Source organism: Barbatula barbatula (assembly GCF_947034865.1).
Source record: "Barbatula barbatula genome assembly, chromosome: 24".
Classification (NCBI taxonomy): domain Eukaryota; kingdom Metazoa; phylum Chordata; class Actinopteri; order Cypriniformes; family Nemacheilidae; genus Barbatula; species Barbatula barbatula.
In genome coordinates, this window is record NC_136787.1 from 10,335,089 (window position 1) to 10,470,365 (window position 135,277).

The window sequence follows — 135,277 nt, forward strand, 5'->3', positions numbered from 1 at the left end:
ATGAAAACTGTTTAGTGTTATCACAGTTAAGCTGGACACAGCAAGACCCCTATAAATAGTACATACATAACACACACTTTCTAAACTACTCAAGCAAACTGAACGGATGGAATTGTGGGATTGGGTTCTGAACTCATAGATGATGACAGTACAATGTCTCAGAGTAATTATGAGGTCACCCTGAAATTAACACAGAAACATGAACTCACAATCTGAAATGATTGTTCTCACGGACAGCTTAACCTCCAGCTCCAGTGGCGCTGTCGAGAACAAATCCGCTAAGAATAGATTTAGCCACAAATCATTCCTGACTCCCCTCGGTCAGGGTATTACAGTTTGGAGTGGATTAACAAGGAATAGATTAATAAAGAATGTCATAAAATAGTTGATCCTACGCTAGATAGTACTGTAAGCAGAGTCAATTCTCTGTGTGTGTTTGGTTGTGTCTTCATGTGCAGGAACAGCAAATCAAAGCAGAATTGTCCCCTTCTGTTGAGAATTTGCAAACATGTACACTTGGCATATATACAAAGAGTTCCCATTTACTCTGGGCTCAAATTGGCTGCTTTTCAATCATAATTTAGTCTAAGTCATCCATTTAAAAAAGAAAAGTAATATGTTGGCACAATTGCATTGTTTTTAAGACTATAAAAACATTTTAGTCAAGTGATCCTACTCTTTTACTTTTATTCTAACCCATGTGAACATGACGGCTAACATTACACAAATAATCCCTTGTGTCTTCGAGTGTGTCCTGCGCTTAGTTAACCACCGACATACCCTGCTGCACTGGCCGGGTCCGGCAGCCTGGCCAGAAGTCACATCCACAGCGCCGGCGGCGGCCTGTTAGAGTCTCGTGGTGGCCCATTTGTTCAAATGCCATCGCTCCGATGTGCCTTTTCACACTTGGCTCTGACCATTCGTCTCGCTGAACAAACCCCGGCGTCTGTCCAGAGGCCCGTTGCTCCATCAAACAACCCTTCCCTCTGCCGTGACAGCAGGACAGAAGGGGCTGTGGGCATTCGGTGCTGACACAAAGTTAGACGAGGCTGTGGGCACTGTAGGCACAGATGGACTTGGCCCAACGCAGCGTCGTTCTCAGCGAGAATCGCAGCACAAATGAATTAATGCCAGATATGACGGTCAGAGATGAACAGCTCATTATTAAAAAATGCTCCGGAACAATCCACATGTGAGCCAAGGCGGACGCGGTCACTGCCGTGCGTAAGGACATTTATATTCCCGCTTAGACTGGCAGGAGCTATTTTGCGTTATTGGCACTAATGCACAGGACAGTGTTAGCTTCATGCTTTTATAAAATGTGACACTGCCTGTCAAAACCAGGATAAAGTTTCATCATCCAATTATGAGATAAGGAGCATCAAAGTTTGATTTTAAACATTAAAGATCCAGTGTATGAATTTTAGCGGCATCTAGCGGTGAGGTTGCGAATTGCAACCAATGGTTCACTCCACCCCTCCCTTTTGAAGCACTATGGTAGCTTTCACAGAACTAAGATGTTGTCACAAAGAAGATAACATATTTATGAAATGTGCTCTGTAGAGCAGTTTGTCAGTTTAGGATGATTTTATGGGTTTTCACATGCCCATCACAAATATTTTAGCACACCCGTTTCAGACTCAATCTGTAGTTTTATGACTTTTACCTTAAATTCATTGTGAACCAATTGTTGTTTTTTAACGTTATTCTTTTTTCCTTATTTAGATTATTATTATATATGAAACGTTTTTACATTTTTAAATAACTTGAGTAAAAAGGAACTGATGTGCAATAATTATCAAAGGCAAAATGTTAATGTTCTGTGCGACTTGCAACACAAAAGAAAATTAAAATGATTATTTTTTAAAACAGATTTCTCAAACTCACTTTGTCTTGCTCTAAATTTACAGCATTTGTTGAGCCAGTTAAGAATAAGTTAAACTAACTAATTTAACCAACAGAGCAACATTTTAGAAAATACGTTTAAAAAGTCATAAGTACATAAAAATATAAAATACCTTACAAGACCTTCTGAAACCTTGGCAAGAAGCAAAATACTGTCATTTTCAGGTTCATTAAAACAAACCACTTTAGCTCAAAACGATTCACCAAAATGATTGATTTTTCCCAAAACCACCTTACCTCTCACATGTTCTTTCAAGCCACTTTAAACCTTGACTGAAGCCCATTAGCTTGTTTAGTATTTGATAAATGTATTTAACGCAGTGTGCCGGCTGATCGATTCGTGTCATAATAACTAATGGAGCCTTTCTTTTATTAAGAATTCTACCTGTATCTAAAAAGCACTTTCCATATTCACCCTATGTCACTAATTGGCACTTGACTGTACCCCTGCAGTTGTCAGCGTCATGCTGTTCCCCCCCAGGGTATTGTTTGGTTAAGGGGGTGTCAGATCCTCAGCGGGATATTGTAGATGATGTACAGTGGCGGCTGATGGCTCGGGGCAGGCGATCACACCTGGAGGTGATAGTAACGACTTTAGACTGATGGAGAAGGTTGGAGCCGTTACAGGATCACGTAGCAAAGCAGCGCTAAATTGTCAAGGCAGAGACAGCGATTGTTATCGAGAGCTGTTGCGGATGACAGAGGTCGAGCCCGATGTAGATTTAACAGTTGGTAAGTGGACGATGTTTTGAAAACGGATTACAAAAATGAATGGCTATTTAAATGGGAATGTTGATTACAGTATAAAAAAGACTATGGAGTGATGGTTGCCAGGGAATCTCTATGAAGTTTCTAGGCAGTTGCTATGATGTTTTGGGTGTTTGCATCCCTCAGTGACACGACACTTGATTCTGAAGATTAAATGAATATTTCTTAACTTTCTGAATGTTACTAATTCATATAATGACTATTAATAATATTAAACATCAAACTGGTGATGTTTCTTTTGATGTGACATTTTCTATATACTGAGCACAAATTCATTGATTTTTCTTGCCCTCTTTTTTAAACTATCGCATGATAGCTAATAGTGTGAAAAAACACTTATATAGGCCGGTATATCGGTGCGTAATTTTGAGCAATTCGTTTATGTTATTTTTTACAATGCTTTATAAGGTTCATTTATTATTTTTGTTTTCATTTTAATGTTTTGTTTGTTTTGGTGCCTCAAGTAAAACTCACGCAACATTTCTGGTTTTTCTAGTTTTCTATGTCATATTTAGAGCAATATTTAATTTGCCTTCAATCAAAAGAATTTGTAATAGTTGTAGTATATTATAATAACCTTGGATGCATGCTGAACTTTAATATTTAGCTTGGAAAAAAGCAAGACCTCATAAAATATTTGTTTTGAAGATAGATGAATTCCTAAATCCCATTGGTTCGGATTTGTGAATTGAAATGGTTCAGGGTCACTTTCATATCGACTGGGCAAATGCTAAATTTCAGCTTGCCATTCAAACTGATCTGTAACGTTCCCTTGCAGGTTGCTGGTGAAGTCACCTCAAGAGTTGCATTTATATCTAGAATCTGCCTCCACTAAAATGGATCCAAGCCCAAAACCTGCAGTTGGAGATAAAAGGGAAGAGATTTGCTCAGGCGTAGCAGTCTGGGCTTTATTTACATGTTTTGCTTAAAAACAGACACATAAATTAAAGTAATCAAGCAGATCTTGTCATCTTGATTCTAGAACTGGAATCCCATGTAACTGAAAATGAGTAGACGAAAACCAGAAAATACTTTTTATTTAATAGAATCAACAGATTTAAATGAACTATGTTATTATAAGTATAGAAATTGAGTTTTTTTTCAAAATATTTAAATACATTTATTATATGTAGCAGATTAGCAGTCTAAATTACGTTATTGGCAGGGTTTTATTGAAATGAGCAATCGCTGCAGGAAGGTCTGCTGTTCAACTAAAGCATATAGCATAAAGCATACACCATCGATTAACAACCTCCGTCTGTGAAGGTTTATAAGTTGACGCTAAAAATCAATTCTCCTATGGAGAAAATGAATAGGATTTTTACTTCTGGAAGCCGATTGTTGCCCTCGCTTGTACTTCAGACTGGCAAGGCATCAATCTACAAGATGCACAAGAAGGCCGTGCGCTGGTTTACTCACAGACATACTGAGGCCCCTGAGGGCCCAACCTAGCCCACATGTAGCTAATCAACAAGGCCCTCGCGTGGGCTTCTTCCACTCAGCTAGGCCATTACACACACACACACTACTACACAAACACACACATTTTACTAAGAAATTGTCTTTGAGTGATTTATGAACTGACCATGTTCAGTTTTATCAATAAAGCTTCCCCCTCAGAGGAAGTGAGCGTAAGTCAGTGTGTTTTGGATGGTTGATTGCGTACGGCCCCCACAGCATTAGGAAGCTCCCCAGTGTCCTTACAGGAAATGAAATACGTGCATGTCTTGTCTTAGCCAATTGATCAAGAACATTTTAGTCTTTGGTGTTTTGCAAGCCTGGGCAACAATAAATGAAACATCAGAAGTGAGCTGTTCACATTTAGATTTGTCAAGGGATTGCTAAAAAGCGAATTACGGGCCTCTCATTTGGGGAGTTTGTCACTGAATAGTCTTTGCGATATTTTGTCACTTTTGTGGTACACATTTCGGTTTTGTTTAGACATGGAGATAAATGTAATAGTTCACCCAAAAATGAACAGTCTGTCATCATTTACTCACTCTCTTGTCATTTCAAACCTGTATAATGTTCTTTCCTCTGCAGCACACAAAAGAAGATATTTTAAAGTTGGTAACCAAACAGCGCTGGCGCCTATTCACTTCTACTGTATGGACACAAAACCAATGCACGTGAATGGGTTCTGGTCAACAACATTCTTCAAAATATCTTATTTTGTGTTTTGAAGAAGGAAGAAAGTCAAACAGGTTTAAAATTACATGAGGGTGAGTAAATGATGACTGAATTTTTATTTCTGGGTGAACTATCCCTTTTACTTTCACCTCAATATTTGAGGTTAGATTTAATACGATATGGCTTGCTCTCGCATTCAAATTGTTTAAAATGTTTTATGTATTTACATGAATTATGAATTATTTGTTAGCCAAAACAATTGTTTATTTTTTACATTTTTAGAAATGAGATTTTAGAAATTCACTTAAGCGAAAGGTTTGATGACAAGACCTTTCCTTTATTTTGAGATGTTCAAAGTTTTCTGTTTCTTACATTTTTATTACCTTTTTCTAATTCACTTAAATATGTTTAAGGTGTAATGAATAGCATTTCCGGTCATTTCTATCCAAAGTACCTTTAAGATATACTTGCATTTTATAACTTTCTGCTTGAAAATCAAAACCATGACCTTGGCATTACTAGCAATGATCCAACATATTCTACACTATCTAAAATAATGTTAGTTAAAGTATAGCATATCCGCTGTCAATTGTCAACGCTTGACATTTCATATCAGCTGCCCATTTGCACGATTTGACTTACCATTTCCGAGGCGCATTTCTTTTCTCAACCGAGATCACATGACTGGGAGACATTTTCACTAGCTTACCGGGCACATATCATAACAGCGAGCCGATCCTGATGAGCCGGGAAACCTTTTACCCAGGGAGCTGAGAGAGCATGCTGTCTTTTCCCTGCTTTCTTCATAGGCTATGCTGTTGATTTATGACCACATGCTGGCGGTGATGTAACCGCACCTCAGCAGGTTGTATGCGTGTTTGTGTGGCTGTGTACTTCAAGGTGGGGGGTCAACAAAAAACTGCATATTTATTAAGTCCCACCAGCAGAGGGTGAAACTTTGGCCTTAATTGTGTCTCATAATTATTGATATGTTGGGATATTCTGGCATTCAAACTAGGGGTGGGAATCAGCAGGACCTGGCAAAGTGCTATTCTAGCAATATCTGGGTCACTATACAATAACATTGGGATTTTTTGTGTTTAGAGTGTAATTATTCATAACTGTGTTGCATTGCAATTGAACTTCTGTTTTTTCTAAATTTTCTTGTGGACACATTGGTGACGCTGTGGTTAAAACCGAAGCTCGTAACCGTAAGATTTGCTGGTTCAATCCCTACATGGCGTGAGTCATGACTCATGAGCTATCACCATTCTGCCCTTGAGAAAGGCACTTAACCCCAGGTTGCTCTAGGGCTAAAGTAAAAGATTTATTGTAAAGGGACATTCACATTGACAAACGATTTGCACAAGCAAGGCAACCAGAAGTCGTTTGTTCCAATGAAAGCAACAGCGGCTATTGAACTTATTTATGCAAATAAGCAGTGATGCAATGCCGTAACCGGTAGAAGACGGTCCAGGTCACGTGGTCTGCATCCTTATTCAGCTGGACACAGTGCGGTTGAGTAGGAATGAGTGCTAGCAAGCAACAGTACAGCGACACTGTGACCTCCAGCAATTAAATTGCCATCAGTGTTAATTCACCTTAATAAATGTCTGTAAGTTACTTCGACAAATGAGTCTGTTAAGTGGGTCATCCTGTTTGGCAGTACATTTTCATGTCCCCATCATGTATTTCTTAATATACTGGATGGAAATTAAACCCACATATTTTAAAGAAATAGTATTTGTGTTCTTGTTAACATGGGGTGAAACAGAATATATTTTAGTACATTGAGTCCTTGCTGCTTTTATGCTTTTTTGCTTGGTTTTATAATATGCAAAACTGGATTTTTTTTCCAGTTTACAAAAGACGGTTCTGTTATGACATCAAAAGGCAGAAAGCACAATATTAGAGATGTAGGGCTGCAGTATACGATATGTGATATAATGCTTAAAGTTTGTAAATAAAATTGAAATATATTTAGAACTAAGTTACATAACTAGCTAACGTACATGTTTTCCTTTATTCTGGGAAAAGCATTCGTCTTCCCAGTCTTTTTGTGTTATGCTTCATAAATTTTACCTTAAACTTTGAGTTTACGTAACTTATTACTAGAGATGCACCGATGTATTGGCCAATAATTGCAGGGTGTCGGCGGTGTCTTAAAAAGTATTCATTATTGATTAACACTGAACTTTGCTTATGTTTTCGACCTAGTTTTGTAATGCATCTCATCGCCGTGATACTACCGGCTACCGTAATAAAAACTTCATCAATTACTGCCACATAAAAAACACCGGCACAAGCCTAATAACATCCCAAAAGTTAAGAAATATTCATTTTACCTTTAGAATTTAGTCAACACCAAGCTATCGGCATTGACAGATATCTCTCTGGATAATCACTATCGGTGGAGCTTTTCCACCATCTTGCCAAATCGTTCTCGTTGCTTAAGCGCACCGATCCATGCTAGCCGGTATGTAAATGGTTTAATTTTCCATCGCAGGGCTGATATTGAAATTTTTATAATGTAAACACAAACGTGTCATGTGCTGCCTTGTTAACACAAAAGACTGAGCTATAGCGCCTCTGCGCGAATTCATTATCACAAGTCAGAAACGGCCGAGCCGAGAACAGTTTGTAACCGTGCTGTGTCGAACCAGGCTCATGTGGAAACATATCTGTAACCGTTTCAGAATGTGCTTAGAACGTTTCGGCGCGATGGTGGCGGGGATTACAATCATAGAGTTATTTTAAACTGTTGGAATGTGCACATTGCGAAATACACATTTTCAATATTTCAATACTTTTGATATCTTACACCCCTAGTTTGATTATTTAAAGGGATACGCCACCCAAAAGGAAAATTCTTGTTTTGGTTAGGGTTAGTTTTTTTGTTTAAAAGAACAAAAAATATACAATAATTTGTGCCTGCTATGGTAGTCAATGGTTCCAGTTGCTAACACATCCTTTGTGTTCAACAGAACAAAGAAATTAAAACAGGTTTGGAACAATTTGAGGGTGAGTAATCCATAACAAAATTTTCATTTTTGGGTGGACTATACCTTGAAATGTATATTGTCACTGAAATCGTTTTGTGTTGGCTTCAGTGATATATACATTTAAGTGTAACAGTGTATTTATAACGCATATTAACTGATCTTACTTACATTTTCCTTATTCATCCTCTGCCGTTGGTGATTTTCTACTCAGGTGGTTTGTGTCAAGGTTTGGTGCCGGTGGGTTGATTAGCCGAGGCTTTGGTTACCATGGAAATGCAGAGTGCTTAAAGAAAAGCACGCGCTAGATGATTCGGTCTTCACTCTTGACTCCTGATTTCTTTGTAGAGTCTTCCACCTCCTGTGAGGATGCAGTCGAGATGTTTCACCAAAATGGTTTCTTTTTCCTGTGCAAATGTACATGTTTTTCAGCTGTTCGGATGGGCCGTGTGTTCTTTGCGGCTGTGCACACATTTGCTTTAGCATACATTTACTCCTCTATAAATTCTCCAGGCTTTGATCTGCAGAAAAGAGCAGTTTGCTCAGGGCCTGTGAGGGGAGGTTTGCCTCAAACTCTATTTTGTCAATGTAGATTCTGATCATTGCTGGTGGGACGATTGTCAGTTTAAAGCAGATCTACAGCCCTCACGGTGTCCAAACTACACTCACTACTCCCACGCATGCTGGCATTCTGTTCTTGAGATGTCAGCCTACATATTTTCAAAGTTCCATGACTTGTGTCTGTTGGCACTCAAAGCTTTTTTCTGGTCCTTGAAACCCTTTTTGACAGTCTCTTTGAAAAAGTTGCAGCTATCTTTTGGTTTTGTTTCTTGGATGTTTGCTGAATTTTGTAACTTTTCTTTTACCAACTTCTACCCAGTCTCTTGCATGTTCATTAATGTTCTGGTTTTGTAATAATAATTTCAGCTGTCAATAAGAGAGCAGTTCTGTTTAACACATTTGCATATTGCTGCTGTCCTTCTGAAACCTTGTATCTCCATGTTTCATGATTAATAAATCATTATTATAAGTCACTCTTTATCACCGGGTTTTGCAAATATCAAACCAATAAAAAGTATTAAAAAGGGCTTGTCAACTTTGACAACACAGTATTTGATCAGTTACACAGGTCAGTGTATTTTCCATTTTCTGAAAAACAGCAACATCCGAGATTTCGGAAGGACAGCAACAATATTAAAATCATGGCACAGAGTTCTGCAGCTTTTCCCACAATCGCAAAACAGTGAATAGACTGGAATACTGGTGGTTTACTTTTTGTGCTAAATGCGTTCAGTGTCTTGATTTAATGCAGTGGTTTTCTGCATCTCTCTGCAGTCACGTACTTTATGTAGTGTGCATCTTTAGATGGTGGTTTTACATACTGTTCCTAACAGATGCCTCTAGCATATATTTAAAGTGATAGTTCATCCAAAAATGAAAATGCTCGCATCATTTACCCACCCTCTTGTCATTTCAAACCTGTATGACTTTCTTCTGCAGAACACAAAAGAAGATAGTTTGAAGAATGAATGTTCGGTTACCAACGTTCTCAAAAATATCTTTGTTTGTGTTCTGCAGAAGAAAGAAAGTAATTCAGCTGTGAAATGATAAGAGGGTGGTTAAATGATGGCAGAATTTGCATTTCTGTGTGAACTATGCCTTTAAGCACGGGTTCATGATGTTCAACGTAAATGGGAATTTATTGCCCATTCTGTTAGTAGCCTCCGGTAGATTCCGTAAGACATCATCATTCCCAAACCACAGATTCCTATCTCTGCAGAAAATTATAAATACAAAAACTGGGCCATTCATTAATAATGTCTCATTTTGTGCCAAAATGCAGGTAAACGCTACCTCTCGAGTCAAGTGTTTCCTCATAGATCATTGTGTCACATGGTTAATTCCCACCTGTAGAAGTCTGTGAGAGGGCTGTGATTTTGTCATAGGCTGTTGACGGCAGACAGTTATTACACCCAAATGCCTCATCTACTCTGCCGAGATTGAAACTAGCACAGCTAAGTCAAGTGGAACCAAGAGGAGGCAGGAACCAAGAATCTAGAGCAGCGGCGCGTCTGTGGGAACTTAAAATGAAGACGCTCCTGCGGCTCCTCCGAGTCGTCTCCTCAGAGGAAGTCAATTAGACCGTATGTTCAGTGTTTCACACCCCCGGTGCCAGAGCGTGAACGTGTGTCGCTTTGGTGCACCTTGCTCCGAAGTGACTGCACGGCCCACTGTCCAGATACGCATCTGTAATTATGTGCCTTGGAGAATTCTGCAGAAAGTCCTCGGGGGAGAAGAAATACATATTTTAAACAAAAACAAGATATTAAACAAACATTAGGAGAGAGATTATGTGCAAAGCAACAAACGATATTTAATTAGATTCATGTTTCACATGTTTATGGTTGATATGATTTTTAAACCTTAGGCAATACTGTAATTACCTTTTATTGGGTTTGATAGTGATGGTATGCATATTTTACTGTCTGCGGTTAATGATGATCTGTCTCTCTTCTTGTGTGTCTCTCTCTGTCTCTCCGCAGGAAACTAAGAAACGGATCGCAACAGAACGCATGTTGAGGTAACGTCAGCATGAAGTTCTTCGGCTTTCTGGGTCAGCAGGCCTCTTGTTTGCTCCACTGAGGAGACACTCCTCTCTTCTTCAAACCCCTTACGCCTCCTTACTGTATCCCAACGTTGCGACTTATAAAGTCTCACGCTTGGTTTTTCATCCCCTATCACTCACCCCACTCGAATTATGTCATTGGTGGGCGTGGCACGATCGCGGCGGGACTCAGGCCGCTCCTGCCCGCGCCGCATATCTGACACTTGTTTGGTGTGGCTGTTGGGATTGGCGCTTCGCCTGACGCTCTCCTCCTGCCAGCGGGCAGACCTCACCGCTGCCAAGCACCCCATGGTCACCACAGCCTACGGGAAGCTTCGGGGGATACGCAAAGAGTTAAACAACGAGATTCTAGGGCCGGTCGAGCAGTACTTGAGCGTTCCCTACGCCACCCCGCCAGTAGGCGAAAGGCGATTCCAGCCCCCGGAGGCACCAGGCTCCTGGCAGGACATCCGTAACGCTACCCAGTTTGCACCAGTATGCCCCCAGAATATCCACGGAGTGTTGCCTGAGATCATGCTTCCTGTGTGGTTCACCGACAACCTGGACGCAGCGGCAGCATACGTGCAGAACCAGAGCGAAGACTGTCTTTATCTCAATGTCTACGTTCCCACAGAGGATGGTGAGTTTAACATCGAGAAACATAGATTCTTCTTTGTTTTGTTCATGTTCATCATTACTCACTTTGAACATATTTTTAACCACACAAAGACATACATTGACTTCCTCATCCTAAACCGGGCTACTACAGGGAAATGGATCATCTGTATCTATCTTGCGTGATTTTGCAGGGTTAACTGTAGCAGTTGGGGATACAGACATGTTTATAGAGCTTAACTTATGAGGAGAATTCATACTACAACTATTTCCCTCTAATAAGGTGCTTTTCTTTTATAACCTGTTCTCCATTTTGCCTTTGGGATCCCTCTGTTTTTAATTTTCGAAAAAAAGAAGTTAATCTGTTGACCTGAAGAAAACTTTATTGCTCAGCGGTTGCTCTTTCCTAGTTCAGGAGATTTGTGCTTCAATCTTATTTCATATGTTTTTCCTGAAATTGAATAGACACAGAATGAATACAGTATAGCTGTAAATAACTGTAGATTTGATCCTAAAATAACCTGGAAAATCTTCAATATCATTGACTTTTGATTACAGATTTGGGAAATCTGACCTCAGTTTCTTGCATTGTTGAGATGTATTATTTTTTAGATTTTGGGATCTTTTTCTAATGAGAAGTATCTGACCGTCTGGTCTTCTTCAGTTTTTTTTTAAATTTTGGTGACTTTTATGATACTGGCTATTTTTTTCGACATTATTCGAAAAGGATAAATGTTCCTGAAAAATAGTCACATTTGCTGACCTTGGTCAAAAATGACCACCATAGGATATGTCTGATCAAAATGGTACGAAACTATAATATGCTTTTTTTATTCTTGAAAAAATATATATTTTTATAATAATTTATATTAATAAAAAAGATATTGCATTGATTTCACAGAAAGAATAAACGCTTTAGGTGTTCAGTTCATTTTGTCCAAGTGCAAATCCTCAATAAGGAAGTCCAGAGGGTTAAAGGGACACTTTACTACCAAATCCATATTTCCCCATGTTTTACTCACCCTCAAGGCATCCTAACTGAATATGTTTTTCTTCTTGAAGAAGAATGCCACGTATCATTTTACTTCCAATCGGTAGAATGTGAGTGAATGGGTGTTGACTTTTTGAAGCTACAAAAAGTGCATCCATCGATCAAAGAACTGCTTGACACGGCTCCGAGAGATGACACAGGCGTGTTGTAAGTTTCAGTTACGAACGTTGCATTTTTAGTTTTGTTCCAATAGGATAGCGTCTACTCTGACGGGAGCTTTCGTCACCGTCATTTGCAAAAAAACAAGCCTCTGGTTCACGTGCATTTGCCGGAAAAACAAGCCTCTGGTTCATGTGCATTTGAGAAATGATGGATATAAACAAACGCATCGATTCGCTTCAGAAGACCTTTGTTAAGACTACGGAGCCATGTCGAGCAGTTCTTTGAACACCTTGAAAGTAAAATGATACGTGGTATTATAACTCCGACTGCATTATTCTTCAAGGAGAAAACCATATCCAGTTAGGATGCCTTGAAGGTGAGTAAAACATGGGGAAATATTGATTTGCTAATAAACTATCCCTTTTAGACTTTTCCATTTGCTCTCCCTTTCATCTCATTAATGTATAAGGGAAATTATTGAAATATTGTAAAATTATAAGATATATTAAATGATTTTCACCTTTCTTATGGGGGTATATTACATATCCATTCCATTTAGTACATACAAAACCATCGCCAACATTGAAAGTGAACAAGCTAAAGACTGTATTGAGTCTAAGAAATATGGAACATGCCCCAGTCAGTGATTGTTATTGAAACTACACAGGCAACGATCTGAGCATGTGCTAAAGTCTCTGATAAATGGGCCTCACCGCAGTTTGTAAATGGGCTGTGCAGAGACTGCTGGGTAATGTCTCACTGTGCCAGCTCTCAGAATGGCTTGTCATAGTCAGGGGAGTACGGCAGGCAATGTGTGCGAGTGTGTTTGTTCCAGAGATGAGAGCTCTTTAATGATGAAAGCATATACACAGTAGGCCTCCTAATACTAATAGCACATTTGCGTTGTAGTGACTCAGTGTACTTTTTCTGTGTGTTAATGTGTCTGTTTGTCCATTACAGTGAGATAATAAATCAGTCTTCCTTAATTTGTAGATATATATTGACTAAGTGCTATAGATTAAAGTGGGATGATACATCCATTGGTGTTTTTGTCCCCAGAGGAAACAGTTATTGCTTAGCACTCAGCACAACTGAGCAGAACAAGAGTTATGCTTCATCAACTTTGTCTCTGGTGGTTATTTTAAACTTCCTCAGAAGAAAAAAAAGCAAAAGCAAATGAGACAATTGTTGAAGCAGTAAAGGCAGATAGAATAGTACAGATCATCCTAAAGAGTTTCTTGTGTAATGTTTGTATTAAAATTTTGGAAAACTTTTGGTCCGGGTAAAAGTTCTCTTTTAAACTGTGGTGGAGAAACATATTGGATTACTTGACTTTTTTAAGTTGAAAAATCCAAGATGTACAGTAGAAGCAAAATGTGTTTTTAAATTGCATTGCTGTCTAGGAAAAACAGAGAAAAGGATAACGATAACATAACTTTCACTTTTGGCTAAACTAAACTAAACTAATGGCAAGCAGATCGTGTACATCTGATTGAGCAACTTCCATTTAGATGGATAGGAATTCTATCAGATCTATCTCCAGATTTGTTTTATTCCTGTGTAAATACATTGCAGCTGCGACATTACAAGTGTGTAAACATACATTTTTCGTGCCATGCCGTTTTAGATTCGACTTCTGTTCCGCCTTTGCGATTTAAAGACTGGCCCAAAGAACAAAAAACATGGACAAATCCCATTTGTTCACAACAACCCAATTTAACAATGCCTCCACAGGCATAAGTAATAGCGTTGTGGAGGTGTACACGCTTTCCTGCTCATCGCTTCCAGTGCCAAGTGGCGCTGCCATGCCGGGAAGTCTTATCGGAGCATCGTCCAGCACACACTCACTGATGGGGATTCCAACACAATGGCAACGATGAAAATCATTCACAGGTTTGGGAGGGATTTAATGGATCTGGCTCCTTTATCACAATTCAGTCCGCCATTTGGTGGGTGTTTAGCGTGGGACGTCTGGACACGTTTGTGGACGTGTAAATGTGGCTCGCAGCCGAAGGATTGGAAGAAACTGTAATTATCTTATCTTATCTGTCTCTCTCTCACTCGCTCTTTCTTCAAGTTATTGAAGCTAATCAGAGAGGTTTCCATTGACAAGCATCAATTGCACTTCTGATTAGCTCTTTTATTGGTACATAAAGGTTCTCAGTCTGTCTATGCATGAAAAGTTGCTAAATTTAACAAATCAGCCCATGTGAGTTTAGCCATGTCATGTTATTTTGAAGTGATTGTAAATGGTTTAGCACAGTATGTACACAAAAATGTAAATAATTGTCTCCATTTCAAGTCATTCCAAACCTGTATGGCTTTCTCTCTACTGCAGACCAAATTTTTTTTGGTAACCAAACCACATTGCCCCTAGTGACCTGCACTGAATGGACACAAAACCACACATTTCTCAAAATACACATGTGTTCTGCAGAAGAACAGTTATACAAGTTTTGATCGTCATGAGGGTGAATATATTTTTGGGGGGTGAACTGGACAAAACTGTAAAAAAATCAGCTAACAGGCTTTACTAGCGTCACAGCCATGAACCATGATTTTATTGCTTGCCATGTGCCAGCACATTCTCATCCTAGATACCATTTGATACTACAAAAATCTGTATAGTGCAACATGAGTCATCAGTATTTTGGTCCATTTATTTTATGCAGTACCCTAGCATACAGATGGCTTCAAAGCTAATAGAAAAAGACAAATTTCACGTGGATTTAATGCAGTCTTTTATTTATACAGTGTAAAATGTAAACTTACCTAAATGGTTCTTTTGATGCTGTGAGCATTGGTGTTTCCGTCATCATATGCAAATGTGTTTTTTGCAAAAAGGAAGTCTGAATTGGGTTAGCTGGCTTTCCCATGTGGCCATTTGACTTTGAATAACCTTGATGTTCGTCTATGATCCATTCAGAGGCAAAGGTGGGGCAACGTCACAGGGAAATTTGATTTCACCTGTATTCCGTCCAGGAGATTGGAGAATAGCGTTCTCTTCATTCAAGGCTGTGCTCCACATAAAAAATCCTTTTAATACAATCAATACGTTGCTCAGAAAAACAGAAGGATGGTAACAGTTCAATAGTCATTTGAAACTGCACAGCTTTGTATAAATGTAGATTTGCCTGGTAGCGTTGAGGGAAAGGGGAGAGCCGTCTACAAACATGAATAAATAAATAACCAGTTGATTGACGCTGCAGACGAAATACGGTGTGAACTGCTTTTTATGCGAGAACAAACCTCAAACAAACACTGCTATTTCTGCGATCCGAGCAGCTCTTGATCAGGTGAAAATTGGAACAGGATTTTTCTGCGGGGGAGCGAGAGAGAGAAATAGAGAGCGTGTACGTTTGTATGTGCATAACAATGCTCTTCGTGCATAAAGCTTCTCATTGACACGGGCTCTGTAATACTGTATGTAAGATGTGCTCTATTTAGTATGTGAAAGGAGAGGTTACTGTGGATTTGGATCTGATGATAAGCCTGCATGATAGAGCTGCTGAATTATAGCCCACGCTGATCAATATTAAATCAATGCTGTTGCTGATTGATGACCTGCGCATCAAATGCACACACGCGGATCATGATCCTCACCGGCCCTCATCACCATTCAGGACTCTGTAATGTTACTGTAAAGAAGATTTTTTCATTAACATGACCTTAGAATTCATAAAATATCCAACACGTGTATCCAAATAAATAAGCAAGTAAAGCAAATCGACAATCGCATAAAAACGGCATTCAGATCTACATTTTTCTACAATAATGTCTAGAAATTGGTTTTACATTTTAAGTTTCAGTTTTAAAATATCCATTGCAACATATACATTTCTGAATAATGGGTTGTTTAAAAACACAAAAATAATATCCTATTATATTAAAATTGAAAGCAAAGAAATGGAGACTTTTGCATTAGTCCCCTGCATCTTACATATGTCTTCTGTTATAGAGGAGATCTCAATAATGTTTCAAACGGAGCTAACATTTTCCACTGCACTAAAATCAAAGTTAGGTTGTCTATATTTTTTTTGTGTTGATTTGAGTTGTATTGGCTGTCAACAATTATGTCATTAGTTTCTATTTTTGTTTATGTTTCTGGAATTTTATAAAGGAAAATTATTCTGGAATAACTTTTATAAAGAAACTGTCTATAGAAGAGACGAAGTTGATAAATGAGAACTGAGCACTCCATTAAGTCTATGAAAAAGCCTCCGCTGAGAAAAAAGTTGTCATTTAAAAATGTACATTAGGTACCACAAGAAACAACCTCATAAGTGTAATTTCATTTCCTAATAAAACAGGAAATTAGGGCGGTACATATTTAAGGGCTCGTCCATTTCTTTCTTGATAGCCAGTACCAAGATTTTCCTAGCATGGTTGGTAAATTGCCTCCGTTATTCTAGCCAGCATTTGATTGGACGAGAACTGTATCAGTGCAGGATGAGTCATCAATAAGTTTTGTGTGTCACTAATAATGAATAATCTTGTACCCCTTATTACAGTAAATAGACGATAAAGAAGCAGGTAGACATGCTGTAGACTAAAAGCAACAAAACTCCAGTTTTGATTTGGTCTCTTTAATGCCATTTGAATGTTATGATAGCTGTGGATCAGATCGAATCACCACTGCGATGAACTTTGAACTCTTCACATGCTGTTCTCCTACAAACACAGTGTCACAACAGCACAGCTGTTCAGACCAGCTAAACACATCTTACTTCACAACAATATATAGACAACCCAACCAAATGGAGAACAATAAAATGTGGTTATCAAAAAGCTTCACTAAATACAGCTCTTTTTAATGTGTGTGTGCATGTATGCACATATCTGTGGTTGTGTAGAGGTGGAGGGATCAAATGTGTTTGTATTTGTCTAGTCAGTGCAGCGTTTTGAACCCGGGCCCAGGGCAGATCAGATACCAGTTATATTGATGTGTTTGGCCACAGCCATGTTGTGTGTGGTGGTTTTAGAGCACTGACACCGTTCAACTACACCACAACCCCCCAGACAGCACGACAGCTGGACAAAATTACATTTGCTATGTTCATATCAAGAAAACATCTGCATCGCAGCGCAAACATCATAAAGGTCCAATCGAAGGTGTACTGTGGGGACCAGAACATAAATCAAAATCTGTCATTCCAATTTGACATCAAATGTAAACATGGACATGAAGGAACCATGTTCTTAACAAAGAAGCAAACTTGTTGCGATGACCTTGTCAACAAAAGGTCAGATTTCATTCTTTCCATGGAAACACACAGGATGCTTTTTCGGCATATTTTTAAATTATACTGTGATAACATTTACCATCAGATTTTGAGTCCAAGTTAAATTCCTGCTTTCATTAGGTATAAGTATAAAACAATCTAAATTCTTGTTATTTCTTAAAAGTTTATCTCAAATCTTTACGCTGATAATGTTATTTGGTAGTGCAAACAAAGGTTTTAACTAAAGATGTTTGAATCCCACTGTATATTTTCACCTAAAGCCTCATTACCCAAATAATATCATTTAGAGAGACACATGCGTTTCTTACTGTGCCAAGAGTTGCAACCAGCGCTGTGGATCATGACAAACCCCTGCAGGAAAATCTCACTTTATTCTTTCTCTCTCTCTCTCACCCCTAAACTGTGGAGTAACTGTTCAGCAGATATTGGACAGTTTTTGTACTGCTGGCTTCAATTCAGAACACTTTATAACAGCTTAATTTCTGCTATTCTTAATGGGTGAATAAGGAAAACCAGATCACCCCAAAATCAGGAGATAAATACAAATTCTTTCTGTTTGATTTTTAATAAATTGTATTCAGCCTAATTGTTTTAACAATAATGTAAGAAATCGAATTGTCCTACAATAACCTTGTTTTGTGCACTTAGAACATTATTACAAATATTCTACAAATAAAGAAGTAAATTTGACTTTTGAGAAAAACATATTCAATAGGGTCCCTTGTACAGTATTTTTGTCAGTTAATTTCAAACATTGATCAAACTGACTGGAAATGCTTGTGCCTTAAATTGCATCAATGCAAACCTTCCAGCCAATCAGATTTGAGTATTCAACCAGACTATGGTATAAATTGTTACATTATAACCAAACACAGATTGGAAGTTAACTTTGGGCCAGGTGCATGCGTCCATGAAACCATCTACATCCCTCTATAGATGCAGACATGTAGTGATTCCATGACCAATACTTTCATTACCTATCTCTGTTTTCAAAAAGTACTTTAGATTATTGTAGCAAGCACCCCTGAAACACAGCGGACCCTCTTACACGACGAAAGGTCTATTAGTGTCATCTCTACATGAACACACGCACACATCTTTAACTCCAGCTGTGTTCCGTGTGGGAAGACAGCTGTGTTTGGCTGTGTTAGCCTCTGTCACAGTTCTGCCTTCACCACCAGAATCCTATATTTTTATTACCGGTTCAACAAGCGTTTACCGTCCGCACACTTTATTAAAAGCTATATTTTAGAGCGCAGCACGATGCAGGGGACACAGATAGTGTGCCAGAGAACAAGAGATGGATAGAACACGACAGGAGAGCGAGAGGACGAGAGAAAGATGACACTCGTTTGAGCGGGAGCAGCTGGGAGATTGCTGCAGTAACTGAAGGTTTATGTCACGGAGATACGGACGGTCTTCCTCTCGCTCGGCCCACGGGCACCGAGCGGCGCACACACGTGCGCCCGGGCGAGATGACCTCATTTACTCAGAGCTCTCGGAAACGATTACAGCGGTGATTCGTCGCTTCCCGAAATTTCACTGAAAAACTGCCCGTTACATCATGTCACCTGAGGCTGCGTTTACCTTCTCGCCTGGCGACTTTTAAAATATGAAATGGCATCCCATTTAACGTGGCATTTTCAAGTTAAACAGAATAGGATTGGTAAGCATGATAAAAGGGACTTGATTCTATTATATAACAGTATAGATGGTTTCATCAGACGTATACGCCTGGCCCGAAGTTAACTTCCGGTCTATGTTTGTTTATAACATAACAATTTATTCGATTTTTTTGTGATTTATTATTTAAAGTGATTTATTATTTTATATTTGTATTGTATATTACATTTCAACTACATTTTGTTATGTTGTTGCCGCTGAAACATCTATATTATTGGTTAATATTGTGTTGCTCCGCCCACACTACCTTATTATCTATCTATCCATCCATCCATCTATCTACTGTGTCTAGAAATCTAGAAAATATATATTGATATAGACATAGAGAGTTTTTTAAGTCTGCTTTGTTTGCAGACAGTAAGAACGAGACAGAGAGATAAAAAAGTAGAGAGAGAGAGAGCATACTGAAGACATCTATACACGGTAAGCCTGTCAGAGAGGACAAACCTGCTGGTTACACTGGGGTGGCGTACCTCCGATTTTCCTGTCATGCCTCGCTGTCAAAACCTACCAAACGCGCACACACACAATCCCTCTCACACACCTCAGAAAGAGTGTTTACTGCACAAACCGATTCAGCACACACATACTCAAAAGCTGCCACCATCTCTCTGGCTGAGTGTACCACCACAATCACGAAGCCCTTTCCGACTGTCACCGGCACCACTGAGCGACTTCTCCACACGTAATGATCGTTCCTCCATTTTAAGTCTTCATTATCACTTTTCCGGTTGTACGCATTTATCCCGTGGCTTCCTTTTCCGGGCCGTACTCTTTAAAGCCGGTGCATCATCTTCAAAGAGCAGCAGGATTAGGTTTCTGGGAAGTGCTTGAGCTCTAATGGAGGCTGTAGACCTTATAGACGGAAGCAGCAACCAGTAAAATCGTGAAAGCTTGATCTCCCAATGCTTTCAAGCGTCCATAAAGTGCTGATGTGGCTGGGCCTTAATCACATGCGCGCATGCACGCCTTCCCTCCACGCTGCTATCAACCCGTCTCATGCTCTGCGGCCTTTACTGGAAGAACTGACCTGAGATGGTGAATTGAACTAAAAATCACGTCAGCATTGATCGAGTCTCGAGGCTTAAGTACAACTCGAGAGAAGAGTCTGCTCAGAGCAAGATGCGAGAAGCGCATTCACACACATACCAGACCTACCTGTCTATATGTGTTTCTGTCAATAGAAACAGACTTTAAATAGCCATGTGAAAGACCAACAGCATGTCAAGACAAAAAACTGCGCTAAAAAATCAAGGTTATAGGACACAATTCATTTTTCAACTTTTCCTAAATATATGTACAAATATTACTGTTGTATTGCTTAAAAGTGAATATGAACTTGCAGATGTGAGGTCTGAAAAAAAACACAGCGTATTTTCTGTTATTTTTCCTGTTTTCATTTTCTGCAAATAATATTTTATTTATATTTATTTATATGGCACATTTTACAATGATTCATTTTTTCAAAGCAGCTTTGCAAGAAAATAAATAAATACAAAAAGCAAAAGCAAAGCAAATAAATATTAAAATATAAATTAAAAATGTATATTACTAAAAACATAAAACATTATTAAATATAGCTTACATATGGGATTGAATACTGTATATTCTTTTATTGCCTATTTTATTGTTCTCATAGAAAGGCTCTACTAAAATGATATGCTTTTTCTGAGACTTTTTAGTCAAATAATATGACAGATAGCAGGTATCATATTAAACCCGACATGTATTTTTAGCTTATTGCAATAATACCATCAAGGGTACATGCACGGACGATACAGTGCAATAATAAGAAAAAGTATTTAAGATTGTGGTTACAGTGTTTGAAATAATAGGACTAATGGTCAGACTTTCATTCTCCCTCAATTCAACTTAACTCACATCCTTTATAAGTCCCTAACCAACTGAAAACATATTCAGTTGTATTTATTTGCCAGTATTGCTGGCTTTGTGACACAAGGTGTGCGTTCTTTTTCTTAAACGTGATATGATATTTGTGTCTGTGTGGAAGGGAATTCAGTTTTAATCATTTGAGTGTTATGAGCGTGTTTTGCCTGAAAATGTAGTTGTATACACTGTATTAGTGTTAGTCAGAATGGGAATTGCCCGCACAGCAATGACAAATAGGGTGTGTGTGGTCTGTCGGCGTGGAGAGGCCGTGTAGCAGATAAACGGAAAATAAATGGAGACGATTTCTATCTCGTCTCTTACAGGCCCACCGCCAGTGAGGGGGGGTCACGCTGATAATACCCATTAATGGCTGTCGCCACACAACATTTAGCATTTAACCTGAGTTAGCGATGGATGCTAATGTGTTTCAGTGCACTGGATGCTCTCAGTTCCAGACCTGAAGGAGCCACTGACAGGATGGTTTTGTCATAAAATAAACATTTTTAAGGGAAAGTTCTCTCATGCATTACTCAACCTCTGGTTGTTCCAAACCTGTTTACATTTCTCCGTTCTGTTAAACACAAAGTAGATATTTAGAAAAATGTTAGCAACTGAGGTTTCTGGGGCACCATTGACTAACATTAAAATGGTTATGAAAGGTGCCCCAGATCTGTTTGTTTTCCTAAAGTCTTAAAAATATCTTCTTTTGTGTTCAACAGAACAAAAAAATAGACAATAATTATTTCTACTATCGTAGTCAATGGTGCCCCGGATATCTTAGTTGCTTAAATTCTTTCAAACATCTTTCTTTGTGTGATTTTTGGGTGAACTATCCCTTTAATGTGCACACAAATAATGATGAATGAATATGGTAATAAATGTATATACTCGAGCCACATTCAAAGAAAGCCATGGTATTATATGGTGGTTAGAGCATGGCGGGTATGATCGCAGAGGATTGCACATGTAATACACATACAAAGCAATGTAAGTCGCTTTGGATAAAAGCATCTGCCAAATGCATAAATGTTAATGTATTGTGGAAAGGAGATTCCTTATTATTTACTGTGACTTTCCAGTAACTGTATTTACACTTAAAGTATTTTTGCTTGAGTATATGGTATAATACCATGGCAAATTCTGTACAAATTGACAGAAAGTCAAGGTCATATTGTCATTTTTTTACATGAGAACAAAATCATGGCATCAACTGCTGATACTGTCCTAAAGCTTGAATAGATGAAACACATGCCTTTGCATTTACGTCTTCAGCAGATACTTTTTAGCAAATTACACATGCATTCGTTTTTAAGGCAGTAGAGGGGATCACCGTTTCAGCATTTCTGTCATGTGAGGGGGAGTCACTGTCCCACAGGACGTAACAGCATAGGGCTCCCGAGGGCTGTTTCAGTAAACACAGCTTTACTACCCTGTTTCCGCACATCTCATCAATTTCTCTTCCTGAGCACAAAGACAAGATGGCTGGACATTGATTGTTGAAACCTTTACATACTGCGAATAAATGAGACAGTATTTTTTGTTGATGACGTAACAAGTGTCACACCATAGCATCACAATCTCTCTTTCTATGTCTCTCTCTCACTCTCTTTTGTTTGAGTTTGTCTGTCTGTTACGCTCTCTTGCTTTGGCTGCTGTTTTTGATCCTTCTTTTAAATTGGGACACATGATCTTGGTTGTCATTTTTCTTGTTTTGCTGTTTCGGAATTTTTTGCTCTTTTTATTTTATGCGCAGTGAAATCTTTTTGAATTTTGTCTTTTCTCTTTCCCCCCCTTTTTGTCTTAACCCCAGGTCCGCTCACAAAAAAACACGATGAGTCTACGATGAACAGGCCGAGAGACGAAGGTATTTTTCTTGCATGTTTTTCCGGTTTTGTCTCCTTTTTTTAGACTCTTTTTTTGGGAGGGGGGTTGGTTGTAACATGTGCTGTCATTACTCTTGCTTATTTTGTCCTGTATGTTTTGCATTTTGCTTTTAGCTCAACTTGCCACACACACACGTATGTCCGAACATCCACAAACGCTTTAACTAATACATGTCTGATGTGTTTGTGCTGTATTTTTGATATCCCCTTGAAACAAATTATTCTTTTATCATTTCATTATAACATTTTTCATTTAAGGAATAATCTCCTGTTGTGTCCTTGATGAACGGCAAAGGATTAACTAATAATCAATAAACCACACATCCCATCAGCCCCCTGTGATTTAGGGCAATATCATTGGCCTACATGCATCCAGCTGAGAATGCAGTAGGGGAGATTGGAATTCAGATGTTAGGAAGAGAACTGGGTTAAAACAAAGCTTCATTACTTAGCTGGCATTTTAATATCTGAATCGCCTGCATATTAATGCCTATATTTTATATATATATATAACAGAAATAGGTTCAGCGGAGAAAATCTTTTTATTTTTCTGTGTTTTAATCTCATCTTCCCTAAACACCTTTACTCAAAACATTTAAAATAAACTACAATCAAATTACTAACAACACAAAAGTATATTATATGAACCATATTTCCATACCAGGCCTGTTTTATTCTTTCTTCCAAAGCAGCATGAGGTAAATGTAAGATACACAAATTTAACAAATTGTTAAAGATTATTTTTATGATTATAATGAGAAAACACAATTCATTAAGATTAGTTTTAAAACATCTAATCTAATCTGATTTATTTGGTATGCATGTACAGTATACATTTCTGCGTACTCGAAATCATTGAAAATATATGATTTTTTTATGGCGTCTGTCAAAGAACCGTTTACGAAGTGTTGTGTGTTTTTTGTATGTGTGTATGCATGCATGTCTCTGCGTCTCGCAGGCTCAAACTAACACGCCCGATGTGTCGAGCTCTCATATTCCAGGCGTTTCTAATTGCAGAGGTTTATATAGAGACACTGCCAGCTAATCCAATTTTGCGTCTCTGAACACGGGAAAGAAGGAGAGGAGCGGACGCACAGCAGCAACAGAGGAGAGGAAGAGAATGACAGAGAGCGGAGATGAAAGAGAGGAAGAGAGAGGAGAGCTCACAGATCACCAATTTGGGAGCATGGGGACGGAGACTGATACAAAAAAACAGTTGGGATAAAGACGAGTATATGATAAAATGAGATCCGTGGAGCTTTGAGAGTGAGGGAGAGGACGTGTGGGTGGAAGGCGAGAACAAAAGGGAGGGCTAATCGGAAAATGTAGCGTGTTTGCCTGCGACTTGATGGCTCAGAGGTCGAATCCTTCGTGAAACATGTCCTGATTTCGGGCCTCTAATTTTCTGCAAAACACGGGTAAAAATGCTAGCATAAAAAGGAGAGAGGCAGAGATGAAGGCAAAGAGTTGAGGAGAGGGTGAGAGGGAGATGCAGGAGATCAGAGAGAAAGGAAAGGGGGAGGTGCGACATTGGAGAGGAATAGCGAGAGAGTTGCAGGCTTGAAGGAGAGATAGAATAGCGTTCTTGTATTTTGAGGATGTTTTGAAACGAATAGGATACTAAGGCCTCTGTTGAAGAGATCTCAGTGTTGTGCTCTCTCTCTCTCTCTCTCTCTCTCTCTCTCTCTCTCGTTCGCTCGTTTCATCCCATATTGAGGCACATAGACACATTGCGTACGGTCTCTCTCACTCTTCCTGTGTCCCCCAATTCTTTCGCTGCCTCTCTATCACACACACACACACACAGATTCCTAAGAAGGGTTGTCCCATTTAAAGTGTTTGTGGATTCTCTGTTCACTTTTTCAATGCACCGCATACCGAAAACGTCTCAATGCTGCAGTTTTCAGACAAATCTGTTTATACAGCATCTGATTCTACTGTTAGATATAAAAATTTTCAGGTTACCTGAAAATATAAACCGTGGTTTACCAAACCTTTCTTCATTGCGAATCTATATTCGAAAAAGAAAGTCTTCTGTAGAACATTTTTATTGAATCTGCCTTTTTTAGATGTATTGTGGTCCTTCCAGTCCAGTGTCTGTTGAATTTCAACCTAATCAAACCTCAGGAGTGACATAAAGTCATCCAACAGCAATGCGAAAGACTGACAGCATGACAGGACACATGAAGACTGTGAAAAATCGAGGTTATCAGATAAATAAAAAATTTTGAACAAATATTACTGTTGTATTGCTTAAAAGTGAATATGAACTTGTTTCTTTGCAGTATTTGAGGTCTGAAAAAATACTATTTTCTGTTATTTTGATCTGTTTCTTCAGTTTTTATTTAATGCAAATAAATGCATATACGAACAATATTTGTATTTCATTTATTTGAAATTTAGTAGAAAAATTGTAAATAGATTACAGAATAAAGCAAAAATGATAATTTCACCATAAACATATACCTATAAATTTAAATTCAGAAAAACGGAAAATTACTTAATTTAGAAAATGTTCTCTTAATTTTTCTACGGTTGTATATAAGTTTAGAATGACATGAGAGTAAGTAAATAATAAATGATACACTGTTAGGTGAGATGTTCATTTGATGTTTGAATATATGTCATGCATATTATTAATGTCATCTATATTTTTTAAATGGAATGAGTGTTTTGCCGATGAGCACGTAGGATCAAACCCACTCAGAGGAATATTGTGTTGCTAAGTGTTGCCCTTTCGCAGAAACGTCTGAGAAATTAAAATAAAGCAAATGAGACTGCAGCTGTCTTACCGTCAAAGAGAGAGCTATAAAAAGTTATGCAAACGCTGCAACACATTATGATCTTGGAAAAATCGGATGAGAAATGTTTAAGTACAGTATTTTGGTAAATCTGTGCACAGTGTATAACTTTTCAATCTCATATAAAACGTAAGATATTACTGGGAACTTTTTCTAAGGAGAAATAATAAAAAACAGGACATGCACACAAGCAAATTTTCATTTGCTCTCCTTATGATCTGAGATATTAAAGAGATGTCATTGGTGAAACAGTATGTCCTATTTCATACAATAACATTCAATATGGTACAAATATAATTCCATCCTGATAAACATTTCTTGAGAGCTGATCCATTGACCCATGCAGTCCAATCTTACTAAAATCGTGATCGGCCAGATCAGAGGATTCATTGCTTTAGTGGTGAAGATAGACTCCTACAACATTAAACTACTCTACATCAAGGTTGTGAAACAACACAAAACAAGAAAATGCAATTGTTAGTCTAATCCGTGTGTTTTTGAGTGATTGCACATAAATGTTTAACTGATGATGTCGTAGTTTTGTTTGTGTTAATTGTATTGTGTTTGTCAAAAATGTGTGTTCCTAAAAGATCTTGGTGTGTGTGTGTATGCAAAGACTAAGAAGAGAAAGTGTGTAAGAGAGAGATTGTGCAGTCGCTGTAATGCATTTGTAACCCGAGATTCAGGTGGTGATGCAGGCAGGCGTGCAAATACGTGCGTAGAATTTGTTTCCGTGGCAACAGGCATGAGTGAGTCAGTGCTGGTGAGCTTCTATTAGACGGAGAGAGAGAGAGATGAGGCAGTTTCCATAGCGACTCAGCATCACAGCTGCCTCTGTGTGTGTGTGTGAGAAGAGCAAGTGTGTGTGATTCCACATTATTTTGTGTGTCCGTGAAAGGACCTTGGTCTGTATAACTTGTATTTTATTCTCTTTTGTGTGTCATTTCCTTTTCACATCTCCATCTTTCCTGTCTGTTTCCTTATGACACTCTGCCGATCTCTCTCTCTCTCTCTCTCTCTCTCTCTCTCTCTCTCTCTCACTCTCCTTTTATTTTCTCTCACCCCCTCCCCTCTCTCGGGGTAAACAGATGTCGTGGTAGTTATTTATGTTTCTGCATGGTCTGGTTTTCATATGAATTATCTACAGTGCTTGAACACCACAGAATGACTGGCTAACTGGACATCTCTGACTGCCTTCACACTCGCATGCACTCACATACGTCCACACACATACACGGCTCTAAAAACATATGTATATGTGCATGAGAATGTGCAGCTAAGACACATACACATACTGAAAGTGAGAGAGCTAGGAGGGACAATCTGAACCACCAAACCATACAGATAAATGTGACTATAAAAGAGACAGAGTATACCAATCTTGGGAGCAGGGGAGGTCGAAGGACAGAGAATGTAACATTAAAAGTTACTGCGCAATGTGAAAAACAACAGTTCTGTACCCGGAGGGAGTCCGAAAGTGAGATGTTGCAGATGCTAAAAATGAAAGTGACCATGAAAGTAAACTACAGTGCACAGCCTGGATGCAGAGATGCAACACAGTATCAGAACAGAGTTTTAGCGGATAAACAGACAGACCGTGCCAGCAGAGTACAGAAATGATGAGCCAATCTGGACAGACAGTGCCAAGCGATTTCAGAGTTTGAGGGGAGGAATAAAGGTGGAAACACTGATGTTTGAAATAGCATATTGTTTATAGTATACATGCACAGAATGCCAATTCCCGAATGTCCTACTGCATTGCCTCTAGTGGCAGATGATACATCAATATATTTATTTAGAAAAGGCAAATCAATAACAGGTTATTGTGTATTCATGCCTTTAAAGGGATAGTTCACTCGAAAAAGAAAGTTCTGTCATCGTTTATTCACCCTCTTATTATTGAGGGCGTCACCCTCTTATATTCACCCGCGATTAAAACTTGTATGACTTTGTTTCTTCCACAGAACACAAAAGAAGATATTTTGAAGAAAGATGGTAAACCGCGTTGGTCCCCATTGACTTGTACAGAGACAAAACCAGTGCAAGTAAATGGGTGCCAGTTAACAACATTCTTCAAACTATGTTCTTTTGTTTTCTGCAGAAGAAAGCAAGTCATGCAGGTTTGAAATGACAAAAGGGTTAGAAGATGATAACAGAATTCTGTCTTTATTTTCAATAAAGTTTATTTTCAACCGTTAACAAAGTATCATATATCTTTAATTTTATATACGTTCCATATATATTTTAAAATATTTGTTTATATAGTGTATACATACAGTTGCTCTTACACACAAAGCGAATTAACATTGCTGTTGGAAACCTTGGATCTCCAAATGCATTTATTTTCAGGAAATGCTAAAAACATTGGATTTTACATTGTATGTTAATTTAAACATCTAAATACTGTGTTTTCAAACTTGACAAGCACTTTTTAAACCTTTTCATTGGTTGAATATTTGCAAAACCCACAGACAAACATGAAGGTTGACCTTCATATAAACAATAGTAATGATTATGTAAAATACTAATCGATAGTCATGATCAATAGTAACGATTTATGTAAAATGGAGATACCATGTTTCCGTCCGACATCATCGATACAAGGCCTGATGTTTTATTACTGTAAAGTATATGTTATCTTTGTGTTATTTGATTGTTTTGTTTCCAATGATTCTTCACACAGATATTAGAGATCGCCGAAAGAAGCCTGTGATGATGTTTATCCACGGAGGCTCATACATGGAGGGAACAGGAAACATGTTTGATGCCAGTGTTCTTGCCGCTTATGGAAACGTGATTGTCGTCACTCTGAACTACAGGTTGGGAGTTCTGGGTAAGTATGACATCATAGCAAGTCTTCGATTGTGTTTTGTCAAGCTCAAAAATGATAAAAACTAAAGTTTGCAATATTTGCTGTGATGTGGCAAGCTAAGCTGCACCTGGTTTGATGTCAGTGAATTTAAAAGTCCTCAGTTCTTGCATGTGACACGTGGCACTGGCATGGTGCCTCTTTATATGAAATTATGCATGACTCGTGAAGCATTAATACGATTTGAGAGCTATCATATGGCTTCAGATTAGATTAGATTAGATTCAACTTTATTGTCATTACACATATACAAGTACAGTGTAACGAAATGTAGTTTAGGTCTAACCAGAAGTGCAGTTAGCAAGTGCAGGATATACAGTTAGAATAAATACAGAATACAATTTGAGAGAATACAATATGTATTAAAATACAGTATAAGAATACAGTATTAAAGTTACGGTGCAGTATACGAGTTAATGCAGTTAATAATCAGAAGATAGGTTCGGTAAATTATTCCTTCTGAAATCGTCTATTTAAATGTCAACATTTTCAGACATTTAGAATATTTAAGATAATAAAATTTTAATTTAGGCATTTAAGCAGTTAATTTGCAGTAAACACTTTGCTTTTGCGTCTTGATTTTGAATTGCTAAGTAAGACTGGTTGTGTGAGAACAGGGTTGCTGTAAAAATTCACAGGACCATGGTGCTCACTCTCCACACTACACAGTCCGGTCTGGGAACCTGATGAGATTGTGTAGAAAAACATAACTGTAATGGCTGTATGATGATATAAAGCTGGGTTATTGAATTTTAAAATCTATTATACAAAGTATATGAAATCATCACTGAAATTTTAAAAGAATATTGTGCTCTCTGCATTTTGAGAGTATTTTACAGTCATTACACCACTAACTGTGGTGTTCCACTCTATTTCAACTTTAACACATTAGAAAGTGACCCATCTAGGATTGAAGAATTACAATAATTCAATCAGGAAGCAGACATAGCCGAAACTCTAGAAGTATGGTTACGCTGTACGTCAACTCAAGGATATTGAAAAGTGATTTTGACGTGGATATAAGAATTACAATAACCTAATCTGGAAGAAGTAAAAGCCTTCTCGCTTTCAGTGGCTCTAAACTGGAGAAAGACCCAATAATGGCTACATTTCCAAGCTGTTGGTAATGACATTAAAGCACGATTATTTGACGCTTACGTTTTAAGCTCGTTGTAAGTGTGACATGGAAGTTTTTCACGCATGGGGGAAGAAAACTGGGTTCCGGGCATTTCCGCACATTGATGGACTTTGTTGCATTCTGAGCTAATGCACGAGACCAGGGCGAGTTTACCTTTAAAGATGCAGTGTATGAAATTTAGTGGCATCTATTGGTGAGATTCCCTCCACCCCCCCCCCCTCCCTTTTTCGATCGGCTGTCAGATGTCGACGTGTTTTCGTTTCTTTGCCGACGTAGATCATTTATTTACGAAACGCGCTCTGTAGAGCAGTTTGTCCGTTAAGGGCTGCTTTATAAATAACACATGTAATGGGACCCGCAGTGTATGCAGATCTAAATAGCTCATTCTAAGGTGATAAAAATGTAACGCTTCATTATGTAATGGCTTTTGTACACCTCAGAAGAGTTATGTATATTATAATGCATTTCTGTTAATAGATCCTCCAGAAAATGATACATTTGACCTTTGAGAATGACAGATTGAATATCTAAACAGATTGGAGGTAAATGAAACATTGCCCTGTGAAGTTAAAACGATCTCAGCAGATCTCAGCAGATCGCGGTTGTGGGGAAGTTTTGGGCTGTGTGGGTTCTCAGTATGTTACTCAGTACTAGTTAGAAGCTTCTTTATTGTTCCCATATCAAGAGTTTTGAGTTTAATTCATGATCAAAGCTTTACTTTAGCTACGCCAAGGTCATGGGCTTGATTTTCACACGTTATTAAAATGTATATCTTTCACATTGGTTGAATTCAGAAATGTTGCAATTTTGATGTGTAAGTAATGCCAAGGTCATGAGTTTTGTTCCTTGGAGAACGCTCACATGGATAAATGTGAAGCCTGAATGCACTGTAAGTTGCTTTGGATGAATGTGTTTGCCAAATGTAATCAAGTTATGTATAAAGATGTTTTAACTCTTGGCAGTCTATTAAAAATGAGTCAAGACCATAAAAAACGTCAAATATATCTTCTGCACTGCATTTTGAGATAAAGTTTTCAGGACTTTACATATTGGCAAACAAAGGAAAATATATACAGCCGAGACCATTCCACATTTTCATTTAATCAGCATTTCTAGATATATTGTGGTCTTTCCAGCCCAGTGTCTGTTAAATTTCAACAAAATCAAACATCAGGAGTGACAAAGTCATCCAACAGCAATGTGTAAGACGGACAGCATGACAGGACACATGGAAAAAATATATTATTAGAATTTTCCTTAATGCATGTAGAAATATAACTGTTGTATTGCTTAAAAGTGAATATTAACTTGTTTTCTTTGCAGCATTTGTGGTCTGAGCATATTTTCTGTTATTTTCACCAGTTCTCCAGTTTAAATTTTCAGCTAATAAATACAAATAGAAATAATATTTGTATTTAAAATTTGGAAGAAATATTGTTATTAGTTCACAGAATAAAACAAAAATGATAATTTTACCTAAACACATAGCTATAAATAGTAAATTCAGAAAAACTAAAAATATAAAATATAATAATTTTTTCCAAGGCTGTATATGCTATATGAGTATGTTTGTAATAACATACTACGTTTACTTTCCGTTCAGACCGCCGCCACCGAGAGCGTCAAAGTGGCCGGAAGTCATACATTTTCAATGTGGGCCGGCGGCGAGTAGCGGCACAGCGTGTCTTGGTCGTTGAGGGCGTCAAGGATAGTTAAATTCAGGTCAACTTTATGGTAATGAGCTATGACGCGGTCGGTGGCAACCAATCGGAACGTAGAAGTCCACTGCTTGAGAGGATTCCAGAGAACGAAGCCCTGTAAACTTTGGTTCGGACCACATTAGTTCCAATGCAAAATGGAGGAGAGGTTGATTATTGCTGTGGCGGGTTTCCAAATCATATACTGTGTCTGCGAACAGGGACATAAATAAAAAAAAAAAATGTTGATGATGTGCATGAACGTTATACATTTTCTGTAAATAAGCGGGAGTTTCATGCTAACTTTAGCACCAGAGCATGCAAGCAGTGTTACTGATTTCTTGTGGTCAGTCTGCACAAGATCAACAAGCTTGTTTACTTTGCGGCCCCTTTAAATAAGATAAGATTTCGATCTACGTCAGACCGTCAGCACCCAAGACTCTTTCCAGAGTGTTGTTGGCAGGGCGGCCAGAGCCATTATTTACGCTCTCGACGGCGGTAGTCTAAACGTACAGTTACCAATTCAACAGTATACTGTAATGCACAATAAGCAAATGTTTCACACAAAATGCACTGGTTATATGTTATTTACCATACAACATGATGAGGTCACAATGTAGAAACAGTTGTTTAAGATGTTTATCATGGATTAAAGGCTACAGCTTCACACGCTTACTTCTGGAAGTATACATTAAGCCAGTATTAAATTACATACAAAGCCCATGTTTTTTATTTTATATGGCATAACCATCAAAACATGCACATGCATACACACACATTGCAGAGAACGGACGTTTGGTAACACGGTTGAGGTATTTTGATGCACAGATGAATAAGGGCAACCTTTTGGTGCATTATCTGTCTCCCTCTCTTTCTGTCTATTCTGCTTTAAAGAGTTTTTTCACAGCAGTAAAGATGATTACGTGTTTGTGTCTTGCCATTCCAGCTCCATTGGATGATTGGATGAAGCCTTTTCAAACAAGCAAAAAATGCACAAAGGAAGCGTAAAAGACAGAACGGTGTTCTGCATCAGAAAAGCAGGTTTAGCACAAAACCGGACCCTTTATCCAGCTGCCTTAGTCACACACACCAGCCAGTACTGTTTGAGCTATATGCCTCTGCAACTTTAAAGAGAGAGAGAGAACCCAGAGAGATAAAAGGGAGAATGGCCAGAGAAGGGGGGGGGTGAGAGAGAACGAGTTAAAGTGTAGAGACAGAAGGGATATATGTGAACAAGCTAAAAATAACCATCAGAAGTGCCTTTTTATATCTGCAGTGAAGCAGAGAATTCATTCAAAGCAATTATAATGCAGCATACAGCACAACCACACCACTGGGCCTTGACCCATGCTGGATTACATACAGTGTTCCCCTCAGTGTGTAGATCTGAAGTCAGTTGGCGATGTACTGTATGGATATCTGCATCGGCTGAGAGGTAACCAACTGCAGGGATTCAGAAGTCTTTTAGGTTGAGGCGTGTCACTTCATTACTCATGAGTAAAAACAGATTTTCGGCCATCTAATAATCTTAAAGTCTCTGATCATACTGTCTGCTGTACAACATTCATATCCCATACAAAACACTCGTGAATTATTTGTTGTTATTTACACAGGTGATCACTTACCGGAGAAAACAGACCAAGCATTGAAAAAAATTCATTGTTTTTGTGTGTTTTATTTTGTCATGAATATTAAGTAATGATAAGCACCGCTTACAAAAGCTGAATCATCAAAAAAATTAAACTTGACACAAATTTTTATAAATAACATATTGCTCTTGTAGTCGTGTGATAGTGCTCTTATATCAGCGGCTGTGATTGTCTGCGGCCTCATGCCTCTGGCCTAGCACAGCCATACTAATATAAGAGCACTATCAAACTCCTACTCGAGCGATATTGCATTAACGGCCCATAGACTCTGCACTAAAGCGATCGCTGCTGTTTAGCTCTGCTTCTGCAACACGAGCATGTGCTGTTCACACATCAAAAGAGGCGTCTACCTATAATCAATGGTCCTAGCTCACGTGATTGAATAGAGGCGGTGACTAGTTTGCATATATTTAGCAAGAGTGTACATTCAAGTCATTTTAAGGCATGAAGAAATAATTTACACCTTAAGTTAAAACTTTTTCATGTGCTATTTTAATGCTTAAAGATGAGTTTTAAATTATAAACTCTTCTTATATAAATATATTGAAATAAATATATTGTATTTGTAATCTATAGCACTGTAATCCATTTACAAATTACATCAAATCAGTAACATAAGTCTTTTTTCTTTCCTGTAAAATAATTTTTTTGTGTATTATTATTTTGTATTATATATATGTGAAGAGTTTGGTTCCAAAATAAGATTTCTCCAAACATTGTTTTAAAAAAGAAATTTTTATTGTGAATTCCAAATAATATCAATCAAACTGCAGTGGGTAACTCCAAAAATACAGCCAACTAATACAATAAAAACTCTTCATATACGTTAAATATATATATATATATATATATATTTATATATACACCCACCTAAAGGATTATTAGGAACACCTGTTCAGTTTCTCATTAATGCAATTATATAATCAACCAATCACATGGCAGTTGCTTCAATGCATTTAGGGGTGTGGTCATGGTCAAGACAATCTCCTGAACTCCAAACTGAATGTCAGAATGGGAAAGAAATGTGATTTAAGCAATTTTGAGCGTGGCATGGTTGTTGGTGCCAGACGGGCCAGTCTGAGTATTTCACAATCTCAACGCACAACCATTTCTAGGGTTTACAAAGAATGGTGTGAAAAGGGAAAAACATGTATGCAGCAGTCCTGTGGGCGAAAATGCCTTGTTGATGCTAGAGGTCAGAGGAGAATGGGCCGACTGATTCAAGCTGATAGAAGAGCAACTTTGACTGAAATATACACTCGTTACAACCGAGGTATGCAGCAAAGCATTTGTGAAGCCACAACACGCACAACCTTGAGGCGGATGGGCTACAACAGCAAAAGACCCCACCCGGTACCACTCATCTCCACAACAAATAGGAAAAAGAGGCTACAATTTGCACGAGCTCACCAAAATTGGACATTTGAAGACTGGAAAAGTGTTGCCTGATCTGATGAGTCTTGATTTCTGTTGAGACATTCAGATGGTAGAGTCAGAATTTGGAGTAAACAGAATGAGAACATGGATCCATCATGCCTTGTTACCACTGTGCAGGCTGGTGGTGGTGGTGTAATGTTGCGGGGGATGTTTTCTTGGCACAGTTTAGGCCCCTTAGTGCCAATTGGGCATCGTTTAAATGCCACGGCCTACCTGAGCATTGTTTCTGACCATGTCCATCCTTTTATGACCACCATGTACCCATCCTCTGATGGCTACTTCCAGCAGAATAATGGACCATGTCACAAAGCTCGAATCATTTCAAATTGGTTTCTTGAACATGACAATGAGTTCACTGTACTAAAACGGCCCCCACAGTCACCAGATCTCAACCCAATAGAGCATCTTTGGGATGTGGTGGAGCGGGAGCTTTGTGTCCTGGATGTCCATCGAACAAATCTCCACCAACTGCAAGATGCTATCCTATCAATATGGGCCAACATTTCTAAAGAATTCTTTCAGCATCTTGTTGAATCAATGCCACGTAGAATTAAGGCAGTTCTAAAAGCAAAAGGGGGTCAAACACAATATTAGTATGGTGTTCCTAAAGTTTTAAACTGATCCTAGACCAACATTTGCATGCTGTGTTATCCTGGAGCAGCTACTGGAATTCCCTATTGATATTTACTGTATATTCATCTGCTGAAATTTCTCATATTCTGGGAAAAGGGCCCGGGTGAGCTGTGAGTGCACTCATGTGCAACGTGTACCGCATCAATCTCGTCACATTAGCCGTGCTCACGCTGTGGTCCTCTCTTTCTGTGAACGTGTGCATTTTCCACATCTCTGAGCCTCACTCACCTTCCATCTCTGCCTTCGCCCAGCTGCCCCTCTGAGTGTCTAATATGTGTACAGTACCACAGCCATCTGCTCTAACTAATTAACTCATTAACTAATTAATGAACTCTGGGGAAGAATGTGCTGTCGATAGACCTCGCCGTGCTCTTCCCTTAACCCAGCCTAACCACTTCTGTCCACGTCACCTTCTCACATCGCACGCTCATTCTCTGTTCCCTTTATCAAATCCGTCCTATTTCAAGACACAGATTTCCCCCAATTAAGTCTTCATTTCAACAGTTTGCATTTTCAGTCACACGAATCCCTAAATTATGATTCACGTGCCGTGTGAACCTCTCAAAGATATTTGCTTTGAGCTATTTATGTTTCTGAAATGCGCTTTTCCGTTTTTGCGGACGCTAATCGCATAATTATAAATTCCAATTTGAGGGGTTACAATCAATGTTTGCAGTGTTGGAATATGAGCAGATTATTTTTGCAAATGTAAATGTCACAGGAGATTTCAGAATGAGGCGGGCGTCAGAATAAGCAGGTGATTTTCATATTTATACTGAAGGAAAGCAGTGCAGAGATTTTGCATGATTAAAGTGTTTATTTCTGTTTTGGGAAAAAATGCAATATTGACTCAGTAAATGGATGGCAAGTGATGGTTGTATTTATTTGGTGGAAAACAATTATAGATTAAAAGAACAAAAGTATAAAATAATATGAAGTTCATTTGCAAAAACCAAATCATGTTTTTATTGTAAATTCCCATTAAGATCAATCAAACTGCTGTGGGATTGTTTTGATTAGAGGGATAGTTCACCCATAAAATGGTCCCCATAATCAAGTCAATGGGGACCTATTTTTGGTGAACTATTCCTTTAAGTAATAATAGCTCACAACACCTTATAAAACCTAATAAAATCACAACATAATAAAATAATGTTTGTTTATCTATCTATGAAAATGAATCTTCATATACTTACCCTTAGGTATGTTGCAACATAGAAAAGGAGCAGTGACAGCATTCTCATAATCTATAACAAAATAATCTATTAATTTAATTAGGTCAAATAAATGTATTTTTGCTTTTGAATGTTTGCTTTTGTCAACTATAGTTCTCTAAATTTACATTCAAACATGGCAGATAATAGCTTATAAATTCATAAACTAATTTTAGCTTATCGCCATATGAATCTTTAGAATGTTACTGACATACAAAGGACGTCTCTACCCCATCCTTTCTATTTAAGTATCAGCACATCCTCTGTCAAAACACGAGGTTAGCATTCTTAAACCTCCTGTAAGGTGCACCCATGCAGAACGCAGAATATTGTTTTTATGTTTGTGGATTATTGATGTGGCCTCACAGCGGGGACCCGCGTAGCAGAGCTCATTAGCTCTTTTACTATACTTCAACCAATACACCAACCAATTTCACTCTCTCTCTTCCAAACAACCGAAAGGACAAGTGGGGTTGCGAGGTCACAGACCAAAGGCAGCTTTGTTATGCAGTACCGTCTCTGTAAACGTAAATTAATACGCCTTGTTTTATTTAAAGACGCATTTCTATAAGAGGTTGTACTAGATTCTTTTTAAATATGCTCTGGCCAAGCACTTAAACTGTATATGTTTAAATTATGATATTCTCCCCATGTTTGTAAAGTACATTTGTAATGAAAATGGCTTCTATGCAGATGTGTTTTTTAACCTGTGCTGCAGTGTACACGTTTTTCCTTTTCCCCTTCTTTCTATCTATCACTCTTTCTGTCTTTATTTCATGGCCACCAGGCATAACAGTGTCAATTCAGACACCCACCGTGCCTCTGGTATGAATGCTCCATGCTCTGCTGTGAGCTTACAGTACTTTAGGGAACCAGGCAGAGAGAGCGAGAGTTCTCTGATGATCTGTATCTAGATCATACAAGACCATTATTTTCCATTAATAACTGGAGCATGGAAATATTGTTGAAATCTATTTTCAAATCTGTGGCTCATGAATAACACATTCATGAAGGCAATTACACCACTGGTTCTGCCTTCTCTTGCTCTTGCTCTCTCTCTCTTTCTCACTCTCCCCCTCTTCTCTCCCTCCCTCACTCTTTCTTTCTCTAGCCCCCTTTTCTCCATTTCTAAAAATCTCCTGCTTTTATCCCTGCTTCTATCTTTTCATCCATACACAGTGCCGGGTTAAAAATGAACCAGGCCTTGACGTAAAAACATACAAATGTGACAAAATGCCCAAGATATTTAAAATGTGGTGCCATTTTTTCAAATATTTCCGGTCACAGGGCAAATATTAAAAAGTATCGCTTTACACTAAAAATATTACATTTTACAGAATTGTAATGTTTTATTTTACAGAATCTTTTCATATATTTTTGAAATGCGTTAATCAATCTATCTGTCCATCCACCCATCTCATCCATCTCATTCATTCATCTATCTATCTATCTATCATCTATCTATCTATCTATCTATCTATCTATCTATCTATCTATCTATCTATCTATCTATCTATCTATCTATCTATCTATCTATCTATCTATCTATCTATCTATCTATCTATCTATCTATCTATCTATCTATCTATCTATCTATCTATCTATCTATCTATCTATCTATCTATCTATCTATCTATCTATCTATCCACCACTGCATTGCTCCCTTATCTCGTCCATTTTTCTCTCTCTTCCGTTCTGCCATTCACTGGAGTGGTGCATATGCATGAGTCCAGCCCCAAACTGCTAGTCTCAGCATCAAAATCTGCAGGAGATTCAACTCGGCGCACGGCTTAGAGAGAAACTTAGGCTGAGGATCTCAGCAGCGCGCGGGGTTCCACGTTTGACTGATCATTTTCCTAAATTGTAATATGATATTTCGGAGCACATGTGCACGCAACCCGTTGTTTAAGATAATCACTGCATTTTTGCAACGTTCGACGTTGTGTTTTTATGGTCACAAAACACATCCCTCTGAAGGAAGAAATGGCTGGTTGCCAGGCAACAGCAGCAAACAGCTCTACAGAAGAAGGTTAATATGAAGGCAGTCAGATCTATAGACCGGCCCTTACAATCACAGCAACCAATTCTTCAACACTGTTCTCCCATTTATCACTCTTTCAGCCAATGATTGTGCTACAGAAGCAAGAAATACTACTTTACTACACAAAACAAGTCTCTGTTTTCTAAAAATAGTATGGGAGGCAGTTAGACTAAATGGCACAGACTTAAATTATATGCAGTTTGTTCGGTTCAAATTAAAATTATTGTAAGATTCTAACCGGTTTCTAAAAACTTTACACTTGACGTTTATTCATCCCTTAAAAAGGTTTGATTTTGATGTACTGTCAATAATGTGGTCATCTTTCTACATAGGAACCGATTAGAATCTTGAAATCATTTACACAAATGTATTGCAAATTGACATGACATGAGAAATTTGACACATGCCACTTAATGGAACTGTTTGATTAGAAATTGTGTTACTTTTTTATTATTCGCTGTATGTAAAGCTGTTTTGCAACAATGCAGAGTCGCGATTGAATTGAATTATATCGCAGCGCATTGAATCGAATCGCATTGCATTGATTTGCATTACAGTTTTTCTCCATTGGTTTGGCTCATTTCTTGAAACAGAAATTACATTCTCAAAATTCTAAGATAATTTGGCAAAACAGTCTTACAGTTCAGCACAACACTATAGCTCACTTGCAAAAGCTAACATCTCTCCCAAAACTGTTCACTCATGCTTCAAAACTAAATTCCTTTCCCATATAAACAGTCAGTGCCACGAAAATGACAAAGATCCTTCTCAATTGCTTTGGCTCATTTCTTGAAACAGACCAGACGTTCTCAAAACTCTTAATGCGTTTGCCAAAATAGTGTGGATGGTTCAGCACAACACCATGGTTTACCTGCAAAAGCTCATATCTCTCCCAAAACAGTTCACTCATGTGTCAAAACTAAATTTCTTTCCGATTTTTAAACAGACAGTGCCCCCAAAATGCTTCGTCCCTTTGGCATTGTGTAAGCACTGCAAGTCAGAATATTTAGATGTTTTGTCACTATGGCAGAGGACCATTGAAACATCCCTCATGTCCACCTTTCAGTCTTAGCCCCGTCCTTCATTGACAATGATTACTGTACTCATATTGTAGGTGAGGCCCTACAAGACCTCTCTCATTTTCAGTGATCAAATCAAAATGAAGGCAGTCCAAGAAAAGAAGGAGCTTCTGTGTATTGTATGGGCCAGGACTGGGGATGTGAGTGGCCACACCATTCTCAGATATGGCAGCACACATAGTTGTATTGCCCCACTCGCTAGCCTGGGACATCCACCGTGGCCCGGTGGCCAATAATATTACGGCTACGTCTTCGGCCCTTGACACTGAGATTCGAACCGGCAACCTTCTGATCACAAGACCAACGCTCTGACCACCAGTCTGACCTTCGAATCTCAGTGCCAGCTGGGTCATGACTGAAGTGCCCTTGAGCAAGACACCTTACCCCTGATTGCTCTGCAGTAATGTGCCACTGTAAAAAAACTACTTGTAAGTCGCTTTACATTTACATTTACATTTATTCATTTGGCAGACGCTTTTATCCAAAGCGACTTACAAGTAGTTTTTTTTTTACAGTGACACATTACTGCAGAGCAATCAGGGGTAAGGTGCCTTGCTCAAGGGCCCTTCAGTCATGACCTGCTGGCACTGAGATTTGAACCAGCAACCTTCTGATCACAAGCCCAACGCTCTAACCCCCAGGCCACAACTGACCCCATAATACCCCATAATTTGGATAAAAGCGTCAGCCAAGTGAGTAAATGTAATTATTCTCTACAATAGCGTAAAAAAGAAAACATCAAATAAGTCATACACTACAGCTACAGACAATTACATAGGAATATTCTATGTTCTCCACTAGATCAATTTACTACTGGCCACTACTCCTGTGGTTCCAGATCAATTCACTTGGAAATTGTGCTAAATGTAGGCTACCTGTACTTAATCATTTGCAAAGATGTAGCGAGACATTGACACATGTATTTAGACATTTGCAATTTGATCAAATGAATGAGAAATTCCATTCTGTTGTAAACAATTGCCATGTTGTTTTGAGAATGTAATTTCTGTTTCAAGAAATGAGCCAAACCAATGGAGAAAAACTGTATTACAATAGAATAAAACCATAAGCCAAGTTTTAAAAAATATATGCTACATATTCTATAGTTTTATGTTTTGTCGGTCTTATTAAATAATAAGTAAGGAAAAAAATCTAGTTCACACGTTGTTACAGAAATGGAAGGTCATTGCATTGTGGGACACGGTGCCAAGCACAGTATGCGCCATATATTGTACATTTTAATAAGTGTAGCGGGTCAACTTTTTGCATTCTGCCAAAATAGTTTGAATAGTATGATACCAGGTCATTCCGAACATTTTTAAGGTTCACCTCCTCCAGGATTTACCCTCACCTAACGTGAAACTATTAAAAAAAGACCTCACGTCCACACTTCTCTACTAATTTGCACTACAGTTGTATTTGTAATGCACTGGGTGACTTCACTCCTCTTTAGGGACTTGCCTGCGGTGGCCTGATCTTGCAATTTGATGAATATGTAATGAATGTCGTTTTCTAGGGGTTGTCCTTGACTTCTGAGGCTCAAGCTTACAATGTGACTTAGCATATATTCTTTGTACTTGCCTGATAAGCAACTGTGCTCCCCTCAGTCATGAATGCTGCTTCTGGCAGCGCATCCCCTATCCTTCAGCACAATGTTATTATTGTCATGTGAATGTTGCAGATGTCACAACCCTTTTTACAGTTTTTCTCAATTGTCTACACACATTTTCTGAAAGCATGCCTCATATTCTCAGAACTCTACACACAAATCAAAAACACAAACACAATGGGCAAAACCCCTTAATTCTCCTGCAAAATGAAACTTCACATTCAAAACAATGTTCTTTCTTCTCAAAATGGTATTTTGTTTTCAAATGACACACACAAACCATCATATGAATAGACATTTATAAGAACCAGTTGAACACTGATGTGCTCAATATAAAACACTATAATGAATGGAAAACACTTCTCCATTCATCATAATGACTTTGCTCTTTATATGGTTCAGTGTTACACTTACTACAGACAGTAGATATATAAGTGTGTTGTAAAATATTTTTTGTATATATATATATATATATATATATATATATAAAAAATATATTTTATAGTCAGAACACACAAATACACGATAACAAATATATTTTATTTTTCCAACAAAAACAATGTACAGTGTACATCCCAACCAACGCAAAGTTGCACATACAGTGGTGTACATACAAAACAACAGAAGAATTGACTGTATACAGTTACAGTAAAAAAATATGCTGCATCTTCTCTTCGGTTTGGGTCTGACCACAGCACCTCATCCACATCTCAAGCAATGTTTTTCAGTCCAGCCATGAAAAGCATCAGCTGCTATATCTCGACATGCATCTTCCATAGCTTGGAAAAGGGGTTTACACGTTTGTGACAGGTGTTTGCCCAGTGTTGAATCAGTGTTCATATCTGAAAATTGTGCCAAATGCAGAGAATTGTGTGTAGTGTTTTGAAAAAAGTGTGTTTTAGAACTGCAATGTGAGTGTAAAGCAGGAATTGTGCTTGTAGTTTAGCAGAATTGGTTCAAGGGGTTGGTGAATGAGTTACATGTTGTGGTCATTGTGTCTCAAGTACTAATATTTGTGTGTAAACAATCGAGAAAAACTGTAAAAGGTTATTTCCAAAACAGTGAGACTATATACTGTACTAAATACAGTGTACAGCATATATACTGCAGATAACAAGAGTCAATGCATGACCATGGCATTACATTGCCTGCTATTTTTATCAATTTTAAAGGTGCTGTGTGTCATTTTTTGGAGGATCTATTGACAGAAATGCAATATAATATTATATAGATATGTATATAGACCTAACGTAGTGAAGCGATATGTTTTTATTACCTTAGAAGAGGCTATTTCTATCTACATACACCACAGGTTGGCTTACGTGGAATTTGTCATGTTGTTTCTAGCCTTAAACGGACAAACTGCTCTCTAAAGAGCGTGTTTCATAAATACGCTATCTCCTTTGGAAAATAAGCAAAATCATGACGACATTTCTTACCTTTGTCTGCCACCATAGTGCTATGAAAGGGAGGGGTGAGCGGTGGAGTGTCCCGTTAGTTGCATTTTTCAACCTCACCACTGGATGTCGCTAAAATCTCCACATTGCTCCTTTAAATGACTTTTTATCAGTAAATATGGACTTGTATGACTTATAACCTTTGTGTCGCTGCATGTTTCCCTTTGAAAATGAACTGGACAGACATGACTGCCGCGTACCGTGTGAATCCACCATTAATCCTCTGCCTCACTTCCTTTCGTTTTACAAATGTACTTTGCTCTTCACGGCCTAAAAACGCTTCATCTTGGTCAACATATTGATTGTGGTCTTTTTATACCGTTGGACTGCACCGTCTGTTATCTCCGGTCTAACTCTCTCGCTCTTTGCAGGTTTTCTGAGCACTGGAGATCAGTCTGCTAAGGGGAATTATGGGCTGCTGGACCAGATTCAGGCTCTGCGCTGGCTCAATGAGAACATCGGCCACTTTGGAGGAGACCCAGAGAGAATCACCATATTTGGATCCGGTGCCGGAGCCTCGTGCGTCAACCTTCTCATCCTGTCCCATCACTCTGAAGGTCTGAGCCTCTGCTCTCATTACTGAAATTATCATAGAAATATTTGAGTTTTTACGTGACACACAAAATCAGACGTTTCTCAAAGATGTCGTTTTTATGCTGGATATTTTTAAACCACTGATTTACTACGTGACTCTGTAAGTGCATCAAGTTTTTGGCACTGCGGGGGTGTGTTTGTGCGCATCCGTGTGTGAGATTGATTTACGTCGCTATCATAAGATCACACATGCGATGCTGTTTATAATGAGAACTGTGAGATAAAAATGGCGGGATGTGAGACAGATTCATAATAAGCAACATGTATAACTGGTGTGTGATGCTGAAGTGTTGGACTGCAGCTGAGCAGATTTTTAATTGATTTCATAGGGAACTGCAGCTGGGGGGTCTTATATGGTATGTACACACGCTTGTGTGTGTGGGGGGGAGGGGGAACGTTTTAATAATTAATAACAGAATTTCTTGATGAACAAGTGGAACACTTTACATAACGGTGCAGCGGGGCACTGAAACCCAAGATGGTTTCCACACGGTTATTCTGAGCTGGTCTGTGTACTGCTGAGCTCACTTTGTATCACTTTTACTCAAGTAATGAATCGGATTTTCAGAGTTTCAACATGCTGTATTTACAGCGCTTATTAAAGCAAGCGTCCGACTGCTTGCTCATGCTGTTACAGGTTACACATTGCTGAACGCCAGCACAATCTTTTGACTTTGCAAGCTTGCACTATATTAGACTTTACCAACTTATTTCTCTGATTGAAATGAGATCTAGACCAGCGGATTTAAACGTTTTTATAAATTCAAAATAATTCATATATATTTTTTATATTTTAAGTTGTGTTCCTTAATGTTTTGTATTTATAACATAATTATATTTTATATATGATAAACTATACAAAAACTATAAAAAACTTACATTGAAAAAAAAACTGGATAAAAACATTTTTGATTGTCTCTAACAATATTTTCGCCTTTATTATCATACCAATATACTGTATAAATTACCTTATATCAATATATAAATTATATTTTACTTTCTACAGTGTTTTAGCCTAATTAAATGTTTTTTTTTTAAAAAAGACATTCTGTTTTTAAAAAAGACATTCTGAACGTCCCTTAACTTTCTGAAGTCGAAAAAATTATTATTCAAGCATCTTTGTCTTGACGCTCTGATACTTGTAAGTCACTTGAGAACAAGAAATTGCAATTAGTCTAATGACACACTTTGGAAAATGTATATATATATATCGTAACAACATTCTTCCATACATGTTTGTAATGACACGAGGTCTGTAACTTAATTTGTTTTCTTCTTTTAACGCTCTGTGATTTCAGGTCTTTTCCAAAGGGCTATTGCTCAGAGTGGCTCGGCCATATCCAGCTGGTCTGTAAACTACCGGCCGCTGATGTACACCAAGATCCTGGCCAAGAAGGTGGGCTGCAGCTACAGCGACACTGCCGATCTGGTGGACTGTCTGCGGAGAAAGAGCTACAGGGAGCTGGTGGAACAGGACATCCAACCTGAACGCTACCACATCGCATTCGGACCTGTGCTGGATGGAGACGTGGTTCCCGACGACCCAGAAATCCTCATGCAGCAGGTTAGAAGGTTGCTTTGTTTATAATGCTCAGAAGCTCCCTGTGCTCGTTGAATAAAGTCATGACAGTTCATGAGTGAGTGTGAGTGCTGTGGGTGACATTTGCGTAATGTCCGCAGGGAGAGTTCCTCAACTACGACATCCTGCTGGGGGTGAATCAGGGCGAAGGGCTGAAGTTTGTGGATGACAGTGAGGGTGAGGATGGAATTTCTGCAGCTTCATTCGATTACACCATATCCAACTTTGTGGACAACCTGTACGCATATCCAGTCGGTGAGTACACACGTACAGACTCAAACTAGCTGAATGGATGATTTATATTTTGAATTATATGAATAGATACAAGACAACAGATCTTTTTGAAATTGTTTTTGCTATGAGTAGTGTGTATTGTACCATATTACATTACTATAAAATGTATATATAAGATCACTTAAAAATCTAACTAAAAGTAATTAATTATTTTGAACATTGAAATGTTACCATTACCATTGTAATTTGTCGTTCAATGGTTGCCAAGAACTGTTTGGTTACTAGCATTCTTCGAAATATGATTTTTATCCTGTGTTGAGACAAGGCGCCCAGCTTAGTGTGACAACCAGATCTAAACATCCATCATCTCTCTCTCTCTCTCTCTCTCTCTCTCTCTATCTCTCTCTATCTCTCTCTATTCTTTATTAAGGTAAAGACATACTTCGGGAGACCATAAAGTTCATGTACACAGACTGGGCTGACCGCGATAACGGCGACATGCGGCGTAAAACTCTACTTGCGCTTTTCACTGACCACCAGTGGGTGGCCCCGGCGGTGGCCACAGCAAAGCTGCATGCTGAGTTTCAGTCACCTGTTTATTTTTACACCTTCCATCACCATTGCCAGACGGAGGCACGACCTGAGTGGGCAGATGCAGCCCATGGCGATGAGATCCCGTACGTATTCGGCGTTCCCATGGTGGGCGCCACGGATCTGTTTCCATGCAACTTTTCCAAGAATGATGTCATGCTCAGTGCCGTGGTGATGACCTACTGGACCAACTTTGCCAAGAGTGGGTAAGCAACCTTTAAATAGGTTCCCTGTTTTTTTAAACAGTTTAAAAAAAGAAAAACAAAACTTTATAAAAGGCTTTTGAAAAAATGTACAAACATTTGTTTAAACCCAAATTCACAATCTCTCTTGGGATTTTTTTTCTAGTGATCCCAACATTCCTGTGCCACAGGATACTAAGTTCATCCATACCAAACCGAATCGCTTTGAAGAGGTGATCTGGACCAAGTTCAGCCCTAAAGACAAGCAGTACTTGCACATCGGGCTGAAGCCTCGCATCCGTGACAATTACCGTGCCAACAAGGTGGCGTTCTGGCTGGAGCTGGTTCCTCACCTTCACACCCTGCATAAAAAGATCATCGACTCAACCACACGACTGCCCCCCGGAGGCCGCAAACGTCCCGTCTGGCAGGGTCCGACGCAGAGCCCCGGCACACGCTCCACGCGCCACCCCACGGTCTCCACCTTCCCGCCCGATCCTGACCAATATGGTTCAGAGCGCCCTCGCTTCTCCCCCTTCCCGGAAGAAAAACGAGATTATTCGACAGAGTTAAGCGTGACAGTGGCTATCGGTGCGTCGCTACTCTTCCTGAACGTGCTGGCGTTCGCCGCATTGTACTACAAACGCGACAAACGTCACGAGCTGCTTCAACGGCGACACCGCCGCCTCTCGCCCCAACGTGGGGCGGTGCCAGGTGTGGGCATTGTGGGAGCCCCGCCCCATAACGACCTGGCACTTAGCCAGGAGGAGGAACTAATGTCCTTGCAGATGAAGCAACAGAGGGTGGAGCTTGACCATGGCACGCCCCTTCCCTCACGTGGTCTCCACGGCGACCTGGATCCCCTGAGACCACCCGTGTGCCCGCCGGATTACACTCTGGCACTGCGACGGGCACCCGAGGACGTGCCCCTCATGACGACTAACACGCTTTCTATGATCCCCAGCACCATCACAGGCATGCAACCTCTTCATGCCTTCAACACATACCCCCCTGCCCCGGCACCAAGTGCGGGGCACAGCAACAACGCCCTGCCCCACCAACACTCCACCACACGAGTATAGTAGACCCTCTGAGGGGACCAGACCCCTGAACCATAGGAACACAGACCTAATAAGAGTGGTGCTTTACACGGATAATGTCAAACACACCACTTGCATCCTTTTTAACTCGTATCCTCACCCACTACACTGTCTCTCTCTTTCTGTCTTTTCGTTACCTTTCTTGGATTGGGCATTGAAAGTTGCAGGAGGAGAAAGCGTGGACCATTTTCCGCACTCGATACAGCAGCTATTACATTACTGAGCTTAATTTTTCTCCCACTTTTTTTCCCACTTTCCATTGCCATCTTTCTTTTTTTACTTTCTCCCCGACTTCTCCGCTGTAGCTGTTTCTAGTCCCCAAAAAAGAACAGTTTTTCCTACTTTGGACTGTTTTGTAAATCAAGAAAACGTATGTGTACAATATGTATTATTGATAACCTTATAAGGCTATGAATGAGAAAAGATTCTACTCTCTAATTTTTACCAGCATTCTTGTGCCAAGTACTGTGATCATCGTCCTGTCAGACGCAGTCTCGTGGACAGACGGGGAAAGAATCGCCTGTACTGGATCTGATCGAGGAATTTACAGAATCGAGGGGAAAAGTGCCAAATATGTTTTTCTTTTCTTTGTTCCCTCTTTTTTCTGCTTTTTGGTTTATTTTTGCCTTTTGTTTTGCACTGTTGTTTGCCTATGGGGAGAATACTATATGTTTATATCTATATAAAAAGGAATCTTCAATTTATTTCTTAAGCTTTGGGACATTTGCATGATTTGGTTTTAAGAGAAAAAACTGGACAACTGAGTTTAAATCCACATGCAAGATTTAAGACTCATCTTTCTTTGTCTTTAACTGTTGTCTTTTTCTGGAACACTTTTTTTCTTTCTATTTCTTTCTATCACTCTTTCTTTTTATTTTGTGCACTTAATTGGGGATTCTTTTCTCTCTGTAGATACATGATCATAACTGGCAATGAAAACTGACGATAATAAAGAGAATAAATAGTTCCCTTCTTTTTTTTTCATTTATAAATACGGAAGCTCCCGGACTGCACAGATCCCCCCTCCTGTCCTTCTTATACCCCAATTTTTCTCACTGCTCGTGTATTCCTCTGTAGTATCTCTAAGTTGAGGAATGTTCACTGTGTTGCACTCTCTCCATAAAGACTCTGACTCCGCCAAACGTCCAGGCTGACGGGATCAACACCTGCGCCTCCGCACAGCTGGAGTCTCTCCCTGTCTCTAATCCAGAGCCCAAGAGAGCTCGCAACCTATTCAGAACATTCTGAGTTTGAACTCACTTGTCATTAGGCGGACATCTTGTGATATGCCTTGTCACCAGACCTACAGATTCAGCCTCTCACCTCTTTACTTATTTTTTCTGAAATCTCTCTTTCAGGGTGCTGTGAACGATCTGGGAAAGTGAGGTTCGAGTGTGCGCGTGCAAGTGCGTGTGTATGAATATAATGTAAGCTTGTAACGGGAACGATGGGTCTCTGAACAAGAGGTCTTGATACTGAAAAGCTTCAGGAACTTAAGTTTGGTCGGAAAAGTATAAGCATATAACACGGACGTGATCTGGAACACTACGTGGCTGGAAGAGCCCTACAGTGGAAGAGGCGTCGTCCCTCACGCCACTTAAATAAACATTTATTATACGCACACACTAAGGCGACTGTGCATATTGAGCTCATTTTCTCCATCCGTATGATTTGTTTTGTCTCGTTTTGACGGTTCTGTCAGTGGAAGGATGACCACAAAATACCACTTTCTGTCATGCCAGACGTTCAGCCTGACAAACTAAAAAAAAACAAGATGCAAAATGTACATTTTTATAAATGTAAGAGATGACATGGTCTTTGTAAATATTTTGTTTATTGTTGGGCTCACGGCCGATTGCATCCACTATAAAAACAGGTGCAAGCTCATTAAGCCAATCGCATCTCTACACCCAATTCTGAAATCCTGTATTAGACGCCAATTCGCTCGTTTGTTTTTAAAGATATTAAAAGTTCTTTTTGACTGTGTTTCAAAAGACATTCAGTTGTAATGAATGTTGAGGGAAATGAGACTAAAATAAATTCACATTAGAGGAGATTCAAGTCAAGAATGAGTGCGTTTTTATGGAAAAACTTGCATTTGGAATTCAAATTTGCTGCAAAACCCGATGTGCTTTAGTCTCTAGAGACAACATAGTGGACAGAAGAGTTGCAGGCTGTATCTGACGTTTTAAATAAATTGAAGATGGAAACTTTTGGGGAACAAAGTGAGAAAATGTTGTAGCAAAACAAAACATGAACATTAAATGAAAGAAGTTTCATTGCCGTCAATAGGCTGAAAACTAGCCTCCATCGGTTACATGTAAGCCCATTTTTGTTCCTGGTATAAGGCTTTAGGACAGAAATCGCTTGAGTCAGCACCATTTTCTTTCGAGGGCCTGCTGTTTGAGTGTTTCTCTTGGGTTTTCTTTCTAATGCTTCAGTGAACTAAATGACACTGTGGGATTGTTGTTTCTCTTACCTGGTTTTAAGTTCTTAGAAGTGTAACGTTACCCAAACCATTTGAGATTCGGGCTGGGATTCCCCAGAGTTTCGGTTTATCTCTTTGTTGTGAATTTGAGCTGCATATATTTCAAAGTAGAGACTTTAAACAGTTCATATTTTTCTACAAAATAACCGGATAGAGGGGATTCTACTGGCAACTAACAGACATATAGCACATTCTCACCAGACGCATATGGTGATTTTTTTGTCTGGATTGCCTATGTATTATAGAGGATTTAAAAAATAATGAAGAAAAACACAGAAAAAACAACTGTTGAGTATTAATGCTTGGTCGCCAAAAAAAGACTTGCACCTGTTGAGTTTCATTTTGTTGAATTTCAGCAACGTTAAAAGGCTTGAGATAAGGGGACTGTACGACCGTAACAGGTCTAAAGAATTAAATTCATATTTCTATTTCCTATACAGGCTACTACACACTGTATGTTGTGTATCTGAACTGGACAACATTAAAAAAAGTTATTAAACATACAGATATCTGCCTCCTTATTTGTGTATCTCACTACACTGTGAAGCAAATATTATCTTGAAAATATAAAATAAATGTTTATTTTATTTATATACACGGTGGCTTTCCTGTGGCTCAGTGGTATAATGGAATGGAAGTCGCTTTGGATAAAAGCGTGTGCCAAATGCAGAAATGTAAACTTAAGTTTGATTTCTGCACTCCTTGATTTGTCCTCTAGGTGGCACCCTATTTTATTAAAAGTGCCCCTCAGGGTTGTGGGTAGTTTAGTAAACCCTGCTGAACCATAAATAGATCTTTCGGCCTCAAGCGAAACATTCACATTTCAATAAGAGAGAAAATTCTTAAGCAAAAAACAAAAACAAAAATACTGACAGTAGCAAATGCTCTTTTCAAGGCTCGACGGTTTTTAAAGTCAACATAAAACATCAGCCCATCTTATTCCCGTGCGATTAAAACTGGATATTCAGCTAAAAATATAGCTGACAACGTCGTTACAATATAGCAGCACATTGGATTTATACAAAATATAAACAAAGATGATTTAATAAAATGGCTCTACACACACGTCTCGGATGTATTAGAGTCCAGGTGGCTGGAAACAACCAGACAAGCTGTTCGGCACACAGCATTGAGCCTTTGGGCAAACACAGGCCCCGCCTGTGGTCTCAGACGTGTTCCTCCACAGATTCTGATGCCATGTTGGGCTTGTTGAGCAGGTCAGGGTGTCACTGCAGTTTTGCTTCACGCCCTACAGCATTCACACGTTCACTGAGCACAAAAGCCCTGTGCTAAAACCACGTCAGCATGCTTCGAAATGCAGAGCAAATGAGCAAACCATTCAGGGGTGACACGACTTTACATTTTTGCATTTGGCTGGTGCATTTTATCTAAAATGACACGGGAATCAAACCCGTGACCACCGCTGTGATCTCGTGGGAGAACTCTCCAAACTGAGCCTTAGATTTAGGATTCAGTAGTGAATTTGTTCGTAGCTCAGTGGTAAGAGCATTGCAGTTGTGGCTTCGATCCCAGGGGATTGCAGATACCAATGTATAAATGTATCGGATAATGCAATGTAAGTCGCTTTGGATAAAAGCGTCTGCCAAATGCATAAATGTAAGTGAAAATTTGTTTGGGCATGTGTGTTTGAATGCATACGTGACTGCACTTCACGTCATAATAGGTTATGAGGTCCTCAGAGATCATCTCAGTGGTTTTGCTTTTGACAGACGGGTGCAGCTGAAAACAGGAGCCTGACTTTTCCTCGCAGGAAACTGCTCTGCACCTGCAGGAGCTCCGGGAGGGTTGAGACCTCCTGCGTCTGTATGCTGGTAGAAGCTGAATCATCTGAAAGGGCCGTGGACCTGCCCTGCTGTGGAAACAGAGGAGTCTCATTACAGAAAATTGCTGAGCTACAAATTAATTTACCAGGATAGTTCTGGCTCCAAAATCTGATTTGGAAGAGCCACATCGTCATAAAATAGACTATATACACACCTGTGGGTGCAGAACAATTGAATTTCAATAAAGATTGTGTTGGGACTTCTGATTTTATTATATAAAGGTGTATATTTTATGTTTATTATGGTGAAATATCATGCCCCATAGGCTTCCATTTATCCATTTACAGCGTATTTAATGTATACCAAGGTAATAAAATAAAATATTATAAATTAGAAATGTTGCTTTGTCAGTGGAAAGTTGAGGCACTAAAATAAAATAAAATGACAAAAGCACATAATTATATTGATACAAATTTAACTAAAAATATAAAATAAACGCTAATTCAAAATATTAACAAAACTACAATGAATCTACTATGATCATTCTGGTGTATTCATTTTATTTGTATGTCACTGGAAATCAACCCCATGACCTTTGTGGTGCAAATGCAATGCTCTTATCTATCTACAGCAACTTAGGACTTTTGTTGAATGATATTTAATTTTTATTATCTATTGTATGTATCATATGTTGTTAACAGCAATTAAACCAACTATATAAAATAAAATGTATATATATCATATTTATAACACTGTGGCCTCATATTGCTCACATTACACATTTCACATCATTCCCAGCACTGGTTTAGCTATAAATACCCTACTCCTAAAAAGGTTAGTATCCCAGCATTGCAACACTCACCAACTCTTATATTATGCACGTAAACACACCACAGACAGCACTGTGCGCTTCACCTGACAGTCACTGAACTACTTTGGGGGAATAAGGCACGCTTCCCAGAAACATGCCGCAACACAGACTATTACAAACGGGTGAGAGAGACACAGAATTTAAAGGGTAAACTGACTGAACCTGCACGTTTGCACGATTTCCTAGAAGGCCACATTAGAAAAGATACGTTTGTGTTAATGCCACCATAAAACATGAACTCACCAGCACTCTGGCACACATATTGACATATAGGCAACCTAAATGAAGACCCATCTTTGACTTTTTTCTGCTTTCTGTTTTTATATATTAAGTTCATTGCAAATATTTTAAACTAACCTAAACTAGAAACTAAAACTAGTGTTGTCAAATCGATTCATTGCAACAAATTGATTCTAAAATAAACATTTGTGTTATGTCTGTGTCATATATACAGTACACACACACACACACATTGTCTATATACATACATATTTATATCTTTAAATCTAATAATGTTTAGTATAAATATATAGTACACATCTTAAATAGGTACATGTATGATTTTGTATTTATATATACTGTATTTATAAATATACAGTACACACCACACACACACACACATACATACCACAAACATTTATTTTGGAATCGCGATTAATCGATTTGACAAACCTACTAAAACCTACAAAATAAAACCATTTTATTATAGTAAAACACGTCAGATATTTTTATCTGGACTAAAACATGCCAACCCAGAAATGATAGGTTAAGAATGTTTGGTTTCTTTATATTGTTCTTTACAGTTGGGTTATTTTGTATTTACATTTAGTTTTTTTATTTATTCAACATTTGTACACTTAAATACTCAGTGTGTTCAGCTTGTGATGTTTATTTTATTAATAAATGTTTTTATAAAAGCTGTTACTAAGACAAGAGCACTGAAAATATGTCTTGTCCTTGCAAAAGAAACTGTGGCAATACTGTATACCGTGTTAAAAGCTCCAACAGTTATCGTGATATGATAGTGTGATGCACATGATCACATGACATTCACAAACCCTACCTCTGTTGTAATTGTTTTTATTTAAGAATCATTTTTCAATTGAAGACACCCCAAAATGTCAAAGGTAAAATGTCACATACTAATAAGAAAACGCACTGTGAATTGCTTGGGATAAAAGCCATCTGCTAAATTCATCAATGTAAATGTAAGGGTAGGCGAGTTTCAAATAACCCAAAAGTATATTAAAGTTAATTCACACACCTGTAGGTGTAAGCTGTGCAGGATCTGACTAAGGCTGTGCATGTTACTGATGTTGTCATCCAGCGTGCTGACCAGAGGTGAACTGCTCACTGTGCTTCTCGCTGCACTCAGAGCCCGGACAAGCAATGATAGTCCAGTCTGCACCTCTTCAGCCTGCCCCTGAGCCTCAACACATAAACAATGAATGAAGCTGACCGCCGAGGCACTACTATATTTACACATTAACTTTCAACATGGTATTCCATGCCTCACACCTTTTGTTCCCCAACAGCAAAGTTGACACTAGTCAAAGGAACAAAGTAGGACTTCATCACACCGCAGCCCCCTCTGCAACCCCTCTGGGAACATGAGAAACAATGAATGTGTCTGAAAAATTCAAACAATGTGAATATAATGTTGCGTGAAGCAATGACCTCACCATGATGACCTCAGAGTCACGAGCTTCTCTGACAAAGTGGTCCAGAATGCGCAGGTCACAGATGGGTCTGAGGGACGAGACCGGGTCTCCAGCCAGCCATACGAACACCATCAAAACCAACACCAGATCTGAAACAACAGAATCGATGAATGTACAAATGTTAACAAACCTGTTTCTTGTAATCATTTTTGCTTGTCTATTGAGACTAAGCAACCCTTTGGTTAAAGGGCAAAGATTTGGAGGATATTTTCATCGATGGGCCCCCCTTCCCAATACCTAGTGAGTATAGGCCAGGGGTCGGCAACCCGCGGCTCTAGAGCCGCATGTGGCTCTTAAGCGCCGCCCTAGTGGCTCCCTAGAGCTTTTTCAAAAATATGAAAATTTAAATATAATTTCTGTAGGAGGAAAAACATGACAAACATTCTTAAAGTTTTTCAACGTTGTAAAAATGTGTATAATATTTAATTTCAACATTTCTGTCAACGAAGATTTACGTCATATACTGCGACACGCGTTTCTGTCAGATCGGCGGCGGCGCGCGTGATGCCAGACCGGTGGCTGACAGACAAACAAACAAACCGGCGGGTGTGTCATGGATCCCAAGGGGAAAAAGAGAAAGATAGTTGAGGAGAACAGATGATTCAACAGTTCTTGGACCAAATCATTTGCTTTCATTGCCAATGTGGAAAATTAGAGGAGCGGAAGGATAAATTTAAGAAGTGGATTGCATCTCCAAACTCCACTACTGCTGCTAGTTTTGTTGCAACCCGGGATATAATAAAGCGTGGGAAAACGTTCAGTTCACAGATGATACTGATTTTTGTCAGTATATAGTATATAGTTTGGGGGAAGAGGATTGTATTGTATTATTGAGGATTGAAGAGGACTGCATTTTATATCCATGGGGATGTCTGAAATTACAGGATGCATATGCACGTTGCACATTTTGTTGTTTTTCCGAATCCTAAAGTAAAAATGACATCAAAAATCTGATTTCTTTATTGTATTTCTTTAATTTCATCAATGCAACGAAACATAATACATTAAAATTATAATGGAAGTTAAACCTAAAGCACCATCGTACAGCAGAGTAGTCACGTGGTGCGTCATTCTCTCCAGGATGCGATGCAGGGGAAAATAAACATTTAATCATGAATGCTCATTATGTATTTGTAGCCTACTTATCATTTTGATACTATGGGGGTAATAAAGCTAATATAGACACTTACAGCATGTGTTGCCTTCATTATAAGGCTTATATAAGGCTTTTAATTTTTTGCGGCTCCAGACAGCTGTTTTTTATTTTTTTTTGTCCAATATGGCTCTTTCAACATTTTGGGTTGCCGACCCCTGGGCTATACCATGGATAACATCCGTTGTACATTAGCTGGAATATTCCTCCGTGTTGTCCTCGCCGTGATGAAATGTTAATACTTGTACAACAGTTGTTGAAACATGGTCTGCTCTAGCGATGTGATACTGATGCAGGCAGATCATTTTAGAAAATACTACAAAGTTGTGGCTTCACATCACATGATCGATTCTAAAGGAGAACACTGCAAAGCCACAGAGTTCAATAGAGATGCAGTGTGGGGACATAAACTGAAAACACAAAGATATGAGAAAATTACGCTCTGTCGTGAGAAAATGTTGTGTTTTGCTGTATTCTAGTGCAGGCATCCATTATAAATATTTTATTTGGTTAAATTGTTCCTGCAGAATTCCAATTCACCATATTTTTGCTAACCATCATTGCAGCCTTTTACCTCAGATACAAAAAGATAAGCTTCATTTATGATCGGAACACTCTCTAGCCCAAAAATCATATCCTCACAATAGTTATACTATGGTACCTTTGTAGACTATCTCAAACAAAATACTGCAATCTGGGACGTCATTCAGTTACACTTAGTCAAAGGGAATGCAGTGTGTCCCTTTTTACGCTGTTTAAATGCTAAAGGTTTGGCAGCGGTGGGATTCGAACCCACGCCTCCAGAGAGACTGGAGCCTAAATCCAGCGCCTTAGACCGCTCGGCCACGCTACCACGTGCACACAATCCGACAAGGCTGTTAGTGAATGTGATAGAACTAAGTTTAAAACTACAGCTGTAACTAGTCTACGATTTTAAAGTATTGGTATTGTGTAATGCCACACATTCCCTATTTGTAAGTTAAAGGAGTCGCAGCTCTATATCGTTAGAAAGTTCGTTAAGTTACATTATGGCAAGACTCAGATTCACTCTTCTGCACCGTTTTATTATTTAATTGAGAGTATAATATTACGAACTTGCATTACCGTGCAATGTTTTTGTATATTCTAATGCTCCACGTGGAAACTTACCTGAAAACGTTTGCATCCGCAAAGTGCATTTTTACGATGCATCCTTTATTTAAATCCTTTACGCGATATCAGACCTTTACGTTTCTTCAGCGCCCAAAAGTCACAGCAGATTGCGCAGCTTTCACTTTTCAGCGCACTGTGACATTTGCGTGACCCCGTGAGACCTTGATGGTATTACAGCTCGTTCTGTCTGCGCTTGGCACTTACTGTATATTCGCTCGATATGCTTTCAATGGACAATCCGGTGACGTTTGAGGCCTGACCAGATAAACTTCGCTGAACGCATTTCATATTGGACTGCTCTCCACCAATTGAAACAATAATAAATAAATGCATCACTTTAAACCACCCCTAAGGGTGTGCTCATAAAATATTTGTTATTCCAGATTTACTCAAAACTTTTTCAGACTGAAATAATTACAAGAAAAAGTAAATGATCTGTCTGTGAGTTACTGCTTCACGAACATCTTAAAAGTTTGACAGCAACGCCATCTAGTGTTCAAATCTTATGCGAAGACTGCAATAATACGTGTTTCAGTCAAATATGACCATAAATGCTGCTGCCTGTTCAACATTTTGAAAACAAATAAAAAATGTAAGTGGTCAGCTACAGAAAACAATGTAAATTGAAATTAAACAAAATGCATAATAAAATAAATAAAATGCAATGATCACAATCACAGTCTTACTATTTACTTGTGGTACATTCATTAAACATTATAACCATATATATGTATGCTAAAGTACAACCGGAGACAAACAATAGAAAGGATGGGGAGAAATAGAATATGAGTTAATGGGAGATAGAGAGAAAGAGAAGGCTCATCTATTCCACTAAAGCTTATTAACCTCACTGCATTTGCGTATCCATCCTCATTTGTGTCTGCCTCAGATTAGATTATTGTCTCAAGCAATAAAAGACATCTCTCTCAAGCATGATAATTCAACTTATAGCTTAGTGGTCAGTCATTAAAGCCATATGAAACACTGCCCCATGTGTGACCTGTGAATTATCATACAATGGAGCATTTATTGACAGCTGTTTAGAAAAAGCCTCTGTTTATGCTGCATAAACATACTCAGATTTTCATATGAATTCAAATTATATATACAGGAATTCAAGGCACTGTGCAGAACGAAGGCTGATTTTCACAAGCTAACAACTGACTCTTTCGTATATCTGATATGTCTTCCCAGTTACCTCTCAAGAGACCATAACTGTTCATACTTCTCAAAACTGACAAAACGCAAAAGGTCAAACAAAAATCATAAGAAAATATAAACTAGACACTGGTAGAAAAGAAAATGCAGCACTTAAATTTAACAGTGTCATGATTCTCGTGGTGAGACACGGAGAGAGGACCCAGGTGCAGACAGCGGGTAAGGGGTTAACAGATAATTTAATAAATAATAAAACAAAGACCCACGTGGGGGTAACATAACAAAACATGACAATATAATAACATGACAAGACTAAAACTAACTACACTTTAAACATTAACACATGACTAGACTGACAAGAACTCACCACACAACCACAATGAACCAGCACAAGACAGAAGACACAAGGGCATTAAATAAGGGAGCAAATCAAGAGAAAAACAGGTGAAGGGCATTAATCAATAACGAGGGTAACGAGAGGATGGGAACAAAGACGAGACAGGAGAGAGAGTATGGAAGGCCATAAGAACAATAATTGCCTCTCTCCACACAAAACATGAGATTCTGTCATGATCCTGCCACTAAACCAAGAGAAACATGACATGATGCGGCAGAATCATGACAGAAGCCCTTCCTAAAGGAGCAGCAACCTGATGCTCCTAAAGGCACAAACAAGACAAGACAGACAATGACAATAAAATCAACATAAAACAATAAATCAAAACAAGCAAGCACAAGAGTCCAAGGTAAGGGGCACACAAGAGTCCAAAGGGAAGTCCAAACATGGGCAGACACGGACTGGGTAGCTCCGGCAGAAACAAACTGGATAGCCGGCAGTCACAGACAAGATGCACTGGGCTGGAATGGCCGCATACACTGGGCTGGAATGGCCGCATGCACCGGGCGGAAATGCCTGGCTCCGCCGGGCAGGAATGCCCAGCTCCACCAGGCGGAAATGCCCGGCTGCACCGACCTGGAATGCCCAGCTGCACCGACCTGGAATGCCCAGCTGCACCGACCTGGAATGCCCAGCTGCACCGACCTGGAATGCCTGGCTGGGGATCGGTTGCGGGCAACAGGATTCCGGCAGCTTCAACCCTGGAGGGAAGACCGGCAGTCTCAACCCTGGAAGGCAATCCGACGGCCTCGGGCCTGAGCAGGAATCCGGCAGTCTCAACCCTGGAAGGGAGTCCGGCGGCCCTGACTCAGGAAGGGAGTCCGGCGTTCTTGGCCCTGGAAGGGAGTCCGGCAGCCTCTAACCCTGGAGGGGAACCCGGCAGCCTCTACTGCTGCCACAACGATCCCTCTGTCTGCTGGGTCCGATTATGGCTGGTTCATTCTGTCATGATTCTCGTGGTGAGACACGGAGAGAGGACCCAGGTGCAGACAGCGGGTAAGGGGTTAACAGATAATTTAATAAATAATAAAACAAAGACCCACGTGGGGGTAACATAACAAAACATGACAATATAATAACATGACAAGACTAAAACTAACTACACTTTAAACATTAACACATGACTAGACTGACAAGAACTCACCACACAACCACAATGAACCAGCACAAGACAGAAGACACAAGGGCATTAAATAAGGGAGCAAATCAAGAGAAAAACAGGTGAAGGGCATTAATCAATAACGAGGGTAACGAGAGGATGGGAACAAAGACGAGACAGGAGAGAGAGTATGGAAGGCCATAAGAACAATAATTGCCTCTCTCCACACAAAACATGAGATTCTGTCATGATCCTGCCACTAAACCAAGAGAAACATGACATGATGCGGCAGAATCATGACAAACAGATCTGATGTACTCTTTAATCAAATCAAAAATAGTGTTTTGTGGGTTAAAATCCGTCTGTTAACTTCATCTAGAGTAGGCCTACTCTTAAATGTTTTAACATTTACCAGATATATGGGGTTTAAAATTGACATTATAAGTTCATAAGAATAAGGCCAATTACCTTACTCGCCTATTCACAAGTGTGCTTTTGTACAAACTTAAGCCTGGTATACTGTAATCTTTTTATGTGACTTTAAAAAATAGGAAAAACGTCAACACATTCTTTATGTCATGTTTATTGAACCCACAGAACAAAGAATTGAAATAGCGAGAAAGGCTGCAGTATCAGTATTTTTACATGCCATCACAGGCAAATTAACATTCGTGCTTGAAAACAACCACCTAAAACGTAAGGGGGTGTCAGTTAACAAAGTAATGTGTGAATGCAAACGAAGACAGCTCATGTTTGCACTATGTGTGCGTTTTCATATTAGATCGTGAAGCTAGAAAAAGCTGTTTCTGCAACATAACTGACCAAAAACATTCACAACATAAAAACAAAACTAAACAACATTTTATAGCCCTGCATATAGGCCTATAAATATATATATATATAATTTCTCATTACTAGCATCTTCCAGAACTGATTCTACAACATTATAACATAAAAAACACCTAATGGAGGAAGAAAGCAAGAAACCTACTGCAAAACCAAAGCCAAAACCAGGCTGAGCTAATATCATGGTTATATGGTGTGGTGAAGGTAGAGAGGGAGAGGTGAAGGTGAAATGCAGTTATCATAAAACAGTTGGAAGTTCTGGTCTACATCCATTCTGGTCTTCAGGAAGATCTCTAGGTCCTGCACCGGGAGCTCGTGAACAGTGTTGCCCTCCTTTGCGTTCTTGGCGAGAGCCGCTTGGGTCGGGAAGCGGATGCGCACGTTGTGCGGCGCGTTTCGGTCGTAGTCAGTGCAGCAGTAAGCGGACCACACGTCTTCAGGGATCGCGACTCGATCCTGGTTGTTGCGTCGGATCGTGTTACCGGTGGTTGTTACCCCGGTTACAATGTAAGCTGTGCCGCGGCAGAAGTTGTTGAGGCGCACGCGGATGCGCTCTTCGTGTTGGCGCCACGGTCCGATGTTGAACTCGCGGATCTCCGGCACGACGTTGGTGAGCGTGTAGGTCGATGCTCGGTCATGGGGGTCAGACTGGTGCTGGTCTGGGTTCAGATGGCCTCTCTCGTAGAGCACCACATCAGAGTAGTCTTCCAAGACCGCCTGGCTGTCCTCGAACTTCATGTGCAGGTAGCCGGTGGGAAAAGACATCATGTTTCCATTTCCATCTACCTCTGCAAGCTAAGATCATCACATTATTATACTCATGCATTTGGCACAAATTTTGTTCACATTTCCCTCTCTGGGAATCAAACCCCTTCCAAAGAAGATTACCTGAGGCTCATACATCCAGGGATAGTCCACCCGTCGGTCGCCCTCTGTTTTCTTGAAGGTGTAAGCAGAGTACACCGGAATTCGTTTTCGGGGATCGTACAAGGTCACATATCGTGGTTTGTCAGCGTAGCGCTGGCAAATCTTTTTCAGTTTGTCGTCAATAACACCACGCGGTGGGGTGCCCATATACAGCGAATCTTTGCATCTCTCAACGTGGTTGAAGTCCTCAACAACAGTTGCTGTACCCCAGTGTACACTGAGCCATATTGTGAAGGCAAGAGCAACAGGCATGATGGAGGGATGCATTTCTGTCAGAGGCACACCTAGGATCTTCTTGATGGCTTCAACTAAGTGTTCCTCGGATGAAATGACTGAGCGAGACAACGCCGAAACTATTTCCTTGGAATGACTTGAATGATTAGATAAGCAAAACAGGAGAACGGATGACATGTTGCCTGCAATGGTGTAATTCCTATCAGCAAATTATACAGCTCATGCTTTAATGGCCATAGAATAGAGAAGCTCAGAAGGATACAAATTCTGTCATCATTTATATGTAATAAGTGGATCACAAATAAATTCCAGAATTCAGTGGCAAGAGTGGTCTTCAAAGACCCGAAGTTACATTGGCTCCCAATAGTCGCTCACATCAAACTCAAAGCTCTGCTCTTGGCCTAAACAAGACCACCACTGGTTCAGCACCTCCATACATATCTTCACTCGCCAAAACAGACTTATGTACCCGCCAGATCCCTACGCTCTGCAAATAAACAACGTCTTGTAGTGCCATCCCACAAAGGGAAAAAACATTCTGAATCTGTTCCACACACGCTGAAAACACATCTCTTCAGTCAACACCTGACCGATTACTAGGCCTTTACTGACTTCTATTTCTTTTCTATTCTTTCTATCCTTAAAAAAAACCTATAGCTTCGTATACTGTGGTGGGCTATAGGAGACCAGTTTTTACTGCACTTATGCTTTTTGTTATCCTTATGTTGTTCCAATTGCGTCTATTGTTTACCTCAATTGTAAGTTGCTTTGGATAAAAGCGTCTAGTAAATGAAGATATTTTGTGAACTGTCAAGTGTCCATAATGTAGAAGTCAATGGGGTCCAACATTGTTCGGGTACCAGAATTCGTCAAAATATCCCCTTTTGTTTTCTTGCCTAAGTTAAACAGGTTTGGAATGACATGGGATGGAGTAAATAAAGAAGAAAAAGACATGAAACCTTATCACACATTACTCTTTCTTTCTCTGTGTAGTATTCATCTGAATGTCCTCATAAAATGTAAATTACCCTCAGGTTCATATTACAAGAGAACAAACAGCCCTCATACAGCAAGAAAAAAGTGATGAAAGAAATAAGAATATATAGAGATAAATTGAGCTTGTAGCCTGTGTCAGCAAGGGATAAGGAATGAATGGATCTGTTCATCTCTCGTAATTTCACCACTACTAGGTTATATAATAAAGCAATAAGCCCCAAGAAGCAATGGGTTACAGTGCATTTTATAACAGCTAAAGGCGTTGTGGCATGACGCGAAGCGGAGTTTCATAAAATAAGGTAAGTAAAATGATACTAAGGCTGTGAAATACAGTCAGCCGTTATAAATCGGGGTATTTCCTGACAGCTTAGACCTCGGCTCAGCCAATCAGAATCAAGGACCAAAACTGACTGTTTTATAAGACAAGACATTACACTTATTCACATATTCAATGCACATGTATGTCTTTAACATGCCTATGCACACAAACAGATTTGTATTATTTTTGATTGCTTGAAGGTTTACCTTACGCCACAGCATAATTAGAACTTATTTAGATCCCTAGAGCCTCTCGTTTTCCATCATGTTTTACAAGTACATGTCTAAAAACAATAAAGGGTGTTATTGATGGACAACAGACAGAGAAGATTAAGTGGTCATTGTTTTATTTAAGAAGAGCATTGGGATAAATTGCAATAAACATGCTCACTGTGCGAGAAAAGATTAGTCATTGCTGTTTCATAAAGAAGTTAATGGACCTAGTAAACCCCTGAGGTCCCAGATGACTTCAGTCATTAAACCTCTCTCATTTCATCGCTCTATTCAGTCCTCTTATGGATACATTTTCTTTATTGGAAGATAAAACATTTTCTGAATCTTCACTGAGCCAGTCAAGGCTACAAGAAATGGTTTCAGTTTTTAAAAGATGATTTAAAGTGAATGAAAATAAGTGTGACAGACAAACAGTGTCATTTTAATTTTTTGTTATTTTTAGTTTCATACACAGTTATGTAAAATGCAGGTCCAAAACATTCTACCAAAATTTGGTCAGATTTTTGGTTTGATTTGAAACCCTTGCAAGGTTTATTGCAGAAATATGACAGAATATTCATTTTACAGTAATCATTTTCAGACACTTATCAATTGAAAGACTTGAAAGTAATGAACATGTGTTACTTGTGTTTAGAGAGCAAAATAATCAAAGGCGACGTCCAAAAAGTGAAATATTTCATTAATTATTCATTTATTGTGAGCCTATCTTTGTCATTATGGGATCATTCGACTCACAGTCCTCAAAGAATATCTGAAACCTCTTATCTACAAATGTATTCTTCTTCAAAAAATCTTCCAGCTGTTTGACAGATATCTCCAGAACATCCGATCCTTCTTTCTCGTTGAGCCCGTGGGCCGCGAATGCAGGAAATTTGGATCGTTCTTCGAACGGGGCATTGCGGTCGAAATCTACGCAGCAATACGCTGACCACAAGTAGGTAGGGATGGCCACCCGGTTGATATTGTGCCTACGTATCATCCTGCCAGAGGTAGTGACCCCTGTGACTATATACGCCATACCGCGGCAGTAGTTGTTGAGGCGACGCCGGATGGTGTGCTCGTGGAGTTTCCAGTGGCCGATGTTGAACTCGCGGACCTGAGGGACCACATTGGTAAGGGTGTATGTGGCCGCCTTGTCGTCAGGGTGAGCCTGGTGCTCGTCTGGGTTTAAGTGGCCTCGCTCGAAACCGACGATGTTTGAGTAGTCGTCCAACACAGCCTGGGTGTCTGAAAAGCTGTCGTGGAGAAAATCCGGAGGAAATGTCTGCATCTCACCAGAGTCTGAGGATGTGGAAAGCTGCGTCAGAATATAAAAATGTATGACGTGGGAAGTTAGTCCGTGATGAAAAAGCAGACTAACCAAACTGGTTTAAAAGACTTAACTGGTGTTCCAGTTGGTCTATTTGCTGGTTATTATAGGGTTTATGCACTTTTAAAGGGATATTTTGAACAATTTAGGTTCTGGGACACCTTTGACTACCATATAAACTTCTATGGTAGTCAATGATGTCCCAGGAATGTCAGTTGCTAATCTTTTTCCTATTATCTTTTTGTGTTGAACAGAACAATGAAATGTAAACAGGTTTGGAGGATAATTCATGGCAGCATTTTCATTTTGGAGTGGAGAATCCCCAGCTTGGTCGTGTTCAAGCAAAGTGGTTTTAATAAATACAATACATGTATAACAATACGGTCTCAAAGTAAAGTATATTATTCAATCTAGTGAATATATAAACACATAATGACTTGATAGCCTACTTGTGGTTAAGCATCATAAAAAGCGAATGCGTCAGGGAGTTACCTGAGGCTCGAACATCCAAGGAACATCAACCTTCTTGGAGCCATCGGAGCGCTTGAAAGTGTACGCCGAATACACAGGGATGTGGTCCACCACATCATACAGAGTGACATACCGCGGTTTACCGTTATAACGCTGACAGATCTTCTTCAGTGACCGGTTCTCCAGCCCCCGTGGGGCTCTGCCCGTATACAGAAACTCACGGCATTCAAGCGAATAATCTTTCTGCACTTCCGAGCGCACAGTAGCCAACAGACAGCACACGAGCACCTGCAAAAAAGTCCGGGGGCCCATTACCTTAACGCGAAGCTCGCCTCACAGAAAGCTCCTTTGAATAACCGCTTTGAATTTGTCCCGAGGTCTTCATTTTCTATCAGTTTAACGATAGTCAAATAACGCGCGCTCGTGTCACTCGACACCCCACTAATGTAGTTACACGGTATCATCAGTGGATGGCGCTGCGCGGAAAAGCGCGCCGCACCGCGCGCACCCGAAGAAGTTCGTCGTTTGGCGGAAGCCACCAGTGACTGGACGGATTTATCACGTGGTTGACGTCCAACAGCCATTTTTGTAAAACACAAACAACAAGACGAACGGGCGAGACAGAAAAACTCAGTTCGGCCGTTGCAGTTAAAGAAAAGAAACAAGTGTACAATTTAGCATCGCGATTCACACAAGTTAAGCGTTTGAAACGGATACACCTCTGATTAGACCATCGGGTTCAGCGCGGCGCCAACGCGCAAAAGGAGCGAATTGTTTAAAAAAGAGATTCAACTCTGGAGAAAATAGTGGCTGGCTAGTTTAGCCTAGCTGGCCAGCAGGGTCGCTTTGGCGAATCTCGCAGAAGAGGTGCGTACACAAATAATCACTTCACGTTTTGAGTGGACAGTGTGATTTGTGCACCGGCTGTTGTTGTTACTTTACTGGTTTAACAAACTATTCTTGGGTGTAAGTTCACATTCATCTGTAGGTTCTCACACAGCTAATAGTGTTGTAATGAAGGCCTGCAGCGAGGCGCGAGAATATCTGAGACCTTACTGCTGTTCCTCCGCTTTAAGTCTTCGTTTTATTTTAGTTTCGAATGAACTTGGATCTTCTATTGACTTTTAGTAGAAAGCGCTTCACAGAGTCAAATGTTTTCGATGCATAACAGCGCTTTTCGCCATTCTGCTGCACACATTCTCGCACGGTCAGCTATAACGTTACCGTGATTGTAAAGTAAAGATGTTTAAAGTTAAAATCTTTAATATTTGTCTTATTTAAGGGTGTTTGGGCATACGGGCCTGGTCAATAACCGTGCCGCTAAACCGCGGTTGTAGCAGACCAACTCCTTGAATTGTGAACTATTCAGCACCCATTTAAAGTTTTGCGGTCAGGGCAACAATGGCTGCAAACTTGTACTTTTAGTGTGATTCGTTGACCAAATAAATGACAAGAACAAAATTAAAGATGAATTTCACTGATGACGTTATTTCTTTAAAGTGTGAGACATATTCTGTGAGTTATTTTGGTCAGGATAACAGACATTGTAGGAAAATCTGACGGTTATTGATGTTAGCTAGTCAATACATGCAAATAAAACGAGGCAGAGATAAATAAATACCAACGTTAAGTAAATGTGCAGGTTTTCTTTAGTTTTGCTGAAATCGCAGTTTGGTGTCACAAATTAATTTTGTATTATTATTTTCTGTTCAAATCCCACAATAATTGACTTGTGGCAGTGTTGATAGTAGTTTGAGTTTTGTCTGTCACACTACAGATGGTTTCAAAGCAACAACCTAAACAAACTTTACTGCGCATGCACGCTTCTTTGGCCCAAATCTACCATTCTGGTTCACTACACGTCCACAAATAATGGAGATCCTGTAGATTCGTATCTGAAAACAAGCAGAAGAAAAACAAGCATGTCGATTACATTAATGTCTACTCAGTAGGGGTGTAACTGTTCTCGGTTAAAAATCGAACCGGGCGGTTCATCTTAAATCTGACGATGTATTTACAATATGGTTCGTTATAAATTATAATGCGTTTGACACACTGACAAAGTTCAGCTAATGAATGTTTGTCGATGGATACACATTTAATACCTTCAACAAATCAAATAAGTTTCAAAAGGATTGAGGCTTGATGTATTTTCGGCATTACGCTGTTGTTTTATTGGTGCTGTTAAAACCGTGACACAAACAGAACTGTGGGTAATTTAAACCGTTACACCCCTACTAGTCAGTATTATTTTTGCTTACCAGTATAGACGAACCTTAACTTGGCTGAACTTAAATTTGACCACATTAGCCTACACAACCAATACAACAAATTGTTTATTTAATCAAATTAACATGCAACAAATTGTTTATTTAATACAATTATTATGCTATGAAATATTCATATAACTTGATAAAAATCTAAATAGTTCTATTTTTAGCCATCAGTTGGGTGCATGCATCCGATGACACCGTCTCTATAGTCACTGCTTGAAATGTAATATGGTATTTTGATTCTAAAGAATTTAAATGTCTCCCAGGAATATTCACTGTGATTGTATTATAGATTTGTGTGGCAACCATGTTTTTTTGGCATATTGATGACCATTTTCTTCACCTAAGTTTATTTTATGGTTTAGTTTATTTATGGTTTCAATGATGAGACCTTTGAAAATGTGTGGTTACTATGGTTGTACTACAAATTTAAAACAAAAAACTTGTCTTACTTAACCTTGTTGGGCATGCATTATGTGTTTTAATTTTGTAAACAACTGGATGTCATTGGGGTTTTTTTTCTGTAGGTGTGAGGAGTTGGAAGCTGAAGGTTTGCTTCTGTTAAAAAAAGAAATTCACCTCAAAGAATATTTAGAGAGAGAGAGATTTACACGGTAATAGATACAGCATTACAAACTGCCCTGATTTTTTTAACAGCAGCTGCTGTTATTAATGCTGCCACAAGTTCTTAACAGAACGTTGTATTTTTCTTTCTATAGTGTTTTCAAGTTGCTGATTATTTTTCCATTTGCTGAAGATCAGAAGTTATTGGCTCATCAGTGTGGTGTGCCGTCTTTTGAAGCTCTCGTTTTTCTGGCTTGATACTCATCAGCCTTTATCTCCCTGAAACTGGCAGCTATAACAGTACTTATTCAAGAGTTTAGGATTACCAAGTCCACCTCAGCACACAGAACCAACGTACAGGTTCTGACAGAACCATCTCATTCCTGTTCCCACCTTGTCCTGGTTCTTTACAGTCCTGTTGTTTGGACAAGGTAAGACCTCATACTTGCTTTTCTCTTTAAAATCTTTCTTTTGTAGTATAAAAACAATAGTAAATACAGTTCTATATACCAGGGGTCGGCAACCCATTGCTCTCAAGCTGCATGTGGCTCTTCTGCCCCCTGCTGCAGCTCCCTGCAGTCTTTATAAGGCCCTCTTCAGGCTTGTCGGCTCACAAGTGGACGAAGGAGGCACATACCCGTTTACACCTGCTGCTGCAATCCGTCTATTTCGTCAACTTTTGACCACTTCTGTCCTGATTTCTTAATGGGAAAGTCATACACATTTACCCAGTCATACACCCTGGCTGGGTACATTTATTAGCTTTTTCAGATATTTTATTCGAATTGACGACATAAGTGCATGCAATACATATGAATGCGACTTGAGATGAGAGAAACAACATGCACAGATCAGCGGTTTAATTTCAGCTTTGACCGATGTGAGACAGCACCGAACACTGTATGCGTGTGTTATAAATGGAATGGTGAGAAAACATTCTGCTTGGTATGTTTTTCATCTTTAAACCAAACTTTTAGGTATTTAGCGGGCATAGTTTAAATCCTTTCTGGCTTGGGCGCTTCTCATAATGTTTACTCATGATAGCCGTATACGGAGAGTAGTTGGTCTCTTGTGGCTGTTCATCAAACGCTGCAAAAACAAAAGTTCACAGAAGAGGGACAAAATTATAGATTGCGAACATCTAAATACAAAAAACATCACCCTGTATTGTCACCTAGTGGTGCAACTGGGTAACTACTATCTTATATAAATACCTATGTTATAGTAGATTAAAGGTTACATATATTTTGCGAAAGTTTTTTTTTGTGGGAGAGGGGCCAAAATGGCTCTTTTGGTCGCAAAGGTTGCCGACCTCTGGTATATACATTCATACAGCACAACTCAAATTGAGCATCGTCTTGTATTGTAGATTAGTAGTGTCTAATAATGTTGACCTTGTTTGCTGGTCATTATAAATGTGTTCATTGTTTTGATCTGTATGTTATCTGGTTTCATTTTATCTTCCCTTTTGTTGACAGAAACCTTGAGCCCTCTGGACACACAGAATATGACTGCTGAGACACTCAACTTCGGTCCAGAATGGTAATCTTCACTTTTGTTTTAGTTCAAAAGTAAGATTAATATGCAGTGATTTTATTATTTTCCCTCAACTGCCTCCAGTTTGATCAGATTGTGGAAGTGGTGAAAAACATAGAAGACAAGGGTTCAAATTCTAAGGAAAAGTTCACCCCAAAGTTTTCTTATCGAATTTTCTCACTTGGGTTATTGTCAAAAAATAGAAGAGAAATTCTGTCTTGCAATTAAAACCATGCAATGCTGCAATTCCTAAAACAAAGTTTTACCAACCGTCTAGCCAAGTAACATCAATCTGTTAGTCCAGTAATTTCATTTAGCACATGGCGAATGTTACTTTAGAACCACGTGTACAGCACTTAACAAACTAAAGATTTCTAACATTCGTGTTTGTACATTTTTTTTAATTTAAAGCGATCCGATTGTGTAATTTGTGCCATTTACGCCACTTTTGCACTGATTGACTAAAGACAACTGAAAACGTGCTGATTGAGTAAGAAAGTTACTGTTGTTTTGTTAAAACATTGCTAAACTTTCACCATTTATTGTGTTGTAAGTTAGGGCTGTGCGATTTAGGGAAAATCTAATTGCGATAATTTTCCTTTTGACAGACAGTGCGATTTGATTAGCGATTTAGTTTTTCGTAGTCAAGCTTCAGCTCAATATTGTCAATAGTGTGAAGCACAGTATGGGTATAGTGACCCTGCAATAAAACAATAAAAACCATTTTAGAAATTCTTATTGTTTCCATTAAATCCAATACAAAATTCCCTTTGAAGTGTGCGGTGGATGCGCAACACGGGGCAAAGAGTGTGTGTGCGTGGTCTTATGAATGCCACTCAAAGCGGAACAGACGCGTCTTTATATTTTTCACATCTTGGCCACATCGTGATTCGATTTCTATTAATCGTTCAGCCCTAGTATGAGTTCATAAACTGAACAATTCTGTTATGGGATGAATTTTAGTTTCTCTCTTATAACCCTACTTGAGGATGTCATCGTGAGGAAGCAGATGTTTCCTCTTTTGCAATCTGTCAATTCTTCATTTTATACTAAAACAATATATAATCTTGAATCGAGGCAGATTCTTTATTTTTGGGTGATAAATACCTGGTGTCTGTTTATTTCAGGCTCCGTGCACTATCCAGAGGGGGGAGCGTGACATCCCCTCCCCCTTCCCCTGCAATGCCAAAGTCCAAGTTGGCCGACTACCGCTATGGCCGCGAGGAGATGTTAGCACTTTATTTCAAAGATAACAAGGTGAGTGACTCGTGACACCTGCATAATCAAATAGATTAAAATGACCACAAGCATGCAGATGTTTAGTTCTTCTGGTGTGAGAATAGTCGGAATTTAACAGTGATGTGTTTTTTTGCTATTTTCTTTGTTTATAGATCCCTGAGGACATGCAGGATCAGGAGTTCGCCTCCATCCTGCAGGAAGAGCCTCTGCAGCCGTTGGCTCTGGTACCCCTAACTGAGGAGGAGCAGGTCAGTCATATCTTCTTTTGGCAGTCATGGCGATTCGTGGAATCATTTTGTCAGTCGTATCTAAGTGGATAATATTGTCATCAATCTTATTTCATCTCTCCCACTTTTCAGAGAAACTTCTCGCTGTCTGTGAATAGTGTGGCAGTGCTGAGGCTTATGGGTAAAGGAGGAGGGGCGGTACCAACAGGTGTGTCTAGAGGGCGTGGAACCCCTCGAGGAGGCAGAGGTAAGCTAACCCCAGAATTAGTTAACTTTGGTTGAGGAGTACAAAGACCCTGCACAAGGTAGAACTGCAATTTCTTGTGTTTACTGCATTTGTTTGTAAACTGAGTACACTTTGATTAGCAATGCATACAACAGTACGTACGTATATGTTAAACATTTTTGTAAAAACAAGTATAGTTTTGATTTTATGAGCTCATGGTGGGGTTAATCAAAATAAGTTAGTCTGTTGTTTTTGCAAAATTGTTTGTATTTATAAAGGCTGTTATTAAAAACTCATTTATTTTCTTTTGTTCGGCTGCAGGAAGAGGCAGGGGCGAGGGGGGATTCTACCAAAGAGGTCCGGAGGAAGAGGTTGGCTTTGGCCGTGGACGAGAAATGCACCGCAGTCAGAGCTGGGATGACAGGTGGGTTACTGCAGTTTTGTGTGTCAAGTTAACCATTTTAATATGTTTACAGCATTACTTGCCTCTATATTTGCCATCAAATTCAGGACTTGTGTATTGTTTATCTAGCCAAACCATTGATTTACAGCTGTGTTCTTTATTCTGCTTCAGTGTGATGATGTTTAGATACGGTCTTGAGTTAATCTTTAGTATCGCATTTACTGAATTTAAAGAGGTTTTTTTGGTTTCAGAGGTGAGCGACGCTTTGAGAAGCCCTTGAGGCGTGATGGTGGGCGAGGTGGATTTGAAGAGGGCGGAGCAATAGGAAGGAAGGATTATACCCGCTCGGACAGCGATAACTGGCGTACACTCAGAGAGGAGCAGGAGGAGACTGAGGGGGTGGCGGAGCCTGGGGGATGCTGGAGGGGTGTAGGGGCACGGCGTGATGGTACGCATGTAGCATATTGGCTTGTTAAATATTTAAAGAAGAAACCAAAACTTATCCTGTTCTCTGTTTTCTAGATGGTGCTCCTCGTTCAGCGGGTTGGCGGGATCATGTCAGCGGAGTTGGGCGTAGAAAGTTTGACTTCGACTTCCGTGATGGAGAGAGTGGACGGAGAAGGGCTGGAAGTGAAGGAGGAGAGGAAGATAGAGATGGCCTACCTGAGTGGTGCACTGATGATGAAGAGGGAGAGATGGGAACCTTCGACTCCTCCGGAGCATTCATGTGCATCAAGGTTTGCTGGCATTTCAAGATATTTGCATTCTGGTATGTGACGAAGAGGTTAAATATAATATGTCACTCTGCAGAAAAGCCTCAGAGATTCAATCCCTGAAGACCAGGAACTGGAATTTGAACCTCTGGAGGAGGAAGAGGAAAGTGGTCAGGAGAAGGATAGCCCTACTGATAAATGTGAGGAAAAACATATTCAACTCCTCTGCAGAAATGAAATATTAAGGACCTTTCTTCAGAAGGAGAGTCTTTTGAATTTTGTTTCTTTATTTGGTGAGAATTTTTTGAGACATGTTCTTTGTTCCCTCTGTTGTACTGCCTTGAATTAGCTTAGATCTGCCCTTCCTTCACAATTTAAAACGCTTTCTACATTTTTGCTTATCCCAGTGGATGAGTTTGATGCAGCAACTATGTGTGAGGACGAAGGAAAGCCACCATCACCAATTGTTGTACCAGCTCCTATACACCCTCCAGAGCCAGAGACCCCCAAACTTATGATCATGCCACCCTCAAAACCTGCACCTCAGCCTGCTGAAGGTTTGTAACCATCTCCACTGGCTCCTACTTTGTCTTTGATGTATTCTTTTGACATTTTCAGCCTTTTACACGGTGGCTGTACCGCTGTTCCAAAAGCATTAAAAACACTGAATTGTATTCATGTAGATACTCCTCCAGGCGGTGTCGGCACACAGAAAACGCAGAACTCCTCCCCTCCCATGACCAACCGTATTGACCTCCCTTCGGTAGGTGGAGACACTGAAGAGGAAGATGGCATGAAGCACCTTCAGCAGGTCAGTGTCTGCTTGCCTTTTGATGTTATTTCAAGAAAATTAAATGAAAATGTTTCACCAGTACACACGCTTATCTGAACAAAAAGAGGTTTTGCATGCTACCAAAGAATAAAGACATCATTCATTGTGAATCTGTTTAAAGGAGGCAGAAAAGATGGTGGCATCCCTACAGGACACGTCTCTTGAAGAGGAATGTTTCACTCAAGCTCTTCAGGAGAGCCACATCGCTGCGGTGCATGCTCATACACACCCCTCTTCTCACACACAGTCTCATTCCACCTCACACAAACTCCCACACTCAGCCAGTGCCCTGCCTCTCTCCCATGAATCGGCTATGAAGTGGTTCTACAAAGACCCTCAAGGAGAGATTCAAGGTAACGCTCACTAGCAAGAAAAATGTAATGACTGGATATGTTATATGATTTAATAACTGCCACGTTCATACCTTCTGGGCTGATTCAATTGTCTCTCTTTCAGGCCCATTCACTACAGTGGAGATGTGCGAGTGGTTTCAGGCGGGGTATTTTACCATGAACCTGGTGGTCAAACGTGGTTGTGATGAGGGTTTTCAGCCACTGGGTGAAGTCATTAAGATGTGGGGACGTGTGCCTTTTTCTCCCGGCCCCTCCCCTCCTCCCCTTCTGGTGAGGAGCGAATTAAAAGTTGGTTTAATGCTTTCATAAACTTGTATGTGTAATATGGAAAGAAACGATACGCAATTATAAGTGATACATTATGGTTTTGTCACAGTCTATCGTAAAATCAATGCACAGCTTTTAATGGCTTATTGCTTTTATAAAACGACGACAACAGTAATAAGACATTGATGTTCCATAAATATTTTATAATCCAAATTTACTTTTCCAGCAAGTAATGTAGAACTGTAGGCTGTTTCTAGGCAGCTTAATGACTTTAGGAAAAGATTAGAGATGTGCAAATCATACTTGTTAATAATAATCATTTTGTTTTTTCATAGGGAAACATGGACCAGGAGCTGCTTAAGAAGCAGTTAGAACAAGCTGCCAGTGCAGCCCTGTACCAACAACTTCAGATGAGATTCCAGCACATGAACAGGTATCTCATTGTAATAATTCCTCAACTGTTCATACACTTGTTTGGGGTATGTTAATGATGTGTATGTGTTTCAGGGAGTCTGGAATGCCTGCTATGAACAGGTCTATGTCAGTGCCAGACACCGGCTCCTTGTGGGACATGCCTACCTCAGTATCTCAGCAGTCGGGTATGACGCACTGATGTGCTATTATTTTGTTGCTTTATTCTAAAATTAATAGTTTCTTCCTCTGTTGGTTATCGTAACTTATTGCTTTTGTGTGTTGTAGGCGGTGAGGCCAGTCTGTGGGATTTAACCATGAGTAACTCCACTCAGGGTCCAACTGTTGAACATTTGCAGAAAGTAATCCGACATTTTTTTTCTTTGGCACTTCCTTTTAACCATTGTCCTTTGCAGTAGAGCCTTTTTTAGTTGGGCACATTTGGAATGTGCTTTAAAGGGATTCTTCACCCAAAAATGAAAATTGTGTCATTATTTACTCACCTTCGAGTTGTTCCAAATCTGTATAAATGTATTTTGGTCTGGTGAATACAAAGATATTTGGACTAATGCTTATAACCAGACAGATTTTGCCCCCCATTGACTACCATAGTAAACAGAACAAAAAAAAACGATAATGTTATTTTCCTACTATGGTAGTCAAAATCAGTCTGGTTACAAGCACTCTTCCAAATATCTTTCTCTGTGTTCATCAGTACAAAGAATGTGTACACAGATTTGGAGCAACTCAAAGGTGAGTAAATAATGACAGAATCTATTTTTTTGGGTCACGTTTCCCTTTAACTTTTCACTAAACTCAGTGTTAATTCAACTTGTCTCATCTATGTATTAGATCCAGCAGGAGAGGCGTGAATCTGAACTCAGGGTGAAGCGTGAAGAGGAGGAGAGGAAACGGAGGGAGGAGAAACGCCGGCAGCAGGAGGAACAGAAGAGAAGAGATGAGGAAGAACTTTACAGGCGAAAACAGGTGGAAAAGCATTGCGCAACCCTGACAACATAAACACCATTATACCTGCTTCAGAGATGCATATGTGACTGATTATTTTCATATTTAATTGAACTTTTACCACGTATTTGTGTTTTACACCAGTGCCGTCAGCAGCAAGAGTTGATCATGAAGCTTCTGCAGCAGAGTCAGCAGCAGCAGAGTATGTCAGGGGGTGCGGGGTGGAGCGGGAGCCAGTCTGGATCTCTGTCTCTGGGCAAGACTACAGGAAAGAGCATCCTGGAGCTAGAGGCAGAGAGACTTCACAAGCAGCAACAGCAGCAGAGAGCTCAACAGCAGCAAAGGGTAAGGACCATGAAAGACTGTAATAGCTTGGGAGCTGTCTATTAGTGTTACCTACATTAAATTAACAATTAAAGAGGCATGAAAAATGTCACCAATCTGGAGCTCCAGGAAATAGATTGGATGATGGCGCCATAAGACTGCACACAGTCCCAAATCATCCCAACAGTTATATCAAAGGCTCCAAATGGACAAAACACCAGTTACTTACAACATCCACAAGCAGAGGCTGTTATTTTTATGTTTGTAATTGATTTGTTTTTGAAAATGTCCGTTACTTTCAGCATGGAGGTTTAACAATGGGCCAGTGGAGTGATGGTCCCGCTGGTATGTGGGGTGGAGCTGGCCTGGAAGGAAAGCTCGGAGGCGGCAACCCTGCCATGGGCATGTGGGACGAGGCCTTGAAGAACCAGGCCAGCCATCGCAACATGGGCCTGAAGAACAGCCGCAGCAGTCCCTCGCTCAGGTACACAAACTTGCACTCACAGTCTTTACCTCTCAATGTATATGCTGTTTTAGCAAACCATTCACTCCAGAATGCGTGTCCTCAGTGAACAGTATATGCTGAATCGCCGTAAGCGTACCGAAGACGAAGAGAGGCTTCTGAAGCTGCTTCAGGGGATTAAACCACAGGATGGTTTCACCACTTGGTGTGAACAGATGCTTCATGCACTCAACAGTTCTGCAAATAACTCCTCTTCACTAGATGGTAAATATGTCACTTCTGCTGTTCTCTATCAAAATGCTGTTCTTAAATGCATTATGAAATGTCTTTATTTTTCTCTCTGTGTAGTGCCCACCATTGTTGCATATCTGAAGGAAGTGGAGTCTCCATATGAAGTTCATGACTTAATCCGCATTTATCTGGGTGATACTATTGAAGCCAAAGAGTTTGCCAAGCAGTTTCTGGAGCGCCGTGCCAAACAGAAAGCCAACCACCAGAGACAACAGCAACAGGTGTGTGTTTTAACCGTAATGCATACTGAGTTTTCTACTACACATTTGTACACACAGTATTATTCATAAATGCATTTCTTTCTGAGTTTTAATATGCTGAACCTTTCCATAGCTATCTAAGGAGGTCTCTGGATTGAACTTTCCACTGCAGGTAGATGTGTGTTGTTATACAATTGTGTTTGATAAGTTACAATTGGTAAAATATTCATGTTTTCATGCATATCTGTAAAACATTTACTTGGCCATATGGGAGCTGTTTCATTGAATACTTAGTCTTGATGCTTTTCCTTGCAGTCAATGTTCCAGGCAGCTCACATGAATAAGGCCGGCAGCATGTACGACACTCAGGGAGGAAAAGCGAAGAAAAAGCCTAGCATGATGCTCCACTCTGACCCCAGTATCCTCGGTTAGCCCGCACACTCACGCAGCCTTGTTGCCTTACATTCATCTGTACCCATCAGCATGCATATATTACCTAGAACGACCCTTGGGTAATGCAACCCCTGAACTGCTGCTGTTTCATCTGCATTCTGGCTCTTAGTCAAATTCTTGGCGTCTGGGTCACAGTCAGATCTTCATCTGGAGAAAAGGATCTGTTTACTGATATGCTTATTGAAAAATCGTTTTGTTTGCTGCCATGCCTTAAGTGGTAGAGCAAAGCAGATGGAATGTCTATGAATTAGTTATTACTCTATACCCAGATGGGAAGTTTCTTTTAGAATGAGAACCCTCAGACCTGCTCAACCTCTGTTCTCCGGTTTCCTCCTCTTCCACAGGCTACTCATTCCTGGGGGGAGCTGAGCTGGAGCAGGTGGAGGATTACTGACCCAGCCCGTCTACTTGAGTTTACCTGAGGCCTTAAACCTGGAGCAAATCAGCAGAGGAATGTGCTCACTGCTCAGTGAGAGGAGTGGCGGAGCAACATTTGTTGACGCCCACTCTCTCTTTTCCCCCTCGTTCTCTCATTCCGCACTGTGAGAGGAGCAGAAGAGCGGGTTATTGGGAGGTTCAGGGTGAAGAGGAGATCCTCTTTCACCTTCTCTCGTAAAGCACCTTACCTAAACCATTGCACTTTAATGTTTTCATATTTGAAATGGAGTTTAGTCCTTTTTTACAATGCAAAAGTGTGTGAATATATTGTTGTGTATATTATGTGTAGAATATTTGTATGAGTATACGAGCGGTAGGAACGGAGAGGTTTCAGCTGTATCGAAAACTGAGGTTAAGAGCGTTCTTGGGGGCGGTTAGAACTGATCGCTCCTAAAAGACAAACACTGTTGTATTTTTATGTTCCTGGTAAAGCTATAAAAATGAATTTAAAAACTTGAAGATTTGCACTTGTTTAACATAAAAGAAAAAAAAAATGTAGAATAGGTTTTGAGGATTTTTGAGAGCATGTGTGCGAGCGTTAGCGTGAGATGAAGGAAAGTCTGCACAAATTTTATTACTTGCTGACCTGTATAAAACAAATGCCCTGCTTTTATTTTGTTGGACACAATTGTTGTACTTCATTGAGCATGTGTGTTGAATCGCGTGCGTGTGGACAGGCAGAATAACTTCTCTCTTTTTGTATATAGGCTCTTAATAAGAGACGGATAGGACAGTCAAGCTTTGCATTTTTACCTTTCAGTGTTTCAAAGCATGGCTGAGGTGCTGTTTGGCTCTTTTCTGAGGGTGATCAGGGTCTCGGAGCTTGTGTTTGGTATGTAAATGTAGCTTTGTTGTCTGTACACAAACCCAACTTGCATTACAACTGTTCCCTTCCCCTTTCATTGTTTCTGCCCATGATGTGAACTGCCTTGTGTCCAGAAAGTGTGAGTGTGGATTCTGTTTGCTGATGTTTGAGTCAGTCACCATGGAGCTGTGATTCCGTGTCTGTTGTTACTTTTTGGTTGCTAAAGGATGAATGATTATTTTTTTATAGCTCTATACAAAGTATTTGAACTTCATGAGTTGGAGCACTTTCTAGGCTGCTACCTTGTATTTTTTTGAGTATTTTTATTAGTTTTTTTTATTTGCCTCCTAAGGTTGTAGTATTATGAATGAATGTATTCCAAAATGAACTATGTGCATCTAAAAGCAAGGCTTGTGTGAAGCTGGACATGCCTCACGTTTCGGAATATGCCTATTATCAGAGTTCAGATTCTGGGACGTGCATGGCCTGTACGGAGCTGATGGTCTCTGGCTGCTAGTGCTCTTCCAGATCTCTTATCACTGCACCCGGAGATACCAGGTTTCTTTCCCACGGACTGATCTCTTGGTGAAACATGCAGGACTGTAAGATTTCCATCTTATTGCGCTCTTTTACAGGGCCAATAAGAGCCAAGGATCTACAGTGTGTAGCAGTAAATGTTTTTGAAATAATCTATTTTCTGTTGGTTTGTTTTTGAAAGATCGTTTTTCCCAATACATGAATTTTGGGATCATAATACTTGTTTTGCATCAAACTTTCTGAATCCTCTGAAAAGAAAGACTCTGAGGATTAGGATTTTGGTACATGATATATTGAAAGAAAAGATACCTGCTTTAAGCATATTTCACTCTATTCTGACTGGATTATATTTTTGTAAAAAGAAAAAAGATATGGACTGAAAACGAGCACTAACTCAAATGCCATCCTGGAGTGGGGGTAGTATTGGTAACCAGCTGCGTGAAGTGGTACACGCGGAGAGTGGGAATGTGTGCAGATCCATCTCGCCCTCACAGCATAACACAAGGATGGAGATATCCTCATCATTTGAGACTCAATCCCCACTGCTCTCTGCAACACTATCAAATGAAGGAAAATCCTACACCATATGGAAAAAAATGGTCCTTTGATTGTTTGATTAAAAACCCTTTATGCCTTTTTACGAAGAATACCGTGTGGAGAAACCCGTTTTTCACATCTATCAATCATACTTCTTTAAAACTCACCCGCTGATCGGAGGAGTCTTGGTGTGATGGAGTTTTGGAGGGGGGAACGAACATATGCAAACTCTTTGTTTCTTCATGCACTTCACTTGAACTAAAACTCAAGGACTATGGCGTAATTTTGCCTGTTAAAAGAGAGAAGTGGATGTTACAGCAATTGAACCGACAATCCATGAATGGAAAGTCAACAACTTGACTGCAATAAAACAGGTGAGATATGACAGCAAGATATATACTCGGGATTGAGTACGATGTCTTTGTGGTTTAACACAATGTGGTTTGTTTTTCAGGGACCAGCCCACATATGCATCCTATGATGTCATCAAACTGGACTACGTGACCACAACTTTTTTGTTTCCTTCCAGAATAGAATGGGACCAACAGACTAGGTGTGTGTGTGTGTGCTCGTGTGGAGAGACTATATGTCTGTACACAGACACTTGTACATTCTTTCAAATTGGATGCCCTGTAAATAATGTAAATGATTTCGGTCTCTGCTAGTTCTGTTCATCTTAGGCAATCATTTCGGTTTCACATGCCTTAATTTTACAAAACCCTGGTAAACCTGAACATTTATTAGAAAAGCACGGCCTCTATCTACACACAGTACATGTATTCCTTTAAAGAAACCTGAGCCAAGCTGGACATTTCCCATATGTTGACTTCACACGTACCAGCCTATGGGAAGTTTCCACAGTATTTTCTATGTATTGTTGGTATGTTTAATTAAATAAAATGTTAAGGTTGATGAACATTGGTATATGCTAAAAAAGAAATTGTGAAGTTAAAAGCCGTAGTGAGCTTGCCTCCTTTTATCCGTTGGGAGGGAGTTTTCTTTAGGTTTAAATAAATAGGTGGGGACATACAAGACACGAGGGTTAGTTTTTGTTTGGAAAAAAATGTGAAATGGAGAATAAAATGAAGTGTTGAAGCAGTTTGTTGTTATTTTCTTCACAATAAACTCACAGTTTCTTCTCAAAAGGGAGTATTTTGCAGATTAGTGTGGTGCTTTACAGCTTCTGTCCACTGCGAGGCAGTACAATCATACAGTTAAAAGAAAAACTCATCATTCCGAATGTGTCACATAACATTGTTTTCAGTCGTTTGCTAGATTATATATTTAGGTTGATCTAAATTTCGCCTAAACCATTTTTCATTCTGATTCTTAACGCCCTCGGCGTGTTCTGAGCCACAACATTTCTCTTTAAAATAAACGTACACATTGGATATAGTATAAGCATTTCTTTTTGTTTGTTCCTTAAACTTTGGCATAAAGGTGCTGAGGTGACGGAACACGTGTCACGTCCCCATTGTCACTAACAAACCGCTGGAGCGGCGCCAAAAGCGTATTTGCCGCAACCTAGTAACGTCAACTACCTTACAAAATAATCGCGTTTCCCTTCGGAACTCTAAATACATATTTAACACGACACTCATTTAAAGTTCCGAAAGGTTGTTAATGTTTTGGTTTAATAATATAATAACGTGTTTGCGTTTTCATAACAGTTTACCTCGCGAATAAGCTCAAGTCACACACGCGTGAACACGCCTCCCCGTCAGTCACCAACACGCGCGCTCGTCAAAGCGCGAGACTGCAGAGAGTCGGACAGAGCGACAGGCGCGCGCGGCTTCCACGGAATTAAGGAATTTTGCTCGTCTTTCCTCGCGCTCGTCTTTTGACACATTTCATTTGTTTCTATGTTTTGTGCCCCAAATCGTTTATTCGTGCCCCTTCGTTCTTCGTCGGACTGTGAGTCACCGGATGAGTGGAGAGAGCTGCTGGACATCCTCTTCGTTGTTTCAGGACTGGACATCAAACCGCATTGTGCGTGTTCGCACGGAAGTCCTATAAGTTTAATTTAGGACATTTTGGACATAGGAGCACGGGGAAAGTACGGGGCAACTTGTGCACGAGAATTCGTTTTTAACGGGCTTGATGTTCATGCGCTCCACGGGAGTCAAAATAAAAACTCACACGCAGCGGACCAGTCTCCCCGCACCAGACTGCGCGCACTTAAAACAGTCAACTTTCTCTACTCCACGTGCATTCATAATCCATCCAGAATCACACATTCATACTTTGACCGTATTGCTTAGCCTTCACATCTCAATCTGACAGTTTCATTCAGTTGAGGTACATCCCTACACGGAACAAAGAGGGTTGCTTTTGAATCCGTTTTGTTAAAGATACATTTGGAGATCTCTGCTCTGAGTCCCGCGGATGTTGCGGTCATGCCGTCTCCCAACGCTTAGAGGGATCTAGTCAAGTTCAACCCTGTTGTCTCTCCACCGCTCTGTTGTCTCTGTAGGTCCCGTTCATTTGTCTCATAGGAGTATCATGGGAGTCCAGACGAGGGGTGCCTGGTTGGCTATGGCGTTCTCGGAGTGGGTCAGTGGTTTGGGATTTCTTTTAATATTCCTGCTGGAGAGTTTAGCAGTGGATGCCAGCAACATGGAGCCGGTCTACTGGAATTCCTTTAACAGAAGGTAGGTTAGTGATGGAGTGGTCCTAATCCAAAATAATGAAAACTTGCGAATAGGAGACTTCTAAACTTAGTGTAGACGTTGTTTTATTTATAATTTCAGTATCTGACGAAAAAGCCTCCAGTATAACAACATAAATAAATAAATGACACATTTTGTTTCAGGTTAGTTCACTGCGTATTAAAAGTAAGCTTTTGTTGACAAATTAAGTGTCTTTGTTTAATCGTATGTAGTTTACTGAATAGTCATAATAGTGATTATCTCAATCACAGTATATGAGGATTTTCTATTATTGCTAAATTGGATTATTCATGTATTGGTATTAAGGATCGGCCCACACTGACTGTACACATGGTGCTGAACGGAATGTACCTTTACAAGCATTCATAAAATGTTTGTCCGTTTTGACAGATTAAAATGAAGAGTCGAGTGAACTTTAAACTGCATAAACTTTGTTAAACATAAACCAAACATAAATGAACACACTGCAAGGGTGAGTTTGGCCAGACTCCTGGGATGCAGTCTAGTTTAAGGATTGGATAGACGCTGTGGCACTCTTAGCTCAGAGCGACGGGGGCATTTTCCGGTTGACTGCCTCTAGATTACGGGTCCCGTGCATGCCCTCCCTAGATAAGGCATCCGTGGTTCTCCCACAGTGACACAATCTGCAGAACCCACACAAATGCCCTCTAAATATTCTCTTTGCTGTTTATGCTCTCTGGGCAAGAGAAGAGAGCAATGTGTAGACTAGACCATGTGTGAGATACAGATCAGGAATTCCCTCAACCCCAGGAGTTAGATGAATGCATTGTGTAATGAAAGAAAAAACAACAATAGGCAGTTTTTAACTGCACGTTAAAGAATTGATTCATTGAGCTTCACTTTGAGTTGCACATTATGAAGAGATTTAAAGAGTCACATACAGAAGTAAAAATACATTGAGAGAAAACAAACAGGCTGGTGTCAGAAAAGGCGATGATAGATGGCTGAATAACAGGAGGAAAAAAACTGAGCATTGAGTTTCACCTTATGAAGTCAAGAAAAGAGGGTATATGGGCAGATAAAGTGATATATAGAGAGAGTCACTCATCCATATGGAATACATATTCTTCTGGTATCTGAAAAGGTCAATGTGTTTACCCACACACCACCAGACACATCCTTCCCAGGTCATTCCTTTCTCTTTTTTTACTTTCCTTTGTTATTTCTCTTTCTCCCTCACACACAAATTGACAGATATGCCCTTAACACAATACATAACATTTTCAACACCGAGTACAACAGCATATTAATGAATCATTTTGGCATACGGAAACGATTGCAAATATATAAATTAATGATGTAAAACATGTTTCCGTAAGTTAAATCTGAGAACAAACTCTCAAAGGTTTTGTTGTGTTTTTCTAGCCGTTTTAAAACTATCATTATTGTCTCCATAGAGAGGAAAAACGAGGCTGCGATAAAACGGGTCAGACAGGTTATGGGACAGAGCGATGCGTGGGAGGACAGGAGTGGATTTCGCCCCCTAAATGAGCGTAATCACTGGTGAGCACAGACTGTCTCTGTGCATCGCTTCAGGGGAAGTTGTTGTACAACTCTGTGCCCAAAATGAACATTAAAAATGTAATCCTTCATGGCTCCCTCAATATTTAATGAATCGGCTGCTAATTGGCGATAGATAAAAGCTTGCTTAACTGGGTTAAGCGTTTCAAATTAAAACATTTTAGGGTGGGAAAAATACTTTGGGAAACTGAAGAGCAGAGTCTGTTGAGAGCTTAGAGCTTGCATCAGATCTTGTGGAGAGTATTTTATTTGGTTCTCCTGTAGTCCCGGCGGTAAGTTCGCCTGGCGTTTTTGTAATCGGTTGGTTTGTTGTTTTTGGTGAAAGATCTTGTAGAGACCCTCTCTATGGAGCGCGATCAAACATTGTTAGCAAAAAGAATGGATTTAGGGTTCGTAATGGGTGCCACAGGGCAGGTCCCACCCACATCTCTTAGCCATTTGGGTGCACACGTGTGTTTTTTATAGAGATTAGACCTCATAGAAAATGTTGCATTGTCAAAGAGAGATTTTGATTGTGGCAATAAATGGACTAAAAATGGAATTGTACCACTTGACCCCAGTTTCTAGGGGTAGGAGAGTGGGAGGATAATCCTCCACACAACACCCCTCCATTAGTTCATGGAACGCTCCATCGACAGTCAGGCAACACCGCCATCTGTGAAGGGATTACTACCTCTATACACACTTTCTCACTTCAATTTTTTTCTTGGGTTAATGTCTTCCTCCCTTTCGGTCACGTTCTCTTCACTTATTCATCTTCAGTTTTTTCCCCTATTCAATTTAGTACCTCGTTCTTTTGTGTCTCGCTGTCATTCCCGGAGGAACACTTCATTTCTCAGGGGTTCTTCTTATACAGTACAGATTTGATGTTTGAGTCTCTCATAGCATGAAAGGGATAGTTCACCCAAAAATGAAAATTCTGTCACAATTTACTCACCCGCGGGTTGCTTTAAATCTGTATAAATCTGTACAAAGGAAAATATTTGGAAGAATGTAAGTATGGATGCCAAACAGATCTCATCCCACATTTACTGTCATGGTAGGGAAAATAAATACCATGGGAGTCAATGGGAGATGAGATCTGTTTGGTTACTAACATTCTTCCAAATATCTTCCTTTGTATGCATCAGAACAAATACATTTATACAGGTTTGAAACAACCAGAGGGTGAGTAAATGATGACAGAATTTTAATTTCGTGTGACCTGTCCCTTTAACTTTGTCTTAGACGTGACTCCTAAAATTGTTAACATTCAGAAGAAGTATGGACTTGTAGAATAAGTCCAGATAATTTGGATTTGATTATAATTGACTTTTGGCACGTGTTGACAAATCTGAGCAGTTTCTGACATCGTTTCTGAAACCGCAGAGGACACATGTCGGAATTTTTCATTTGAGAAGCAAGAGGTTTACGCCGCGTTCTCCATCTGCTTTCAATCTCATCTCATTTGTGTCTAGCAGGCATTTTTTTGTTTTATTAGAGGACTTATTTGTTAATTTTCTTTTCGTGTTCTCGTGAAACCGGAATGAGTTACACCAGCAACACTTCAAAACTTCAAGGTTTGACTATTCAAACCTCAAGTCTTCAATTTCAGCATAATGTTACAGGACCAGCCGTCCACTCGATGAAAACCTCTTTCTCTTGTTTCACTCATATTTAATTTTCGCTTTCAAAGGTGCGTCTCTGGCAGGCCTTCAAAGCCCTGGCATGATTCCGGGGTGTGCGTGGAAACCGTAATTACAGTTTTAAGATTTCTCCGATGATGGTTGTGAACTGAAGGGGCTAGAAATGGTATTACAGTGGACTACAGAGACAAAGATTCGAGATGCATCTGTAAACATCAGCACCTCTTGTAAAACACAATGATAATAGTGAATGTTATTTAAAAAAAATATGTTTATTTATTATTTATTTAAATTGGTTGTCGTTCGTTTTCCGCTGTTATACATTTGTTCACTCTCTCTTTCTCTTTTTGTTTTTTGCGTCCTTATGAAGGTCAGATAAGCAGTTATTGTTCCTGAAGGAAGAATGTTGGTAATTTGTGAGCCATATACACGTAATATATTTTGAATTATGAACAATAGCATTGTCAAATAACACAATGGTGGCATAGACATAAAGTTGTCTGTAAAGACTACAGTCATTGTGGTTGTTTGTACCCACCAAGTCGCAATATAAAGTCGCAACTCGCAAACTCAGATTTTCACCCTCAAATGCACGTAAGCAACGTATCCACCGTTCTGCTCTTGCAAAAATATGCACATACTTAACGTTTCATCCACGAACTTTAACAAGAAACAAGAACCTGTCTGTTCCCTCTTGGCCCGGTGCAAGCATGAAAACTGAGAGTTGAGGGGAAGCAGGAGAACGCCTGAAAAGCGAGTAGCCAGTTATCTTCTCTCCCTCTACCCTCCCCGCCCTCACTCCTAAACATAGGGATGGTTATTTTTAGTGACGTTCATTTTTAATCATCCGAGTGTTTGGAGTTTGATGAGTCTTTTTGTGTTGGGCTGAGGAGTCCCTGAAGCTCCTCTTACCAGCGTTTTCTTCACTAATATCTCAAGCACTTCTATGCGCGCTGAGAACAGAACATCACCCCGTTGACATGTTATGCATGTGATTGCTCATGTGGCCGTTCTAGGGCGCGTGGTTAGGGAGTTTCAGGCCGTCAGAGTTCAGGAATGTGTAAGTTATCTCCAGCCCGTAGCTAATTAAATAGCATTGATAAGAACATGAAACAACAATCGCTAAACCCTTCAAGTAATCTGGGTGCACTCAGCACATCTCAATGGCCGTAGACGCAACTCTCACACGCTCACACATTTATGTAGATAAATAAGGACATTACGTAGACTTCTGTTTTTAAATAACATTTATAATAAAATTACTGCAGAAGAACCGTAGCTGCAAGAAAACTTTTTGCTTTTCAGACGTTATTTGCCTTTTAGTGAATCATTGAATCATGTTTTTCCTGGCAATGATTTTGGCAAAATACAGCTCCTAAATATCCACACTTAAGTGCAATTTCAAAATGATATACTGTATGTATAAATAATGTTATCATATCCAACTTTAAACAGAGGTGATTTTCCACATTTCTGCAATGAGGTGAATTGTAATAGGGGGCTAAAGTTTAAGTTTCAGTTTCCTCAGCCTTTTGTTGCTGTATGCCAAGAGGAAACTTTTATTCCCATGATTCCACTTGTTAATTCTGATCCTGTTCCGTGACATTTACATCGAAGTGCTTAATCGCAATTTGCGAGGGTTTATGTCTAGGTTACAGAGTTACTTTTCCCACGTATGAAAACTGTTTCTGCCGTTCTTGAATTTCTGCTTAAATGTAGATACACATCGGCATTTCACAGTATTCATACATAAAAATATCAGTTTCAGGCGCTGTATTGAAATCAGAGTTCATGGAGCTCACGGAGAAAGTCTTCTCAATACATATGTAAGCATTTTTCACTTTGATTGTCTGTTTACCTCGACTTAAATTTAAACCAAATATAAATGTATCTATGAATAAATATGCCTGCAACTTTCTCTCGTGATGCTGTTTATAAGAAGACTCCATCGACCTGAAATGAAATAGAGTTTTGTCAGGCCTGATAACCATTTCAAAGCATCCGCAATATTTGCGCGTTTGCTTGTTGAAGGAACTGACAATCTTTGTCTGTTCGTGGTACGAGCAAAGCTGCTTTTTCTTGTAGAGCGAATAGAAACGTATCCAGATTGTCAATTGGTGATCACATCACAAAAAAATGTTGACATGTTCAAAAGCCTTTGAAAAATCAGCGTACTGTATTCAGAAACAGATGCAGCAGGCTATATTACATTTGCTTTTATTAGTAAATTTCATTTTGCTGAGATTTGCTTTTTGCCCTTGTTCTGCGGTGGTCTTGGTAATAGAGAGCGTGCTTAGTTATTCACCAGCAGGGGTCTGACAGCTCTCTGATTGAAATGTCTTCTGTTGGGACTGAAGGACAACAGTCGGGATCTGCAGAGCAGCTTGAGCGTAAAGGAAGCGGAAGCTAAAATGTAGCATTGTCTTCTGTTGAGAGGGGTTGTGTTACAAGACAAAGTAACTGTAAATATTTTTAACGCAGAGAGTTTAAGTGTATGAACTCAATGTCAGTGCAGATTGTGTCGCTTGTATTATTATGATTGACTGACCTCTTTACATGTAAAATGAGAAACAAAGTCCCGCCTCTTTTCTGAATATTGAACAGATGTTTATATATAAACATGGGTGGTCGCATGTTACTTTGCTCGTGGTTGTCACTTCAATATTTTGCGGATGTCAGATTGATCAGATGTGGCCTGGGTAGGGAAGCGTTGCATTAAGGTTTGTTTACTAGTTCATCTCTTACATTATCATTTGTAAAACGTCAATGATATGATATGTAGTTTGTTTTTTCATCAGTGTTTTTTATTCCACAAGATATTTGTTTTTGACAATAGTGTGCATGGGTGGGTCAAAATTTTATTTTTATGGTAATGTTAAGCGAAGCTGGACTACTTTCCCCCTCTTATGGCAAACAACATAATGCGCAGTGTAAGATGGTACGCATGAATTGGGATTGCGATGTTTGTTATTCTACTACAGTGCCATTGTAATTCCTCTTCAGCCTGTCACATTATCTGGCTGGAGACGGGTTTTGGGAAGCCCAGTGTGGGCTCATGGGAAAATGCTGTGATGCAGTGCAGAGGAGGTTTGTTGATGAGTTAAAGAAAAAAAAAACAGAGTCAAGATTCAAGACTGCCAACGGCCTTAGAAATTCTGGAGTGACACAAAGTCACTCCATCTCTACAGCGCGAGAGCAAAGAAGCGCCGCAATTCAAATCTAGTGAAAACCCCCACAAATAAGACAACCTTAAAGATTGTTACCTCCGCTTTAAAATCAGAACCTGTAATCCAGTTAGCCACCTATGACCTTTTCATACTTTGTAGAGCAAATTCACGAAGTGGTTGCAGCACTTTCGCTCACAGTATTTCAGTGTTACCTACATTTTGAATGTACCGCCATAGACGGTTTCGCTGGACGCACGCGCCTGGCCCGATGTTAACTTCCAGTCTGTGTTTGGTTATCATTTTAATGCACATTAATTGTATTTAATTAAATGAAAACTACTCAACCCGTATTGATTCTGTATGGTGGTCTACCGGACGTTTGGGCCACATAACATTTATTTATATTGTTGCCTTTAATAACTTTCTGATTCAGTTTTTAACACTGCAGAAACGTTTGAACCAAAAACAACAATATTTTATGTTATTTAAGCGAATTAAAATGTTAGATAATATCTTTAAGATTTAATTATAGATGTAAGATATAAAAAAAAATCAAATAAAATACATGAAACCGGATGTGCTTCTGCACCAGTTTGTACATCCTGCGAACTGCACAATTTGTGTTTGCAATGACACTTATTATTTGAAACACACCACCTTTTTTGTGTAAGTTACACATAATATACTGCGCATATTGTGCGCGATTGAATGAGTCTGCTGTATTCTCCACCTGCCTAAAACTCAGAACCAGTCTGCCAGATGAGGAACTGCGGCACGCAAATTGCGTTTAGCATAGATTTTAGTCTGTGTTAGCAACGTTACCTCACTTACGTAATTGGTTTGTGAATTTTAAGTTGGGTGCTAAACCAACAAAGACACTACAAGCCCCGTGTCTAGATAGTACCTTGTTCATGGCTCATTTAATTTCGTTAGATCACACACAAATTGGTGAATATATCATGCAGACAAAAGGATTACACAAGACTCTATAAATAACCAAACATACACACAGACCGATGAACCCTGTTAATCTTACGTGGTCAGAGAGCAGTTGCTGAACTGTGTGTGTTGGGGGGTTACCGTCGGCTAAATGGTTTGGTTGGACAAAGATCATAACATTAACATAAGATCTAATGTATATTGTTTGTATTTTGTACATTTACATTTAGTCATTTAGCAGACGCTTGTATCCAAAGTGACTTACAGATGGGGTAAAGAATGGAAGCAATTGGAACACCATAAGGAGAACAAAAAGCATAAGTGCAATACAAAAACTGGTCTCATAAAGCTTACCACAGTGCTAAAATATAATCATATTTTTCTTTTGAAAGAGTAATCACTTATGTTGCATAGAACGAATAGATATCATTGACTTTTATTGCTTCTCAAGTCGCGCTTGTGTCTTTGTGCATTTTCGCGTCACACATTTGTGTGTATGTGTGTTCATGCGTGTTGTTCCACAGGTCAGATGCTTTCTCTGTCACATGTTTTTTTTCTGTCCTTAACTCACTGTACTGTCTAGCTGACTAGGAACATCCATCTGTCCGTCCATCTTTGTAATGATGTCTAACAAACTACGGTGTGGTTAATTGGACTTTTGCTGCATGTCTCAGCCTGATGGAAATGTCACGCTGTTCTCTAAGCATTAGACACTTAGCGGGGAGCGAGAGAGAGCTCGACGAAATGCCTTTATCTGCAGCAAGCTTATTTATGGGGTACATTTTCAACTTCAGAACAAGGCTGCCTCTGAATAACGTTAAAATGTCAGTCCGGTAAATGCCACAAGTTTTTTTATCCTTGACAATGCTGGAGGTACAGGAGCCTGGAGACTGTTTAAGTGCTGCAGCTTTTGGCTGACCGTGCTATAAAACCCGGAGTAATTGTGTTTATGTTGGAATCAAACTTTTGTTGTCAAAATGAAGGTTGTAATGCGATTGATACTTGTCGCACACAGCTTCGCGTCAGTCCTCCTTTTCAACGCATTGGCACACACAGCCACACGCGTGCCCTCTTCAGAACCAAAGGGCATGTCTGTTTGCATTTTTCGTCAAAAAAACGCTATGAATAAAAGGGCAGTTTCAGCATCAAATAGCGCTGGCGGTTTCACGCGCACGTACACACAAGCAAATATCAGACTGTCAATCTTCGTTTCCATGGAGATGATCACTACGCGTTTTTTCTCACTCTTCATCTTTTTCTCTCTCTGATTCTGCAGGTTCGGAGATGAGAGGGGGTATATACTCTATCCTCAGATAGGGGACCGATTGGACCTGGTATGTCCGGCGACGAGTCCCTTGGGTCCGAACTCTGCCCCAGAGTACGAGTATTATAAACTGTACCTGGTGTCCTCTCGAGAGCAGGCCGACAGGTGCGAGGTGATGGCAGCCCCCAACCTGTTGCTCACCTGCGACAAACCCAACAGCGACATGAGATTTACCATCAAGTTCCAAGAGTTTTCGCCCAACCTGTGGGGTCACGAATTCAAGAATTTACGAGACTACTACATCATAGGTGAGTGAACTGGTGGGACAAAAGCACATACCACTGTATGGACAAAATGACCCCTTTCTACTAAACATGTTTATCTATTAAAGCACTTCTAGTCAAAACAAATATTAATGTTATACTACGCAATACCATATTAAAGAAAATTGTTTTATCTTTGTTATAACCGTTTGGAAGGGCCGAAACGGCTGTGCCCATGTTTACAAGTCATTAATGGGTTTGGGGGTGTACCAGTACTTTTGTCCATATAGTTTACATCAAAAAGATAAACACTTATCTTAGCTGTGATAGTAAGGACACATCTCTCTGGAAAACTTGATTGTGACTGTCGTCAATGTTTTTGTATAATGACTGCATTATTTAGCTCTGTCCCTGTCTCGGCGACCAATTTTATGCACTGCGCAAGGTCTCTCATTGCACTCCATGGTGTCTTTCTTCTCGCATAATAAACATTACAATGCAAATCAATATTTCATGTTCAACTTATTTATTTTTTGTAAGTAGCTCTGTAAGCGAGATAATATATATAGTCATATGGCCAGTCATCATGGCAAAATAAAACCTGTCGAGGTTTATTTTGCATCAACAACCAAATGACTGTACCTTATTCCTCACTTAATTCAGTCGCGGCCTAAAAAATAAGTAATAATAATTAAATAATTAAAATAATTGGATTGGACAAACGTTTTAGGGATATTTACTAATTACCCAAGTGTGGTAATAAACGTCGCCCGCAGTGCCTCCGTCCCGTCACATTTACCTCACAGTCGTTCCACCAAAAGATGAATCCGTCGATAAAAGAAAAGACAATGTGTGCATTGCTGTTTTCTCCCTGGGGAAATCACTTTTAATTAACCTGTGTTGGTAGTTGTTAATTTCTACAATTTGCCCATAATGAGAACTAGAAAGACAGAGCATCGGATGCTGTGAGGTTTTGCACATACTCATGATTATGTAGATCTTAATTGGCTTTAATGGGCCCGTAAGACTCAAGGGCATTTAAGATGAGCTAGACGCCACAGCCCGGCCTACAGCGAACATGCACGCAACGTCACCCGAGGCGCGCGTCGTGTGAACTTCCTTCTATATTTGCCGTCTGTGCGTATGTATGTATATGAGTCACGCCGAATGTAAACTTTCACATGTTTTAACATACGATGAAAGCACAGTTTATTTTTGTAGGTTTTCACGGTGGAGGGGGCGATGGGATGAGGCCGACGCTTTTAGCTGGTGCTTGTTTCCCTTGTGATCTCGACTGTTTGAAGCCGAGATCTTCTAGATGCTGAGTGTGTATCAGAGTGTATCAAACGCTCGGAGCTCTTTTGTCAAAACTTTGATCACTGGGCGCTAACCGAGTTCCCTGTGGAGCACTTTACCCTAAAAAGCATAAAAAAACCAGCCGTGTCAGGATCCCCCTCAAAAACCTCCTTTCTGCCATCACGTTCTGTCAAACACACACTCAGACCGTCAATAATTCACAGCAATAGTGTGTGTGTGGAAGCTCGCCTCATTGAGATTGTTAGAAAAGGATTTCTAAATGTTAAGTGTAAGATTAAGGTGTATTACCGAGAGCGTATGTGTATGGCTTTGTTTGCTCAGGCTACAGTTATTCAGCGGTTCTTTTTTCAGCACTTCTTCTTGTGTGTGTTTGTCACGCTGGATTAGACTTGTGGTGAGGGTTTGTTAATTATTGAAGAGGTCTTGTTGGTTTATTTATCAAGGTTAAGCTGAAATATTAGAGATGAACTCGATTCCCACCGTACCCTGTGTGTGCAGTGCGTGTTTTTGTGTGTAAGCACAAATGTACAGACGCATCCAAAACCCCGAAACCACTTTAAAATTCTGGGATTCAAAGACTGGTTTAAACAAAAACAATGTGTAGCATTTTGAACAATTTGAACCTAAGAAATGTCGGGATTTTTTAACATAAATATTGGGATTCTGCAGCATTTCAAATTAGTTATAAATAAATAATAATAAAATTAATCCGTGACATTGACTGTGTTTGTGCAAAAGATCAGATTTCTTCGCTTTTATTTAAACCACACAAGATGTTCTTTGGATCATTTTTCAAAGCATGCTGGGACAACATGAATCATCATGGTTAGCACAAATTGTGGAGTACATGCCGTCTCGAGTGGATACATATCATATTTTAAGAAACTGCATTCTAATTTTAAAGTTATTAAAAAAATATTTGATCTATTTGAGATTTTATGTATTTAGTTGAAAATATAAATAAGATGTATCTTTATTCGTCTTAGAGTAACAATACCAATAAGATTAAATTTGATTCGCCAATAACAACTGCTCAAAACTAATAGCACACAATTTAGGTACTTGCAAGTCATCTTGACTGGTGCAGTTAAATATTACACATAGATTAAATATAAACATGCCTAATTATAAAAAAACTGTGTTAATAAAACAAATAATTAAACCGAATTGTCTTGTTTGACTTTTGTCTCTTTTCTTAAAACCATTAGTAAACGTGGTTTCCTCTCAGAAGATCTGCATTTGTTACAAATGAGCTTATCGAATATTCAAATCAATATTTCATGTCCAATCATTTACCCATGAGGTAAGTGGCCGTGTAATAACTGTAATAATGTACATACATTATCCCTTACTTATATAAAGATTTTTAAATCTTTTAAAATAAATATAAGATTATTAAAAGCGGTCGAACTGTTCATTGTTCTTTCGAGTGTGTTAGTTCATGTTCATTGCAGTTTTTTGTCATGCTCACGTTGTGGTTGAATGATGTTAACAACAGAAACCTTACTGATAAGTGCAAAGTGTCACCATACTTCTCTTTTTAATTGTTTATTTAGGTAAACCAGAAGAAGTTTTGCCAACTTTTGCTATTAAATCCGAGCCTTCTTCTTCCAGCACACTTTTATCAATTTGGTGGCTCATAGTCGAAGTACAGAAACGGCAGAGAGATTTTTTAGCTCCTCTGCACACACCATCGCATGCCATTAAATGTACGTATTTTTAGCACAGTGGTATCATTTAACATACCTCCCTGCTCCGTTCCTAGCCAACTGCAAATTAAAACAGGTATAATTGAATTTTACGCAGACCCCATGCTGCTCTCTTAGCTCCGAAGTTCAGCGCACAAATGCATGTGTATGTTTGCGAGCATGTGCGTGTGTTCGTGCGTGCGGTTGACATGCTGAGCCGTTGAGTTTGCGCTGTGATTGCTATGAGTAGTGACAGGTCCCTCCCAAACTAGGTCAGCAATCAGAGTCCCTCGCCACACTACGCTTGGTGTGTAAACGCGCGCGCGCGTGCGCGTGTGTGTGTGTGTCATGGCTTAGAGTTAGTGTTTATCCTGCTGAATGTGTCCTCATAAGTTTCCAGCTGTATTCTGATTTCCGCATGTGTCGGCCTGATCCGAACAGTCTGTGTGTGTGTTTATACAGTATTCCTCTGATATAGATCGCGCTGTAGGTCTCAGGTTAATGGGATATGGAAGGTTTAACACAGCGATTCATTAACCTCTTGGCATCCACATCTGCTCATGAAGTCATTGCATGCACACAAATACACATGTATACATATAAAACCACAAACATGCACACATCTGGCATCATGTGCACACATAAAGATGTTGTCATGATCATTTACTAGCGGCTTACAGTCTTCAATTAAAATCTCAAGTAGCAGTATAGTACCGATACATGCTATTTGGATGTGCAGGTATGGATGTGTTGTATGTGTTCTGCAATGGTGTTGTCGTAATTGTTTACAGTTTCAAGGTTCAACGGTTATTATAATCCCAAAGGGCCATTTTTGATGCAGCATAGAGTTCAACAAAAAACACACAAAAAAACAAACAGAAAAATACATTCTAACATCTCACAAATGTAAAAGCCTTACAGCAGTTGGAGTAACAGAGTTTCTATACCATTGCTTTTAAGTTTAGGCATAATATAGTGTATAACAGTTTAACCGAATCTGAATCAGATATTATTTTTAAAATTCTTGATATTTTTTGTTGAGATTTGAAACAAACAATTCTTACAAACATGTGATATTGGTTTATACCCAACTGACTACCAGCGTGTTTCATCAGGTGTACATTTCATCTAAATACAAACTTTCCACACCAATAGCAATAATGCTCATAGTGACATCAGACATAAATAAGCGCGCACACACACTCAGAAACACAGCAGCAGGGGTGAGAAAGGCTCTTTTGATGGATGGACATGTGAGCAGAGGGAGGGAGATTACCGTTTGAGGGATTGTGGGAATTCTCAACAGCTGTTCACTGGAGACAGGGAGAGAGCAGATGAAGGACTAGAAGGATGGATGGATGATGAGAACGCTGTGCGGGAAAGACAATCGAAGCCTCTTACGGAGAAAATGTATGTTTATGTTGAGGAAAGCTCTGAGGAGTTATTATGGAAATGTTATGGAACACAACACCACAGACATTCACATTTTTACTGTCTAGCCAAGGCTTTGTCATTTTATTTTCATTGCTCTCATTTTTTAAAAGTCTGACTGGAGTGGAAGTAGAAGTATCGGGTACAAGGCACTTATTTGTTATGTGAAGTATGACAGATGGACAAGTGGTTATCTGGTTTCTCAGCATTTTAAAGGTATAGTTCACCCAAAAATACAAATTTAATCTTTTTTTTCACACTCATGCATGCTTTTTAAAATCTGTATGTGAATCTTTCTTCTGTTAAACACAAAATAAGATATTTTGAGAAATATCTTCGTGGTTTTGTGGGATGCACGATATCGGTAGATAAATGGTCATTTTAATGTTATCGGTATCAGCCGATATATTAGCAAAACATTGTTGATGTAGGTACAGTATGCAGATACAGTATTTATGAATGTGTAAATTATAGGAACAGAAGCATATTGTTTGAATCTGAATGATTTCTGTCTTGAGACCTGTAAGACTTGTGGCTATTAAGAACATTTTTCTGGGTTGCTTGGGAGGAACATCTATAATTTGTTTGTTGGATAAAAAATATACGAGAAAAGCTTGATGGTTAAATAATCTTTAACTAGTGTAAAGTAGGCTTGGTACATGATTTTCAGGTGGAATAAGAGTACTTTCTGCAGTGAATGTTTTAATATAAAAGCAGTTTTCCACTTAATGGACAACTGCTATACAAGTGCAATGTTATATTAATATCTATATACTGTATATCGGCCGATTTATCGGTAATCGGCATTAAATGTTAAAGAATCATCGGTTATCGGCCAAAATGTACTTCCCTAGTTTTGTACCAATGTTGTTCGATTCAAAGCGTTCCTCTATCTTCTAACGTGTTCTGCAGACGAAAGAAAGTCATAGAGGTTTGGAAGGAGGGTGAGTAAATGATGATGAATTTTCATTTTTAATGGCACTGAGCCATCACAACCAAATGCAAATACAAGGCAGACATACTCGGGACTGTTTTGGTTCAAGTCTAAACAAAGGGAGTTACTGACATTTCTCTGACTTTTTCCATCAGCGAAAACTCCCTAGAGCGACAGATTACAGAGCGATATTTTTTCAATCACCACAATCAAGGTTAAAGTTTTAATTAGCGTTTGCATTATCGTTTCGACCTTACACAAACTGTTTCTTGTTGTAAATTCTGTTGTGTTGGGTTAAGGCCCTGCGTGTGTTGTCAGATTCTATTTCCACTCTTGTTCTCTCCATCCCTCCCAGACCATTGACACACTTCGGAGAGGTGCTATTAGTCAACCCATTAAGATAATTACCTCAGTGGAAACGAGAAAGAGAGAGAGAGTCCTCCTCAATAGTGCCTTCATGAAAATTCTGAATCTTAAAGGAATACTACGGCCAGAAATACCATTTACCCTCACACTAAAAACCTTTACCTTATTTTTCAATGTAACACAAAATGAGACATTTTGAAGGATATTAAAACATCTTTTTTTGGTATACAACAAGAATCCATAGTGAGCATGTCTGAGGTAAAGCTCCAAAAAGAACTAAAACACTGGGAAAGTACTCAAACGTGACTTTTAGTCTTATAGTACAAGTCTTCAGAAGCACGGTGAAAGCTTTGTGTTAAGAACAGACCATCTTTAACAGTCTCTCCCTGTAGTGAAAATAGTTTTTTGTCATTTTTATGTTTATGTGGCGTTTAAGACAAACCATTTGTATATTCATCAGTCAACACCATTGCTCTGTATTTTCTACTGAAATTGCCGTTTACCAACGTTTACAAAAACATGTTGTAATGAATCAGGTCGCACAGTTTTGGTGGTCAAAGATGAATTTTGAAGGATTCAATTATTGACCACAGTGGGGGCCTTTAAGACAATAATCACACGTCATTGAACAGCTTTGGTTCTTGTATGTCACATGACATTTAAATATCACTGCTGTCGTTCAGAAGGTATTTCATGATTTCTGTGCCATATAAATCATTATAATTAGACATTCTTTATGTTTGTCCCTGGGTTGTGCAAATATATAACCAATACAAAGTATTTAAAAGGGTTGGTCAACTTTGACAATCATTTAAAAAAGTACAGTGTTTTTTTTCCAGTTCCTGAAAAACAGCAAATTTGGACATCCAATGTTTTTGACGGTGACGATATGAAGTGACTCCACTGATATAGATCGCGCTGTAGGTCTCAGGTTAACGGGATATGGAAGGTAACACAGCGATTCAATGACCTCTTGGCATCCACATCTGCTCGTGAAGTCATTGCATGCACACAAATGTACATGTATACAAATAAAACCACAAACATGCACACATCTGGCATCATGCGCACACATAAAGATCTTGTCATGATCATTTACTAGCGGCTTACAGTCTTAAAATCTCAAATAGCGTTTAAAAAAGTACAGTGGGTTTTTTTCCAGTTCCTGAAAAACTAAATTCGGACATCCAAAGTTTTTGAAAGACATTGACGATATGAAAATTTTGATTTAAAAGCTGCAGGGATTGGGTTGATTTTTAGAGAATAAAATATAACAATACATTTTAGATTCTTCAAACAACGCTAGAGAAAGGCTTTGGAAGACTTGGAGTATAGAGGTGAACCGTGTAGGCAACATCACACTAACCAGATGCTGCCAAGTAAAGGTTTTACTTCAAAAATCTCTGTGTGCACAAGAACAGGAATTATGAGAGGCCGAAAATCCCTTTGAAGACGCCACAGAGTCCAGTAGCTGAGAATAAAGTATAAGGTCAACCATATCAAGAGCTCTGCATTACACCAGCCTATATGGGGTGGTGGTACAAAAGAAGCCATTACTCAGAAAGAAAGAGTTTACCACATCTCGAGTTTGCCAGAAAGCAGAACGTTGGCACCAAGGTAGAGCTTTTGTACAGAATTCAAAACGAGATCCGTGGTGCAGATCTCACACTGCCTACACCTTAAAAACACCATACCTGCAGTGAAGTCGGGTTGTGTAGCAACATGCTGTGGGTCATTTTGTACCAGCAGGGACGAGAGTGAAGAATAGGTTGTGTCAAAATGCACAGAAACACTGCAGGAGAACTCAATTCAGCGCACGGAAAACTGAAGCTTGCCGCAGGAATCTCTTAAATTTGGGGGCAATAGTATATTATCCAAAACGAATGACAAACAAACAAATACACAAAACTACATTTTGTAGTTCAGGAGATCAGGGGACGAGGCAGTCTGTCACTCAGGGTTTGTCTTTAACCAAACAGCATGTTGTATTCCTCATGGGCTAAATTCAGTCTCCAAAATTGAGCTGAGTGCCCCGGAATGAAGTAAATGATCACCAGAATCTGATTTCGTTCAAAATCATTTCCACACGTCAACCAGATCTAGAGAAAATATCAACCTTGAAAGTTTTTGCCAATAGGGATGATGCATTCATTAATAATGAATGTGCTTTCAAAACCATGTTTGCTGACAGTTAGCGATGATTAAGGACCGTTTCTTTCTGAAATATGCATATTTTATGACATTAATGTATAGCACTTTAGACTGCATCAAGCTCGACGGGCAGATCCATAGAGAGCCGAGATGCTCATCTACGGTATCTCATCAGCAAATAGTTCATGGAGTTTCTCTCTTTTTCTCTCCTCTTTAACTGTTCCCCAGCGTCCCCACCTCCACGCTGCTGGCTGCGGGCTGACTCAGATGTCAGAGTGCGTTATTTCGGCAGGCTGCCTCTCGATAATGTGTCTTTATCTGGGCTCTTTGTGGCGCGGGGGTTTGGCGTTGGGGCCGCTTTGGGATTTGGATGAGGGAGGAGGCATCCGTCGCAGTAACAAGCTCTCGCTTTGTTAATGCCTCTCCACACCTCTTCAAACATGCATCAAATACTCACCTTCAACACAGGGACAGAAAGTTCATACTGCTGAATTTGCAGTTCGGATGCACCGTGGGGAGAATTGACTAAACGGTTGTGGCACTTTTGCGTGTGGTGTTTTATCACAAAAAAACGCCCTGTGCGCAAAGCACCCACAACCCAGTTTAAGTGGTGTTAAATGCACCAAAATTGCACCGCTCTGGATTAAATCAAGTCATCATTATTTGTTTCGGTGCAAACAATGCAGTACATGTGTGAATAAATGCGGTAAATGGTGGGCGCAATTCATTTTCCGTTTACTCCCACCTGTGTGTTTTCGTTCCTGTGCTGATGTACTTGAAGTGTGTATTTGCGTGCACGTAAAACATCGTTGCGTTTGTTTAAGGCAGGTGTTGTGTGTGCGTTCGTGCTGTTTTGATCTGTTTGACAGGTGTGTTTCCTCTTCAAAAGCTGTTAAAAGTGCGACGGTCTGTTTTCTGCCTTCCTCTCCTCCTCCTCATCTCCATCTCTACCAAACATTACTGGCACAAACATGACCTAGAAAACCTTTAGCATCTCGCTCCCGTTTAACTCGGATTGTTCTTTCTGCCTGGCACACACTGTATGACTCGATTTCTCATATTTTTTCTGGAATCCTCTCTTCACTCACTTCTTCCCAGTTGAATCCTATGAAACCTTTTAAAAACACGATTGGGTCATTATTCACCTTAAAGGATATTATATAGGAATTATATACAATCATACGAAGCCTAATTGTAGGACCGCATTTTTGTTGCATTGTGACATTGGTTATGACAATTCATCACAATCTCACAGAAATTCACAACTATTGTCGCTAGTGACGTTAGGTTTAGGGGTGGAGTCAAGGGAGGGGCTTTAATAAAGATTTTTTGAGTTACATTACAATTTTGTACAATTTATATGAATTTGCCACCTCGTAATTGTGAGTGTAGACAATTTGCCATCTCAAACCCATCTGCCCAATTCTCTTTACGTTACAGTAATTTGACCAAAAATATCTGGTTTTATTTTAATTATGTGCTTTACATCATGATATGATTTGTTTTTGTTGTTTTATTCTTTGGTATTTCTTTTTTAGGATTAATGCCGATTGCAGTTAAGTAAATTAATTTTGTTACTTGCGTGCTATTTTTCTTGAATATTTATTTTCGTGACATTAGTCATGGGCTGCTATGAGATTATGACGGTATGATAACCTTCGGCAAAAGTGTCACGGTTTCATGGTATTGCCATTACAACAATAAAATGTGTTATTTTCAAATGTCTGCGTATACAATAAACAACTTTTCAACTGGAAACAAATGAAGAAAGTTTAAACCAACATTCATAGAACATATATGTCAGGTAAAAATAAAGCCTTAAAAGTATAATACTCTTTCAAAAAATGTATCTTTGTCATAGCCCATATATTAGTATATATTATACATCGAACATCGCATTACATGACTTAATAATTTTTTTGTAAACACAGCTCATACCTTAGAAACGGTATTACAGAAAATCTTTGTGGATTTGAAACCTTGACTCTTTCAAAGCTCGATATACCTTGAAACGGGAATTCGCCCTATGCCTACGTGACATGCATTTTTCCGCAATGACAAGACATTTTTCTCACGTCATAATTCAGCGATTTCTTTCCTTTTTTTGTTACAATTTGATTGATTTTAGAATCAAATGAAGTCTGTAGACTTTCACCCAACTGTTATTCACGCCGTCTCATTTTTCTTCATATAAAGCTTCTATTCATTTAGACTACGGCCTCATACCACTCTTACCCCCGTCCATCATCCCTCATTCTGCTCTATATTCATCTCATCTCCTTCCTTCTTGTTCCATCTCCCTCTATTACACAAGCCTATTTTAGATCATTAATTCTTAATGTTACCCTCATGAAAAGTATCTATTAAAAGTATCCCTGAAAACACTGCGATTCTGGAATATCTGACTAGTTTCTGTAATTATTCAACCCTGGTTAGAAGACTTCTATAGAACTTCGGCCATTAACAGACCTGCCATTCTCCTTCTCTCTTTCTTTTGTCTGAGCTGCAGGGAGCAGCAGGCCCGGACAGCTTGGTTAACTAGGAGTTATGTCTTGTTTCATTAGTTGTGGGGAAATTTAGTGCTTTGGCTGTGAATTTATGACCTTGTTAAAGTGATAGTTTGGTATTTTGTTGTTGTGATCTTAGACGGGTCTGAATTATGTCCATGTCACCGTTTAGTGGTTCTGTGCACAGCAGGAGTTCCGTCTGGCTGTTTGTGCGCTGATCTATTGAATGGGTCAATCATTAAAGCAAGAACCCGGTGTGTGAGTGTGTGTGCGCGCGTGTGTGTGTGGAGGGGATGTCAGACAGGATTAGCTCTTAATACCTGTCAATTGCTCACCAAAGATGACATTTAAGATTACAGCCTTAGGACTTTAGCCGTTACCATAGGGACGGGCTTCGTTGTCACTCAATGCGCGTCAAGCCGGCACATGCTGCATTCGAGCCATTTTGGAATGGTTGTATTTAGGCTATGAACAATTGTTATTGCCAGTTGGATGCCTGGGATTTTCTCTGAGCCCGGACTTGGGGAGTTGGGGTGCGTTAATTAAAAAATCATGGCAGATGAAAATTGGTACTGGACGTTAAGACCCGCATGACTACAACTTTGTGGCACATCGCTGTGATTTTGTGGAACTTTTAATTGTGAATATGGACTGTACAATTACTTCCAAACGTAGCACGCCAAAAATATTACTTCCAAGCTTGAACGTTCGAATCTCAGGAGGACTCAAAAGGCAGCAACAGCCATTGAGTGACATCATAACAAAGTCAGGCTGTAACCAATCAGCAAAGAGCTCGCTTAAGCCGTCCATCCAATCATTGCACGGTTCAGTGAAGCAGTGGAACCACCTGTTCCTCACACACACAAACACGCTCACTTAACATGCTTAGAAGCAGATGAACGAGACTTGTTTAATCACAATCTACTTAAGTCCACGGATGACAAAGCTATGTTTCAGTTCACAGCAACAGAAAATCCTAACTCGTGCATTGCATTCCCACAATCCAATGTGTTCATTTTAACTCCCAACTTCTATCAGCAGGAAAATGATGCTAGCCGGCATAACCGGGGTTTTAGCTTTGGGAAAGTGTGTATACCCCGATTTCCAGCTTCAGGGCAGAGAAAGCTCTTATGGAGCGTTTGGTGGATAGAAGTCGTTCTTAAAACCGCCGAATCAGTTTGAAATCAAACGGGAATATAGCTAATTGGATTTTTGAAAGCACAACTGGACCTGCCAGTATGACATTCTCATTGGTCAGCACAGTTACTTTGTCCAAATGCATTGCGGCCAGAGTTAGAACGGAAAACTTTTAGTTGCATGATGGACATCATATTTTCCGCTTGTTGCAACACATAAATCTGTCCCAGAATTTGTGATGTAGCATAAATTGTGACATCTTTAGTGTGTCTCTGTATTTCATTTGGCTGATTCTGTAGGTTTTTCTTCTTGGGAACCCCATGAGATTCAGAGCAAGTTCAGAGCATCAAAGACATTGAGCCGATATGATTGATGTGAAACAATTTTTATTTCATGTTACAAAAACATGAACTCTTGCACTATCAAAGTACATTGAGATGCATTTACCATTTTGTCCTTGGAAAACCCACCCTGGCATTATTTTTTGGAAACACCTCTCCGGACAAAGGACCGTTCTGTATGTAGGAATGTATTTCTGGATAATCTCGTATACGCGCACAGTGTGTTTCAAATTGCGTGCTGCCCCCTTTAGGCCTGCCCTGGCACAGCTGCCGGGTAATGAGGTCATTGAGGCCCTCTTGCCAGCAGGAACTTGAGCTTACTCAAGAAAATTACTCTAGGTTTGTGCAGCCCAAACAGATTGTGCTAATTCCTTGTGGGCTGGAAAGGTTGACTTGGCCACCGGCCTTATTTGTCAGGGGTTAAAACCATTTTTTCGGGCCGTTGTTGCTCCCGTCGCTGGGCAGCACAGGTCAATCTCCTTTACTCGGAGTGGGCTCTCTTGTCGGGGCATGCTGGGGCAGCTGAAGTTTAAGGATGGAGGTGGAGTTTGTGGGTCATTTCTGAGTGTCCCGTATACAGTTTCTTTACTGTCTGAGCTTGTGCCGCTTTTTCTCTTTTCGTTGTTTGACATGTCTTTCCTTCCATCGCCACAGATCATCATCTCAATTACTGCACTCGACCGTGTCTCATTGTCTCTCTTTGTTTCAGACGGAGTTTTGTCTGTGATTTCAGACTGCTCGGGTGAATGCGTAGACTATAAAGTCTGAAGTCCAACGTGTGTCGTATCTGTTTTTCATCTGCTTTGTAAAAGTATGATCTCTTGTCTTCCACGACCATCTTTAGAACGCTAAAAGATTTTTCTTTTTTTTCCACCCTCACACTCTTTCAAACCTCTTCCCTTTTTTGCTCAGTCGCTGCCTTTTAACTACAAGCATTTACAAGTCAATACTAAAATGAAAAATTTATGCCAGCCTTTCTCAGAAGTTGAGATTTTTACTTTTATTTCCAATGCAAAACTACCATCATGTTAATAATATGTCAATGCTAAAAGGATACCAGATTTTTTTAGAAGTTTCTTTTTTTCAATTTCAATATTCTTTCTTGATACTCCCTTCAAATACTACAAATTACAAGGGAGCTTACTTGAATACATTTAATCCGAATGTCCAAATGTCTGAGACAACTCAAAAAGCTTCAATATATATATATATTTTTTACTAGGGCTATTGCAATTTTAGGTCAAAAGTCAAGAAATGAGCATGCATTGTATTATTTTTTGTTGATAATAAAAGCATGCACTTAAGTTGGCAAGTCTGTGCAGAAACATAAGCTGATGATGTGTCTCAACATGATCTGAAACTGTTCCAAAGAGCCTTTTGTGTACTTAAGTGCAAACTGAAAATCTGACCTTTTGTCATAATATTTTCTTATTAACATTTTGTTTGAAAAGTTCACTTTTTTATTCTAAAATGTTTAGCCAATTTCCAATTTTCAATTTGAATGCATTTCACTTTATTAATATTCAACTTTTGAACTGAGGCAATGCTTAGTATTTGGTATAGTATGTTGTATCTGAATCAATATCAAGAAGCGACAAATCTTCTCTGGTGGTTTCTAATGCTGAATGTTCGGCAACCCTAAGTTTTCCAGGTCTCTGCTTATTTTTCCATGTGCTGATCAAGCTTGGCTTTTACACTTTCGCTTCTAAACATCTCTCCTTCAGGGAGGTGCAGAACACAATGAGAGCCATTAGGTGATGAATCATTTTTTCTACACCTCCAGTGTGTTGACTAATGACTGCCGTGAGCACTGAAAAAGGTCATGTTTTTGGATTCAATCCGTGAATGTGTGCCTGTGCATGTTTGTGTGTGTGTATTTGTGTGTGAGGGGGTGAATCTTTTATGTGCTGTGTTTTCCCTAAAGATATTCCATATTTAAGTCGGGTTTGGGCGAATATAATATTTGTCTGTATAGTTAAGATACTATTTGGATAAAATCCAGGAGTTTATTTTGGCATATTGGAGGAGAAGAGTTCATTGGTCTTGATTTTGACACGTCAATGTTTAATGTTTTTGACCCTTGTTTAGGCAGCGAGAGGTGATGAGGTTTCTAAATTCATGAATTTTAATGTACTTTTTGCTCGGGGTATAATACAAGCTATATTGACATTAAAGGTTCATGCTATTAATATCAACATGCTCGCAGAAAATAAATAATTGACTATTTTTATAAAAATAAGCCCAAAATGTGTTTAAAGCAATGCACTTGAATCTATCGATTAAGACACCAGAATAACATTACAGAATAACATCCAAACTGATTTTAAAGATAGAGCCAGTTTATCGGATGAAGCCAAATATAGTATTATTTGTATTGCAAACTGATGTTTTCTGTGGAGAAACCGAGTTCAATATCAACAGTATTGAACCTGGATATTCCTCAAAATTACTTTAAAAAAAAGTGCCAATAGGGAGTCCTCAAAAATCGGTGAAAAATTGTGTACAAAAGTGTTTTAAACTTCAACTTTGAATTCATTAACCATCAGGCAAATCTGAAACCCACCTCATGCTCAAGTTTTTGGTCCTTTACTGGTGCACCTAGTCAATAGAACCTGATCTGTCATGAGCTCCTCGAACGTCTGTGGTTTAAGAACATCATAATAGAGAGATATTGGGAGATGGGAAACATCTTTGTATCGGAGCGCCACGGTTTCCCAGCACTGGAGATAAGCTACAGCTTGTCATTCAGAGGGTTCAATAAAATGTTGAATGGATCGAATGCAGAGCGTTTCTGCTATGAAGAATTCAATATCGCCCTCTCGAACATGTTTTATTTTTGGAAAAGAAAATAAGTTTGAAGACGCGACTCTCTGCACCATAGGGAGGGAGCTTGAACAGTGTTTGAATGCAGTATTCAGTACTGGCATGAAGAGTTGTTCTGAATTACATGGATAAAGCACTGAGTTTTAAAGTGGCGAGGCGCCTCGGCAATGAAATATTTAGTAATGTGAAGGCTGGAGGATGCAGGGACTGTGTGATTCAGAGCCTGTGTTTGTGTCTGTGTGTGTGTTGAGGGATGATTGTATACATTGTTAAAAGGCATCATAGTTGCGGTCGAGCTTATGTTATTACTGAGAGACAGTTTTCTATATACAAAGCAGCCCAAAAGACAAGGAAGGTCTAAATAGGAAAAAGCAATTCTGAAGAGACCTACCAGGCGCTCAGGAAATACCCCTCCAACAAACAATTTGTCCTCAATTTTTCCATACATTATTTAAAAACAAATTCATATAATTTAACTAATGTGAAATATAAACGTAATACTGTTTAAAACAGAAGAAGAGGAAGGTAGATTCCCCGTGTTCCCTTATCTTGTCATTCGTAAGAGAGAAGATGGACCTTGATGGAGTTTGAATTTGTTGTTTTGGTTATATTGAAAAGCTGCAGGGCAAGTGTGTTTAATCTCAGCGGGACAATGTGAGAAATGAGGTTATAAAGAGCATTTTGCTGTCCATTAGTTTACCAATAAGAGTGTGTAGGTTACTTAGAGTTACCCAGAAAGTTACCCAAAAACACGTGCAAAATGTACAAATTATGGATGACTTTCTCTACATTTTAAGTGGCTTACTTTTCCAGTGGCATGAGCTGTAACAACATTTTCCGTTACATTTGCACAATATTGAAGAAGCTTACAATAACTGCCTAAATAATGTGTTATGGGATATGGTTTAAGTTAATCAAATATATTTTGAAAAACTGAAATTGTATAGCCAACATACATATTTTAGATTATTTCTGAATAGAGATGAACCGATTGATTTCCCCACCAATACCGACAGCCGATTTTTCAGAGTTATATCTGTCGATGCCGATTCTAAAGATTAAATAAATATTCCTTCACTTTCTAAATCTTATTCATATACAATATGAATACAGTATCTAAATAGTAATATAATATTCCCTAAGACTAAAACAAAAGGCAAAAAGTGGACAACTGCTTTTATTTTACAACATTCACCGCAAAAAACAAGGTAACCATTAGTTCTCTTTTCCCCCTGAAAATCATGTACTAAGCCTACTTTAGACTAGTTAACAAGTCTTTAACCTTCAAACTTTTCTGAAATACGTTTTATTTAATAAACAATTTATAGATGTTCTTCCAGAGCAACCCAGAAAAATGACACATGTCTAACAGGTCTCAAGACAGAACGCATTCAGACTGCAGTCTTATTCAAACAATAGTCTTTTGTTCCTGTAATTTACACATTCATAAATACTGCATCTACATACTGTACCTACATCAACCATGTTCTGCCAATAAGTGAATGATCACGACAGATTTTAACTGTGAGCAGCGTGCAGCTAAAGAAGTTTAACCAGAGGAAATTATTTATGATTTATTGGCTGTAATATATGGACTAGGGATTCTGGATGCACAATAAATGATCGGCCATATCGGTATAGGTCGACAAATGGCCATTTTTATTGCTAACTGTATTGGCCGATACCGATATTGTACATGTAGCGTGTTTAGAGACGCGCACGACATTGGCTTATAATCCAAAGGGTATCTTTTATTAGCTCCACGGGGAGACAAGAACAGAAAAACACGATAACATAAACAATACCAGACAATGAACAAGGGAACAGATTGAGTATACATAGTCCATGGGTGATGAGGCTGATGACGGGCAGGTGTGGGGATTACAGACACGAAACAGGTGGGGGAGCGTGGATGAGCGTGGGTAATGAAGTCCATGGGGAAACACAGGAGAGACGGAGGGAAACCGTGAAAGATTTTGCAGAAAATGTATCATGCGTCCATAATTATAAGTGACTATAAATTGAATTACAGATATAGAAAAAATAAGAAAACTAAGAATCAATAACATGTAATTGTGCAGAAACTACATGAATTATTATGATCAGTGAATGGATACAGTATGTCTTTTGCACTGTAAAGTCACAAGTTGCTTGTAATATCTCAGCCGCAGTATTGTTAAGCATCTCTTAACTTATACACACATGAACTATAGACTGTCAGTCACACACATAAACGCACACACTCACTTGGTGGTTTGATGGTTGTACAGTGCTTCAAATGATGGAGCATCATAAGCTCACATTTATATTGCTAAAACTCACAGGGTTCCAGTGAAACATCATGAAACGAATTCAAATGGTCTCAGCAGTGGCTTTCTGAAGTTAATGTTGTTCTGCTTTTTCCTGTAGCTACCTCTGACGGCACCAAAGAGGGCATTGACAGCATGAGAGGAGGCGTGTGCGTGACACGAGGAATGAAGCTGGTTCTCAAAGTGGGACAGAGTAAGAACCATTATCATCATCACTCATTCTTCTGTTTATTGTAGAAGTCATTAAACATTGAAACAAGCTGGGGGTTTTCCACCATGTAACACATGTCGGTTTCTTCCCATAGCTGCGTATGGTCTTCCCCAAAAGCCCAAACCTGATCCAGGCCGACCCAACAGCAAAAGCCCAGGTAACAAACGGAATTTGGGACACGGCTGACAAGTATTTATAGGGGATTTTCACTAAGCATTTCTTGTAGGGTGTTTTCAACTATTGGGTGTATATTTCTCGACATTGTTTCAATCTTTAAATAAGAATGTTAAAGGTTTAAGGACGGACAGTGTGATATTTTAAATCCTGACTATCTTGAATTAAGTAAATGGAAAATAATGAAGTGTAAAACATGAAACGACACAACCAAAGGTTTTGTCAGCTCACGGTTCAAAATTACACCAGTAAACCCCAATAGGATCTGTACTGCCTTTCTGTATTAACCTTGATATCATAATCAGATTTCTTTTCAGGATTAAAGTTCCCTCATAGTTTAATAAATAAAACCTCACAGACACGTTCTTTGAATTAAATTATTTGTGATTTAGGCTGTACTGGCTTAGCTGATCCCAAAAGGTAAATATTTTAGGATCCAAACCGTATCGAAGCCCAAACATGAAGCGGTTTCGAAATGGCTGAAATCAAAGCTAGTTATGGATTAGAAGCAGATATTTACTCTTGTTGTTGGTTTACTCATAAAATAAAGTCTTAAAGGAAGCAAGCTTCAGAAGACCTGCATCGATTTATTTCCTCTGTTCTCCTGCAGATCTGGAGAGTGGCTCTAAAGGGAGTGAGGGAGGTGAGGCTGGTGAGAGAGAAGACAGCGGCGCCGTGTCTGTCTCTAACATCGCCCTGATCTCCGGCGGTGCCGTGGGAGCCTTGCTCCTTCTGATCGCTGTAGTCATCGGCATAGTGTGTTACCGCCGTCGGAAAGCCAAGCACTCAGAGACTCACCACCCTGCCCTTTCGCTTTCTTCTCTTACACCAAAGCGGGGAAACTCCTGCGTGGCGGGTACAGGGTCTGGCGGGGGCAACAATAATGGCTCCGAGCCTAGTGATATCATCATCCCCCTGCGCACCTCGGACTCAGCTTACTGCCCACACTACGAAAAAGTCAGCGGCGATTACGGACACCCCGTCTACATCGTACAGGAGATGCCCCCACAGAGTCCTGCCAATATCTACTATAAAGTATGAGGACAGCCGAAGACACAGATAAACCGTTCTGACGATGTTGTTTAAGTCCCCACACATACACACACGTGTGCAAATGTGTTCAAGTGACTCTATATGTAAGAGCCTAGATCTTATCGCACTCCTTTACAAGATGAACCTGTCGACTGTCGTATAGACTGGAAGAAAGGTACAGATCTAAGATAAATGTTGTTGAAGGGGTGTTTGCATTTATTTACATGTGTGTGACATCAGAGCCAGGTGGATTCGAGCTTCACGTGTGCTCAGGTGCGTTATTTAGCCTTGTGATTGATTGGAACAGATTCATGTGCTTATCCTCAAAACCAAACAGTAGAGAGTGAGACTTTGATGTTTCTTTTGCGAAAAAAATAAATGAGTATAATTAATAAAAGTGCTTCATTCTGAATACTAGACACAGTGGGGCGATTTCACTTAACAGTTGCGCAACTTTAGTTTGAAATATATGAGTATTATGAGCTGAAATAGCGCTAAACTGTATTTCAATTGGGTAAATATTGCTATTTTCAGCACGAACACACTTCTTTTTTATGTAAATTAGCATTTCTATAGACTACGCCACATCAAAAAAACATGCACTGTTGCCTGGTGCATTTAATGTTGTGCACTTAACGCCTTTAAAGAAGTAGTGGAGCGATGCTGCAGCCCCACGAAACATGCCAGATCTGTTGCATCCTTCACAATCTTCAGAGGCACAATGAGGAATTGCCCCATGATAGTTGCATTAGGTACAAGTTTTATTCATTACCTGATTCATACTAAAATACTTTCAGTGAAGCGGGTGCGCGGTGCAAATAAAAAGCACTATAAATATCAAGCTCGATTCATTCTTGGTGAATTCCCTCCTTGTATTCTGTTTTCTTTTTCATCGGATTGTGGATGTTTGTCTTTCTGATTCTTTGAACCCAGTGCTCATATTTATTTATTGTGCATCAAAGACACTGTCTTTTCCACTTCATTAGCTTTCGCTCATAACTCCTCAGCACCCAGTTGTTTGTTTTTGACGTTTCTTAAACATCATTATGTGAGGAGCAGGAAGCGCATGTGGAGGAGGTAAAGACTGATGACTTATGGTTTGAGTTGGAGACTCTTCTGAGATTTCCGAGAGGTCGGAGGTCGACGTTAGATCACAGACAGACTGCACAGGAGCTATTTGCGCATGATGATTTGAGGGCTTTTCACTCTCTTTGGAAGAAGCTTTGGAAGAATCTGTACACTATGATGAACTGCTTGCTTACCGTCGACACGTGGCCCATCTTGTACACACTTAACACAGATCCACATTACAACAGTTTGTGTTTTCTTGTATAACCCTAAAAGATGGAGTTTGTATGCATTCCTGATGTGATTGTTAAGGCCAAAGACAGTTGAATAACACTGCCACTGTGGGTCTTAATGTACCCCAATGAAAAACTGGCCATCGGTGATACAACTATCCGTTGCTAGGTTACAGTATCACCTTGCCTCTTATTATCACATTGTGGGTGATGTCTCTGAACCATCTCTGGAATTATCGCCTTGTGTCAGCATGAGGCATCTGGTCCACGGTTCACCTGTGTTATTTCACTTGACAAGACATGAAATCATTACCGATCCAGATTTAGGGATTTTGCTTGTCTTTTGTTACCGCATATAGAAATGGTCTATTTCCAAGGTACATTCTTTTGTTTTCCTTTCCTTCTTTTTCACATATTGTTATATTTAACAGTGTTGATTTGTTTATAGATTCAGTAAAGTAAAAGAAAAAATGTTATTGCAATGTAGAGTGGAACAACCGCTGCAAAATGGGGGGCCACAATATTTCAAACTCCTGCCCTCTTGCATGCCTGCAGGTTTTTCTGCGGTCAAGAAGAGATCATGCCAAGCCTGTTTTATTAAGGTATAATTTCTTCTTCACACCAGCATTATTTAATTGACGCCCAAATCCTGAGACGTAAAGCACTTCCACAGCTAGGCAGGGCATGGGGTTAGGCAGGAATTTTTCCCTTTGTCCTGTGGAGCTTTGAGCAAAGAGAAGCCATCTGGTATGATTAGTGTTGACCTAAGCCACCAAAAGCATTTCAATACCTACGGCTAAAAATTCCAATTGTGACCACATATTGACCTTAATGCTGTTTCAGCATTTTATTTTTGCCACATTTTTTATTTAGTCATTTATTACTGGGTGTTAGTTTGTGGTTATGTTGAAAAAGATTTGTCAGCTAATTTAATATCATGATTTGAGATGCATTGAAACTTAAATGTGATATAGACTGTTGCATTTCTTACTATCTCTCAACAGTATTTCTACAAACATTTCAGCAAATGTTGGACCAAACTTACCACCAAAAAAATGCAGTTGGACTGACTTGGGACTCGAAAGAATACTGACATTGAGATGTGAATAAAAATACTGAAGCAATGTTAAATAAATGTTAAAAAACTGTTCTGACAATGTTCAAGACATTGAAAAAGCAATATTGTGTGGTGCTCCTGTTTCTTTACCATCCCTCTCTATCTCTCTCTCTTTGGTTCTCTCTTTCTCTCTACAACTCAGACACTTCATAAAATAAAGATTACATTCCATGCAGTAAAAAGCACTGATAAAACCTGAAGAGTTGTTGCCAATAATTCTGCCTCCGTGCTGGTTTATCGTTGCTATCATTCACATCTGTGATTCTGTCCATTTATTCAGTCCGGTTCGCAAACCTTTTTGCTACCTACATATGCAGGACACTTCAAATCTGGTTTCAAGAGTTACCAAGTTTCCGATACTCTAAAATTCCTAAAAACAGCCATGCACTAATTCATACGATAGCCTATTGGAGCAAATAAAACATTTTTAAATACAGCGATTAAAAAAAGACATTTCAAATGATAAATTAAATATTTATAATTGATCTTCACGTAATCTGCCAGTTTACTGATCTGGGTGCCTTGTGGAATAACCCTCAGGCATTCGTTGGACGCACATGCACCTAGGTAAACTTCCGGTCCGTGTTCAGTTATAACAATTGATTTTATATTTAATTTGTATGAATATTTTATTATATATTAATTGAATTCAATGACATTCAACAGTTATTGATTCTTCGCAGAGGTCTTCGGGAAGTTGACCACCGTTTTTTATGTTGTTGCCAAGTCTATACAAAGCTATACAATACAGTAGCGCATGAGTTTATACGGACTGCCACTACGGTAAGTTTATAATACAGTTTTTTTTCATTCCCCACACATTCCTCCACTCTTTGTCCGTAGACTGTCTTTACACGGTCCGCTGGCGGTTCATAAGTGCTTGATGACATCACTGGCATTTTAATGGCACGATTACTCCCTCTCCATCCCTGTCTGTTTCCCCATTTCTATCTTCCCTGTTAAGTTTATCTCTATATCAGTGTTTGATACGTTGCCCTCTTCAAGTCCGAACACTAAATCAAAAGGGCATTTTGACAGATGCCGTAAAATCCCCTCTCTACAAAAGCCCGGCGTGACCCTTCACGGTACAGTTGTAAGCACCGGCAGCAGTCCTGTATGAACGAAAATATGTGTTTGTTCTAGAAATGCAAAACAGACTGCGCGAAGGACACGTCCCAAGGCAGCATACGATAGTGTTGTTTTTCAGTCCAATAATATCTACACCGGCGGGACATTGACAGTCTGTCAGAGACAAGGCGCGAGAGCACGCAAACGCATGCACATCAAAAGCGAGTCTTTCTCACGAATGCCGTATAGAATTTGAAGCTACGTCACGCCATGTTAAATGTTGCGCCATCTTGGCAGGATCGCTGCTATTGCGTTCAATGCAGTGTTTTGTTTTTCTTGTTTGATTAAGAAATATAACTATGGCAGGTCGGTCTTGCTATGTTAAAAACTGCAATAGGATTACGCAGAGTCGTTCAGGAAGAGCCCACGGTTCTTTAACCTTCGATTTCTTCATATATCAAACAAAACTAGTAACGGTACATATCAAAGCAATAACAGCAGTTGAGCATGATCCTCCCAAGATGGCGGAGTCACTGCAACAGACGGCGTGACGTCAGCCTCACGTTCTCTATTATCGCATTAATAATCGTTTTTATTCACACAACGGATTACTTTGGTTTAAATATTTATTCCAGAGTCTCGTAGACAGAGCTTCAGAAACAACTCAAAGGTATTAAAGTGATATTCCCACAATATGACACTATATTTACATTGAGGCTGTGTGTAAGATTGACAGTTCCTTTCAGCATACTGTATGATTCTCTACTTTCTCTTAAACTCACCTTTACTCTCCTAATGGCCGCCCGAGGGCAGAGGGTCCGTCTGGTCCTCATAGACAGTAAAAGTGTGTCTGTTTATTTTCTTCGACTGCTTGTATTTGTGTGTGTGCAAAGAGCCGGCCAATGGTTGGAGGAAGGTTAGAGGTTAGCATTGGATCTTTTAGCTTGTGTGTGTTATATACAGCCCTTGTTCTTGACCCGTACTGACTTGAAATGTTACAAAGGCCTACTAGTCTCCCTTATGACGGTTCACAAACAAAAAGTTTTATTGATATTCTGACACATACCCCTATCTGTTTCCTCTGCCTCACATGTACAGATTTCACACCATCTGTTGTAATCATCACATACACACACATACAAAATTATACCAACGTTTGTACTTCACATCATTTACTTTATGGGGCAATTGTGGGTGATATTGCAACCCTACATACATACGCATAGAGTGTAATCTTCATTATCGCCCACACAAATTGCAAATACACACAATCATATCATCCTATTGGTGACAGAATGAGATTTGTGATCTTGTCAGGATTATCCATGCTTTGGTTTCTAGGTCAACATTCCATCAGAAGAGTCATCCTCCCTTAGAGACACAGGTCACACACACATTGACACATATACACACACGCTTGTAAAGATTAGCATCTTCCTCTGGAGACACGCTCGGCGCAGAGACCACAACAGCTTTTAATTATCTCGCTCTCTCACACACTCAATACACAGACAACAGAGCACAACAGTAAAATTCTAAAAAAGTCTCTTATTATATAAACCTTTCAAGACAGACTTCGAGCTTTGAGGTTGTTAGATGATGGTGTATGTGTCTGAGGCCGTATGTCAGAGTAATATGTCAGTCATTTCTCTTTGAAAAGTTTTGTTGTTGAACTCCCAGTGTTGCAGTATAGTACCCGTGATGCTGAGGAGACATGCTACGTTAAAATTTACGAATAACGGCAGGTGGAATAGCCTTGCTGATGGAGAATAGTTATGCGATGTAAGCTACAATGTGTGCTGACTCTTAGCTGGGCAATTCCAGCGTTATGGATGTGACACTGTCAGTCACTTAAAATATAATATTCTCACCGAATGTGTTTATTTATAATATATTGAATCCTTTGTTTGTACGGTATTTTACTAAACCCTGATTCAAGTCATCAGAAAAATTGTCTATGCACAAGTTTTCTGTTTTAATGGGGGTTAATTCATGCGTTACAGATGTGACAAAGAAGGATGCACCTTTTTGAGAGACAGCATTGAAGGGTTTTAGTTTTTGTGCACCGATATGTAAATATTGTCCGGTAAAGATAATCAATAATTCAGGAACATTAGAAGCTGATAACTGATATGTTTGCCGTTATACAGTACATAAATAGTAATATAACATTTTCTGAGACTGAAAATGATCTTTCCCCTGAAAATCACTACTATACACTCTTCTGGTATAAGGTTTTTTTAATAAACAAATTATAGATGTTCTCCCAGAGCAATCCAGAAAGGTGTTCTCTATAGCCAACAGTCTAACAGCGTGTCTACACCGAGCGTGACTAGCGCGATGCGACATGACACACAGCTTGTTCAATGGTATTGTTGTGCCGCATCCGATGTGGACAAAATTTTTTAAAGCATTCTATTGAATTTTGTTGCGCCGCGTACGGTGTAGACACAGTGTAACAGGTCTCAAGACAGAAAGCATTCAGACAGCAGTTGGCTTCAAACAATATTCCTTTGTCCCTATAATTACACATTTACACATATCTACATACTATATCAGCAATGTTTTGTTAATAGCACTGTACTGTATTTTAACTGTGAGCAGCATGCAGCTAAAGTGGTTTAAGCAGAGGAAATTATTCATAATTTATCGGCTATAATATATTGGCCTAAATTAGACTTTTGGCCGATAACATTAAAAATGACGATTTAAATGGCAGATAGCTTATCGTGCATCCCTAAATTTTGTGAATTAAAATGTGCAAACCAGAAGCAACAATACCCAATTCATGAAAAAGAAATGGCTTTAAACATTTTGAGGTTTACATTTGCATTTAATCGCCCAGGGACAGAACTTGTTTATCAATCACAGTTAAAGGGAAAGTTCTTTCAGAAATGAAAATTCTGTCATCGTTTTCTCACCCTCAAGTTGTGCCAAACCTGTCTGAAGTTCTTTGTTGTGATGAACACTGAGAAAGATATTTGGAAGAATGTTAATAATTTTAAGTTGACAGAATGGCTTGCTTTCCTAAATTCTCCAAAATATAACATTTTGTGTTCAACAGAACAAAGATATTTTATACAGATAGATAAAGTAGGTGGTGACAGAATTAAGATTTTTGGGTGAACTATCCCTTTAAGATGAAGTCTAAACAGCTTCTGTCATAGGAACTTTGATCGATTGACGCATTTTTACATGATGTTAACTTTTTCGCCTGTGTGTTCAAGTTGAAAATCATTATATTGCACTTTTCCAAGTAGAAAGTTAATGGAGCATTGCATCTTGTCTAAACTGTTTACATCATTTGCAGTTCTTTATGTGATAAGTACTTCATTCGTTCCCTCTTAAGTAGGCATGTTTTGTACATTTGTCTCTTTTCATTCTTTCAAATACTTATTTTCCTTCACATCAAACAGAGTGGAACGTAGTATTGTAAAGAATTCATCGAAGAGCTGGTTGGTTCCAGGCTTACACTGAACGCCTGTGTTGGAAATGAACGAAAATGCTTCCCAAACCCACCGTGCAATAAAAGTGGTCACTGTTGAGCTTTACACGTTCAGTTTTGCTTGATGTCGCTGTAGATGGTGCAGTAGGTCTTGTGAATTCTCTCTAAACATGTCATTAGCCTCCCTCAGCTCACTTGGACAAAGAGTACACGTTCCCCCAAAAGTTCATTTCATTCCCCCAAATGCTCTCTCCTTTCCCCTCTTTCTCTTCTAAGCAGGATTTGAGACGTGAATGAACTTCACCCTTGTTCACATCTCATATCCCTTTCCCTTTCAACTTGTTATTGTGCACGCCATGACCTTTGACCCGGGCACTGTGTGGAATGTGTGTGAGGGGCTTTGAGAAGGCGGGGATTTCATGTGGGTCAGGGAATAGGGGGTCTCTTTTTGTTATTTCCCTCCAGAAAACAAAACCTGGCTGTCCTCATACAAAAAGATACAGTGAAGGCTGCGCACAGAGCCAGTGAACCATGGCCACGTCTGCGCGTGAGACTATGCGTGTGATGGAGAGAAAGCGAGAACGTTTGTTTTTGAAAGGGGGAGTTCGTGGCAGAAATAGCAGGGATTTATGAAGGTAATACTTGTGCGTGTTTAGATTTGGTGAAGTGCAGGGTGTTAGGAGGTGAAGAAACTTAATGATCAGTGAACTCGAGTTACTCTCACACACATAAAAACATGGGCTTCGAGTTCCTCAATGTCTCAGGGTTCATGTTTTCTGAAGCATGAGTGGAAACGTATCCTCGGGATTACATATGGCGCTGGGAACGGTTTGGTTTCTGTGGCTGAGAATACGATTTTAGGTGTTTTTAAGCTGCTTTATCATTTTTGTAGATTTTATTAACACTCTTCATTTACTGTCATTATATAGAATAGAAAGTGTGATCATTCTGCCAAACTTAAGCGATAGTTCACCCAAAAATGAATATTCTGTCATCATTGAATCACTCTCTTGTCATTTCAAACCGGTATGATTTTGTTTCTTCTGCAGAACATGATATTTTAAAGAGCGATGATGACCGAACAGCGGTGGCAGCCAATAACTTCTATTGTATGGACACAAAACCAATGCAAGTGAATGGCTGCCATCGCTGTTCGGTCAACAACATTTTTCAAAATATCTTCTTGATATGTTTGTGTGTTTTGATTAAAATATTTGGGCTAGTGAAGTCATCGCTCACGTTTACCACCGTAAAAGGGCAGATACCCTATATGCACATGACCCCCCTGCAGATGAGATGTGGTGTAACTCAACCCTCTAGATACATTGAACACAGACACACTCGCATACGCCCCGCTTCCTGTATCTGAGCCGTTCAAAGGAACCCCCAGCTGTCATTGACTGACTTTACAGCTCAACACGCTATCCACACACACACACAATTTCTTTTTTTTCTTCCTCCCCCTCTCTCATTCCCTCTTTCTCTCATTCTTTCTGAAAGGTCAGTATCTCCCATAAGCACAAAGTACAAATCATGCCCTGTGTAACATTAACCCTGTCTGCTTGTATTAATAGGCAGGGGTCCTAAATGTCCCTCTGGAGTCATCGTGTCTCTGTGTGTGAATATTGTCACGGCTGAGGGGTGTAATTAGGCACGACACGCAGCACAGTGTCTGCAACCTTCTCACCTGTGAGTTTTTACTTATAGCAGTGCCCCAGTGCTTTCTGCTAAAAGTGTGACCACACGTAACAATGTTAACGACACCGATCTGTATGAAAATTATCCTAAACACAAATTACGGCGCCATGCTTCCATTATAAGATCTCGTCCCTCAAGAATGTAAAATATGGTTTCATGGCAGTAGCGGGTGAACAGGTGTTTTTTTGTCGTAGTTGTTATGATATTGCAAATGTAGAGATGCAACGATACCAGTATCGGTATTGGACCTGATACTAACAAAAATACACTGATACCAAAGACTGAAACCTCATGTGACATGACTGACAGAAATTTGCAGTGAAATTTGCCTTCAGAGTTTATGAAAAGCGCATAATTTTTTTTTTGTTTTTTTTGTATTTTTTCTTAATATTGTAGTCAATGGTGGTCAAGAACTGTTTGCTTTAATACAACTGTCCCTTTAATACAATCTGTGAGACGAAACGGTTACTCACCAAACGGGTTTACAATTACTCTCAAACAATATGTAGACTCACATCCTATCAACATACCTAAAGAAATAAATAGTACTTTTGCCAAACATGTTAAAAATGGTTTATTTCCACATGAGAGAATACTGTCCATAACAACCATCAGACACTTGTGGAATAAATTCACCATGAGATACATGAGATGTGATTTTCATGTGTGTTGTTCTATAATGCAGTGTCTTTTGTGAGAATTGAACTTTTAGCGAGAAGTGAAAATTGTAGGGTATTCTTTGAACAGCAGTGTTATGTCAGCCAGGTTAGCTTTTGTTCCCCGCTAAACCAGGTGACTGTTGTTGCTTCAGTAGTCTGTCCACATGCATTGTTTCTTTTTGCTTGCATGAATGTTGCATGTGTGTTTTTCTGTGTGTGTGGCAGACTGAATTATTTCTGCCCATGGATCTGTGTTTGTGCTGTGTGCGTTTGTCTCTACGAATTTGTCTTTGCATATCTGGATCTCTCCCGCTCTCTCTCTTTCTCTCTATCTCTCATTCTCCAGCATTGTGTATTTTGTGTAAAGTGTATCAGTGTTTATTTTATGGGCAATGGGTGGGGTAAACAGATTTGTGTCAGCGTATTTGTATCTTTTTCCACATTAGGGGTGCCGGGAATATTGTGAACCAGATGAAGTGAACAGGGAATGTAGAGCGTGTTAAAGTAAATATTTACACAATAGACAATCAGTAGAACATAGATCCATAGAAAATGTACTTGTGCGAGAGCTCTTGTGTGTTTGTTTATGTCATCTCTATGAGTGTCAAAGTGTGTGTATGTGTGTGTGTGTTTGGGGGGGACATTGATCTGTTGTGGTCTGTGTTTTGTCTTTATATTCCAATGTCTACCAGCTGCCATTTGTATTTGGAGAAGTGTTTTAGTGAGCATGTGTGTGGTGGCTCTGGTTTGGAACTTTGCCCTACATTTAATACTAACCCAGTTCAGTCAGCTGGAGCGTGTTTCTCTCCCCCGGCACATCAGCAGAATTAGCCAAATTTACCCAACTACTCTCAGCTCACACTAAACTGTGTCACTTGAAGGGCAGACATTCCTTTGCAAACATACAATTTCAGAGTAACAAAGCGTGGGTTCTATCCGTCTGTCTGTTTGTCTTTCTGTCTGTATACAGTATATATGTACTTACTGTCTTATATCTGTACGCTTGTCTGTCGCCTCTCTATCTGTCTGTCTGTGTATTATATATGTCTCTTTGTCTGTCTGTCCATCTGCCTGTCTCTGTCTGTAAATTATACCTTGTCTATCTCTTTCTATATGGGTATAACAATACATCGATATGGATCGTTGCATCGATTACATTTTTATCGATACGATGCATCGATGGCACACGTAAATATCGATATGAGGTACCTTATTTTGACACTCTCCACGTCTTCATTTCTCAGGTAACGTCTGTCTAAATGTATTCTTTGATTGTTCGTTGTTGTAAATGTCCCATTTGGGGCGGTGCGATTTTCAAAGACTTTCATTAAGTGTTCATTTTATATATGAAGAGTTTGGTTCCAAAATGAGTTAACTTTCAAATTAATTCTAAAATCATGTTTTAATGATGTTATCATGTTTTTCTTGTGTTTTATTGTGTTAGTTAGCTGAATGCTTTGGTTATATGTTTTAAATCAAAACAAACCAACTGCAGTTTGATTGATAGTAATTGAAATGTACGATAAGTTAGACGAGTTAACTCAATTCACTCAATCTCTTCATATTTTGGTTTCATTTATGAGTTATAAAAATATTTACTGGTTGTGTAAACTAGGCATGAGAAATAAAACTATTGATAAATGTATCAAGTGGAATTGCATACATTTTCAAGGTATCTGCAAATATTGTATCGCAGGGTATCACGATGAACGGTCCAATTTACAGTACATCCCTGCTATCTATTCATCCGTCTTTCTGACTGTCTATGTATATGTCTGTCTAACTGTGTGTCTGTCTATCTATCTGTATATTTAGGTCTGTCTGTCTGTCTCTCTCTTTCTTTGTCTGTCTGTCTGTCTGTATATTATATCTTTCTGTTTGTCTATTTATCTGTCTGTCTGCTATGTGCCTCTGCTGGAGATATCTGGTAGTGCACCCTGTACGCGTTACAGAGGCGAGATCTGCAACCACAAGGTGATACACAATGCTATAAAAATGTATTTTATTATTAATAAAGTTAATATTTAACTTTCTTTAGCTAAATTAAGAAGGCAAAGGTATAAGATAAAGATGTGGGAACAGAAGGATAAATACAAACCCAAAGCAGAGAGAGAGAGAGGCTGACAAAATAGAGAAAGAGGTTATAGTTGAAGATTCACATCAAGCACTAAATGTGTATCTGTCTAGATTCTATGACAACCATTTACCTGGCAACAAGATAGACAAAAGCTTGGTTTCCTTGGAAACCAGATGTGTCTGTCAGTCTTTTGAAAGAGAAAATTGGTCAGTGATGGTGGTAGTATTTGTGGCTGTGTGTTCATCAGGGCCATAAGAAGACAAAACAAGTAGAAGTGTTACAGAATCTCTTTCAGTAAATGTTTGAGTCCCTGCAAAGCAAACAACACTTTATTCCCTGTCTGTGTACATCACTTGTGTCTTTTTACATGAGAGTCCCAAGCTAAACTCTGACTCACTCACTGGCAACAATTGCTATTGCAAACAAATGGAGTCCCAGTGAATTCTTACATGTTCCTCTTTGCTTTATAATGTTGTATTGATATAAATCGAGAACTTTCATTTACACTAACCTTTGTTACAATCTTTGGAATCAAAAACAATTCGATTTCAAGATATCCGATTTCTTCTTTTTTCTCATCAAAGTCAGATTTCTTTATGTGACATAGAAATAACAAAAGACCCCAAAGTCGTTCCCGGTTGTCAAGCCCTGGCAGAAAATCCAATTGTTGCAACCAAAAAAAAAAACTAGTGTGTGACAAAGCTCTTAAAATCAGATCTGGAAACTATTTCTCTCTTCGTGTCGATATGATTTCTCTAAATGAGAAAAGTCTTAACACATTCAGATGCAAAGCTTCATTGTATTATGCTTTTAAAATCTTGCCAAAATCTTGCCTGCACTCAATGAGGGCTTGGAGTATTTCCTGACCTCAGAAGGCATTTCCAAAAGGAGACAGAATCTCTGAGCCCAGCACGTCTGACTTTGATTTGCATAAATAGTTGACCATCCACGGAGGTCAAAGTTTACCAGACAATCTTGCCAAGGAGACCAGCTGAACAAAGAGCTTGGTGACCTTCAAAGCTGTTGACTACTAAATTAGCAGCCTTTCAGATATCTGTTTGATATCTGTGTGTTGTTTTGAAACATTCTGGTGACTGATGAGATCATGGGGAGAAGAGGATGCATGTCAGAGGATTAGGTAAGAAAGCACACAAAAGAGTTTGGCATGGGGTCAGAGTTCCTCACGGCTCTTCAACGGTTACAGCATTAACACTGCTTATCATTACACTTAATTCCCTCAGCTTCCCAAGACATGTCATCTAAAAGGGTTAAATCATGAGAAACATTTCATTTTACATGATTCTTTGAGAAGAGTGCCTAGCAAACTACAAAAACATGTGTGTCCTCAAATCCTTTTAAATCAAAGTTATGAATGTATTGTCACGTTTGTAAAGCTGCCACTCCTGGTTTAGACCCACTTGACAAATTCCTGTAACATTTTTGAATTACTGCACTCCAAATAATTGTTGGGTTATTTTCAACCCAGCGTAGGGCAATAAACTTCAATAACCTATGTTTGTTTCAACCCAAAATGCTGGGTTTGTACATTTTTTACCCAATGCCATGGGTCGAAATAACCCAACATTTTATAGTGTGTATTATTCACTGTACATTTATATTTACATTTGTTCATTTAGCAGACGTTTTTATCCAAAGCGACTTCCAAAGATTTCAGGGAGCAATAAGCGATGTGTCATACAAGAGCAATAATACAATCGGTGCTAATACAAAGTTACTAGTTTCAACAAAAGCTAGACCACTACCTGTTGAGGAAGAGCGAGGGTAAGTGTCCATTTTTTTTCATTTGTCTGTCAAGTATTTACAGAAGAGATGGGTTTAAGTGGTTTTTTGAAGGTTGTTAGAGATGTGGTTGTGCTCAAAAATAAATGTGTTTAACAGTAAGCAGTGTGTCTAAATGTTAATGAAACACATACAGTTAAATTCCTATTTTACAATCTTAAAGCCCACGGCCAATGGAAACAGGATTAAGCAAAAACTCCCATACAGTATTTGGTCAAAAAGTTTCATACTCGAATGAAGTGGTTTTTCAGACTATTAAAAAAGGAATATTTAGCAAAATTGTAATGGCAACAGCTTTTCGCATTTACAGTCACATGATCATTCTTTAAAGATGTGAAATTGCATACTGTAACCTTCCAGAAACAATTTATAAATGGTAGTCACAATTTCTTTGGCGTTTATGCTTGGATAACTCGCCTACATCTCCTTCGATTAAAAATAATGGCTAGTTCGGTGGCTGGGATATACGCAAATCTGTCGCCACAGTTTTAGGAGTGTCCTACCGCGAAAGGAAATATTAAGTTAAAGTATCGGTTAATGAAAACGCTGTTATTTCGCAATCGTTTTTTACCTACATTTAGATAACATCGCATAATTTTGTCTTTAAAGGAAATTAGAAACTACAAACAGAATTTTTCTTTTTAAATTTAACTTATTGACAAACATTCAAATCCTCAAAATCCCTCTAAAACTATCAGATCTGTTTAACCAGATTGGCCATGTTTAAAAACCAGTTAAACTGCCTTAGTCTGGTTTAAGCGGTGTAATTCAGCAGGTCCTTTTTCTCTCTCTGTTTCTCTTACTCGGTTCGCATTAGTCTCAGGAACTAAGCTACAGTGCCAGCTGTGTCTCCTGCCTGGTCATTGTTGTAAAACGTAGACACATCCATGTCTTCGTCTTTACTAATGTTGCCCCGTCTCACAAACCCCTGTCAAAACAGAGATAAAACACGACAGGGACACACTCTGCCGCAACAGGCAGCAACTCTCTCACCTCCCATTAACTCTTCAAGTCAAACAGAAATGCAGTGTTAAAGAGAAACAAATGGCGATTTGCTATTTCATTATTTCTCTGCCTTTATCTGGCCGTATTAAGTCATTATTTACCTCAGAGGAAAAGGCTCGAGATTTCTCACGGATGGAGGGGGCGGAGAGGCGTGAGAAGGTAGAGCGAACAATAGGGGAGAAAAAATATTTCATTTAGCGCAAGCTTTAAGAGAGCCAGCTTTCATTTATTTGTGGTGACTTTCTCCGGGCCAATTAAAGTGGCACCCGGGAAAAATGTAGCCAGAGAGATGAATGTCAATATTTGCTCTGCTGTACCCACGGCGCACACATACAACGACACACACAGTAATTCCCTGGCAGAATGATTAGGTCAATAAACTTCTAACCTACAGGGCCTGCAGAAATACACAGAGCAACGAGAGCGACATTTACAGTAGTGGATGAGAGAACTTGTGATATTCTTTTAATTTAGCATTGCAATTAATTGTTTAATAATTGTGACCCTTGATCACAAAACCAGTCTTAAGTAGAACGGGAACATTTTTAGTAAAAGCCAAAAATACATTGTGTGGGTCACAATTATACATTTTTCTTTTATGCCAATAATCATTAGGATATTAAGTAAAGATCATGTTCCATAAAGACATTTTGTAAATTTTCAACCCAAAATATATAAAAACTTTATTTTTGTGAGTGGATGGCCTGCTACAGTGCCTCGGATTAACAACTTCAAAAGGCGATTTTCTCAATATTGAAATTTTTTGCACCCTTTACTTCCAGAGTTTTACACTCTTGTATCTCCACCAGATATTGTCCCATCTTAACAACCCATATATCAATAAAAAGCTTAACTATTCAGCTTTCAGTTGATGTAAAAATCTCAATTTTGTTGTCCAGGGTCACAATTGTATTTAGTTCATATAAAAAAACATGTAGTACCTCCACCCAACAGTCAACTTTAGCATGTGTTGGTATTTATTGGGGCAGCGTGTACTAGTCTTATACGGTCTTTTCAGCGCTCAGTTATTTCATCCGCGTGAATAAAAACTGTTATTCAACCGATTTTCTTCGACACACTCAACTGCACACACAAGCACTTTCACCTTTAGCACACGGCAGGAGGCACGGTTTCCCAAACACAGCTCTATTCATTTCCGTCTGTAAAGGAGCCCAGGGCAGCTCAGCGTAATGATTATATTTTTAATTAGTTTGCCGTAAACTATTAAGAGAGCTCGAAAACCCGAATCCTAATCAGAAACAACAGAAGCTTAAACAGCCCTCGGTTCATTTCGCTGTAATATTGTACACCTTTGGAGAGGCTTGTTGTGGAGCAACTCCAGATTCTTTATCGGACTTTAATTAAACGTTTTTTGTTGTTGTCATTCAAAATTCTACGAGAAGCATGCTAAAAAGAAGCATGCAGGGACATTTTTGTGTCTTTAGTTCACTTTACGCTCGCCGGGAGTTAATTAACCTTTGGGTTTGACAGATATCAGTGTGTACAACATGCAAATGTCTTTCCAAGCGCATCCCAGCATGACTTCTGGCTGGAGAAATGTATTTTCACCAGGGTCTGTTGGTTCATTCCGATATATTGTTGAGATTAAGGGTTTTGTCATCCTGTCAGCTCATCAGCGGTAGGTGGGCTTGATGCGAGACAGAGGGTTTGGATTGACAACGTACAATGACAGAGGTGTTGTGTTTCCACCCCAAGAGAAGATAAAGCCAGCGCATTGTGATTATTGTTTGTTTTGGTGTTTTATTACATTTAAAATTACAATGACAACATGTCAAGCTGTGGTTATGAAAGAACACGTAACTTCGCATTGCAACGGCTTCCAGATTTGGTGCTTGGATCCAACTGAATAGAATCGACTAAACAAAGGCATTGTTTGATCACGCCGGTGCACCTGTCCGGTTTACAAAACTGTCTACCTCTCGCTGTCTCACGGCTTCAATAGGTCCATCTGCTGTTGATTATATACACAACTCACCTTGTCAAAGTGTCAAAGAAAGAGAGAGAGAAAGAGAGCACACTTCTAATAAAGCTGTGTTATCATTAAACATCAGAATAGCAATAGTTGATATAGTGGTGAAATACACACACACACACATGATGCGTTTCCATGTTTTATAGCGACTGTCCACAGACACGATGACAGAACTCTCACCATATTCATGTGTAAAAAAACACATCATTTAATAAGATCTGATTTACCTCAAAGGACCAGTGTATATTTCCTGGAGGATCTATTGACAGAATTGGAATATAATATGCATAATAATGTTTTTTTTAATGTTTATGTATAATATGTTGAGTTTATGTTTGTTTTACCTTAGAACGAGCTATTTATATCAACACGCACCACAGGTCTCCTTGCATGGAATTCACCATGTTGTTTCTACAGTAGCCCCAAACAGACAAACTACTTTACAGAGCGTTTCATAAATGTGTTATGTCCTTCGGCAAAGAAGAAAAAACGTGACAACTTATTTGTCCTGTGTCAGTTGCCGTAGTGCCTGGAAAGGGAGGGATGGGATTGAATGCAGTGGGCCGTTGATTGCATTTCGCAACCTCACCACAGATGCCGCTAAAGTCTCCACATTGCTACTTTAAGAAGAGCAAAAAATGTCCCTACAAGGCCAAAGAAAAAACAGAAAATGCACTGGAAATATGTTGGTTTATATTAACATAGCTGTGCATATAGTTAATGTGTTAATGCTATATACTGAAGTGTTTTTAATGTGGGCAAAAATATTAATATCGTATAAAAGAAACTGAAAAACAAAATTTGTGAAAAAAGAAAATGGATTTCATAAGGCCCTACCAATGATGGTTTACACTAACAAATCACAGTACAGTAAAAATCACAAAATATGGAGAAACAAGGTTTCTGAAGGACAACAGCAATATATTCTTGTCTGGTCAAGTAGGTTATGAGAATGAGTGGATGAATTTACCCAAAAATCAATTTAAGATAATATTAAAAGGAAAATGTATTGCAAGAAGGTTAAAACTTCTTGCAATCCATCGAGTGGATACTTTAGCAGCCAATGCTTACAAACAAACAAATAAACAGGTTCATAATTGCAAACATTTCTTAAAGTTACTTAAAGGCGGCCGTATGTGTGTATTGAATGTGTGCTGAACGATAATGCACTGTCTGGAGCACGAGGACTTCATGAAGCTAAAGCATTTAATTTGTCTTTTATCTTCCATGGCAAAGCAAGAGAAACAAAGAGAGAAACACACAAAAAGATAGATGGAGAGAGAGAGAGAGAGAGACATACAGTACGTGATGTCGTGCTTGGAGTGGTAAAGATGTTTGCGCATGCACCGACTCTGAGCTGGTGGTTCTCGAGGATGAAGAGATTGTTTCCAACATGCTCCAGATGAGATGCTCCTCACCCTTTTCTCGGTATGTATGAAAGAAAGAACATTAAGATGAAAGGCAACTGAAGTGTTTGAAAATGGACTTTGAAATAGAAAAATGTCCTGGGCTCTCTGTGTAAGAGATGGAATGTAGATGAAAGTGGAGAGGATGGATTAAAAGCGAGCAATGCACGAGTAGCTCAGATGATTGGTCAACATTAGATTCAGCATCAGTGGGGAACCCATTAGTAATGAGTCTGTACTAATGTACGAATGTATATGTGTATATATTGAATGGAAAAGAGGAACTTAACATTTTTATAAAGCTCTCCTAGTGGTCCATGTGTCAGTTGTCTGATAATTACAGAAATTTACAGGAAATGATACACGACCACATTTTGACATGTGAAAAGATGGTTTCTAAACACCTTTTTACCCTTTGGTTACTGATATATGTCTTTTTTTAATTGCCTTGAAAATCCACTTTGAGGTTGATTCTTTTGACTGCTAGTACACATCTGCCATGATGAGAGAGATGAGATGAGGAGAGAGGTGAGAGAAATAGACGGCACTCATTAGAGGTTGCATTAGATCGGGGCTAAATGGATGGAGAAGTGGTCATGAATATTGATATGGAAAAACATGACTATGTTTGCATTATGATATGTTGCAAAGCAGCAACACACAACTCGAAGTCTAGCCTTCGCACCGTAAAGGCAACTGTGGATAAATAAAAATCACAAAAACGAAAAGAACGATTATTATTTAGTGTTCCAATAAAAGCATCACACAGAAAATAGTATGGGCAATTCCGTGAAAATGTCAACCTTACCATGAAAAAATTACCTTTTTGCCAACGTTTTTTACTAAGGTAACAGCACAGATAACATTTGGTGGTTCAAATACCCATGTGAGATCTCTATTAAAATTTGTAAAGCATTTGTTTTATTTTTTGTGCATGATTTTTCATAGTCAGGTAAGTGCCACATGCTTTTTTTGTCACATCCCTAACGCATATTTATTTCCCTTTTTTAATATAGAGAATTTGTGCATAGACTGACATTTTTTATGTTTAAACTCTATCAACAAGGGTAACGTAAAATATAAACAGTTCAATATATGCGTAACAAATTCATTGTCTGAGCAATTTATCATAACGTTGGAATTTCCCGTACACAGATGTTATAGTGATTTCATTGAGGTTAGATTTGAAATACGCTCAAACTCAAAGGGAGATTTTTGAAGATTTGTCTTAAAAAATGACAAAAATAAAGAAAAAGGTTGATAAGCACAATTGAGCACCTAAGGCCGAAATTCTGAATGCAAATCTTTGGAAAAAACATGTCTAGAACATGTTTCTGATGCATCAAAAAGGACATAAAAAAGGAATTTAAATATGAAAAAAGGTCTCAGGAGATTGTGGCGCTGCGAGTTCACTGCATTACCCTTCCTCAGAGCGGTAAGTGCAGCTCACATCTGTTTTTCCAGTCACCTTCATTAAAAACAACAGCATCTCAAGCATAATCAGCAATGGAAATACGCTTTTGTTTGCGCTGGAAAGCTTCATCAGATTACACCAGTAAACTTTTGTCACTTCTGTAAACAGCAATCAAAATGAAAGAATCAGGACCACAGAATCACCAAACAAACATCTTTGATCTCCCACTTATCCTCTTTTACTCCAGTTCTGTCCCTTTGTACTCCACTTTGCTATGTGTAGTATTTGCTAATGCCCAAATATCCGGTTGGCGTTGAACCCAAAACAGAATGTTATTAATGTTGTGACAAAAGGCTACAAGAGCACCAGCCTTCATGCCCTCTGGGTCAGAGGAGATTAAGGAAAAAAACTGAACCGACACTAAATGTTAGAAATGTATCAGGACAGCTTATCCTCATGTGGTCACCTCAGTTGGCTGCAAGAACTGACAACTGATTTCATTTCTCTAAATTTCATTTAGCTGTTGTCTTCTTGGCGTCTCCCAAGACATGCAGATGAGTCATGAATCATTTTTTGATGGCTTCATCAGACAAGCGAATCTCGCAAAAACTCTCAAGAAATGTCAGGGTGATTTTTCAAAAGAAAAACCTATTTTTGTAGTTACTGTGTTCCTTTGTGAGAAGATTTCATTTTGAAGATTTATTTTGGATTACAGTAATGAAGATACATGTTACAAAGAAAACAAAACCATATAGTCTAGTTTTTATATGCAAAATACAATTTGCACTTTCTCTGAGATATTGACGTTAAATATGACCCAGCCATTTCTTTATGACATTCCCAGAGAAGGAGAGTAAAACTTGGCAAACTAAATGTTGGCAGATGCCCCTCAGGAAACGCTGATATTAAAATACACTTCATATCGCTCATAAATACACACACCTCTCATATCTCCCAACCAATGTGTTGTTTTATTGTTTTGGTTGAACTATGCTTCCACTGCTCTCATATGAATATTTTGATTATTTTGGAAACTGACCGTATACTGGACGGACTGTTGTTTTTTCTCTCGGATGCGGAGCTGTGTGATTTCAGCGCCGCGGTGCTTGTGACTTCATAAAACAGAAGGTCATAAAGTCAAGCAGGAACTCACCGCGCTCTGACAGTTCTCACCGAGACACTATGACCTTCCCCCTCCCAGGGTTGATTTGTGGTCAACCGGAGCACTTTTTAAACCCGGGTGTAAGTGTCTGTTTTGGGACTGGGTGTGTTGAAGGTCAAGTGGAGTTCAGGCATCCAGACTGCTTTCACAAATAACTGCTGCTGTTTTTAGCCGTAATGCTGCGGCAATCCTTAAGCTTCTTCTTCCATCGGTTCCGATCAGCCGTCCCATGCCTGACGGCAGATATCTGCATTTTCATTTCCTCACATCCCTCTCAAGAGAAGCGAACGTCAAACTCCGGTTTTCTCATGGCACCCTCATCTTTATTAATCTTTTATATCTCCAAACCAAACACTGAATCTGCAAACAAGTATCTGCAGTCTTTTCTTGGATTATTAATTGCCAATATGTAAACATATCACGGTACATTGTCTCCATTGACTCTTAGAGGTTTATCCTGCAGTGGCATCGTGGGTAAATTCATTTGCATGATGATTGGAGTCTCTCATCTGTGATGATACCCGGAGCTCTATCAGGTTTTTCCCCGTAGATTTTGCCAGGGTACATTGGGCATATAGACACAGAGCGTTTACTTTAGGAGTTTGCAACAAACAGGCAAACATGATGTATGTTAGGAACGGCAGATTGCCTTTTTCATGAAACTAATGCTCAGCAGTTTGCATAGTTTTCTCAGTGTGTGAATATTCTGTGTTCGTGGAACCCCTGGATGACCTACAGCATTTGCTGAAACGTGCAGTTTACAACTCAAGTGACCGGGGACATTGTGTCAGGTCCTGTAATGAATGAGGACCTCTGTACACAAGTTCGTCCACCACTAGTTTTTTTGTCTAAATGGTTCCATAAAGAACCTTTAACATCCAGGGAACCTTGCAGTTTCACAAAAGGTTTTTCGTGGCGGAAAAAGGTTCTTCAGATTATTAAAATGCAAGAAAGAGATGGGAACCCTTTAAGCACCTTTCTTCTGGGAGTGTATTATATGTTTTTATAGTAAGCATGCAGTTAGCACAGACTGCACTGTCAAATAAAAAATCCCTCTAAAGCCATGCTAAACATGAATTCACTGATCACAAATCAGGTGGGAGGGGCCAACAGCAGCTGCAAAACAGTTGCGGTGTAAAGGATTACAATCTGAGATCAGAAACAACATCTAACACAAAAGTGAGAGTGGGTGAGAGAGAGAGAATGTCATGTATAAGCGTGGTCAGTCATTTGCTCTCGAGAACACGATATACAGTCATCTCTTGATTCTGATCACATCCTAAATGAATCGAAGCCTGTTCGATGTACGCCTGGACTTCAAATGTTGTTGGAGGTTTTATGTATGTGTGGGCAGGAACGTGCACTGTTCTTCAACAACCTTTCCGTGACCTCTCCGCCTGTCTCCGTCCCATCTCCCTGCTCTTCTCCTCCTCTGCTCCTCCTATCTAATTACACATCTACTGTACAGTTGTCACGTAGTTCACCCATCTGATGACCTGAATAAAAGCAATTAAATACCGAGCACTCGCTCCCTTTCCCTCCCACAAGTGTTCTCCTCTCTCCTTCCGTGCCCTCCTTCCCGCTCCTTAGTCAAATGTTAATTCCTTAAAGCGCGGTGAGAAAACAAGGCCAACAATGTCATTACTGCCTTTCACCCATGACATTTGATGTGTATGTTCATTTTGTGCTGCTTTAACAACTTTTGCGTTTCAACAGTGGAAGATAAATGCATGTGATATTATGAACTAAACGAAATATTCCACACCACGGTTATTACGTTATACCGACATTTGTGAACTATACATGGCCTGTAATATATTTTTTTCTTTCTGGTTTTTAGTTTTATCACACATAAATGATCGAACAAGGAGGAATGTCATAAAAAATAATTAAGTCACATGTCCTTCTTTAATCATAAGAAAAACTGATTTGCATAAAGAAAATGAGATCATTATGGGTTTTTTTGAGCAGTCAAAGCCACCCTTGCCCTCCAAATTGGTGGTACAGTAATTCGTCCATTTTAATTCCCGTTATTGTCTGTATTGAATCACATTAGAATTTTCTCTTTGTATTTCAATCTGCATAAGGGCAACAAATAATATCACTGTGTATATAAACCTTAATACTTTAAGAAAATAACTGACAAAAAGTATATTTTTATTTGGTGGCGCTTTAGGTGTAAAGGTCCAGTGTATGAAATTAAGCGACATCTAGTGGTGAGGTGGCGAATCGCAACCAACGGCTCACTCCACCCCTTCCTTTCAAAGCACAATGGCGGCTGACACAGAATTAAGATGTCGTCACGTATTTACAAAACGCACACTGTAGGCTACTCTAGAAGCAACATGGTGAATTCCATGTAAGGGAACCCGTGGTGTATTTAGATTTATTTTAGATTTAGATTTAATTATTTAGATAATTCTGAGGCAATTAAAACACAATGATTCATTATGTAAGATCTTTATACACCTCTGAAAACATAGTTATGAATATTATATTGCATTTCTGTCAATAGATCCTCCAAAAAATAAAATTAACTTCTTATTAACTTTTTGTTTTGGAGCGACAACCTGTTTTTAAAATTGTGAGATTACACACAAAAAAGAAACAATAAAGCGAAAAAAACGTTCTCAGCTAGATTGTGAGACACATCTTGTGTGTTCCCTTTGCCAGTATCGCGTTCCTTTGGTCTGGTCTTGAAGCGCAGCAGATGGTTCATTCTTCATGGATATCAGGTCACAAGTGTGACATCTCTCCTCCAATAGTCTCTTCTTCTAAAATGACTATTGTAAACCCATTACGACTAAAGAGCCTGCAGTTGGCAGATTAAAGGGGCACCTGCTCGCCCTCCGAGTGCCACAGCGGGGGACGTTGAGCCGTGCCCTCTGAGCGCTCTATGCCCGGATGGCGTCAGGGAGACAAGGACTTGACCTTCTGCTGAACAATGAGAGAAATTCGTTGGGAAAAAAGAGCCGAGAAATAATTATATCGGCTCTCGCAGCCAACTAAAGTGAAAATTGAAAAGATGGTTGAGTTTGTCTCCTGACACATCATGGAGAGAGAGAGAGAGAGAGAGAGCGAGAGAGAGAGATAATTTGGGTAAATTCACACAACAGAGCAGATTTAAAAAGATATTAATTTAGGTTTTTTTTACCAAAGCTTTGTTCCACATAATTTGTGATGATCAACTTAATCTGAAAGTCAAAATATGTTTCAATAATTCAAATCAGTCCAAAAAGGCGGACCAGGAATCTTTGCAAACTAATATATACTTTAAGGAAAGCAATGAGGTTCGAATGAAAAAGTCATACCTTAAATACATTTAGCTAAACGCAGGATCAATGTTATCTCTAAACAGATCTGTAATTGATGAAGTTACACGTTGTGCGGTTGGGTGAGCACCCAAAATGAAGATCAGGTGTTTTAATCTCAGAGTCAATCAGTGTGGCGTTCTCAATCTACAGCATCAGCTGCCACATTATGAAAAAATAACATCCATTTGTGTTTCATTGTTTTTGATGGTGTGGTCTCTGTACTCCAGGAATCATAAATTCACGAATTATTAGGTAGAGCTTCTCAACATCTGGATCAAAAGTATTTGCAGAGATTCGGCACATTATAACTCCAAAACTCAAAATGCATCACTTAAAATGCTTCTGGTAAACCTGAAACACGCGGGGTTACAACGCTTGACAAGGCAAGGTTTCAAAAACCATTTATTTTTATCTTTTGATGTTCTAAAAACATGATTTCTTTCTCGCCTGGTGACCTCGGCTTGATAATTGGATAACATGTCTAGGCAAAAACAGCGTGTCCATCTGCGGTGAATGCAGTGAGATTCCGAAAGTGGAATGGAGTGAATTGGCTGTAATGAATGAGATAGTGTCATATGTTGCCTCCAAGCAGGTCTGCGATGGGCCTGGGCCATTTTAACACCAGCCCAATAGTGTTATATACAAATGAGTGTTTTTTGGCATGCAACGTTGACCCGCACTGGATATAAACCACCCACACAACGTCATAGTTTAGGGAAGGGATTTTTTTCTTTTCTTTTTTTGAACTTGATCATTAGAAAAAAAAGTTCAAATGATCTCTTTGTGTTTCCAGCCATGTGTTGAAGATTTCAAGAGTTTGGGCCTTGGGCTGTACTCTGGGTCTGTATGCAGTATGCACAGAACTTCTGTCTTCTGTAAATCAGAGCACAGCACTTTTTTCTCTCACAAGCTTCTCAACATTGCTCAGGAACAGGGTATGTGCGTGCATTGCAAAAGGTGACCTAAATTTTTGAATGTGATAGAATTAGCTGGTAAACAGAAATTTTCTCTAATTATGCGTGATTATCTCAAAGTCTAAAAGTAGGAATTTTGATGATGCACCATCTTTGTGCCACACATTTTCAAAAGAAAACAGTTTATATTAATGTCTGTCATAACCTACAATTATGCAGTCAGATAAGGAAGAACGCAGTTTATAAAGTGCCTTTCGTTTCATGTTCCGCTCTTTATTTAATCGTTTCATTATTTTATGCTGTACTAAGCGGAGATTAAATCAACGTTTTCTCTAAATTAAATTTAAATTGTGGAAAAAAGGAAAGAATAAGGCAATTGTTTGGACCGTACAGAACTTAATGTGTGCTGTATAATTTGATGACAGGCGTCTTTATTTTACAATGCTGAGAACTCTCGCTTTTCTTGCTGTACATTGCACCCGTGAAAGGAATAGTTCACGTTCAAAATTCTGTCATCATTTACTCAGCCTGGTGTAATTTTAAACCTGTGTGATTTTCTTTCTTCGTCAAAGCAAAAAAAAAGATATTTTGAAGAATGTTGGTAACAAAAAACGTTTGTCCCCACTGACTTCTATTGTATGGACACAAAACTAATGTCCATGGGGACCATGTTACCAACATTCTTCAAAATAGCTTCTTTTGTGTTCTGCAGATTCCTTACTATTCCGAACTATTCCTTACTTAGTGAATTAATTGACCTTTTATAGATGTATAGATCTTTTGTTATTGTTGTTTATATTATTATTATTGTTTGCATTAAATACGCCTCTTTCTTTTTATGTCCACCTCTCCCTTTCTTTAATGAATGACCCTTTTTCTTTTGCAAAAACAAAGACAACTCAAAATCTTGTTTTTTATTGTGCATTCCAATTAATATAAATCAAGCTGCAGTTGGGTTGTTTTGATGAAGTAATAACAATAGTTTTACATAATAAAACACAATAAAAACATAACATAATTAAAAGGTTTTACCATGTTTAAAAACTGATTTGTCTGTTTTTGCAAATAAGTACTCTTCATATACACAAACACATCACACAATCACACCACGAAATACTGTATATGGACAGATAAAAACAATATTTTCATTATGTTTGATAGACATTATCAAATACCAAACAAGTGACATCTAATTTTCTTAGAAATGACATTTTATCAGAACTGTCACTTTCTGAAGCATTTTTGCCACTGTTCACAAGATCATTTTCAGTGAGTGAGGTTAAATCTCAGATCAAGTGTCCTAACAGAATAATCGCAATTCACCACTTTAACAATAAATAGTGAGTTACACATCCAGAAGATGTCCAAATATATTGTTAGTTGCAAACCGTACATTTATTATACAAAGGTCAACAATAGTTATTAATAAGTCAACAATAGCTTTTGGCTAAATGTGACTGTGATGTTGCATTACTAAATATTTTTTTGTTATATCATGATTTTGTGTTACGTAATACAATGACATTCATGCATTTTTAGGTGCTGCATAAACGTCCAAATGCTGGCCACAGCACAGTAGGACAGATTAGAGCAGTCGTTCCTGCCTTTCAAGCGGGGTGGGGCCAACAGGTGCTTTGGCTGCCATACCTAAAGGAACAGGACAGGCAGCAAATCTTTCCCGGAGATGACAGCTCAAGAAGATCTCAGATGACAAGCCTATTTTATCGTGAACTAGAAAACACTTTGTCAAGTCTTAAGCCCTTAGACCGTACATTTTTAAGCAAATGTAAATTTAGAATCGAAATTCCGGCTATATCATGATCAACAATTGCAATATCAAAGTCTAAAATTAGGCACAAAATCATCACACATTTAGCCTTCTCTCGAAACGAGCGTAGATCCTCATCTGACACGGCCGACTCTAGCGAGACAGCAACAGAATCCTGCAGCTGTTGAGGGGAAAAAGCTTCTGTTTTTATGGAATCAAATATGAAGGCTCTAACTCACTATCGCCTCCAAAATTTCCCAGAGTTCCCTGAGTCCTTGGGTGAAAATCAATAGCAGCACCATCTATGATCATCTCTACCCATATGATTTCATCCTCCAGTTGTTTATCTGTGTTTGTTTGCTATCTCCTGGTCGGCGAGACCTTTCAAGGCGGCCAACATCTCGGACAACACTGCTGTCTCTCTCATCATCCTCTTTTCAACGACAGGGATTAGATTTGCTGAGCTTTCAATAATAAGGATTTGTCAGACTTCTTGAAGACAGGATTTCAAAGGCAGTGGCCACACACATTCACAGGGATCTATCAGACATCCCCCATGTGAAACAGGTCTTCTCTCAAATCTTCAAGCCTGTATTTAAAAGGGATTAAAGCAGTCAGTTAGATCCAAAAAGCTTCTCTATGTGTGGAATGCAGACAAATGAGCACCTCAAATAGTCAGAGAAAGAACTTGGCTTACCACCGTAGGGATGTCTAGCGCTCAAACTGCTGAGTTAGATGCCAGCCAGAGACAGTCAAGGGCCGGTGTGCTTTCGGAGGAACAGAGCAAGTGGCTAAGGGACTGCGCCATGCTGAGGCTATTTCAGCTCTAATGAGGAGTGATGGTTGACATATCGTTCTTTCCGATTTCTCGAGTGGGCTCTTTAAAAACACAAGTTGGAGTCTGGTGGAAAGATCTTGCAGTCTATCTGCTGTGTTTCATACAGATCATCTCAATGGAGCTGAAAGTTGTTGACCGACGATTTTTAAAACTGGGAAATATTATAATGTTACAATAGGAATTAATAGAAGGACCATCACTGTTATGGCTCAATTATGTCACTTTTCGGAAACAATTTCTGACCGATAGCTGCGTGATACACTCATTGTTATGTCTAGAATTTATAAGGGGAAAATACTATAAAAATACCACTGTTGGTTAACTGTAAGTGCCTTTACTCAAAATTATATTTTATAAATGGATTATTGTAAATATTCTTGTACAGTGTAACCCTGTTTGTGAAATCCAGGCTGA

General features: G+C 39.2%; 6 protein-coding genes across 10 annotated transcripts; 3 read left to right on the forward strand and 3 right to left on the reverse strand.

Moving 5' to 3' along the window:
• Window positions 1-10,560: 10,560 nt before the first annotated feature.
• Window positions 10,561-49,756, forward strand: nlgn2b (neuroligin 2b; the record flags this gene model as incomplete). Its single annotated transcript, XM_079448100.1, has 8 exons — window positions 10,561-11,047; window positions 22,802-22,855; window positions 28,359-28,508; window positions 42,870-43,055; window positions 44,391-44,656; window positions 44,773-44,926; window positions 45,336-45,702; window positions 45,845-49,756. The coding sequence occupies 8 exons, from the start codon at window positions 10,561-10,563 to the stop codon at window positions 46,758-46,760; spliced, it is 2,580 nt and encodes an 859-aa protein (XP_079304226.1). The 3' UTR covers window positions 46,761-49,756.
• A 401-nt stretch (window positions 49,757-50,157) lies between these two features.
• epob (erythropoietin b) lies at window positions 50,158-56,136 on the reverse strand. The gene is made up of 5 exons (XM_079449196.1): window positions 55,945-56,136; window positions 53,604-53,731; window positions 53,440-53,523; window positions 53,186-53,344; window positions 50,158-51,139 (listed from the first exon to the last, which is right to left on the reverse strand). Exons 1-5 carry the CDS (start codon window positions 55,958-55,960, stop codon window positions 50,975-50,977), a joined length of 552 nt encoding a protein of 183 aa, XP_079305322.1. The 5' UTR covers window positions 55,961-56,136; the 3' UTR covers window positions 50,158-50,974.
• A 3,038-nt stretch (window positions 56,137-59,174) lies between these two features.
• Window positions 59,175-60,785, reverse strand: LOC306889160 (endonuclease domain-containing 1 protein; the record flags this gene model as incomplete). Its single annotated transcript, XM_079447886.1, has 2 exons — window positions 59,175-60,242; window positions 60,336-60,785. The coding sequence occupies 2 exons, from the start codon at window positions 60,783-60,785 to the stop codon at window positions 59,634-59,636; spliced, it is 1,059 nt and encodes a 352-aa protein (XP_079304012.1). The 3' UTR covers window positions 59,175-59,633.
• Window positions 60,786-62,254: 1,469 nt separating this feature from the next.
• LOC306890018 (endonuclease domain-containing 1 protein) lies at window positions 62,255-64,398 on the reverse strand. Its single transcript, XM_079449473.1, has 2 exons — window positions 63,958-64,398; window positions 62,255-63,453 (listed from the first exon to the last, which is right to left on the reverse strand). Exons 1-2 carry the CDS (start codon window positions 64,246-64,248, stop codon window positions 62,848-62,850), a joined length of 897 nt encoding a protein of 298 aa, XP_079305599.1. The 5' UTR covers window positions 64,249-64,398; the 3' UTR covers window positions 62,255-62,847.
• A 120-nt stretch (window positions 64,399-64,518) lies between these two features.
• On the forward strand, window positions 64,519-79,150 carry gigyf1b (GRB10 interacting GYF protein 1b; the record flags this gene model as incomplete). Of its 5 annotated transcripts, none has more annotated exons than XM_079449017.1 (27): window positions 64,519-64,803; window positions 66,737-66,823; window positions 66,929-67,204; window positions 68,252-68,315; window positions 69,437-69,566; window positions 69,701-69,796; window positions 69,908-70,022; window positions 70,323-70,425; window positions 70,656-70,852; window positions 70,927-71,141; window positions 71,215-71,317; window positions 71,525-71,674; window positions 71,801-71,928; window positions 72,071-72,302; window positions 72,406-72,590; window positions 72,905-73,002; window positions 73,077-73,168; window positions 73,269-73,342; window positions 73,833-73,967; window positions 74,091-74,291; window positions 74,573-74,754; window positions 74,840-74,997; window positions 75,082-75,245; window positions 75,358-75,396; window positions 75,540-75,651; window positions 76,022-78,368; window positions 78,449-79,150. In XM_079449017.1, the coding sequence occupies exons 4-26, from the start codon at window positions 68,281-68,283 to the stop codon at window positions 76,069-76,071; spliced, it is 2,994 nt and encodes a 997-aa protein (XP_079305143.1). In that variant the 5' UTR covers window positions 64,519-64,803; window positions 66,737-66,823; window positions 66,929-67,204; window positions 68,252-68,280. The 5 variants fall into 5 exon arrangements, with proteins under 5 accessions (XP_079305143.1, XP_079305144.1, XP_079305145.1 ...); XM_079449018.1 differs by having other exon boundaries at window positions 72,406-72,572; XM_079449016.1 differs by having other exon boundaries at window positions 64,541-64,803; window positions 71,215-71,410; window positions 72,406-72,572.
• A 596-nt stretch (window positions 79,151-79,746) lies between these two features.
• On the forward strand, window positions 79,747-110,500 carry efnb3a (ephrin-B3a). The gene is made up of 5 exons (XM_079449176.1): window positions 79,747-80,645; window positions 89,213-89,508; window positions 106,568-106,660; window positions 106,773-106,835; window positions 107,463-110,500. Exons 1-5 carry the CDS (start codon window positions 80,497-80,499, stop codon window positions 107,891-107,893), a joined length of 1,032 nt encoding a protein of 343 aa, XP_079305302.1. The 5' UTR covers window positions 79,747-80,496; the 3' UTR covers window positions 107,894-110,500.
• Window positions 110,501-135,277: the final 24,777 nt, after the last annotated feature.

Bases quoted from the DNA above. Each gene is read 5' to 3' on its own strand.
- LOC306890018 (XM_079449473.1), bottom strand. From the start codon at position 64,248: ATGGGCCCCCGGACTTTTTTGCAGGTGCTCGTGTGCTGTCTGTTGGCT. The intron at 63,454-63,957 runs GTAACTCCCTGA...ATTCTGACGCAG, and splicing joins CTTGGATGTTCGAGCCTCAG to CTTTCCACATCCTCAGACTC.
- efnb3a (XM_079449176.1), top strand. From the start codon at position 80,497: ATGGGAGTCCAGACGAGGGGTGCCTGGTTGGCTATGGCGTTCTCGGAG. The intron at 80,646-89,212 runs GTAGGTTAGTGA...CTGATTCTGCAG, and splicing joins TGGAATTCCTTTAACAGAAG to GTTCGGAGATGAGAGGGGGT. The intron at 89,509-106,567 runs GTGAGTGAACTG...TTTTTCCTGTAG, and splicing joins ACGAGACTACTACATCATAG to CTACCTCTGACGGCACCAAA.
- epob (XM_079449196.1), bottom strand. The intron at 53,524-53,603 runs GTGAGGTCATTG...TCATGTTCCCAG, and splicing joins GTGACTCTGAGGTCATCATG to AGGGGTTGCAGAGGGGGCTG. The intron at 51,140-53,185 runs GTGTGTGAATTA...CTGTTTCCACAG, and splicing joins TGCACAGCTTACACCTACAG to CAGGGCAGGTCCACGGCCCT.